General features: G+C 41.2%; 5 protein-coding genes across 6 annotated transcripts; 3 read left to right on the forward strand and 2 right to left on the reverse strand.

Moving 5' to 3' along the window:
* Positions 1 to 797: 797 nt before the first annotated feature.
* On the reverse strand, positions 798 to 44,936 carry LOC128364775 (zinc finger SWIM domain-containing protein 6-like). Of its 2 annotated transcripts, none has more exons than XM_053325385.1 (14): positions 44,481 to 44,936; positions 19,687 to 20,043; positions 17,495 to 17,643; positions 16,017 to 16,167; positions 14,057 to 14,236; positions 13,344 to 13,514; positions 13,070 to 13,216; positions 12,592 to 12,738; positions 11,564 to 11,824; positions 10,321 to 10,456; positions 5,000 to 5,157; positions 4,677 to 4,840; positions 3,020 to 3,101; positions 798 to 2,899 (listed from the first exon to the last, which is right to left on the reverse strand). In XM_053325385.1, the coding sequence occupies exons 1-14, from the start codon at positions 44,911 to 44,913 to the stop codon at positions 2,034 to 2,036; spliced, it is 3,402 nt and encodes a 1,133-aa protein (XP_053181360.1). In that variant the 5' UTR covers positions 44,914 to 44,936; the 3' UTR covers positions 798 to 2,033. The 2 variants fall into 2 exon arrangements, with proteins under 2 accessions (XP_053181360.1, XP_053181359.1); XM_053325384.1 differs by having other exon boundaries at positions 13,344 to 13,517.
* A 2,711-nt stretch (positions 44,937 to 47,647) lies between these two features.
* smim15 (small integral membrane protein 15) lies at positions 47,648 to 50,304 on the forward strand. Its single transcript, XM_053325386.1, has 2 exons — positions 47,648 to 47,749; positions 49,596 to 50,304. Exon 2 carries the CDS (start codon positions 49,626 to 49,628, stop codon positions 49,848 to 49,850), a length of 225 nt encoding a protein of 74 aa, XP_053181361.1. The 5' UTR covers positions 47,648 to 47,749; positions 49,596 to 49,625; the 3' UTR covers positions 49,851 to 50,304.
* Positions 50,305 to 51,436: 1,132 nt separating this feature from the next.
* Positions 51,437 to 66,879, reverse strand: ndufaf2 (NADH:ubiquinone oxidoreductase complex assembly factor 2). The gene is made up of 4 exons (XM_053325917.1): positions 66,698 to 66,879; positions 55,193 to 55,282; positions 54,058 to 54,098; positions 51,437 to 52,334 (listed from the first exon to the last, which is right to left on the reverse strand). The coding sequence occupies exons 1-4, from the start codon at positions 66,810 to 66,812 to the stop codon at positions 52,092 to 52,094; spliced, it is 489 nt and encodes a 162-aa protein (XP_053181892.1). The 5' UTR covers positions 66,813 to 66,879; the 3' UTR covers positions 51,437 to 52,091.
* A 147-nt stretch (positions 66,880 to 67,026) lies between these two features.
* On the forward strand, positions 67,027 to 81,848 carry ercc8 (excision repair cross-complementation group 8). Its single transcript, XM_053325298.1, has 12 exons — positions 67,027 to 67,376; positions 68,540 to 68,635; positions 69,237 to 69,338; positions 69,903 to 70,026; positions 73,044 to 73,125; positions 74,105 to 74,173; positions 74,325 to 74,391; positions 75,031 to 75,134; positions 75,900 to 76,024; positions 78,968 to 79,165; positions 80,707 to 80,802; positions 81,346 to 81,848. The coding sequence occupies exons 1-12, from the start codon at positions 67,300 to 67,302 to the stop codon at positions 81,409 to 81,411; spliced, it is 1,206 nt and encodes a 401-aa protein (XP_053181273.1). The 5' UTR covers positions 67,027 to 67,299; the 3' UTR covers positions 81,412 to 81,848.
* A 1,180-nt stretch (positions 81,849 to 83,028) lies between these two features.
* On the forward strand, positions 83,029 to 87,362 carry elovl7a (ELOVL fatty acid elongase 7a). Its single transcript, XM_053325299.1, has 8 exons — positions 83,029 to 83,062; positions 85,127 to 85,216; positions 85,337 to 85,527; positions 86,080 to 86,160; positions 86,292 to 86,348; positions 86,491 to 86,596; positions 86,712 to 86,848; positions 86,934 to 87,362. The coding sequence occupies exons 2-8, from the start codon at positions 85,153 to 85,155 to the stop codon at positions 87,180 to 87,182; spliced, it is 885 nt and encodes a 294-aa protein (XP_053181274.1). The 5' UTR covers positions 83,029 to 83,062; positions 85,127 to 85,152; the 3' UTR covers positions 87,183 to 87,362.
* Positions 87,363 to 144,179: the final 56,817 nt, after the last annotated feature.

The following is a 144,179-nucleotide window of genomic DNA, read 5'->3' on the forward strand; positions in this document are numbered from 1 at the left end:
TAGGACAACAGCTTACATGCATAATTAAGTACTTCAAGAAATCCTGTATTGTGTGTGTTTCAAACATTTATCGACCAATGGCCTTCTTCCCTCTCTATGCTTTAGTCAGCAGGAATGAAGTAAGACAACAATGTTTCTCTCCGTCATCACCAATTTGACTCAACCTGCATTTTCTGATGGGATCCAGCGTCTCAAGTATGAACACATGCGGCCCCATGAGTCCGAAAAAGCCCGTTAACAAGCTCAGTCTAGTCCTTCTGATATGTTCTGTTTTAGACAAAAAGAGAAAAAGAATAAAGAGAAGACGAAAAGAGAGAAAGAGAAGGAGAGCGAGAGAGAGCAAACTACAGCGGCTTCAAGTATTTCACATTACATAGAATACTCTGTATAAATTAGTTAACATATACTTTCAGATCCTCCATATTCAGACATATACTATGGCATATATACAGAGTACAATAAATGCTCGCTCATGTTGTGTCATGTTTTTGTATTTTTTTTCCTGTAGTCAGTCGTTCATTTGTTCCGCCTTTTTCCTGTGTAGAGAAATCCCTGAGAACGTTCTGGTTGACAATTACTGAAGGTTCCACACAATGAACTATAACAGTAGAAAGTCTAATTTCTATGATTCACATGCACAGAGGGAAATGACACTGGCCTGTTCTGAAGATACCGAACAATGGTGACTATACTGTAGAGATGAGAGGGGGACTGACATACTGACACGTCTTCTGCGTGCGTTGTTGCCAATTTTTCTTTTGGGGGGTGGGGGTGGGGGGGGGGGGGTAGGAGGGGGGTTGGTGGTGGTGGTGAAAGTACCGTTGTGAGGGCAGTGACGTACAGCAGAGCTGAGCGCAGGAGCACTCAGCAGGAGTCTGACTCTGTATATCTCCTCATAACCTTGGTCTCGCAAGTGAAGCTCCTGTTTAATTAACACTGTCAGCTATCACAGAAGATAAATATCATGATAGCATAAATAAACTGGGAGCAGGTTCAATACCGTGTCATGAGGTAGTCGTCTCCCCCTGGGTATCTGCTTCAACTAGAAAACTTAACGATATCAGTGATTTAGTCCAATTTGGGCTGTTAAAAAATCACAGCTGTGCTGCATTACATTAATGTAGCAATAATACTCATTATCTTTGCCTAATGTGCCGTCACTGTAGAGCCTGCATACTGTCCTCTGTCTAAAACAGGTCCTCATTATGGAGGTGGGTGAGATTACAACAATAACAACAACAACAAGAGTTAGCATCGTTGTGTGTAATGAAGCAAATGCCTGGGACCCAGAGAAAACTAATGGCTGCTGAAGTGCTGCTGCTGCTGCTGCTACTGCTGTCTGGAGAAATGCTGATGGCGGCTTTCTGTCAGTGCTAACCCTAGCTGTGCCGAGCCGAGCCGAGCTGAGCAGAGTTAAGCTGTGCAGTGCTGCCCAGCACCCACAGGTGAGGTCCTAGACAAAGGGAGGTGCTCTGTGTGGTTTAAAGCCTTAGTTTCTCTTTGAGGATGCCGCAACGATTTTTTTCTTCTTCTTTTTGTTTTTACATGAGCGCTATTGTAGAAGGGCTTCAGCCACTTGACAACATATAACTCAATATACACTGAAAAAGGGAAAAAATATGTTTTAAATCATAAAAACTAAAAAGGAACCAAAAAAAAAAAAGCCATTTCACTTTTCATTTTCCTTTCGCACACATGTAGAGAAATACACACAACATTCACAACGTGACAAATTTCCTCTCTTCTGAAAAATAAAAACACTTCTGTACACATAGTAGTAATAATATTATTAATAATAATAATAGTAATAATGTTTATAACAATAACAACAGCAAGAACAATAATACCGCGTGTGGCTCTGTTGATTTTTTTGTCATCTTTTCCTTTCTCTTTTTGCTTCATTCTACAAGTCACATCCCTCTTTTCACTTGTCTATTGTATAAGTCCAAAAGAAGTTCAAAAGGCAGACTCAAGTTAATAGAAAAGTACTAGAGTGGGAAGGGGGGGGCTTTAAGTTACCCCCAGCCTCACTCTCAGCCAAACCGCTCCCTCACCAGCATCATTAGTTTCTTTTTGCCCTTGTAGATCTGTTTCAGGTTGTCTATGAACTGCGTGAACTGAATGTGTCCGTCGTGAGCCATCATGAAAGTCTCCCGGGCCTTTCCCAGGAACTCTATGAACTCACTGTAGTGACGCGGGCTAATGTGTGTGAGCCGTGAGTGTGTGGTGTTGATGTAGGCCCCGATGGTTGCGTCCAGCAGCTGCCTGAGCGGCGCCTTGTCCAGGGACATCAGCTTCCCAGAGTTTCTGCGGCTGTGCAGCGCCGACACCATGCCTGGCGTGGTCAGTGTGCACCGCCGCAAAATGTCAGATAGCACGGTGGCACACTTCACGCTCTTCACCACCAGGGGGATGACAGCGGCCAGCTCATTTTTCCCTAGTGAGTGGCTGAGTGCGCAGGCCCACAGTACGTCATTGATGGCGGGGTGTGTGTCCTGGTTGTAACTGAGGTTCAGATGAGCCATGGCTAACGTCGCCAGCTTATAAGCCCTCATGGGGTAACCGCGGTGTTCCATGTAGCGTGCTATAGTGAAGAGCTGTGTGTAGCTCATCCCTGTCGCCGCTGCATCCAGTACAATCTGGTAGGCTGTCTCGAAGGCAATGTGGTCCTTTTCACAGAGTGTGAGAGCGGAGAGGGCACAGTTCTGGGGGTCCTTCATGGCACACTGCAGGGCAAGGGTGCGGGCGGATGAAGCCAGGTTCTCCTGCTGGTGGCAGTCCAGGTGGAGGCGTACGATAGTGCTGTTGGACATAACAGTGGTAGCCACGATACTTGTGGCTTCTGTGGGGGTGAAAAGGGTGAACCAGCTCTGCATGATGCTGTCCAGGGCGTACACTCCTGACACACACAAAAAGGAGAGAATGAAGACAAAATTGGAATTGAAAGCAGCATAATCTCCACACGATGCATATTTTAAAACAACCAAAGATAAACAACCAAGTAGCCTGAGTCACTTACCAACTTCAGTGGCACATGTGACTAACCAGCGCACCATTTCTCTCCTTCTCCAGTTTAATGTGGATAGAGTTATTCTCATCACCTGAGCAAGATGGAAAAGAAAATATTTCAGGTGAGTTCAAACATGAAAGTCTACTTTTCAACAAACTGTACAAGAGGGCTGAAATATCTATTTTAAATATATCTGGTTCAAAACTGAAGCTCAGGAACTATGTGCAAGGATTTTATTTCATTTCCAACAACCCTTTTTTTCTGTTTCCCTTTGCATTTGTATTTCATTTTGGCTCAAGCACACTATAAGCAGCTATTATAACGACAACCCCTTAAGCAAATGTTTAAAGTAAATACTTAAATGATGAAAAGTATGAAGACATTAAAAAAACCACAGCAGTATAGTCTGTCCATGCTCATCTCGGTTTACTACAGCAATACAAGCTTGCTTACCATGTTTTCAAAAGCCAGAAACAAATACCATATAACAGAGTTATATTAAAAAAAAATCCAACATGGAATTCAAATGATACAAAGTAGAAAATCTAATTTAAGAATGTATCCAAGGAAAATGTAGCATTAAATTAAAGTAGTTGAGTTATCACATGAAAATAAGTGAAGTAGCTAAAACATAGTGGCAGAGGGAGGCTACACTATGAGCGAGGTTCCAAACACTTCTGATAATCATCATTTTAATTTGTGAGCTTTTGAAGCTAAATTAATTGCTTCAGGTTCAAAGGCAAAAAAGAGCTCTTGCCTGACCTGCAAAAGCTTTAACTTAACTTAATAAATGTATTTCATTTGGCAAGAAAAAAAAGTCATAAATGAGCATCATAACTTACAGTATATATGTTAGACATGTTTCAGCCAACTAGTTACTGAACAAGACTAAACAAGAAAAACAAGAATGATGTTTCTCTGTCTGTAGTTAAGAATTATAGGGACATTTCTGTGACAATGTCAAAAATAAAAACTGAGCATAACACAAGGCTGGTCCTTCACCAACCCCAGCACTCACACTCCAGTCTAAGGTACACAAAACGTAGACACTATAAGGAAGGAAAACAGTATTAAGGTCCTTTGAGTCATCTTTAAACCCTTTTCCAACATTCAGACATGTTTATCTTTGCAGAAAGCTAAAGGATACACAGAGGTGGATCTGTAATAGTATGTTAGACATCTCATGGGAGACATGAGGACTGGTGATTGCTCTGCATGGTCATATAATGGCTGTGCAATATGAAGCCATTTTGCAGGACGATGAGTGCACCCTATAGTGCAAATACTGTTCATGATGTGCCGATATTCCGAGATGTTGAGGCAATCACACATTTTTAAAATATTCTAGTTTTACATTATCAAGGTTTCATGAACACAAAGAAGAAGTTAAATTCTGCTTACAACCTCTCAGTTAAACAGATCTAAACATAAGTGAAGCATTATGGCAGCCTCAGGAGCTGTTAATGTTTTTCTCTAGAAAAATGTTCAAATATCATATGAACAAAAACTTAGTTTAATAGAATTTGAGTTTTAAAACAGCTTAAAAAATAAACAGTGGCCTCATAGTGAATTATTGCAATATTAATACTACAGATATAAGCATTTTTTGCGAACATCCAAAAATGAACATATATCACCCACACTATGTGTGTGTGTGTCTGCGTACCTGCAGTCCGAGCTCCAGAGACACTTTGAGCAGCGTGATGTCAGGCAGGGTGTCCATCAGAGTGGCGATCTTGAACGCATCCTGTGCCAGTTTGAAGATGTGAGACGACGAGTGAATGTTTTTCTGGATGGACTCCAGGACTGTCTCCAGCCTGCGACTGTCACCTGGAAAAGAGGGGGAACAGGACAGGAATGCTTTAGAACAGGATCCAGATTATTGATGAGATGACTGAAGAGTTAGCGTGCTAACATGTTAGCAGCATATCATCTTTTCTGAGTGCTATATGCGTTTGTGTCAGTGTGTTTTTGTAAATATGTTAGCACCTTTGGCAGCAGTGAGCATGGTGGAGGCCAGCTCACACTGCTGAGACTCTATGTGACTCAGGGTGAACCAGCGCGGGTAGCGGTTGGGCACCACGGACACGATGTGGTGAGGTCGTGACAGGTCACCGGATGAGGCCGTCGATTCCAACACCGGCAACCTGATGGAGAAACAATAATAGAAGATGAGACTCTGCAGAAAACAATTTATTTAAATTAAATATACACTATAATGAATGATAATGCTTTTAATGCTTCAAATAAACATATATTTACACCTTAAGCAGAAAGGGAGAAGAAAGACAGATTCAGAGATAATCAGAGAGACACCATCACACTAAAATTACGTCTTTCTTCACACAGTTACAAGCAGACAGACAGAAATACTGTAAAGACAGAAAAAGTCTTCATTATGAATGGTTTGAAAGTGACTTCAAAATGAAAATGACTTCAGTGATCACAGGGGGATTACAGTTATCCTATCCCTGCAATTTACTTCCAACCTAGTATTTAATCACCTAGAAACCAAGGTATAATTAGTATTTTCTTCACTCTAATTGGTCATAATGAAGTCAGCCATGCAACACCTGCTAGTGGATGAAGGAGCTTCTCTAGTTCCTCACTCTCTCTCTCTCTCATTATAATAAGACAGACAGGGCCAGGTCTTCACCAGCACCATGAGCAAAACCACCATTACCACTGTGACCAGCTCATCTCCTATTCTGCTTCACTTCTCTTCCCTCCGCTCCCACCTCAGTTTCAAAGGTCTTCTTTCCTTCAGAAGACAGCACAACCTGGCCTTCTCTCAGCCAATCACAAAGCTAATTGAGTCCACGGGGAAATTAAGGAATTCACCTTCCAGCCCCGTAAGGCTGGACACACATCAAACAAATGCCGACACACATGAATAAAAAGAGCCAGCGCACACACACACACACACACACACTGAGACAGACACACACACCTGCCCTTTTGAAAACACATCAAAGCAGTCCAGTAAAAGCAATGTGATGCTAAATGCCAGTTTCAATTTCAGAGCAAAGTGCATGTGATACTGTTGCCATCTGAGTGAAGGCATGTATAAAAACAGCCTCTTCGTCACTCAGTTTTGCCCAAGAGGGCACAAGCGGGGGCTTGTCTCTCAGAGAGAAAAGGTGACAAAAACCCAGTCGAGATACGTGAGAGTGTGAACACTGACACTTGCTGTAAAATGGAGATGTTTGGAAGCCCTAGCAACAGTCGGGTTCCTTCCACACACATCTAAAGAGCTGCTAAAAGCTCCCATCACACTGGGGACTTCTGGAAGATTCCTGGGGTGTAGCAAAGCAAAAAAAAGGGCCCTGGGTAAAGATGGAGGCCTCATCAACATTCCTGTCTTTGTTTGGTTTTCACCAGAGAGCCAGAGGCCTCCATTGGATGGGAGCTTGAGAGGCCTGGCCTGCTGAAAAATAACCTCCTCAAAATGTTGGGAGGAAAATCCATACTGGGCTATTGTTCCATGAGAAAAAAACGATCCTCATGGATTGCTGTGAAGCATTCAGCACAAGTACAGTAAATTCGCTGCCGCAGGTGCGTTCTCATTGAACACCTTGTAAACAACCACAGAACGGTGCATGCTGGCTGTAAACATGATCATCTTCTCTGCGCAATAACACTACACAAACTCTCAAATCAACGTCAAGTGTGCTTAAAACATCAAATTAAACTCATATTTCCTTACAGCGCAGCCTTATAGTCTGGATATAAATGTGCATCAATGATATATAAAACACTAACAGAGTGAGCTGAAAGTGGCAATCAATTCCCTGTGCGAGGCAGTGGGAAAGGGAAAGGGAGTTGGGGCAGCTCTGGTGTCAAACGGGTCCTGTGGCACTGTAGCACCCTGTCACATCTGAAAGAAACACAGCAGCACGTATCGCACCAGAAATATTCAAGGGCGACGGAGTGAAGTGAGTCTGCAAGGGACCACACGAGACAGACGCCATATAGTGAGGGGACACAGATGTGTAGAAACCACTGATGGGTTGTAGTTTCAGTAGGATTATTTATGGAACAGTAACACATACTTAATTGCATATTTATACACAGGAAGAGTGGGATGCAGACCAAGAAGTGAAAAAAAGAGTATGACGTTGATAAAAAGCAGTCCAGTCAGGTTTTACCTAAATCCTGGGGCCCTTTTGGGTTTCTGGTCAGCATCACCATGACTACTGACCTCTCTACCTAATGGTCCTTTCCCCTTCTGACTGTAAACACCCTTCACTTCCATAATTTATCAAGCACACATCTATCAGCTAAGCTACACATCCGCTGGAAGACCTCCACTCTATACACAAACTTAAAGTTGGAAACCTTCAGTGTGACCGCTCTGCTGTCTGACAGGAGTGACAGGAGGTAACCCCCCAATTTTAGTTCACAGCTCTTAAGTGCCTAGAATGCTTGAAAATGACACCTGCTTTGAGAGAGGCACTGTTTTTCTGCACAGTATCAAAACGGAGTCATCGTCAGGTGAAAATCTCTACATCCAAATATCCACTTCTCAGTATTATAAGAAAATGTTCTTATTATTATTATTATTAACTTGACCTTTGTTTTTTAATTTTTATGAAATGTCAAAAGAGTTTTATGAGCACCAACAATACAACTTTATCTGACTCAAGCATTTAATCCTTTCATTCAATTTAAAACAACAAAAACAAAGAATGCAGCAGAACCCTTTTCATGATGCTTGCTCTATTGTTTTCAAGTGGTCTAATTTCATTAGACTATTATGATTATGAGTATAAAAAAGAAAAAAACATGAATTCTGGGCATCTTTTTTATGTCTGTCTGGCTTTTTCGTATAAATATATGCATGATCACAACAGGAAACTATTTGTGTTTTCAGGGGGATTACATGTAACTGTGATGGGCTACACAGTTTGACCCAACTTAAAGAAAAGTGGATGTCAGCTACCTGCAGGTGTCATTACTATCATCGTCTTATCCTAACGCTGCAGTTATGATAAACAGTCCTGTATATTCATAGATTACGGATTATGCAGAGGATCAAAGGTTGTGGATTATAGTGAGGATCTACATTCATTAGCATTGGAAGACTGGTATCTCATATGGAAATCTTATATGATAACAAGCAGTTGGGATTTGTCTCCTTGGCTTCCAAAGAATCAAGATAAGGACGGTCTCTGGAGAGGCGGCGAGCTGCTCCTTCTGTGGCTTTTCAAAATTCAAAAACTGGGCAGCTTGAGAACCAATAGGCAGTGTTTTTTGTGTGTTGGCCACTCACACCAAGCCATCGCACAGCATATGTTACTCTTCCATGCTTTAATTAACCTCATCCACAGCGCATAAACACACACACACACACACACACACACACACACACACACACACACACTTTAAAATACTTCATTGGTTATGCATTTGTGCATGGAGCCAGCCTGACTTCCTCTCATTTAAAAAAAGAAAAGCTGGTTTGAGAGAAACTGTGAAGGAGACAAGACAAATAGGCAAAGCAAGTGGAAAGTGAAAAAGTCTGTGTGTGTGTGTGTGTGTGTAAATGAGCGAGGGAGCTAGACTTTCTCTCTCTCCTTGTATCAATGATAGCGTTATAATGGGTCCATTAAAATAGCCCTGGTTCCTTTACCTCCTCCTCTATATTTAACTGTCCGCCGTCCCGTGGGAGCGGGGAGGTATATGCTATCATATTACACTACGCTACATTACACACATTCATTATGTGCTGAGTAGACACCCCTGGCTCCCAGGAGCACCCATAAGTGGCCATATTATTCTAAATCGCCGGTTTCACACCACAGGAGTGAGGATGGAGGAGGTGAGGGGAGGAAAAGGAGAAGGTGAAGGGAAATAGCAAGGGAGGGAAAGGAGAGGCTGACTCAGGGAAAATAGGTTTGAGACACAGGTTAGAGGCAGGGAGGGGACAGGGAGGGGACAGGCAGTGACTGGATGTGCAACCTAACAACCACACAGACCCTAAATAAAAACTCCAAACATGTTTTGGTTCCACAAGCCCATTATCTCAATCCTAACTGGTTAACTGCAGGAAGGTGTGTGCGCTGTGTTTGCTGTCCTTTTGTTCTGAAATCATCCAACTGTGACACTTAATGGTGTAAGCCTGACAAAAAAAAACGAATTTCCCATTCATTCATTGAAAATGTGCCAGTTTTTCAGTGATGGACTCAGACGCTTCGCTTTGTAGAAACACAACAAACATCTTCCCTGCACTGCCCTGTCCCTGTTGGCCCTGCTAGTGTGCCCTGTATATATGTGTGTGTATGTGAGTGTGTGTGCTTCCTACTCATTACAGCCACACTAATTACACTCTCATTAATGTAATTAATATTCACTGATCCAGCTCCCACTAGTCACAACATCAAAACACAGCAGTGTAGACTGATTAACACACATACACATGTACACATTGTCCACAGATGAATACACACAGGAACTTAATATAGAGAGATCACATGGACAACACACAGTCAGACCCACAAACAGGACAGAGCCACACACTGACACAATCCTCTATAAGGTTCCTATCTGGTAAAAACCTCCAAAATCTTCTTATTATAACCCAGATTTAGTCATGATGACTTTAAAGACTGAGAAGTCTTATAGGACAGAAATAGAGCAGGTCAGCACCTATATCTTGTGATGTTAAGCTAGAGCTGGAATCTCAAACCTGAATGCTGTGTGCAAGATGTTAAGTAAGTGATGCACAGTTGGTTGGGCTTACAGGGGGGGAACTTTTCTGATTTTAAATTCAGATTTGTAGACACTGTCTGCATAGTTCATCTACATCATTATTAAAATGCACTTCAGTACGCATGTCAGTCAGTGAACGCATCACTATCTGTCTTCAGTTCAATACAAAATTAGGCTTAATAGCTCGGTAGCCAACTATTTGCAAAAAGAGTTATGGAACCATGATAGTTTCTGTGTTTTTCGATGATTTTTAGCCACATACTCTGAATCATCGCAGAGCTGAGAAGGTGCTCTTAGTCACCAGTGAGGGGAGCTCCACTGCTAAAAGCTACTGATTTGGTCAATGGTGATTCAGTGCAGTCAGTTCAGTTTGAAAATTGAGAAATGAGATTTGTTTGTACTGAACAGGCTTTACAAAAACAGACATGTTTAGAGCTGACCACTGCAATTTTCATTTCATTGGAATTTTTAAAAGGCTCCATTAGCCCAAGTTTGGGAGGATTTTCCTAATCCAGGGATCAGCATGAAATTATTCAAATGAAAGTCAATAAAATCTGGTCATTATTATAGCCACATACACACAACTTTAGGGTACGTACCTCATGGCTCTCAGTGCAATTTTGTACGCTAGTTCAGCGTCGTGAGGTAGGAGAGAGGTAAAGAGATAGCGGGCGAAGGTGTGCATGGGAACACTCTCTCTGTGGACAATCTCTCCCAGACCAGCATACGGACCAGCTACACCAAAAAATACACACACAAACACAGAAGAGAGGAACCATTATTACTGACAGATGAAAGAGAGGGAAGGAATGAACAATTATCTGTCTCATTAGGTCAATAAATTTTATGGAATGGTATTGAATTTTATAGGATATACAGTAAAAAACAGAAACAACTGCATATTTATTCTGTTGTATAGTGACTTATGCTTTTTTATATGGTAGTAATGTTATCTGGTCTATCTCTCCCAGGCTGAAGCCACGCGGCATTTAAACAAACTGTGACGTCAAAAACCATATGGTCGTGTGCAGACTTGGCCCTGCACTCTCTTCTTTCCCTCCCCCTCTTCATCCTACTTCCCCTCGTCTCTGGTGGGTTATTTTAAACCCCAACAGGCTCCTAAGCCACAGACCACATCACACAGTGGCGCGGCTGCAGCCTCCAGGGGCCCGCAGAGGCCTCAGAGCCGGGTGCTCTATTAGTAACGGAGCCAGAGGTGGGTGGTCGTGTCGGGCCAGGCAGGGCTGGGGTTTGGGTGGGGACTGGAGTGAAATTTTGACTGGGCTGGGCCAGCCAGGATGTGCCACCCCCCCCATCCTGCTCCATTTCCCATAACCAAACCCCAGCCGTCGCATTCTGCTCCAGCTCAGTCCTGTAAATGTACACACTGTTGTGTGTGCACGCATGTGTGCTGACACAATACCCCTGGTGTTACTGTGTAAAGAGCTCATTTTGGTCTGGCCCGGGGCAGCTCAGCCTCTATTTGCACCACAAAATGAAAGGACAATAAATAGTGAGACAGAGTCCAATGTGTTTTTTCCTGTTTAAGCAAGAATGTGCAGGGCTGGTGCGTGGGAGGAGAGACATGACAGAGAGGAGGTGTGAGTGTGTGTGTGTATAGATATTATGTGTATATTATATGTATATATATATATATATATATATATATATATATATATATATATATACACATATATACATACATACATATATATAAATATATATATATGTGTGTGTGTGTGTGTGTGTGTGTGTGTGTGTGTGTGTGTGTGTGTGTGTGTGTGTGTGTGTGACTGTTGGGAGAATAAAGGCAGAATAAGGGTGAAATGTTGTCTCTCTCACCCTCTAGCAGAAAGACAGCCTGTTTTCGGAAGATTTTGACCAGGGAGTCGTCAAGTTCCACTTCCTGCAGCTTGGCCAATAGCTGCTCTTCATTACGGCACACCTTCTCTTGCGCGTACAGCCCGTCGGGCATTACCCGCTGCTGCCCTAAGCCAATCAGAGCCGTCTCCACCGCCAGCGCCACATAAGATTCACCGTCTCCCAGCAATCGCTGCACGGGCATTCGCTGGAGGTCTGCGCGACTAACTACACTGGAGCAGTCTGTGAAGAAGACAAAGACGAGAGCTGAAACAAAGGAACCTAAGTGGCATGAGGTGGTAGTCAGTGTTATTCTCTGAGGTCTGGACACTAGATGAGTCTGTCTCTTATGGAAAACTGCTTTGTCAGTCACACAATAGATCCGTAGCGACCATCCAAAATAAAGATTAACGCCTCAGGAGCATTCCTCTGTTCACTGCTCCAACTCAGAGGAGAGGGCTATTTCTGTGAGCAGAGGAGGCGATGAGGGACGGAGAGATCGAGGAGCGTGGGGGAAGAGCATTTAAAAAACATGAGAGGAGGCATGATAAGATGAGCCAAAGAGACTGAAGGTGAATTTGTGCTTAAACTGTGCTTTAACATCTGCATTCTAATGTAAACTGAGAAGTACAAAAATCCCGAAAAGTATGAGGATGAAATAATCTGTCTTCGCAATCTCATAAAACATACAGCATGTTGGAAAATTAAATATGTATAAAAATCTGTGTATAAATAAACAAACCTTGCATATTTTTCTCTTTAATGATTACAACCCTGCTAATTGTATACAATGCTAGACTCATTGTTTTACTTTTTGTATGTGGTAGTTATGGAAGCCACGTATACAGTATGTTATTATATCATATTCAAATCATATGGTACACGTATGTGACACAACACACAGTTTAATCTTCTTGGGCTTTGTGTTGGCTCAGACTTTTTTGCTCCATATGTTGCCATAGTACCAGAGCTTTATTAAGTACATGTGCAGATTTGTTTGTCAGCAGTACCTGAGAGGTCTAAGCAGGTATTCGAGCCCTCCTCTCCTACTCGTCCCGACTCTGTCAGGGTGCTGAACAAGGTGCCAATGGGATCCAGAGGATGTCCCACCCAGCCCTCCATGTTGGTGATGGAAGTGTGGCCTTTATGGAGCAACTCTGTGTGACAAGGTGGAGCACACAGGGATGCAGTTGAAGGACAGCACAGACAGAAGTAACACAATGTCTTGCACTTTGAAACCTAAAATTGCCAAATATATTCAATGATCTTCACCAAATAGAACTACTGAAAAGATACAATACATATAAGACAAAAACACCTTAGGTTGCACTAAATCATATGAAATGAATAAGGACAAATAATTCAAGCAAAATGTTCTAACAACAACAACACAACCTTCCTCTCTATTTGTTTTTGTCAGTTTCTTTCATACTTTACTACCGGTACTACTTTACTGACTAAAATGTACACTTTAAAAACAAGCTTCACCTTTCTTGTGCCGGCGGAAGTGCTCCAGTTGTCTCTGCTGCTGCCGTCGTAATGTGTTCACCACAGCGATGGCCAGTCTGAGGGCTTCTCTGGGGTAACCGTGTGAACGCAGGGCATCCACCCTGGCACAGGCCGTCGGGACATGTTCTGAGAAAATGCCAAAGTTTTAACTATAAGCATCTCTCCCTGTGTCAGTATGTTCCCAGTCCAATTTGCTGTATGTTAACAACCAATCTGACACTCATACACCCACACACAGTATACACAGACTCACCATGCCACAAGGGCGAGCCACGTGTGTCAAAGAGGGAGCCCTCCTGGTTGTCATGGTAACAGTAGTTGGCATAGAGGTCACTGGCGATTATGTGCTGGAGGTGTCGGTCCTGCCAGTGCAGGTCACAGGCCTCAATGGCCCGTGTGAACACAGTCCTATGGGGGCGCATCTCTGCTGAAGAAGAGGTGGAAGAGAGGCGGAGGTGAGAAAGGATTTAATGCTCGATCACCTTCACATGGGGAGCGAAAGACAGGCAGGGATAATCAGCTAGCCCACTTGCATGGTCATTTGGTTGCTTTTTTGGCTGAAAAGTCCATGCATTATCGTATTAATATTAATAACATGTTCATTTTTGGGCATTAGCATAATTACTGTAAACAAACATAACCATAACCTAGAAGATTGGCAGCTTGCAGCAGCTTCTACGTGGCTGAAAATCTGCCACTGTTTTCATCTGAACTAAGTGAAGCTTTCAGCGTGAATGAGCTACATGGAAAAATCCTCTCCAAAGGATTGATCATGTTTAGTAAAGCAAAAGAAATACAAACGCATGCAGAATGATGTGAACAGTAACCTTCAATATGCATGAGATGCAGGCTCCTCTAGTGATGTACAAATGCCACATTTAGCACTTCTCACCTTTTCCACTGTGAGATATTTTATTAGAAGTAAATATGTTATTGACAGACATACAAAACTTGTCAATCTCTGACCTTGGTTGCCATGGGCACCCTGAGGCAGTGAGTGGGTGAGGTTGGGCAGCTCGTTGCCGTGGTTACCGTCCTCCCAGGGGCAGACATCCACGCTGTTCCATCTGCGCAGCTGGCGCAGCCATGATGACTTCTGATCTGGCTTGCAGTGGGGGTTCAGTACAATGCACATCCACAGGGCACCTGGACACACAAACAGATATACACACACATTTCAGTCACCAACCCTACCTTACTTCCCAGTGATGTAGGCAATGAGTCATGCAATGCAGGTGTGTCTTTTGAGATTAAAAACTCCTAAACACAGCTATCTAGCAAGATTGATAGCTTGAGGCAGTTTTCAAAGATGTTGCAGCAGTCATAACATCGTTCCTTTTACTTTTAGAGCACATTTTGTATGGTGCCGCCCTCTTGCATTGGAATACAAAACTCTGTGAAAACAGAGAGCTTAACTAGTCCCGAGGCAGCATGGACTGCACACACATCATTTTGGAGTAAATTGGAACAAACAGAATATGAAAAGTGGCTAAGTCTCTTGGGACGCAAGCACATTCAGGGATTTTACTCTCAAGACTGCTGGAGATATGTACACTCCTCAGTGTATGTATGTGTGCGTGTGTGTGTGTGTGTGTGTGTGTGGGTGCGTGCGCGTGTGATTGTGTTGTTCTTGTGCATGTGTGCAAAGGCAGGCAGAGTTTAGGAGGAAGGACGAAGACAAGGACGGAGACAGAACATGAAGAGTGAAAAAGAACACAAAAGGTGCAGAACAGAGGGAGAGGAGGAGAAATGGGGAAATAGAAAATGAAATGGGAGCAGAGATGATTTGGACGAGGAGACATGGCTGAGGACAAGTGAATGAGGTTCGGCTTTGTGTCTGGAGGAGAGGAGTAGTTGCAGCTCAAAAGGAAAGAAAGACAAAAGAGGGGGAGAGAGAGAGAGAGAGAGAGAGAGAGAGAGAGAGAGAGAGAGAGAGAGGGAGCGGTGCCGAGAGGCAGCATTCACCACACATCAGGGGGAGTGATAAGGACTTGCGAAGAAGGGTTTGAAGTGTGGACTTCAAAGAGACCGTACACACACTTCCAAAAATACGTGGGATTGAAACAGATGAGATCACTGCGCTGTCCTCACAGAGTGCAGAACAAGACCAAAGGGAGAAAACGAAAATCATCATCGCCAACAACAGCAGCATCAACCAAGACATTAGAGGGAAACAACAAAGGAAGGAGACAACACGGCTGCTGTCCTGGTGACGGGCTTGTTGGTTTTGTGTTTTGCAAGAAAGTGTTTTGCTGTAGGTACAGTACATCTGTCAGAGGAACTACACACCGTATCAAACCAAACCACTGCATGGTGAGCAGCACTCTGTCACATCGACTAAATATATAATGTGAGGCGTTTGAAAACATTACGAAGGTCATAATATTTGGGGTTTTGATGTGGTGCGATGTGCGGCCTTAAACGGCTCGTAATTCACAAAGACACTCTTGCTGAGCTGCCAAACCTGCATTCACAGTCAGGGGGAGAAGACTGGGCTGTCAGTGATGTGTGCATGTCTGTGTGTGTGTGTGTGTGTGTGTGTGTGTGTGTGTGTGTGTGTGTGTGTGTGTGTGTGTGTGTGTGTGTGTGTGCGTATGTGTGTGTGTGTGTGTGTGTGTGTGTGTGTGTGTGTGTGTGTGTGTGTGTGTGTGTGTGCGTATGTGTGTGTGTGTGTGTGTGTGTGTGTGTGTGGGCTGTCTTGGAAACAAAGGACAAATAAACAAACAGGGGGAAAAAATATGCGTGTGTGCCTTTGTGTCGAAGTCTGCGTTCGATCACCCACCTTGCTAAATCTGTCCGTGCCTGCGCATACTGGGAAAGATGTGTGTGTGTGTGTATGTGTGTGTGTGTGTGTGTGTGTGTGTGTGTGTGTGTCTGTGTCCGTCTTAAGTAGGACAATTTGTGTGTGTGTGTGTTTCCCACTCACCCAGCTCGTCCCAGAGCTGTCTGTACTTGTCGGTCATGGTGGTGCCCTGCTGTCTCCACAGCGCCAGCCGAGGGTCGGCCATGAACTGTTCTGTGATCAGTGTTAACATCCTCGCTCCATTGGAGTCACGCATCTTCAACATCTCCCTCACCTAGAGGAGCAGAGAGGAAGAGGACAGGCAGGACGGTTACATACGCACCCGCACACACACATGTGGTTTGTACAAACACATGCCAAAAGAGGACTGTGAATACACAAACACACACACACAGGAAAATACTGTAAAGTCCAGGATTTCTTCTCGGTTTTTTTGTATTGTGAAAATGTAGAAGTGTGAAAACTGAATTTTAAAAAACATTACAAAAATTTGAGTGAAAATTTGATTTTATAAACACTATTTTCAATGCAACCACACAACTCTTTCTCTTAGATGGGCTCTGGGGAAAACCAGCAGCTCTGTTTCCTCCTTATTTTCTCCTCGCTTTCTCGAACCGCAAGATTTTCAGAGCTGCCCTAATCGCAAGAGGAGCCCACTTATTGTAAACTACGGTGGTCAGCAACTTCTTGCAACAGGAAAAGCAACCGCTTCGGTGGTTCAAGTAAAACTGCTTTAAAACAGAAATGTTCCTGTTAGAAATTCTCACTACTTTTTGGGCTAAAATGTATATAAACAAAACAAAACAAAACAAATACATTAAAAAATATTTCTAACTCTACTGTGGAAGAGGAAGAACAACAAGAACCAGAAAAAGCCACAGACACAGGATTACATATGTACACAAATCTATATGTGTTTTGTGATTTGAGGTGTACGTACAATATGACTCTCACTGTGTATGTGTGTGTGTGTGCACAAATATGCGTCTATCAGTGTGGGGTGTGTCTGCACTGAAAAAAAATTATAACAGGCATCAAAGAGCGTGAAGCCAAGAGACATTCTAAAAGCTGGGCAGGGTAGATGATAATGGCCTTGCCTTGCGGTCTTTACATAGCACACAGCGAATTTATGCTGGCCTCACTTTGCCACCGTAATACCAGGCAACAGAGCGAACATGCACACATCTCTCATGTAATCGTTGAGCAAAGAGCAAGCTTCCCCTCTTTCTATATCTCTTTCTCTCTCTCTCTCTCTCTCTATCCTTACACTTTCTTCCACTCCATCCTGCAATTAATGTATGTGCCAATATATACACAATATATATGGTTTGTCTTTGAACAGAGAAGGGCCTCTTTTCTTAAGGGAATTGAGGAGAATACTAGAGAAAGAGAGAGACTGAAAATATTTATCAACAGGATGCAGAGGGAAGGATAAGGGTGAGACTGCATTTTTGTGTTCTTGTAGAGAGAAAAGAAACCTACAGGGAGAGAGGTTAGAATGAGATGAGTGTGTGTCTTTGCGGCCGTGGCAGTGAGGGTTGGTATGTGTTGTATGTGTGTTGTTATGTTCTGTATGTGAATGAATGCTGCTGGCTCCTGACCTTGCTGAAGAGCAGGTTGAGCTGCTTGCCCGAGCCGTGGTATCCTCCCTGGGACAGGAAGAGCTTGACTTGCTCCTGAACCTGCTCCTCATCCAGATGCCAGCAGTTCTCGTCGTCCACGCTGGCCCCTGCTGTAGGGTCCGGGGCCCCTACACACAAACACACAGAAATAAATCTGGATAAGGCTACTATAGTTTCATCATTGTTGTCCTGATAAAAAAAATGCTGGACTACTATAACAGAACTATATATTAATATTATAAGCTAACATATTTTTTAAGGCAATAATAAATACATAATGTGAATGTGAACTTCAAACCACTGCACACCTTTCTGTTAACAACCACAATTTAAACACAATTCTAACCTTAACAAAAAGAGCAACCATTAACCTTGAAATGACCAGGTGAGGAAGAATACTGGCAAAATATCAGAGAACTTAACGCCCATTTTTTACATCTGTGAGGACTTTGTGTCCTCAGAAGATTATAAGTACATGCAAAATACAATGCCACTGTTTGGAGTAGCATATAATGTAGAAATTCAACTATTTATCAGTTAGTTGATAAAAATGAATGAGCAATTACTTTGATAGTCAAGCAAAAGTGTCAAACCTTGTGGCTGCAGCTTCTCAATTGTGAGGATTTGCTGCTAATATTTGTCATTTAAGGAGGTTTGTCAGATAAAAAAGAAACATGGATTACATGAAGATGTCACTCTGGGCTCTACTGTAGGAAATGATACCTGGCATTTTTCACTGTTTGACATTTTAATTGCCCAGAGATTCATCCATTAAAGCAAGAAAATAATTTTCAGTTGGCCTGATAATAAAATAAATTGTTAGTTGCAGCCGTAATACAGTGTTACTCCTGAAAATGTGCACACTGCACTGCAACATGTTACATTCACAGACGATTTTTCAGCTTATAACAAACAATTTGAAGCACACCATTAACAATGCAAGCAGAGACGATTTAGAAACCAGCTGCAAAGCGTCCGAGGCTTTTTTATCATGACGCTGTAGAAAAGAAGAGAAAGACTGCAACTATAATTCAACATGAATAATATGAATGTGACATATTTTCATGTAGTCTACCATATCCATTTACACTATTTACTGTCTCACTTATTTAACACTTTATTCAAGTGTATTCTATAGAAACAACCCCACAGCAAAAACTACATTTAGGAATCTATTACTCATCATAAAAAGGAATATTATAATATACATTTAAACATAGTGACTCACTGTTTAAACACACACACATTGATTTTGAAAGTAAGTTTCCCAAAATTGTAAACAGTATGCCACTTTCATTATCCCTCAAAACTTTAACTTGTTTCCCAGAAGGAAAACATGAAAGACATAAAGACTCTAATCTGAAAATATACACTGTATGCTTATAACTCTCAAACTAATGAACTGAATAGAAGCCGTTCAGTTAGATGCTTTAATTCAGACGACATGTTTCAGTTATAAAGAATTATTGATGGAGGGGCGACAAATCAATAGGCTGTCAACAAAAATGTCTCAATCGCCCATCTGACTTGTGTATTTATTTCTGTCCTGCATTCTCCGATCTTTAGGTTCCTCTCTCTTTCTGGGTAAATGTCTCATACTGTTCTTCTTTCGTCCTCATTTTCAGTTTCCTCATAACTCCCCCTTCTTCCTCGTCTTCTTGCCCTTATTTCATTGTTTGCTCTCTAAAAACTGTCTTTAGAGCTATAAAAAAAGGTATAGTATAGACTGGTAAACACACATACATGCTTTTTCATGGCTCCTTCTGTTCCATGTTTTCAATGGTTTCCTTTGCTGTGTATTGCTTGCCCTTGAGTTTCTCTCTCTTATTAAGGGAAGCAGCAAATACAGTATTGATAACAGGAGATATGCACCTTTCTTTATCTCTCTACCAACCTCTTCTGTCTGTGTATCGCTCTCGCTCTCTCTCTCAGAGGTAAATAACGGGTCTATAGTGTTGATTAGAGGCACACAGTCTCTCCTTTACTGCCTGGATCTCACTAATGAGTAACATTGATCCTGCCACACTTTACCTTCATCATGCAGTCAATACACGCATACATGTAGAGGCAGGAAGACACACAAACCAACAAGATCACACAACCACGACCTTACTGACACGCACACACACACACACACACACACACACACACACACACAGACATCTCCTCACCATGGACCTGGTTGATCTCAGAGTTCTGTGACAGAATCTCGTCAGCCAGTTTCTGCGCAGTAGGCAACACTTCGGTGTGGTGGACCGAAATCAGATACTGGACGAACTTCTGCAGCTGGTCTCTGCTCATCTGGAATAGGGTCTCTGAGATGGGCAGGTGCAGTTTGACCTGCTCGGGCTTCCGTACTCTGTAAAGCGACAGAGCCACCACATGGGCGCAGTAGAAGATGTCTTTGTTGCCGCATGTGCATGTTACCGCCGTGATCTTGCAGCGGTCGAAGCTGACGCTGACGCTGCATACAAGCTCCGGGGACGAGGGCGTGGCAGGGTCCGTCACTGTGCCGCTCAGATGGAAACCTGGGAGGGTGAGAAAGAAAAGAAAAAGTTAAGTACAGTGTATGTAAAGACCATCCATGCCTGCTTTATACCTTCCTTTCTGTTGAAACTATTCGTCAGTTAACCCATTCATCGGTGAAAGACAATTTATTGTGATAATCAATTAAAATGTATTTCTCAAGCAAAGATGGCTACATTTCTCTAGCTATAACTTCTTGAATGTGAACATTTGCTTCTTTTTTTTAGTTCATTGTATATGTTTTGAGTTTCGGACAGCTTGTCCCACAAAAAGACAACAAGACAACAAGACAAGACCAGAACAAACTGTCAGTCAGTAAGATAGAGATGAGATCAGGCAACTATTGTGTTCCCTGCAGAGCCAACAACTGGATGTCCTACCGAAGCATCTATTAAATAACATGAGAACTGGATGACTTGATCAGTTCAATGAATGTGCCTTTTAGTAAATGACATTATGGAAACAATCTCTCTGAGAATGAACACAGTGAGGACGGAGTTTACCAATTATATGAAACAGACTTAGCTGGCCGCAGGCACCTGCCAAAGGCCCCATGTTCTCTTGTCATGAGAGCATGATGATCAGGACCAGCTGCAGTCCAATGTTGTGACTCTGAGCGTGAGAGAAGGAGCATGACAGAAATCTAGATGCAGGAAACTCAGGTGGAGGAATTGAGAAAGAGATGAGGAAGTGAGCAGCGAGGGGCGGCTGTTACAGTATGAATAATACAGCCCCTTGTTTGAATATAATGTTTGATCTCGTCCTGACTGCGCTATCCGGAGGCGCGGCTGGTCATTATGCAAGTATGAATATGAATGAGCAGGGCGGGTCCTCAGCAGTGGCCTAAAACACACACTGATGAGCATATGAAAGAGGCAAACGTGTGCACACACACTGAGTCGCAGCATGAGATCATGCATTTATTAATAATGGGAGTGGTTAAGAGAGACAGAGAGTAGCTTATGAATGCATTTATGTGCTCAGGAGACATGTCTGAAATGCATGTGGACCAGGCAATGACATACATCTCTTACATATGTTTATCAAAGGGCTGAATGCACGCATCGCTGTGATATCAAGCATGTATTAACGCATATCAAAGCGTTCTCTGGGCCTCTACATTAGGTAAAAAGGGGAGAGGATAGAAGTTGAATATTTCATAATATAGTGGGTAATTGGGTGAGGGGTACACAAGCTGAGGTGAGGTGGTCTAAGTAACTTTCCTTCCACCTTGATAGTTATTGAGTGCAGTAAGAAAGCAGGTGAGTAGAGGGAAAAAGACAGAAGGATGTAAGCAAGGTCACGAAACCATACACTTATTCTCTGCAGTCTTAATAAAGCACATTGTTAAATCTTCCTGAGTTATGACTGAGGCCTTGTACAAATATCAGCATCATTTCATCAATCCAGAATTCAACAACCTCCATTATCACGGATGTTACAAATAAGCATGGAAACAGAAATAACCACATTTTTTCTGTGTGCGCCCTTTTGCTCAGCATTATCTGCAAAACTAAGAAGTGTTGGCTGCAAATATCCGACAGTGCAGAACTGCAGAACATTGCCATGGAGATATGCTTTTCCATTCTGAAAGCCAGCTGGCACAGGAAGTACATGTTCGTTAACAATATCCACAGAAGAGGGGTGTGGATCGAATGTGGCAGCCACTTGCATCTGCAGTGATCAAAGCCTATATGTCTACAGCTGTGAGAGAGAGAGAGAGAGAGAGAGATGAGAGAGAGAGAGAGAGAGAGAGAGAGAGAGAGAGAGAGAGAGAGAGAGAGAGAGAGAGAGAGAGAGAGAGAGAGAGAGAGAGAGAGAGAGAGAGAGAGAGAGAGAGAGAGAGAGAGAGAGAGAGAGAGAGAGAGAGAGAGAGAGAGAGAGAGAGAGAGAGAGAGAGAGAGAGAGAGAGAGAGAGAGAGAGAGAGAGAGAGAGAGAGATACTGAGTCACTCCTAAACGAGACAAAAAGGTTTACATGGTGCAGCTGCTTGTAGAATGGAGAGCTAACTGATTTAGCTGTGTAACAACATACAAATGAGGAATGGCTTTTAATACATTTAGTGTGTGCGTGTGCGTGTGTGCGTCTGTGTGTGTGTTTAGTGTGCACACGCGACATGAGCTTGTGTTTCAAGAGTAGCCCCTGGTCCAGAGAGGGGAGAGAAAAAGGAGAACATCAAAAACATGTGGAGCTGAGAGAGCTCAAAGAAAAATCAACCTCTGATACAAACAGACACACACACATGCATGCTCTTATACATACACACATACACACACACACACTTATCAGCCTGTCGTAAAAACAGCTGCACTTTCTTTTTGAAATGTTTTCCTTTTTCCCATAGGGAAAATTAACAGGGATACTATTTTTTTTTAAATTCAAAACACATGGAGAATGAAAAACTAAATACTGATAAAAGACTTGTTCGAAAGCAAAAGTCTGTTGTGTTTCCCTTGTTTTAATGGACACACACACACTCTCTCTCTCTCTCTCTCTCTCTTTTGCCTTCCAAGCCCTTTTCATCCGTCCCTCCCTCCGTCCGCATTCCCACAGCTCTTTCTCTCTCACTCTCTGACAGATGGGTAGGTAATGAGTTTCGCCTTTCCCCGTCCAATCGTCTGGGCACCAAAAACTGCCCCCCACGCCAAATATGCCCTTTTAATTTAGCCAAGCGCTGAGTACAGGGATATTACTGTTTAGATACACACACAGACACATGCACGCACACACCTCCCATGACTCCTGGTTGGGTGGGTATGAAACCTTCAATGTCTCATGTGCTAGCTATTAAAGAGCCTGGTTTCCCCCTCACTCAGTCCACCCAGCTCCCCTCCCCGAGTGGTGCTCAGGGCTCTTTTCTGTGCATGTTCAAGAGGCCAGGGTTGGCTTTCAAAGTAACCATGGCGGCCATTTTTAGAACAAGGCCTCTGTGAGGTTGCCCTAGAAACCCCTTCTGACCGCCCTGGTGAAATCACACTTGGCCCGAAGCGCTGTGTAAGGGAGCGAGAATAGTGTGTGAAAGAGTGAGCGAGAATGAGCGTATGTATATATATGTTCAAATCCCACAAAGGTTTGCGGACCACCCAGACTCTTTGGGGGACCCCACATCAAAGCATTCCCCCAAATAGCCCTTTGCTTTATCTTTTTCTCTCATTTTGAAATTGTATAAGTGCCGATAAGCCAGCACACGCTCTCTTGACCAGCTAGGACCACTTCTATCTATTCAACAACAAGGGGCCCCAGAAATACCGGACTCCTGCTCTTATTTCAGGGAGGAAAGGCCCAAACTAAGACCTGCAGCTCCTTCAACATACATCTGCTGCGACGGAAGAATGCCGCCTTTATACACTCCCTATAAAACAGGATTTAGCTTCCCACATGAAGGCTGTCGGCTGGGATGGGGGTCCGGCCTGAAAGGTATGCTTGCCTAAGCACAAAAGTGCCCAGTGTTCCAAAATCACTGAGTAAATTAGATTGAGTAACATACATATATTTCCGCAATCAAATTAAGATTCCAAGTCAATGGAGAAAATTCAGGCCCAGCAGTGGGAAGGTCATTAAGTTTATTGGCTGAATTGGTTCATGAGTGACTGTCACCTAAATCTAATATGGCACCGCGCAGTTCACACAGGGCTCATCCGTTGTATTTGTGTGTGTGAGGGAGTAGAGATTCTGAATACATGATTGATTTCAGTGCAAGAAATGAGATGAAACAAATGGCCTGGTGTGAAAGTGAATCAACAAAAGCAAAGAGGGAGAAGCAGAGAGAGCAAATAGATATTTAAGGCCCATTCGCCTGCGCCGATTCACTTTAGCCTTGCACATTAATCAAATTACCTCATGCGCTGCAGACAGACAGAGAGCAACACCAAAATCTGGCTCTGCCCTTGCCAGAGCCTCTATGTTCCACACGGGACCACCTGCACTAGTTTAAGTCCTAATACAGGATCCTACTCCATGTTGACCAAAGATAGCCGTGCAGAGAAAAGGCTACTGGACTGGAATCCAATCCGTTTGGTTGGATTCAAACGAGAGGCCCCGCTGAAAGGAGATCTGAACCACGACCGAAGAAAAGCAAGGCCCTGCAGCAGGTCGAAGAGGGGTCGAGAAATGTTCGGGCAACCCCCCCACCTCTAACACTGTCTTTATCCCACCCACATCCAAAGGAGCGTTCCCCTCATTGCTGCTCCGTGAACTGGCCCAGTTAATAAGGCTACAAAGACAAATACAAGGCCTTTCAGCATCTTATAGGGTAGGTCTGTGTGAGTAACAATCAGCACATGCGTGTGTGTGTGTGGTCCTATAAGGAAGCACCCATACAGAGACTATAAACAGAGATCAATGCTATTCTGCAGGAGACCTTGCTCCAGGCGTGTGTGTGTGTGCATGCGTGTGTGTCCTAGGTGTGGGACGGGCTGGAATAACACAGCTGAGCTCCAGGGGCGGCCATATTTACGCCTGGTAGACCAAAAAGCCTTTTTCTCCGTGGGCGCGTTTTCATCACTTGTATTTCCACACACATGTGCACATGATACACACATTCTCTCTCTCTCTCTCTCATGGTCTGAAGGTGTGTGCTGACAGACACAAACTAGCATAAATTAATGTTTTGAGATATTCTATGAATTTCAATGCTTTTACTTCCGCTTGAGATTCTGACAGCAAAATCTGCATACTAATCACAGGGATGGAAGGAAAAGAATATCTGTGTGTGTGTGTGCGTGCGTTGACGGATGTGTGGGTGATTGGAGTTGTCATCAGCTGGCGGTTGAAATGACAGTCGACTACTGGGCTGCTGCCACTTAGTTGCCATGTGGTACATCAGGAATGACTCGCAATTTTCTAACTATCACTTTCAAAATGGATTCTAATTTTGCTGGATTGGGCCTGTCAGGCAGAGCTGGTGTTACTGCTGTGCTGACTGATCCCAAAGGCTGCTGCTCAGAGGGCTGACCAGTGCAGACAAAAAGACAGTGGAGCCTCTGTTCAGGGATGAGATCAAGACAAGACAAAAAAAAAGAAGAAAAGAGTGGTCAGAAAACGAGCTCTGCGGGTAACAGATGGAAGACACGGTTGTGAGAAATACTGGGGAGAAAATTCTCATAATTCACATAAACATAGACTCATGGGCTTGGTCTTTTTTTTTTTTTTTTTAGAATTAGCTTGGGATAGAATCTGCTAGCTGTCCATGTTTTATGGAAATATGCTTTTTTGCTTTCTTGTCGAGAGCTAGATGAGAAGACTGATATTACTTTCATGTCTATACCATAAATATGAAGTCACCACTAGCAGCCGGTTACCTTAGCGTAGCACAGAGACAGGAAACATGGGGAAACAGCTAGCCTGTGTACACAATCCACCTAACAGCATCTCTAGAGCTCACTCATTAACATGTTATATATTACCTCTCTGTTGAATCTGAACATAAGCTGAGCAGTGACCTCCTGGAGTCTCACAGTGACTCTGTGCCAAGAAATAGTCCGGCACATAACTCCCTGTAAAACCACAACGTGTCATTTTTACGGTCTAGTTTTTGTACATATTAAACAAGCAAAGATATGATGTTTTAATTTGTGAGCTTCCAAGGTGCTAGTAGGCAGTTACCTGTGTGCAGAACCAGGCTAGGTAGCTACTGTTCCTCTGTTTGCTAACTTAGCTGTGAGCTAAGCTAGCAGCTGCTGGTGGTAGCTGGATGTTTTTAAAGGATCCCACCTACTCTGCCTGTGATTGGCTTACCCCATATTCTTACCATGACCTTATCCAATCTCAGTCCTCATTCCTAAACCTAACCAACCCAAAACAACAAGTACTAGCCAATCAGAGGCAGGGTAGGGTGGGTCTTGCCAAGAAGAGCAGTGGGATCCATAATAATGTTGTAGCTATATATTTATCATACTGCAGTTAAAGTGGTGTCAATCTTCCTTACCTAACTCCTAGCAAAAAAAGCTAATAAGCTTATTTCCCAAAATGTTAAACTATTCCTTTAAACATAGGTATGACGGGATGTAACATAGCTACATACCACCATGTTGCAGCTACTGATAATTGAAACCATGGCTCCAGCAAGCTTTTAAACAACATGATTTATTGTAGGGATAATATGTTTTTAGTTGTATGTAGTTACATGTCTAACAAAGTAGGCCATGTTTGTTGTAGTTAACAATTAAAAACACACAAGTCTACAATTACTATTAGATGTAATTTCAGAATGAGACCTGAATGGTATTAGGTGGACGATGCCTTTAGCCACTATTCCACAAATCTCTGTCACTGGAGAAGCCAGTAGCCTGCTAATGCCGTCTCCTGGCTGTACATTAACTATACATTATCCCGATCCATGTGCGAGGTTCATTAGTGTGAATGAAATTACATCTGGCTGGAAATGAATGTGTGTAATTAGCAGAGGTCTGTCCCAGTAGAGCCACGCAAGCTATAGACGGAGGCAATGGGATCCATTGAAAAGCCATTGTCTGCTACTTCAGGGTTTGAGTATCCTTCTAATGACAAACCTATACAGTCGAGACATTATAGCGCTGGTTTCCTTCTCTCTACAAAGGAGGCCAGTTGAGATGAGCCGTTCTGTGTCGCTAGAGAGGACAATACAAACAGAATAAAAAAAGAATATGAAGATATATAATGCTCATTGGTTTGGTATGTGTGTTTGTGAGACGGAAGCTGTGTTTGTGTAGACCATATGCATGACCTGCATGCAGAAGTGTGCCAAAATGGCATTTACTGTTCTTGTCAGAATTGATTACAGATGTGTTTCTCTCGCTTAATTTGAACTTAGCCCTATGAATCCTTTTGTGAAGAATTGTTTTGATAAAACTGTTTTCAAAAATTAATCGTGACATGAAAGCTCAATAACAAAGCAGGTAAAAGAAAAGGCAAAAAAGAACAAATTGTTGAAAAAAGCCTCCTTAAAGCTAGCACTGTAGACAGACAAAAAGCCACTACTGTGCAAGCTACCATGGCTGGAAAGTGAGCAGAATATATTTGCATATGGAAAAAGCTCGAGCACTGACAGGACGGCAGCATGACTGTGTGTGCACATGTACAACTATCTGTGTGTTATTTGGGTTCACTCGTCCACACCAGGAAATAGCCTTACACTCTTTACCCTTCCCATTTAGTTCGGAAAGTCACCCGACACACTTCACCACATACACACACACACACACACACACACACATACACACACACGCACACACAAGCACGTAACCCCACCCTTTGACACACAACTCATGATGCCTTCATGCATGCACACATACTTGCTTCAGTGGCTCCCTGCAGTCAACCTCCTTCTGCTCACAAACAGCCCCTCCTCTTTCCTTTTTCTCTCTCCAATAACTAACTCCTCCTCTGTTCCCCCCTCCCATCCATGACACACACACACACACACACACACACACACACACACACACACACACACACACACACACACACACACACACACACACACACACACACACACACACACACACACACACACACACACACACACACACACACACACACACACACACCGTTGCCTAGCCCTAAGCTGACCCGTTGTGTGTACTGACGTCACATACTAGACAAGGGGAGGCATCATTCCAGACAGACACACACACGTGTACACACACACACACGCGCGTGCGCACACATACACAGGCCCCAGCCAAGGGGGAAGCTGCATTCCAGCACATGCACACAGACACACAAACACACATCACCACGCCTGGCGGTGGGAAGCATGGGGAGCGCTCAGCTGTAGCGGGGAGGCGGGGGGGCAGAGGGGAGGGGGTGTGTGGGGTGGTTTCAGAGGAGGGAGGAGGGAGCTATGGCTCTGTGCCAGTGTTCCTCTGAGCTCAGCACTTCCCCTTTCAGCTCTAGCCAGCCGCCAGTTTGCGTAACGCAGCCCATGCAGGCCTGCCGGCTCGTGCTTAACCCCTTCCTTCCTGGAGTCACTGAGGTCACGCTGGCTGTTCTGTGTTCGGTGGTGCATACCACATCCTGGCGTAAACCCACCCCGACGCAACATCCCTTAACATCCCCTGGCTCAGGCTGTCCCATTATAGCTCTGAGCACACTGGTCCACCACTCATATGTCTACATTATTACCTGACACAGATGGAAGCAGATACGCACAAGTACACATAACAGAGAAATTGTATATTACCAGGAAATTGGTTAACCATTTATGTGCCATTTTCTTGTTTAAAGCATGCTGGCGTTGAGTTGACCTTCCTATACCTTTGTTTTTCTCCTAAAATAATAACTTAACATTAAACACAACCTTGAGTAAAAATCTTAAAAGGTAGCTAACCTGTCTGAGAGTGACCTGGATTTAACGCATCATCTCTCTTTGAAGACAAAAAAGGCTGCAGAAACCACTAAAATACACATCCATTAATTAGCAGTTACCAGGCTACTATCATGGCCACAGACATGTAGTTCACACACAGATTTGTTTGGATTAGGAAATTACAGCGCAAATCACGTGTAGTATGGCACAGGTATAGCATGTGTGCATTGTGTCTATTTCGCCATTGACCTTCCAAGAGCTTATGTAGGCCAAAGTGTCCATTCTACCCACAAAGCTGTGAGGCTTCGTACATCAGACGTGACGGCTCCCCCTAAAAACCCCAATGAAAAGTGTCATTGCTCACGCTAACCACACCAGACACAGTCCACGGCAGAGGGACGGGCAGAGTAGGGGGGTGGGGGGTGGGAGGAGTGAAACGAGAGAGGAGAGGTTCTCTCAAATTTAATATCACTTGACACGCGTCATCCAGCATCTCTCAAACAGCCGCTGAGCCTGTGTCAAAGCCACGGCCCTGGTGAACATGCCGCACGCTTGTATACGGGGTGCACCTTTTGTACACACACACACACACACACACACACACACACACACACACACACACACACACACACACACACACACACACACACACACACACACACACACACACACACACACACACACTAATATATAACAAAGGCAACCCAAAGACAAATATCTCAGCTACAGGTGCTGTGATCAATGGGCTGCTGCAGAGTAGGGGAATAACTGGGATGAAGACAAGTGAGGGAGAGAGGAGGGAGGGGGAGCAAGAGAAAGGTTGAATACGTCTCTGCTGAATCGTGGTGGTCGATTCTCTTGCCTGCGGGCTATTCCTGTAAATATTGATGTTGATGTTAGGACCACTCTCTTAAGGATAAGCTATAAAGCAAGGGGGTTAGATTTACTCTGTGCAAACTGTAAGCATCTGAAATTACACGCTACGCTTGGCCTTCTGCAAGTGTATTGAGGGGAATCGGTGAGAGACTTTCACCGGGTGAAGAGCTGCAACCACATGAGGGAACTGAGCTCTCTCAGTAGGTTTACAGCTTGCTCCTCTCCCTCTCTGGATGGTTTAGGTTTCCACTCTCAAGCTAAAAGCAGGCAGCTGACATCAAAACCTTCAGAGACCCCTATTTCCCAGAAACAGCTCTCGTTTCATGTAAATAGCTGCCTTTCATGGCTACATTGAGATAAATTGCACCCCACTGGACAAGAGGGAGACAATGTTCACCCTGGAGCCCCTTTTGTTGACATCTGTGTTGCTATGACAACTCATGTCCGCCCCAATTCGAGCACGTATGTAAGTGTGTGTTTGCATTCATGGGTTGTAGTTGTGGGGGGGGGCGTACGTCTCACATACATACATGTGGGCAAACACAGGGAAGCACACAGGGGAAAACAGGCAGGTCCACACACATAGAAACAAAAATGCAAACAACTCTCTCTCATTCTCTCTCAAACACAAACACAAAACACACTGCACAAAAGCTTTCAAAGAATAATACATGAGATTGACCAAAAACACTGAACCAGGTTAGACTTGCTTCCAACTAGCATGTCCTAGTAGGATGCTGCATGCAGAGAAGTTTACTTACTGCTTACCTTCACTTTAAAAAAGGGCAAAACTAATCCAACTATGACAACACCTTTTCCAAAGCCCTCCAGAGGATCGTGTGTGTCTGGTCGACTGTGAACTAAGGCTTGATTTCAATACACGCATAGGTTAAAGATCAGTCCTCGTATGCTCCACAGATAGCAGTCTCAATCAACTTTGCAAAGGAATTATTGTGACTGTCTGTACACTAAAAGCATCGCCACATTGTTTAATCGAATTTGCATTTTCAGAGATGACAGAAGAATAATCATATCCCTATGCAATTATGCTGATTATATCTCTTCAGAGACTTACAAAGTGAAGGAATATCTCACCTCTGAGACCATATGAAACAAAGACCAACTGCTTTGTTTATCTTTTACCATGTGTCTGTACTTTCAGATCCTCATTACATTCATTTGGGTTACTGGAGTGCTAAAGGAGGCAGGGAGAGGGGGGGTTTAATAGCAGGTCAAGGGGGGTGTAGGGCATAACTATGGGGGTACATGCCCAGTGCCATGGCAACCATAAAGGAGGTTGAGGGTGTGCATATTAATCATAAGGAAAGAAAAGAATATGTGTGTGTGTGTATGTGTGAGAATCCCCTCCCGTGGGCAAGTCAGCATTCACCCATGAAGTAGGTCAGTGAAATTTGCCCAAATTAGGTCAGTGGCAGTCAATGGGTGCCATCCTGGACCAGAGAAAGAATAAAAAAAAAGAAAAAAGGAGAGAGAGAGAGAGAGAGGGAGAGGGAGAGGAGAGAGAGAGAGAGAGAGAGAGAGAGAGAGAGAGAGAGAGAGAGAGAGAGAGTGTGTGAGTGTGTAAGAGGTCTGTAAGGTTAGGGGAGCAGAACCAAGCAGCTTACTTCATCTTCGCTTTTACACTTAGTTAATTACTGTTGTGCTGTTCCATGCAAAACAGACACACACCAGAAAAGGCCTCAGAGTGTAGGAATCAAAACTACCCCCCCCCCCCCCCCCCCCCCAAAAGCAGAGAGAGCTCTTTACAACTTCATGCCGTCACTTTTTCTCTACTCAAACTTCCCTGGTATCAGAATCGGTGCGCGTCAAAAGCCCATTTTGATTGAAAACACTTTTGAAAAGCAGTCCGATTCAGTTACAGTGCTTAGGTCTGATTATTTAGCACCCTCCTCCCCTCCTCCCCACTCAACCCCCTCTAGCTGTTTGGATGGTTGCGTCTTTGTCATCTGCCTCTGTTTCATTGAGCTACACCCCCCCCTCCCTATTTTTTTTGAAGAATCCACATCGGGAGAGAGGTTGTTGCGTGTTGTTGCCAATAAATGGTGGAACACAGGAACCTTTGATGTGTGTCGCACGTTGTGACAACAAGAGAAAACATGACTCCAAAGGAAACTTTTGCTCCCCTCCCCCTCGAACCACCATCAATTTCCTCTCCGTGTGTACACACACTCAAAACAAAAACAACAAAAAAATGACAACAAAGACAGCGAGAATGACAAAAGCTGCGTTGGGCATTCGACAGACAGGGAGTGGGATGAATAATAATCCACGAGGAGCTGCGAGGTGTATCAGAACATTCTGACTCTGCTTCTTCCTGCCCACTTCCACACAGAGGGAACGTTATGTGTGGATCCCACTGTAGCTGAGGGGGGTGCTCTATAAACTTTATTCTGTCAGCCCTCTGTCGCTCATTTCGACACAGTTGGGTGTCAAGAGAGTAGGAAGACCATTGACAGGTGTCTTCTGTTGGCAACATCTGCCACTGCAGAAGGATGGAGGAACCTGGGCCTGCACCTAATCACAGAAGCCCCCCAGCCTCACTCTGACAGCCACAGAGGTTGGGGAAGGGAGAAAAGGGGGGGACAAAGGCTCCCTTCTCCGGGCAGCAATCAAACTCGAGCCCCTGGCATGCCTGGAGATGTGACGAGGCCCACTTCCCCTTTCGCCACCCCCCCCCCCCCCCCCCCCCCCAATCCTCTCCCTGCTGCCAATCATGTGTCATATGCTTCACACTCTCGCACGATGCACGCGTTTGTGTGGTGAGCGTATGTGTTTGAGCCGGGGCCCAGCCTGTCTACACAAGTTAAAGAGATGTAGAGAAGCGAGAGACGAGCAGACAAAGAGACACATGAGGAGTCAAAGAGCTTTGCAGGAAGTGTCGAGCCAGAAACGACCAAATGTACAAGGCGAACGTGGCTCGGAGTGAAGCGAGCCACAATGAGTTACAGTGAGTAGCATTACTAGCCAGAGAGAGAAAGCTGCCTGGCTAGAGAGGCTGGGTATGGGAGCCAGAGAACTGAACTGCTGCCAACCTGGATGAGGTCTCAGTCCAGATAAGTTGGGACGGTACCAGGGGCCCAGCTACAGACCGTCAGAATCAGGAGGAGGGAGGGAGGGGGGGAGCAAGTGAATTAACAAGAAATACAGAGTGAAAAAACAGAAAAAGAGGGCAGGCTTATAGGCAAAACAGAGCGAGAGAGAGAGAGCGAGAGAGATAGAGCGAGAGAGAGAGGGGTTTTGAGGCTTTTCAGCTCCAAAGTGGGATGGAGGGGGATGGTTTGAGGGAACCACTGAGAGTCAGGCAGTGCTGGAGTCGAAGGCTCAGAGGCAGGGCCAGGGCTGAGCTGGGGCTGCTGAGAGAGGAGCCAGGGCTAGAGGCCAGAGGAGGGAGGGGAGGGGGGGGCTGGGAATAAGAGGAGGCTGTGGCAGAGCTGGGGCCGGGGCCAGAGCCGGGGGCCCCAGCTTTAGATTTAGTCAGCTGTTCCTCTGGCCAGCAGCTGGAAGAACGTAGGGAGAGAGGGAGGGGAGCTATAGCTGGGGAAGACAGCACGGAGACTTTCGGGGAGAATTTTAACAGGGGAATGGAAAGTGAGAGAAGATGGAGAGGAGTATGAGGGGGTGGCGGGGGGGGGGGGTGGCATGGCGATACAGAGAGGGAGAAGAGAGAGAGGAGAGATGGAGGCGGAGGTGGTGGTGGAGGTTTGGAAAGAGGACAGTGGAAAAGCCATTAGATTCCTATGAGAGAGAAAACAGCGCTGAGAGCAGACAGACTGACAGAAGGTGGTTAAGGCTCACTGGCTTTGCAACCACTCTTCCCTTCCTCCCTCGCTGGTCCTCCTGCTCCCTCATTCATCCCTCCCTCCATCCATCCATCCATCCATCCATCCATCTCTCCTCCTCCTCCTCTTCTCCTTCCGTCACTGGTGCGCTATTCTCTGGCTAAGTTCTTCTCAACCAGTTGTGCTTCAGCAACAGCCCTGCTATTCATTACGCACGACCTACAAGCATGACCCTAAACACACACTGAGATCTCAAACAGGTGCCACACACACACACACATACACAGCAGCAGCAGCAAACAGATCACACATGACTGAAAGGGAGGGGGGTGAAGATAGAAGAAGTGAGAAGAGAGAGCTCTCTGTGAGGAGCAGTGCAGGAGGAACAGCAAGGAAAGAGGGATGGAGAGAAGAGAGAACAGCAAAAGGAGAAAGAAAAAAAAGACGATGTAATTAAAGCAGACCGCGTACACACTTTGTTTCCATAAAAGTGGTGAAATGAGATTTGGAGTAGGGGAGTGAGGGGCGAGGGTTTGCCATGGGGCAAGCAGCCGCTGCTAGCAAAGCACTTTATGGCCTATTATATTCCATTCAGATGGACCAGGCGTCGGGGATAAAAGCATTTAGTCTGTGCGTTAGCGAGTGACTCAGCACTTGTAGCCTTCACAGGTGGATCCCCTCATAACTACACAATGCATATCAATGAAGTGGCCCACTCACTGCATATGGATCACTCACGCCCACACCTCTGCCTCTTTTTTTTTCTTTTCCTCCTCCTCCACCTACACCACCTTTTTTTCTCCTCGACCTTTCACAGCTCCTGGTGGAAACACTGTTGTTTATTCTCTTTTCATCTGGACTGAGATCATTCCACCTGCTCTTCTATATATACCTGATTAGAGCAGCATCCAATAAGGGGGAGATGGGTGAGGTTGAATGAGAGCTGTGTGCTCCAAAAATAAACAAAAAGCCTGATAAATGCAGCCTGACGATTTCTCAAATGTCTGTGCATGGTAGGAATAGCTGACCCACCTCTTCTCCTCCTCTTTTCCACTCATCTAGTGCTGAGATCGGTAGACAACCCCTCCCCCCCTTCTCTATTGCTTTCTCTCCATCACTCTCATCTCTCTAAGGCTCTCCCTCCACCCATCTGCCCTTTCTTCTTCGTTCTACCTCTGTGCCTCTCCATCCCCTTCTCTCCTCCCCTCGGTGGTGGTTAATGGCACAGGCATCCAGCGTGGAATATAGATCAGTGCGAGATGGATGGGGCACCAGGAGCTCCGGCCAGTCCCGTAGGTCCCAGACCAAAGATTAACTAAATATTAGCTGACAGGAAGAGAGAGAGGCAGGGACACAGCTGCAGCTGCTGGTGCCACTGCCGGCAGAACAAACGACAGAGACTGTTTTTAACCCCCTTCGCTCTCGGGAGAAGGAGAGACACATGTGATAAACACACAAGTGATGCAAAAATACACACAACGCATCAGGGTATACATACTGCTGTGCACGCGTACGCACATGCTATCAGAGGCACCCTGGGAGAAGAAGTCCACTAATCACATTCTCTCCTCCCCCTCTCAGCCCTGCCAAGGCGGATTGCGAGGGGGGAAAAAGGAATAAATCTTTATTAGGCGATGTGTCCCTGCTTTATCGATCGCTTCGCTCCTTCCCTCCCCTCCTCCCTCTCCACCCCTCTCTTTCTCTCCCCTCCTTTTGTTATTTTAGGCGTGTGTCTGCCATCCAGTCCAATTGAGTCAGGTTGTACATCAGAGAGGACCATTACCCATGTCTCCCTGGGCTGGGCTGTCACTGCCTGTGAGGGGGGTAGGAGGTGAGGTGATGTAGCCACCCAGAAGGGACAGCTAGCCAGCTAACAGCTAGCCAGACAGCCAAGCAGACAGACAGGCAGCCAGATAGTAGGTTTTGGGCAAGAATGCAGACAGACAGGATGGCAATAACACACAGTGGCAGACAGTCATCCTCAACAATGCCAAGTAACAACAATAGTACATCTGTACTTCACCTACTGTCTTTTCCTGTATGTGTCTGTGGGCAGAGTATGTCACAGACGAAACAATTTATGGTGTTAATTCTCACTACAGCCACTAACGACAAAAAAAGGTCACAGCTTTTATCCAACAAAGGATGAACCCTGCAACCCAACAACTAATAATATGGTGCAAAAAATGGCCTGGTATCATTTAAAATGTTCCCATGCTAGTGCTGATAGCCCAGCTTTGTTACTGACATGAAAGCAATACTTTATTTTATGAAATATGAGCATATACTTTCTACAAAACCCATTTTTCTATTTAAACTAAGTCATAGTCCATGGACGTTAAATACTGTTTAAACACAAACAGCCATAGAAGAGTTTAGAGTTAGTCTAATGTTTTTGATTTAACGCAGGACCTATCTGAGCAAAGAATAAGTAAACAAGATTGAACCAATCAGGCAGTTAATGTCAGCTTTCAATACTTTCAAGTCTTTTGTTACTTAGTACCACAAACACATTTCCACCACCTTGGAGACCTGACCTGTTAAATAACCATTCAATGTATCTAAATGACTAACATATTGAAACTTATGATGCCAGATGTTTGTCTGAAGAGCAGAGCATGCACAACACTGACATGGTCCAGGATGTAGGGATCATTTAAAAACTTCAGAGACAGACAGCACAGCAAAGAGGCTAAGTCTTGTCCCTTTCCTAATTCCAGACGGTGGTAAACAGAGAGCTTCTAAATGTAGAAAAAGCGATAGCCCCTGAGGTCTGGATGCAGACTGCTAGCTCTGAGAACAGCACAGAGAGCAGGAGCTAGCTAGCCAGCTAGCCTTCCTCTGGGAGTTTAGACACAGGAAGCACTATGGAAACATGCTGTATCTAGATAGGGGCAGTGTAAATAAGATATGAGTTTCTATTGCCTGGCTTGGGAAATGAAACTGGAAAATTGAGAAGGGGAGAAAGACAGATCCTGAGAGCTTATAAACACAAGGAAGGAATGCATGAAAGAGAAGGGGGGATAGGCACAGGTATGGAATGATTAGGGGTAAAAGAAAAAGAGAGTAAGATGACAGGAAGATGAGGGGGTGGGAGCGAGGTAAGAAAAAACTAAGCCTGCAAGGAAGTGAGTAAGAGAAAGACAAAACTCTTTAGAGGGGCAAAATAAATTCTATAGTCAGTTGAAAGCTTTCCTGTCTTTCCCTTTGGATCGCTCTCATTCTCTTTCTTTGTCTGTCTTTCTGTCTCTCATGCCTGGAGACCCTTCCCAGCTCTATTCAGCACTGCTCTGCCAGAGAGCAGTGAATGCATGTCTCACATGCCACACAGCCACAACATCGTTGGACCATGCACAGCCAGAGGCACCTCACACTCTCTGGTCCTCCTCCTCCACATAGCTCACACGGCACTTGAGCCTGCCGGGCAAGACGAGAGAAGGGGGTACACTCCCCCCTCTCAGTCTGGCTCGGATTCCCGATTGTTCCACAAAAGGACAAAGAAGAAAAAGAAAAAAACCTGGCTGCATACCTTGCCACTTTTCGGTCCAATCTCTCAGGTGAGAAATTGCTTATTGGGGAATGTAAAATACACATTCAATCAAGCCAGTGATCTTTTCTTTTGGTCAGGAGGTGTTTATTGGAAAACAATAATATGAGCATGGGCCCGTCTTTCAAGAAGGGCAATCATCCACTGGAGGGACAGTCTGACCATGTTGACCTTTGGCTTTAGTAAATCCCTGGGGGTCAAGTGAGGAGGTCAACATTGGGCCAGCTCAATACTGGGGGAGGGACCAGTCGATGAGTAAACACCTCTGTCGCTGTGTGTCAGCATGTTTGTGCGGTAGGGGTCAGTGGCAGGTAAACCCTCATCCCCTGTGCTTGTTTATTCTAAGGCGCCGAGTCACTGGCGCCCCAGCACCGTGAGGTAAGTGTGTGTCTTAAAGCATGTACGCAAAGCCAGTGTATGTGTGTGTGTGTGTGTGTGTGCATGAGTGAAATGAGATAGGGTGGGAATGATGACAGACGGGAATGTCATCCACCCTCTTATCATTAACATGCCTCACCTTTATTCAGCTTGGCACACACAGCCATAAACATGCTCACTGAGAAATTAACACACAAAGCCATACACGCACACAGACACCTTTACTCACAATGCTGTGTTAGTATTTAGTGGAGCTTTTTGTCCTCCAGCAAGAAGCATGAACGGGTAAAACCACTCTCAAACCACCAATCATTTACAATAATGCAAACGTTGAGAGATAAATTGTATACCTGACAACTTTATCAGGCACACACATCCCTCTGGACTTGGTGACTTCTTTTTGGCCAGCATTGCCAATGGTAAAAGTTGGTTATGTGTAAACTAACTATTTTTTTAAAACGTAAGTGCTAAAAGCTACTATTGAGCTATTACTTTTCTACTCTCGTTGTTGGTCTGGTACAGGTTGCCCTTAATCTGGGAAAACAGCAGGTAAGTCTCTTCTCTCTAAGTAAAGTATACAGTGATTATGTGAACACACACACACACACACTCACACACTCTCTCACATACACACACACACACACACACACACACACACACAAATTGTTTGTAGCCTTTGGGCTGATTCAAAGCTGTTTGGCTTCTGGGGAGAAACAGCTGTTGACCAAACTGCACAGAGAGGCCCTGTTCTGTGGCAACAGTGAGAGCATGTGTAATCTTTAACACGTATTCTCATATAGCAAAGGTGCACACACACACACGCACACACACACACACACGCACACACACACACATAGTATACAGTACCAGTCAAAGGTCTCTGGACACACTTTCCTATTCCACTGAATGGAAAAATGTGTACAAACTTTTGAATAGTACTGTACATACATTGAACCTTCCACTGCAGTAAGCAAGGTTTGTGCTTATTTCAGCAGCCCATTGGTGCAAACAGGAATTCATTAAAAAGAAAAAAAAAAGTGAAAGGGAGCATCAGATAGTAGAACGCCGAGTGCTGCATTCCCTGTTATTATTGCCAAATCGAAGAGAGAAGGGCGGCTGGTAATAAAAGTCATTAAATGAAATAGAAAAAACAGCTTTTAATAGGGCCTTGTCATTGTGGATTTAGTAGCCTTTCTATCGCCTGCTCCCCCAGCTCACAGAGGGGCAGGAGCTCTGTGGAAGGAGGACTGGATTCCTAGACAGAGTCAACCAGCCGAGGAGCTGTGCTGACGCACACCCAGCAGCCACAGTCTGGGACAGGAGACAACTCAAGCTGGAACGGGGACTGGAGCAGACGTTAGAGAGCTCACCCTGGAACTTTATTACTTTAGCTGGTTTATTTTAACAGGGGCAACGCACGCTGATCTTGTACATTGAGAGTCTCTGAAAATGTTCCAGTGTTAGTATGCAGGGTCATTTTAATGCGTGGTCTTTGGGCAACTTGGTAATAGGCCTGGGAGTGTGGCACATGCAAGGCGGCGAGGGCTGGAACTCAGAATGGTGATTTAAGAGGGGCAGGGAGGAAACAGCTATGTCTGGGAGAAGGAATGGGACAGGGAGGGAGGCTGGCTCCAGTCAGGTGGAAGCGATTGGAAAGAAGGCAGACATTAGGGCTAGCTTCAGATGGCAGGAGGACTGTCCAGTGGTACATCTTGGGTACAGTCTTGGAAATGTGAAGAGCAGTTATGGCTGGGTGTAGAAGATGGAACATAGCTGGCTTGAGGAAGTTATGGTCTGTGGTGGGAATAATCTAGCTGGGGGCACATCTGGGTTCAGCAAAGGGGTTGGTTAGTTTGGATTTGGGAATGGCTGTGACACGCAATGGGACCTTCTGGAAACTTCTGACGTGTTGAGAACATAACAGAGCTAGAGGAAGAACTAGTGGTCATCTATCACCACAGTGTCAGGGTTTACTTATTGGATTCATCCCTTGAGGGGGCCACCCAGACTGAAAACTTGAGTGTGGCTGATTGCCTGTAAGTAATCAAAGACAGAAATTGCTGAGCTGAAACTCATTATGAGCTGAATGAAAGTAATTAGCACATAAACACATTTCAGATTTAGAGTATTTAGGCTACATGGAGAATATTCTACACAAGTAGCGATAGACAAAGACATCATTACCTGGACGATTTGTAAATCCAGATATTGTCTAACATCCAGCAAAATGATATAATAAGAGTTAGTGATAAGAGCTGCAATTATCAGCCTCCACTATACTGATGAGTTCATCGTTTCTGACAAATATTCTCTGGTTTCAGCTTCTTAAATGTGAGGGTATTCTTCTTTTCTTCATCATGTAAGACAGTAAATTGAAAATATTTTTTGTTTGTGGACAAGCACATTGACTACATCACTGTGGCAGGTTAATCGATAATGTAAAATAATAGTTAGTTGAAGCATTAGTAGCGATATTAGACTCAAAACAACAAAAACAGTATTTTCTATACTCAAAAGGACAGCCACACACACTCCTCACACCTACACAGAGAGACTAAGCTAACATGTTTCCATTTCACAACAGCTGAAATGCATCCTATCTTCTTTCCATTCAACCAACATAATGGGACAAAGGTGTGGGATCTGCTCCCCCCCCCCCCCCCCCTCCGTCTCTCGGATACACACGGTCAGAGAGAGTGCACTTTCCCCAAAGACTCAATGTCTCTACACATGGATGCGGTTGCTGCCCCTCTCTCTCCCTCTTGGACAGCCAGATGTTTACACTAGCTCTAAGCTCAGCCATGTTTCCATGACGATACAAGCCCAGGGTTAGTCACATGGCTGGGGTAGACCTGAGGCAATGGATCCAGGATCACTGCTCCTACAGCACGCTCACCTTAGAGCCTCGGTCCATGACATCTGATCATCTGACCGTGAAGTTTACTTTCCCACAGTCCTCATAAAGCTTTGAAAGCTTTTTGAGAGAAGGTTTTTCTAAAAGTCCTGACACATATGATATTGGTTGACCCCACTTTAACATATTGGTTTCACGCAGATATCCAGCACATTCGCAAGCATCCGTCTCTGCGTCTTTGGTGGTGCGCAACTGCGCATGTGGGCTCCTTCTCGACAGGCATTGTAAAAAGATAAAGGAACTCTCAAACCTAACAGGAAAATAAAACCAGATCCACCCACATAAAAAGCAACAGCCCACACACAAACAGAAAGAATAAGCCCTCACCCACCGAAAAAACCCCCAGCTCAGCCTGATAGCGTCTCGCAGACGACACACTCATGCAAGATTTATGTTTTGCATCGTAAATTCTGCACCTTCGTGGACAAAATGCTTGAAATGTTGGTGTAGGTCCTCCAAGAGCCCTTTGAAAGGCCTTGTGAATTCTAAGTTGGAAAAAAAGTGAGTGAGTAAAAACTGTGTGTGTGTGTGTGTGTGTGTCTGTAAGTGTGTGCTTGAACGTGAGTGTGCTCCTGCGCAAACATGCTCAGTGTTACTCCACTTTTGTAAGTGGCACAGATTTCTCCTTGGCATTTGGCTTACTGCTTTGTCACACAAACAATACCCTACTAGCATGTGCAAATATTCTTTGTTGTTTTATCAGCCCCTTTGCTTGGGTGTTGGCTGTGTCTGCAAAATACGTCTGATATTCGGTTCTGCCTTAATGCTAAGCACACGACTTAAAGTCAATAAAAAAATTACATATGGTTCCACAACTTTTCCACTCACACACCTAAAATGTGCATTTTAGGAGTAAAACATTAGGTTTAGTAGAGCCTGTTAAATGGTTTTCACCATCTGTGTTACAAAAAGGAACAGGTTAAAAAACAGGGAACCACCATGCCTGGTTGTTATTTCACCGTTTCACTGACATCACGATAAAAAATAAAAAAAAGAGGGTGAGAGAGGGAGAGTAGATGATGCAGAAACCTAATTAAGATTCTCCAGAGCGTGAACAAATTAACCTGAGTTATGAGCATGCAGAAGCACAAGACAGACACACACACATGCATGCACACACACACACACACTGATTGGTCTATGAAATAGGTGAAGCAGAGGAGGATGACATTCACACTCAAACAGGCATGACTGCCATGGACATCCAGCGATATTTTAGGCAGGCAAAAGGCAAAATATTATAGGCTTTCGAGGCCAACTATATCGCTATGGAAAATACACCAAAATAGGCTACACGTTATGCAATTCTACTTTCATGCTCTACAAAGTGTCCACCTCATCACTCAGATTTGGGGCAGCAGCATGATACAATGACATGTAGCTTCATGTGAAAAATTAGCCTAACAAGGAGGGCTGGATAAATAAGCTGTAGCATGTAGCCTCCGCTAATGACATTGCAGGGAGCGACATATGCCAGGCATCAGTATGTCACTCCTTAGGGACATGGGGCTTACGGTAACAGGATAGTAAGAATGAGGTGGTAGTGTGTGTGTGTGTGTGTGTGTGTGTGTGTGTGTGGGAGGGGGGGCGGGTTTGTTGTTTTTTTTTACCTCCTGGCACAAAGCCCTTAAGGCTGACAGAGGGGGGTGGGATGGTTAGAAATACTGGCATGAAGGGTCACAGGGAGGAGGAGGAGGAGCAGGACAGAACATGTCATAAATGAATGAGAGAAGAGGGGATGAACTTGACCCAGACTGGAGGACTAGAACAGGAAGGAGGGTAATGAAGTGCAAACATGCTTTGTCATGCCATGTTAGAGCCATAGGATTAGAATTCTATAATTAGAGGACGGGGCACCATAATACTAGCCTCCCTTTCAACATGATGAGCTGCCGAGGCTAAATTACACAAGGGGGCCGGAGAACAGATGCTGTGATCAGAACAGGCAGCTCTGGAAGTTTTCTATACCAGTAAATGATGCTCAGTTACAGCACAGCACGCTCTGATTGACAAGCGAAAGAACGCTGGAACTTGGGGACACTGGTGAGACTTTCTGATATTTCTGTGATCAGCTCATGACAATGTCATTTTTGTGACATGCAGCAGTTATGGGCCTGATTCCCAAAAAGCACTGTGCATATTTCATGTTGGAGTTTTTAATGTATTATTACACAGTGACCCTTTTTCAGTACAGGTTAAGGTTCCACTGCTTGTTCGCTGGCTGACACATTCATCAGCGATGAATGTGTCAGCCAGTGGGCCAGTGCCGGGCCATTATAACACTGTTATAACTGAGAAGCAGTGGACTGTTGGATAACACTCGCATTCATATATGAATATTTATCTCGAAGGATGGCATTGGAACCGATGAGCTTGCATGGGAGAAGGAACAACCCATCCATCTCACTCTCTCCCCTTCCCCGCGCTTCATTCTTTACTTTCATACATCCCCATCTCTTGCGATCACCATTTCAATGTCTCTCTTCTCTTTTGCATTTTCCACCCACTTTTTCCCCCTCTTGGCTTCCCCTCTTTTTCTTGATATCACCCCATCTATTGCTCTTCCACTTAAATGCCCCCCCCCTCCCTATCCAGTCCCTCCGCAGCACTGATGTATGGAGAGAAATGGAGGAAAAAAGGAAAAAGCATGTGATTAATGTCTTTGAGAAAAAGATAAATAATCACAGGAGACTGGGGGCTGGTAGTTGGCCTTAGGGGAGTAAATATGGAGAGTTTTATAGCTGCTCACTTGGGAGAGAGGGAGGTGGAGGGGGAGATGAGAGGGGGAGGAGAGGAATACAGCGACAGCAGATCCATTCAAGTATATTAGCTTTTCCCCCCATACACAATAACCTCTGCATCTATTCTATTGCTCTACTGTCTTTCATCATCAACACTGAATCCCATCCCTCTGACAGCACACAACGAGCCACACAAAGCAATGCACGCTTGTGTGCACACACACACACATACACACCCACACAACCACCATGCACTTTTTTTCCAGGCCAGACCCACTGTATGTGTTTGATGGGCCAATACATGTGGTGTGTGATGTGGCTGACAGCCCCCCTCCCATGCTGCCCTGCTTTTAAGCCCTCATCCTCCAGTGGCTGCCTGTCCCCTGGAGTAGATTGCATCTTTTATTTATCATTTTCTCTTCCTTGGCTTTATTTTCCCCAGCAAAAAAAAAATAAAAAAAATTCTGGGGCGAAAATTGCAATCAGCATAACATGCCCTCCTCCTGCTGTGTACTCGCCTGTCATCCTCCACTCTCTGTAAGCATGCAGGATGAGACTGACAGCCCGTGCAGACGAAGACACACACAGACACATGCACAATCCCCCTCTGTGTTTATCAAACCCCCACACACACACATACTGACACACATACTCTCTCTCTCTCCTTCTCTCTTTCACACACAAAAACACATGCGTGGCCACAGAAAATGGCCCCATTTCCCTCTTTGTCACTATTTCTGACACACATATATATCCTTGCTGACGCCTCACGCTTTCTGTTGCACCCAGAGCCAAGTGTTTTTTAGCTTCCCAGAGCCCCAAAAGAGTGAGCACGTAAATGAGCCTAATGCTGGGGAATCTGGTAAACAGGCCAGAGAGGGAGGGAGAGCTGCCTGCCTGTCTGCCTGCTCCATGGCTACTATTGTGCACTGCACATTCTCTGAGCCCACAAGAGCTGAAGCCATCTCCACACAGATTCTTTGGAGGGATAGTAAGCCAAGAAGTGAGAGAGGGAGCAATGGGGAGAGATAGAGAGGGTGAGGGAAAGAGGAAGGGAGGAGGAAGAAGATCATGCATAAAATCTTGTTTGCAGAATGCATTAAGATTCAGATGAACTGGGGAGGGTAATGGGATTAGAATCCTGAACCGTTTCCAAGGGTGGGGAGTCGGATTGACAGCTGAGTCTATTGCACTGACGAATGCAGTGAAATATTGTGGCTCTGGCAAAGGCAGCCATCCAGGCAGGCAGGCAGGGAAGCAAGCAGGGGGTTGCTGAGCCCCAAAGCACCTCTGTTTACTCCTTGCTTTACCACAAATAATGCAGTTACAAGGAAAGAAAAAACTGCATCTTATATACATATGCATATTGCCTGTGCTTGACTGATTATTGGGAAGGCAGGAGAAAAGCTTTAGTCAGTCTCACAAAGGTGTTTGGCAAACAAAATAGAAGCACTGTGGCTTTAAATCACCGTCCCTCCCACCCTTTCTAAATATCGTCTATTTAGCCAGCGGTGAAAAGATATAGGGGGCTTTTGTCTGCGTACCCATTGGTGGGGGCATGGAGAGCTGGAAAGACACAAAAATAGGAACAAAGTACTAAGCTTCCAATTGGGATGGCTCTGGGCAATTCAATGCGCGCAGCTCAGTGGGCAAAAACAAGGAGAAGTGGGCTACTATTACGGGCTTATCTGAAAATAGGCTATTCTCACACAGCTATAGGGTAGACTGGTGTGGAAATACCCTGCATTGTTTATAATAGACGAGGCTATGGAAGGCAAACACAAGCCCTTTAAAAGTCTGGCACGGTTCCACGGACAAAGGCAAACAGTGCGATTTAGATGTGTAGTCTATTACAGACTGTTTTCCTCTATTTTTCTAACGTTATTATCCACTCACCGACTTGTAATACGTTGTCCACCCAGCCACCCTCTAGCAGAGTGACACCCCGTAGGAAAGGCAGCTGGGTCTCGTCATTATTGTCCCCGCTAGTTCCACTTTCCTCTGCTCCGGCGTTGAAAGAGGAATACATACAGATCTCCTTCTCGCTTCTCGGGAATGACCAGTATACGATCCTCCGCTGGACGGGCTCCGGGATTCTCTCGAAGCGCTCCTCCACCCGCTGAAACGGCCACTTCTCCGCGACTCTGCGAGCCGCGATGTCGAGCAACGACTCGGGGTTGTGCGTTTTTCCATTCCCCGACCCTCCCGGAGCGGACCCCGCGCCGCCACACAGGACTCCTCCAGCCCGCTGCCCCTGTCTGCATGCCGGGTTGTAGCCGGGCCGGCAGCAGAGCCGCTTGGCTGGGGGCTGCTGGACTCGCTCGGCCATGATCGCTCCGCTTCCAACCTGAAGCGCAGTTCCTCTCCGATCATATAAACGGGATAAGGAAGAGAAAAGGGCAATCTCGCACCGATTGTTTGCCGTACATGGAGAGACTGCCCTTATTTGGGAAGGTAGGCGGCGCTTGTGAGTTCCGTGAAGTCCTTTGTGTTGTCAAAGTAACCGGGATGGGCGGGATTCTGGAACGCTGCCAGCGCACGAGTGGCGCTATAAAAGGAACTGGAGGCGGAATTCCCGAACGTCGGCAAATCCTTTGTGAAGCCGTCCGGGAGCGCGAGGGCGGAGCCCCGGCGGCCGACGGCCTTTGAAGTTTCCTTCTTATTTGAGTTTAAAGGCGGGGACTTAATCCAGGGGCGGTCTCGCAGTTTCCCACAGGGGTAAAAGAGGGCAAGAAAGCTGACTTTTTTCCTTTGGAGCCTGAGCTACCACCGCGGGCCGTTAGCTCTCTCAATAACAACGTGATGGTTGTTTTCAAGGCTTTAGTCCAAAGGACTCTCAGCTGTCAAAGAAAGAGAGGGCGTGGGAGGAGGAACATAAAGATACTGAGCTGGACATACTTGTCCTCTCTAGTCATTAATCAGTCATTTTGGTCAGCTGTTTGGTATTGGATTCACTAGATGCAGTTTATGGACATTTAATTAGCCTACAAACACAATCTGAAAGACTCTCTCACACAAGCATTCTGAATATTTATCTTTAAGGGTCGCCACACTGATTTTACACAGGAGGATCAGTATAATCATCATGGGGGGAGTAGGCCTACTCAGCCTGTGAAAACAGCTAGCCTAGTTGTGTAATGTTTTCTGTGGCTTGGGAGGGAGCTAAAGTCTGAGAAAATAACCTTGTTGATGTCATTAGATTTGGACATTTAACGTTTAAACAGAAGGGCTGTTTCAAGTTTAAACGATCATGTGGGCATTTATCAGGGTCTATGCAATCCAGTTGCATTATGTGTGGATCCAGTGTTTTAGGGGCTTGACCCATAATAACTAAAAGTTCTGATAACCGGTCTTTGCTGTAATGATTTCGATAATTCTTTCTTAAATCTTTCTCACAAGTTTCCAAACTCGTGTTCTCTACTACTCACTCACTCCAGTAAGTTTATTAACCTTTCACCAAAGATTGGAAAATCAAAGGATGTTGGAAATTCCTCAAGGTCTGGCCAGACCAATGGTTTTTCATGCAAGCATTATGACACACACCACCAGTGGAGCTGGTTAACTATAAATTGTGGTACAGTCATTTTATGGGCCCCCGTCCTGTCTGTTGATAATGTTAGCTGCAACTGGTTCAAGAAAGGGGAAGTATGGGGGGGCTATGTCTGGAGGAGAAAAATAGTCATGAGGTGTTAGGGTGGGGATGCATTGCCCACTCCCCGGATCTCCCTGCCTAATGAGACATGTAGGAGCTAATAATTAATAACCACTTCAGAAAAAAGCACCAGATTGGGGATGTTTTCTTCTAAAATGTCTTTAAAACTTGGCCTAAACTATGCTGGTAAACCAAAATGTGTGTTTGCAATGTGTCTGTCCTCTGCATGTGTTCCCAGCTGCCCCTCTTCTTCCTCTGTGAGTAGGACTAAAAGGCTGGCCTTTGAACTGCTCTGAAAGTGATCCATGCCGTATGGACAGAGCAGATGTGGCCTAACCTGATTTGGTTTCAATACTTCCCCACAGGAAGTTCACAAAGCCAGCAGGTCCTCCTTTGTTATGTTAGTCATCTTTCTCAGAGGGCCAGTGGAGCCTTTGGCTTTATTTTATTTTATTATTTTACAGAGTAAAGTTAATGCCTTATTATTTGCTTCATTACTTGGACGGAGAGGGTTTACACATGAAAAGAAGTTTCTAAAACAGCTAGGTGTCATGGCCTATGTTTCTAAACCAGTCACAAAGTTGGCTATATGTGCTCCAAGGGGGTTGGATTGTTCATGTTTATGTTTGTATATATCACTATTTAATGCTGAGCCAACACTCATATAGCATGTTCTTGTTACACATATCCATATCTTTATAAAGGGAACCCTGACGGCACACAGATGGAAAAGAGAGTACACCAAGAACCTTTACACACAACATGGGGATTTGAACCTCAGAAGCTTGATAACAGGACTGCTCTCTCTTTTTTTAGTGTCAACATTGATTTTAACATATCAAACACATCAACGTCAACACTCATGATTAAGTTCATGACATGTCAATGAAATTCAAAATAAATTCTTCATCCTTACTAAATAAATAAGGCTTTGATTTCAGAATAATTTAGAGTACATGGCACTCACATATACTGTACCACATGTCCCTGTTTCTAAGAGTGAAAGAATAAGACAAACAGCAATAATTGTTTTTTTTTTGTTCTTGCTTTTCTTTCTTTTGCCTCATTGATTGTATGTTATTATTGCCTTTGTTTTTTTAATGTTTGCATGTTTTGTTTTTTTGGTATTTTTGTATTTTGTGAAAGGTGCTATACTAAATAAATGTCCTATTATAATTAACAGTCCTAAGCAGGCCTTTAATGTGTATTATCTAAACTAGTTAACATCTCAAACTGTGCCAAAACCATTGTCGTTTCAAACCCTCCAAAGGAGACAATATGTATGCATTAATTTCAGTTCCAGTTTTTATTGCAGTTCCTATGTTTTGACGTTTTCATTAGCCCTGTTTCAGTACTACAAATGCTAAAGGACTACAATTCCCATCTACACAGGCGAGCGTAGTAGCCAATCGCGAGCGAGCAGCTTGTTGGGACCACACCAGTCATACTTCCCGGAACAGGGAGGAGCTGGTGCTGATTATCGTGGGCATAAACACAAATCACTGCGTTTTTGGTAAGTTTATGCTGTATTTGGTTTGTTTTTTGTCTTAACTGATCATTTAGGAATACAGATGCGATGTTTTGTCACATTAACATGCACTACTCGAGCAGAGGGCCAGTGGTCTTACTGCTCAAAGTTAGGCCGTTAGCTAGCGGTGCTAACGTGAGAGGAAATATAGGTAAATCTTTCATGTTCATCATAGATATGTTTTATCCAACATTGACGGCAGACTAGGAGAAACCTAAGACTGTAAGTAACGGAGGGCACAGTAGGTGATTTATTAGGGGTTTGTGTCTGAATGCTAATGTAGGCTAGTTAGCTACGTGTCGGGTTATTAACAGTTAGCGGTGATAAGAGGTTTGGTCTGAGCGCTCAACAAGTTGCGATTACTTACATTAAATGACTCGATTCGCCATTAAAGTGATGGATGTAGAAAAAATGGTGTCAACTGTGACTTAAGACGCGAAATCCCATTTTAAAGATGCATCTGTTATGTATGATATCTCTGTTAAATTAGCTTGAAGTTTAAATACATTGCTAGCATCACAGTCTGCAATGAATTACAGCTATTTACAAGCCCAGCTGACATTTGTGTTTGTAAACACCATATGGATATATACTGTATATAATCTACCATTATGATATTGTTGGTTTCGACTGTATGCTTACAAATTGTAGAAAAGTGCTAAAATGCTTGAGAGGATCAGCTCAAAGAGTTTGATAAACATCACATACACACAAATCAATTAGCTGTGTGTGAGTGTGTGTGTGAGAGAGAGAGAGGTGAGGAAGTAAGTAGATTTCCCCAGACTTCTCTTTACAACTCTTAAAAGTTTTGAGGATGTTTTGTGACTTATCCAAGATGATTAAGCGAGAGTGATTTAAAAACCTCGAATATTACAAGAAGCCCAGCTGCCTTTTACTTACCAGAGATGGATAGTCTTTGATGAATAGTTAGATGACTGAGAAACATCGTAGAAGTTACCTTAACTCCCTATTACGGTGCAGTTCAATGTGATGAGCATTCACTGAGCAATACTGATGGTGAATGTCAGTTTTGATTGGAAATATGATGAAACATTCTACCAATGGTGGCTCTCTGTATTATATTATTGTGGACAATTTTGCAACAAAAAAAGAGCAGGATGACTACGGCTGTTGTATTTTTATGCAGTTTTCTTCCAGCATCAGTGTAAGAGTGCAATCATTTGTTAGGTATAACATTTGATTTTTCCAGAAAATGTAATATATAATGGCTTGTACTGTATATTGATAATGTGATTATAAATTAACCATAGTTAACTGATGGTGTGTCCAGGTTGCACCACAAGGTGTATGACAAAGACTAACAATTGTAACCATAATCTACATCACTCACACAGTACTGAGAGAGTGCCCTGTAGTTACTGTTCATTTGATTACATACGGTTTTAGCTATACACTGCTGTGTTGTTCCCCATTTATTACATTTATTTTTAGCCATGTTAGACATCCTGGGCCACCAGTTAATGAGTCCTAATGGTGATCACCTGACTTTTCCTCTAGCACCACCATCAGATAAAAATCCAAAAAAAGGTCCATCAGATTTGTACCAAATACCCGCAAAACTAATGGCATTCATATCAGCCTCAGCTGTACTCTGTTAAGTGCTAAATCACACTTATTAGCATGCTAACACACTAAACTAAACTGAGATGGTACCTACTTAACATCAGCATGTCAATGTTAGCATTTAGTGTAAAGCACAGCTGTACCTGTGTACAGCCTCACAGCGTGTTAGCATGACTGCAGACTCTTGTTTCTTCATTTCACACAGCTCTGGCTATTCACTGTTTTCTTTCCTTGTCCTCACTTTCAGGTTTGATCAGCTTCATCCCTGTTGAGCAGAATGATTGACATACAGGCTTGGGCAGAGTATGTGGTGGAGTGGGCTGCCAAAGATCCCTACGGTTTCCTGACCACGGTGATATTGGCTCTTACACCTCTCTTCATTGCCAGTGCGCTTCTCTCCTGGAAACTGGCCAAGATGATTGAGGCACGTGACCGGGAACAGAAGAAAAAGCAGAAACGTCAGGAAAACATAGCCAAGGCCAAGAGGTCCAAGAAAGACTGAGCCTGGGAGGGGCAGATGAGGGCATTAAATAGGAGGAACAACCACCACACTCGCAGCCCTCCTTTATTCCAAATAATGACATGGTGCCCTTCCTTGTCCCAGCCCGACCGTCAGCACAGGGCCACTACTCCGCCTGTTAGGTGTAGAAGGAGGGACACTTGGCCCTCACAGGCCGAACAGCACTGAGATGGACAGTACTGCCCAGAGGAGGCTCGTCCCAACGGGACTTTGGTCAGCAAGTGCACAGTGGTAATCTGTATGGTATATATATGTACAAACAGACGTCCGTTGATAATATTGTGCAACTGTTGCAACACTTTGCATTCCATTGTTAACATCCCTGTTCTGCTGAATTGATCTGTAATGTGTGTACTGGAACTTTTCTTCCAAGTCACTTGCAAAATAACCAAATTATTACTTTCTAATCAATAAAGTTTTGATGGTTGATAAGAAAATATAATTTGCTTTGTGGATTTAATATTGGACTGTCGGAAAAAGTAGTAATTAACTCAAATTCAGCACATATGAAAAGTAACTTATTTAGAGTGCAATGTCATTGTGCTGATGAACAGGAAAGAAAAACCTCAAGGTGATCAAAACATAAAAGGCATAACTTTCTTTAACTTTAACACACCCAAAAAATGTCACTGGTGGAACATTGGTGTATCACGAGTTCAGGTTAAATACTCCTGCATCTGGAAATTCCAACTGCTGCTTAGTTTTCTTGCAAATCTACATCAGTGGGGTACCATGGTGGCTTACAGTTTAAGGCACTGACCATAAACTGCAACGTCCCCCCCGGTTCACGTCCGGCAAGGGACCTTTGTTGCATGACGTTCTCCATCTTCCCCACTCCCTCCCAAATGAGTAAATCATAAAAACGGTGTGGAACATCTGCAGAACACCACCTTCCCAAATGTGCCTGTATTAAATATTGGCTTGAAGTAGGTGAATACTTTTGCAGTGTTTATATATTGTATGTTCTAATTGCAATGATTTGTTTTAATTGTTTATTTATATCAGTATAATAAATATATCCACTGTGATTCCATATTAAAAGTCCAAGGGGAGTTGATACTTTTATAGATACTGTATTCTTGGCACCTGAGATCTGAGGACATAGCCTTTTCTGCATTTTAGTTTTCCCTTTTCCTTTTTTTTTTTTTTTTTTTTACAATACTACTTTTGTTCAGTGTCATGTCATCTCTTGATTACATTTAGAAAACCATGAACAGCTCTGTTAACAAGCTGCTGCTGGACGTTTCTTTCATAACGTCCCAACTCCAGAAACGCTACTCAACATGCACTCTGGCTTCAAATGAAAGAACTTCGCACTTGGGATCAATCACACATATCAGACAGTGATCACCACCTCTATCATAAACAGAAACATTATTAACAGTATTTCATGTGAATAGTTTCACTGCACCATGTTCAGCCCTGAACTGATTGCAGAGTTCAATTTGGAGTTAATAGAGATCTTATCAACATATCGGCATTTCCTACAGTATTACACACATTTTTCCACAACAACTAATTCTTTCCATCTTTATACTGTCAAAAATGTTGTTCAATGAGGGATAGTTCAATAAAATACAGTTTTGTTGGTTGTAGCTGAAAACTTGAGGTCTGTAGTTCTGATCAGTTTGAGTTTCAAACACTAGGCGTGGGTCTAGGAGTATGATTTGTGACATCAAACAGGAACATTATCAAATAATCATCTCTGTAAAATAAGTTAACTAACAGGGAATCAATATAAATGTAATTAAAACAGCCATAATTTATTACAATATATCTCAAACATGATACAGTGTATTTACAGTGTATAGTTGCACCCAGTGACTTCTGAAGTACAACCATTTCAGTTTTTCTTTGCTTTTTTAACAGACCTTACAGCTATATTAAATTATTGTGGCCATTTATGGCGCCAGGTTCAAGATAAATTATGATACTGTCTCATTTTAAACCCCTTTATAATCTAATGCAGCCTTGCAATAATACTTCCTTTGTTGAACTTCAAATATGTTTTGAGACTGGGTCAGAGAGGAGTTGAGTTATTCTCTCTGGTAATTTACGGTGTTGTATTGGATTGTATTAAACTGAAAGATGTTTCTACTATTGAATTTCAACATCTCAACAAAAAGTAAATATCAGATTCACAAAGGTGGTATTTATCTCAGTGTTTTGGTATTGGATTGTGTAACACTGTAGGAGAGTCTCGTTGTGTGGGGCTGTCTCAATCTATTTTTTGGGGTTTGGTAACCAGGAGCCGGGCTGGAATGTGTTCGCGGTGCTTGAGGGGTCTTCGCTGAGCTCTTCCTTGCCGAAGCTGGTGGCGGCAGCATGGCCTTTGGCAGTAGTCTTTAAAGGTGTTGCCACCAGACCTTCTTCATACTCCTTTGCCTGTCGGGCCAGATCTTGTTCCTCTACCTCCTTGGCCTTCAGCTTTATCTGCTCCCTGTAGGACTCATTCTTCAGCAGCTCCTGTATAAACACACAGGAGGATGCAAACACATGCGTTACATGTTGTAGTCTTTGATACCATATATCACTACTGGGCATTATATGTTAAAAAACTATCAATTTCATATTATGATATCAATTTATTTTGTGATATGCTCATTTTTCTGGAAAATGACTTGAGACATTGTTAAATCAATAAAAAAAATCCATACAGGAATAATCAGGAAGGAATGTGCGTGTTTTGGTGAATCCAGTACATTTAATACCTGACAAATCAAAATACTTCATTATATTGATCATATCATAAATCATCTCAACCTCTTTCATTATATTGCCCACCCACACCAGACATCACAGATCAGGGTCTGCAGTAAAAGTGCTGAGGTGGCAGTTTTCTTAAGATTCGAGAAAAAAGACTGTGAATACAAGATTACTTATTGTAACCTTAAAGCTGTCCTGCAAAACTGAACCAGTGATCATTTCTCTTCTTTGATCAACTTCCTCTGTTTTGTCTTAAAGTAAAAGGCAGAACATCATATGCTCACTAGTAAAAAAGTAGAAGAGAAACAAAGTTGCGCTGGGCAGCTTCCAGGAACAAATGTGTGTATCCGCAGAGAATGAAGTAGGGCATTTACTAGAAAAAGAACAAGCGTGCTTGGTTAACCTATATTGGTCCAATAAACCCTGGTTAAAAATGTAGTGTTTGGAAAGGATCGGTAAACTAATGTGACAGGAGGCATTTGCAGTATAAACAACTGTTCCAACTCATGGAAACAATTATAACCCGGACATAGTTCACCAGTGGAATAGTTACCCACTTGAGCTACAGCTAGTGTCCAGTGATGTTAGTCTCTCCCTTGTACGGAGAGCCAAAAAGGAAGGGAGGACTGGGCATAATGCTGTTGTGTGTTGGCAGAAGTGGAGGACTGGAAAAGAGAGGGGAGAGCCATGGCCAAAAAGCCCCGCTTTGGGGAGGGAGACAAACATACTGAGCTGCTTTTCCAGCCTGTTAATGACAGGATTTAATCCAATCAATTTATGTCGGCTTGGACCGGGAAGAGAGGGAGCGTGACAAGGGGTAGGGTAATGTGCTGGGAGTGAAGCCTTGGCCACATCAACACTGTCCAGCTGTCGATGGCAGCTATTGGGCAGACGCAAGGCAGAAAATTGGAATAGAATGTTCTGGCAATAGAGGCAGGGGATGGCATTGGCCACTTGCAGGCAGAGAGGACAGTGAAATAGAAAGAGTGAGGGAGAGCTGCCTGGGTATCGGCCTTCCAAGGGATTTCCTATAGACCCACATTTCACTGGCCAAATCATTTCCAGCATTCTCACATTTAAAGAGCAATAAACCCACTGAGAGGTACACAAGGGGAAAAACTACACTCCTTCACCACCATTCCCATCTTGGAGACTGCCAGAAATAAAACACAAAAAGCCAAGATGCAGAATTCTGCTGGAGAAAAAACACAGGAAAAACAGAAAGTAAACTAGGACGTTGTGTCAGTGAGCCCCTTGTTCGGAGGCTGTCTTTGCTCTCCGTCTCGCCATCAATGCACTTCAGCTGCTGTTTATTTTAAACAGCAGCCTGTCCCCCAAAGTTCCTGGATTCAGTTCGAAAGTGTAAGATGAAACAAATCAAAGACTTTTCCTTCTTTCTTTGCTTCTTCCCTCCCTTGTAACTAGTCCCCCAGAGTCCAACCATCAACACAGCAGGGACTTTGGGGGGGTGGGGGGGGCGTACCTCAATGGAGGGGGGCTCCTTCCGTCTGCCTCGGATCCAAGCTGGAGGAGGAGGAGAGAGAAGGAAAAAAAAAGAGAGAGTGAGAACACCCACACAAACATACACTGCACAAACAAAACCTGCAGTCATATTTAAAGGCTGCAGCTATAGCATCACTGAGTTTCTGGGCGCTTGGTTAACTCACTTAACCAAGGGACTTTATCCAGCATTTGTGTTGTTTCATTTCGCTTTGTGAGCTATGGGGAAAAGATGGAGTATAGTAAAACATCCAAGCTATAGAAATGATAAACGCAAAAAAAAAAAGACTAATACAGCTTTAGTGTAGGCAGAGCCGGGCCACTGAGTACTGAGTCTCAGAAGAGGAAGCGTGGATCCGCTCTGATCTCTGAATTTGAAAGTACACACTCTGTCATTCTCCATCAATACCTCTGTCCTTCTTTCTCCTCCCGAGTAGAGCTGTGTCTGTCTGTCATCTTTTTTTTCCTTTTAAAAGGAGCTCTATTTTGGCTGAGCTGGCTGCACAGCAGAGCAGGTTAAAGGGAGAGAGAGGGAGAGAGGGAGAGAGGGAGAGGGAGAGGGAGAGGGAGAGGAGAGAGAGAGAGAGAGAGAGAGAGAGAGAGAGAGAGAGAGAGAGAGAGAGAGAGAGAGAGAGAGGGAGAGAGAGAGAGAGAGAGAGATTTTCTAACTCTTCCTCCAGCTAGCGCAGGGATTCTGGGCCTCTTTTATCCCTTTCTTATTTGCATGCTGATGAAAATGCATGAGGGATGGGGCGAAGCAGGATGAGGGGTTTAAGGTGGATAAAGCCAGGCTGAGACAGAGGGAACAGTTTGTATCCAGTTGTAAGAAATTTGAAACACTATTTTATGGTACGGTTGTATAACACCAGCAGAAGGCGTCTTTGATAAACTCATGAATACGCTTTTCCCAACCCCCATCTCACAGTATGAAAAACAGAAAAACAAAAGAAAATCAATGGATTAGCCTAGACCCCAATAGTTGCAGCCATGAATCTGTTATTCTATTTTGTTTGTGCAGCACTTGTACTCTGTTGGATAGCTCTTTTGTTTAACATTGTCATTTATCCATGTTGGTGATGGTTAAAGTATGTAAGAGTGATGCTGCAGTCCACACTTACCGTCCCACTCCATCGGTATGCTTCCTTCCATATATTCATATTCTGTAGGATTGGCTGCTTCTACCATCCGCTTGGCACGGACGAGCCTTCCTGGGAAACAAAAAAAAAAAAAAAGTGAGGGGGGAGCATGAGAGAGATAGAGATGCTCGACAATGATGCATACAAAACGCAAAGGAATACAAACAAACACAAAGAGGCGCAGACACAATGCTCTCTGTCTCCCTCTCTCACAGACACTCAGACACAGACAGAAGCACAGACACACAAAAAATAATACACAGAGGGATGACAGCGCTGTGACAGGCCATGGATGATTACCTCGTGGCCCTCGGGCCCTTCTCCTCAGATCTCGCTGAGTGGCTCCAAATCTGGGCTAAGCCTTTATGCAAATCAGCCTCCCTTTAACCCAACCAACCACAGCCCCCCTCACTGACAACCTCTTCCAATCACAGCGCTCTGGAACCTCTTCCAATCACAGCGCTCTGGCTAACAATGCCCTCCAAAATCAACATCAAGCCGAGCAGGAGACAAAAGAGGTCAGATATCACAGAGAACAGGAGAGGCACGAGCTGCGTGGAATATTAAGTGCTCCTTTCCCTATCTGTATACAGCACGATGCTCGCTAGCAGCAAGGCCACCGCCAATTATTTTGGTTGAATCTGCTGATTAGACAAGTTTGGCTGGCACACAATGACATGGAGACGGAGGTAGACGGGGTGCAATTGAGAGATGGTAAAAGAAAAGGGGAGAGCAAGAGAATTAAAAGGAGTCAGAGAGAGTGTTGTCTTTGTGTGGCGCTTCAGAGCTTCATACAGTGTTCATTAATTTTCTCCTCGCAGGTAGCCGGACATCCATCCAACGCTCACATCCCTCTGAGAAATGATGAGGCAAGGAGGGAGGAGGTAGAAGGAGTGAGACAGAGAGAGAGAGAGGGAAGAGAGTGATGATGCATGGCAAACATGGCTAGGAGGAGAGAAATGGATGGGCAAGGAAAACAACACGCTCCAAAACACAGACAATCTGTCAGGATTCCATCACCGTTTCTCTGCAGCTGACTGGACATGGACAAATGGAGGCAACCACCTCCATGCACGCCGCAGACTGATGGCCTTAATGTTTACCTCAGCCATAACAGATAGCTATGGCACAGGGATGGATGAATGATGGCTCTCGCGAAAAGTAGAGTGCTGAAGTGTGAGCTGTGTAGTTGGTGTGCGCTCGTGTCTTATCAGTGCATGTTTGTTTGTTTGGTTTGAAGCGAGCAGCGATTAATGCAAAAACATTCCTCATGCATGCGCTGTTCTGTAATTATGTCTTATGAGGATGATTCCTTTCCATACTTTATCCAGCCTATATAGTAATCAGGTCAGCTAATTAGGCTAGTATTGCTTTGGTTCTGCTTTGGTTCCCACTAGATTGTCACTATAGGGCCTCACAGGCTCCAGGTCTGCGGCTTCAATTTTTATCCAGGTCTGACAAAAACACTGCATTCTCTCACCTTATCAGCATAGCAGTCCTACCAGTGTGTAAAATGCGATCTTATGATCCTTGCGATTTTGTTTACATGTATGCCTTAAAATGCCTTCTGAGAAATAGTTTCCTAGAAAACCCCTGTGATAGCAGAACAAAAACAACTGCCAGCAAACAAAAGGCGGTTTTCTCTAGGCAATACTAACAAATACATTTAACAGGTATGCTAATTATAACAGATCATATCCATATTTGCATTGGTTGTGGGTGGTAGCAGACTGAAATGGTACAATTATGACACAGTCCCCACAAGCAATGTGCTTAGCTACAGCTAATGCCTAACTAATAAGCATAAAGAGAGGCACCCACTTTTTCTCTCGGTCTACATCGCTCTCTCTCTCCCTGTAAGGTTGCATCTCCCCCTCTACTCTCTGTCACACTCCAACATGGCTCCTCTTGTCTTGTTGCTTTTGTAGCATGACTAAACCCCTTCCACCATGGCTTTTATCCTTGGATTTGAATAACAAATACAGTATGTACATATATTTATGAAACACGGCTGATCCTCCCACCACATGCACATTGGGAGGAGGCTTGTCAGTCTCATTGGGGTGAATCTTGCTCTCTTGGTAATATGTTGGTGATCTGGGACAATAGCAGAATAAAAAAAAAATCACAGGCCATGGCAATACCATTTTTGCTGGAAAAGGTTCAAAAGACAGACACCCCTTTTCTGAGTCTCTGGTGACCTCACAGTAGCTGATGCAAGAGGTAGGAAAAAAGTGTGCAAGATTAAGTAAGACTGTTACCAAGTTTGGTGAAGTTACTTATTACTTGTTACTTGTGGACATTGGGTTTATTAACGAATGAAATCACTGTGCATCAGCCTGCTCTTCACCAAATGAAGCATAACAGAATTAGCTGGCCTGGCACATTGTTTGCATAGTGATTTCTCAGCCCAATAAGCTGCCTGCAACTAACGATTGCTGTCGCTAACAATTAATCTATAGATTTGCTTTCATTTCTTGAATTAACCATGGGCTTTTAAAAAGTGGCAATAGGCACTTTTAACTATTTGCTGACATTTTGTTGACCAAACAATAATAAATAGTCAGTAATTGCAGTCCTATTTTGAAAAGAAAAAAAGAGAAATGTCAACTACAAGTTAACATAGCCGAAAGTAAAGTTTTAAAATAGTTTACTTTGTCTGACTAACAGTCAAAAAGCGTTTTTTACAATTATATGGAATGCAGAAACACAAAACAGATATATACAGAACAAAGCTTCAACCAGTATATGTTACAGCTAGTCAAATTACACAACAAACACTAAGAAACACAAATAATGATGATGACATATCAGAAGTTATCAGAGCCTGAAATGTTTACTCTGATTGACCAACACTAACAAAAGAAAATTCAGTCAAAAGTTATTTATTCACAATTCTAGAAACATTTGGAAGGCGAGAAATTCAACATTAAAAACGATATGGGGTAAATGCTTGTTTTTTTACTCATAAATACAGAAATGGATTTTAATGTTGAGTGGTTAATAGGTGAATAAAGCCTTAATGTTAGCCTCACAGTGTTTTTATCATAGCATCCTTGACACAGACAGTCAAAATGGGTGCAAGATATCTTTCTGCTCCACAGTGCTTTCAGTTTGCTACTTTCACTGAGAGAGAGACAGAGACAGAGAGGTATGAAAGGTGTTAGGAGCTCTCGATCTCAGTGGGCCCCCTTGTGACAGGTCTGCCTTCTCATCACTCACTAGGGGAAACCTACTTACTCAAACACACACACGCACGCACACTCACAAACACACTCACACACATACACACACACTCACACACTCACACACTCACACACACACACACACACACACACTCACACACTCACACACTCACACACAACTGGCTAGAGAGCAGGCAGATTAACCTGAGGGACAGGAGCGAGGACACTGCCTCTTACCGTGAAGGACAAACGCAGCATTGCGTTGGAGAGGGGGAGGGGCCAGCGGCAGGAGGAATGAAATCCCACTGCATAAATATTCATAACCCATCTCACCTGTCTGAGCGCGACTCATCTGTGAGCCTAGCTGAGGAACCGGGGGGGTGGGATGAGGGGAAAGGAGAAAGGGAGGCGACAGGGAGGCAAGATGGGTGAGGGGTTGCCGTGGCAGCCGGATTGGGAGCCAATCAAATGGCAGGTACGCCTATCCTTCCTGTTCGTTAGAATAAGACGTGATGTGCTTCGAGGGCTGCTCTTTGAACCCTGAACACACCTTGCTAAACTCTATCACCTGCTCACACACACACACACACAAACACACACACACACACACAGAGGTGAGTACTGCTGGGGGTGACCTGAGAGGTTTTTCACCTCCACAATGTCATTCTGGGCGTCTTGTGCTGTCTCTCTCGCTGTGCAGCATTCTCCTGCACTCCGGCTTTGATTACAGAAGCAGATGTCAGGGGAACATCCAGGTATAGAGAGCCTTAAAAACGGACAAAATCTGACTCCAACTGATGAACCACATCAATACCATCAACATCTATCCTGAGAAACACCATGTCTACCTGCCCCTGAACAGTTACAGTGCAGACAAAAGCTCCATTTGGAACAGCACGACATTCAGTTCTACCTCTTCCTCTCAATAGACAGCAGAAAGAGACGCTCTCTTAGTCTTGACAATTGTGCGAGATAAAGCAGAGGGTTTTAGGCCTGATACTGAGGTGGAACAAAAAGCCATCCTGAAGCAGCAAGCCCATCAGCCTGGACTGAACCTAGTTTATTCCTTTCCAGCTGAGCTGTGTGCAGAAGAAGGATGGGGACCAATCCGTGCATGGTAATGGACAGCTTTATGAAGATGGAGTGATCCGATAAGCATCAGTGATACAAGGGCAACCAGGTACCAATACTGACACCCTCTCTCTCTCTCTCTCTCTCTCTCTCTCTCTCTTCCTCTCTCACTCCCTCCATTCTCTTTCACTGAAAAAACTGGAGGGGAAGTGTGAGGCCTGTAACCATGGTTACCCATTAGCCCTGAGCCTTGTGACGCGGGATGAGGTTTACAGGGAAAAGGCCAGTCGTTGTTTTGCATCAGTTCTGGTGAGAGGAGGAGCTTAAGCGTAAAGTAGGCCTGCTGCTGCTGCTGCTGTTCGTTTTTTTATTCAGCCCTCATTCTGTTTGTCCCTGTTGCCGTCGATCCCTCTGAGGCTTGAGCGACTCACGGCAGAACAGAGGAGAATAATTCATATAGAAGTAATAACATGCTGAAAAGAATACTCTGATTTCCCTTGTGTGTTACTTTTAACTAAACGCGGATATACTTGAGGGCGGAAGGGATGCTATACCCCTCCTCACTTAAGACCACCCATCCTCTTGAAGTCTCTTCCTGGCCTGATGGGTTGTAGAAAAGGACCGTGGTGAGCCAGGAAGTCAGCGTCCTTTGTGAGGCTGTGGAGCGGTGTGGACCCCCTCCTCCCACCCCAGATCCTCTGAGGCCCATGTGTGTGATGTCCATACACCAAGCTGTCCACCCCTTTCTATTCACCTCCATCACTCTCATCCAACCCCCTTCCCTTTCCTTCCATTTTACCTTCAGTCCCCCTGCTCTCTCCCTCCATTAACCTACCTCCACCTTCTCTCTCTCCCCCTCTATCTGTCTGCCTGTTCCACCCACTCATTTCACCCTCTTTCTGTCAGAAACCCTCCATTCACTTTCTTTCTCTCTATTCTTCCCCCACTCTATAATTTCACCCCATATGTCAGCATCCCCCTTGTTCTTTGTCACTCACTTTCTATACCCCACCTTCTTTTCCACCCTCTGTGAGTCTCCCTCGGCCTTATCTTTCCTCCCTTATTCCTAGCTTTATTTCTCTCTGCTTGTCTGCTTTATTAAAATATTCTGAATTGAATAAGCAGCGGCAAGCTCCCGGAGTCTGCATGCGTGTCGGTCTGTCTGTCAGTCTTCCTGGCTGAGTTTCTGACAGGGAGCCCTCAGGTGTCAAAACATCACGCTGGCCATCTGACCACAGACATGAGTGCATTGGGCAGCGATTCACATCTAGGCAAAATGTAAAAAAATTAATTTGATTATTTTGCTGTCTTCATTCTTTTGGCTCCATTAACTTGTCTGTCATTGCTTGCCAAACAGCAAATAAGTTTGCAAGAGATAGAAACAATCCCATTCATATAGAAGTTGTAGTTTGTGAGACAGATGGAGTTGGAATTGTATTCAGATGCAGGTCTTCTGTAGATACTGCAATGTTTAATAGGCTTGTTAAATGCTTAAACTACTCATATTGGAGCAAGGCCCATTTTTAATGTTCCACCATAAGAAATAAAAGTGTCTGTATCTAATTTTCAGTCTCTATCTTTTCAAATGCCTTTTTAATGAAGTAGTTAAGCCACTCCATGATGTTCCGTCACATACACACAAATACACTTGGCAACCAGTATAAAACAAGATGAGCTAAACACACTTGGTTCCCCATAATGATTAAACAACCTTCATTTAAACCCTGTGCATTGCAAAGCTGCTGATCAATTAACATGATTTACCGTAGCAGCTCTGGACATTGCCATTCCATAGTAAACACTGACTTGGTGTCCTACTGTAGGATAGACCTTCCTTCATCACACCCTGGGGATGACTTGTGGCAGAATAAACAGCCATTTGGACCCTCGTCTCTCTCCGCGGTGACTCTTTCCATAGAAATATGCGGCTTGAATCAACGCTCTGATGACACACAGCCATCTGTTGTTGTGTTAAGTGTGTTAGGGCATGAAGTGGAGAGAAAACACACACAATCGCAGAATTTTGTTCCTTCCTTTTTAAAAAAAAAACAAAACAAAAAACAAAGCTGATACAAATGCACACACAGACTGAGTGTGCATTTGCCACACAAGGACACACACACACACACACACACACACACACACACACACACACACACACACACACACACACACACACACACACACACACACACACACACACACACACACACACACACACAGTCCCTAGAGTCACCCATCCTGAAATAGCAGAACTGAGGCCTTTTCATTTTTTTCACTTCATAGAACAGAGCTGAGGAATCAAATAAATAATAGACAAAGAGAGAGGGATAGTGATAGGACGACAAGTCTATGCATCTTTTCTCTGCAACAGCGTGGCGCACCTCTGAAGAACCTCTGAATCCCTTCCATTCTCTACACAGTGGAGAGGACCAATAGATTAAAACTGCATGGCACACACTGTTAAAGTGAATAGTGCTAAAAATACATCCTTTTCACTCAGACATGAAAGGAAACTGCCTTTCCCCTGTCCAGTATTGAGCAACCATTGATTCCAAGACAAAGGCTACACCTCCTCAAAGAGGTAAGAAAAATAGCAATCATACAGGCAATTATTTTCAAATGTGCCTGCAGCGGCCGATAATGTCAGTGCGCCTCTCTTCCTAAATAAAGGGAGGGAAGGCAGGCGTCAAAGCTGCAAACCCACTGCTGAAGACGAATGAACCCATCCGCAGAATGCTTTGCTTTCATCTGGGCAGCATGACATGGCGCCCCATGCAGTGTAAGGCAGAGCTGGGCTTGGGGGACAAGCGTGCACAGAAAGAGAGAGAAGAATATAGATTCTCTATTTAGCTTTATGGAGCCAACACCAAGGCAAAGACCCTCTAAAGACCAGTGGCCAGATTGCCAGTGGCTTTTTCTTGTTGCCTTGCCATAGACAACAATCACTGGGGCTCCACAGCCTACAGCACAGTTCTCTCTATGGGGCAGCAGCACACAGTAGGCCTCTATAGTTGGACCTTTTCTAAAGGCAGAGACAGAGATTCTCCCTCTCTAGGCGTGTACTTTAGACCGAGGCCTATTCATTTTGATGTGCAGGCACAAGAGCAGCAGCAGCATCTGAGGAGATGGGGGATAGAGAGCTCTCTGCTGGGCCTAACCCTCCACACTACTGAACTACTCTAATGTTCTGAATAGAAATCTTCACTGGAATGGCTTCAAAGGAGGAAAATCGAGTGGCAGCAATGAAGGGGAGGGGCAAGGGGAGGAAGGACTAACTGGAGGCAAATAAAGAGGTCAATGTAAGGAGAGGTTTTTGAAATCAGACAGGGCAGAACAACAGAAAACAAGGAGGTTGCTTTGCCTTTATTTTTATGTCTTAGCGACTAACATCCTCATACATAGCGTACACAGAATTGCTTACGCCCCAGTTTCCTAAAGTTAACAGATTGAAAGAGGTAGAAAATGGGATCAGCAAAGCATGGATAAAGGTAGAGAGGGATGGACCGAGTACTAGAGAGAGAGGAGGAGTAGAGAGACTCCTCATCCTACTTTAACCACTACTCATGTGCTGCAGTGGAAAGCCCTGCGGTCCATGCCTTAAGGCCCTGAGCCCACGCTTGGCCTATCAGTTTAAGATCAAAAAGAGCTCACTTTAGCAAGACATATGGACTGAATAATGCATCTGCTTTATTTCCACAAGGCTGGACGGGGTGAGTGGCAGGAAAAAAAAGGCAAATGTGTGCGCCATATATTTCTATTTGTTAATAATTACTGTATTAGTGTGTGTGTGTGTGTGTATGTGTGTGTGTGTGTGTGTGTGTGAGAGAGAGAGAGACAGAGTCTGTCTGGCATTTATGAGGCCAACTAGCCTCTCTACAGTGTCACTCATTGTGATTGGACAGTGAGGATGGTAGCCTGTAGCGTGCTAGAAAATGGGCTTCTGTGATGTCTCATTTGAATAGTCTGACAGCCAGGGGTGGAGGAGCAGCCTTGTAATGAATTATAAATATGAGGTGGGCACATGTTTTGCCCACAAACTGCTGAGAAAAAGGTGAGGCGCAATGTCAAGTTCAGTCAGAAAGAAACCTGTCTTGCAACCTGCCAGAGGTGGGTCCTTCTCCAGCAAAACAAACAAACCTAAAACAACCTGGTTACATCCTTGTAATGTATGTTCAGTATGAATTATGTTCAGCGTGTACTAGGAAATGATGACTTCTAGGTTGTATAATGTGGCACCAAGAGAGGGAGACAAAAACAAGTATTTGCCGGTGGGATAAAATGATCCCCAGGTGAACTCATTGTCACTGTGTGCAACTTTATGAACTGGTTATCTGGTCTTTATTAACCACGAGGAGACATCAACATTTGTATGTTTTTATTCACATACTGGGAAAACTCCCTTTGTATCTGTGTAATTTCCTATCACTCTCCAACAACTGTTAGCCTATGATTTTCTTTCCACTAGATGGCTGCTCTACCAGATATCCAGGATTTGCTCAGAACTTGATAGAGCAGCTGTCTCCTATTTTGTGCCCTGGTCATGGAATAACCTCCAGAACACACTACAGCTTAATAATATTGTCTCCCTGGGAGAGTTCAAAGCTCTGACCAAAAAAAACCCTGAACTGAATAGAGCTATTCCTAAACTGGATTTTGTATTATGCATCTGTTGTCTCTCGTCTGTTTTTAACGTGCTCTATGTTTCTTAATTGTTCCTTGTTTCTGGAAAAAGTGATTTTAATCACAAGGGACTTCCTGGTTAAATAAAGGCTAAATAAATAAATAAAAAACATAGTTCCCAGATTAGACAAATGCAGTATTTGAAATTAGAGTCAGGCATAATAAGTCTGGCAAATATCAAGATATTTAACCCTTTGTGACTAATAAGCCAAAAGTGGATGACTGGTTAACAGCAGTGCCATGTCTGGGGCAGCCAAAGGCCATACCCTTTGATCTGTGACCCCTGACCTGTGGTCTGAGTTCGCAGTAGGACCCCAGCTGATTTAAAGAGGTAAAGAGAATAGGAATTACAAGCCTTAGCCTTGTGCTAATTAAACTAGCCAAGACAGGATTAAAGCACAGTTAGTGCATCACTATATTTTACACAAAACAGGTCCATGTGCAGATCTGGGTCTGATATTTGATCACTGGAAATTTCCACAATATGTTTTTGTTATCATTTGATAAAAGTGATCAATTACATTAGCATCTCCCCAAATTAAGGAAGGCCCCTGTGGTAGGATGTCATCAAACCTCCTTTCCCTTGCTGAGGTGGGTCATTATCAGGCCCACACCCCAACATTTATCTGTCTTCGATATATTTACACTTGCCGGGAATGACAGTGCAGCTGGAGAAGGACTCAGTGAACCCGGAAAGCATGTCCTTGGCCTTCTAACTGTCAGAGTCGGTGTGAAGGACACCATTGGCATCCCACCATGGATTAGCCCACAATGACACAGTTCTGCTGCTTGGCTTGAGCATTACATACTGTAGCACTGCCATGTCTCAGTAGGGATATATGACCTCCTTCTAAATCCTCATCACAGACAAGTAATCATTTCATCTACAGCAGTGGAGGAGTTTTTCCTCTTTGTTGGCCAGTGACAATGGAGCTGTGATAATTACAGCCACATTATTCTACTTCCAATATCAGTAAAATCTTAACTGCAGTGAGTTGCAAGAAATGCAAAATAAGAAATCTTATTAAAAACTCTATAATGACAACGTTCTTATTGAGCCGGTTGCTCCATCTAGTGGCAAGCTTGTAATATTACAAGGGTGAAAGGGTAAAGGTAATGTCATATCCAGAGAAGCACATGGAAGCAGAAAAATGTGTGCAAAATATATAGATATTTTGTTAAATCCCCCTCCACCGACCCAGCCCCCACTCATTTTTCTTCTTGTCTCTACAATTGAATGTTTGAGTTTCACTGTGCAGAATAATGTATGTGCAGATTTTGACATCAGATGACTGTTCAAATTCATCTGCTGAAAGTGAAAAGTTTCTCTGTGCTCCTGGAAAATCAAGTTTTTAAGAGCGAGTCTACAAGGCTGATTTAAATAGTTTGGAGGCTAATCTTGATCCAATATTCAATTCAGACAAGTGTCATGTGGAAACTTGAAGCCTCCAGTTCACATATAACGAGAATGGACTTTATAGGTGAAGCAGTTCAACTTCTAAAATGAAAATATTTGCATATTCATAGAGTCTATATTTTTCAATGAGGGTGAAGGAGTAGATATTTTAGCAGTAGTAGATTTCAACAATACAATTTTACTTTTTTTGATCATGTCAGACACAGATTATTATTTTAAAGTGGAGTATTTCATATACATCTTAAAATATGTTTTGAGGGGACCTTTAAGATTTTTCAATGATAATAAGTGTTGGGGAGTAACTAGTTATATGTAACGGAACAACATAAATGTAACTGTAATCCGTTACAAAAATGTGTAACTAAATTAAAGTTACTGATGAAAATGATGATTACAAATGGGTCTGAAGTCAGACCTTTAAGATTTTGCTCAGAAGGGTTTTTTCCTTTTAACATGTTACTGAATACATATATTCCTGTTTTTATTTATTTGAAATCAATTTTTAATATATATTTTGTAAATAAACCATGACGTGGGCTTATTTGGCGCACACATGGGGTTAAATGGTGTCACAGTACCAATTCAGCCCATGTCTGACTTTTGACTTTTTTCATAAAATATTCTATATTTCAAAATCTATATGAACTAATTATTTTTTTTCAAATAAGATATACATATTACTTCATAAGAAAAGATCTCCCTTAATAAATCATGTCAGTATCCATGAAAAACACCTGAACTTAGATTTTGGTGCTTAATGGGTACACTTACCCTAACAGTTGAAAACATTTGCTAGAAAATTAGAAAAATAATCAAATGTAATAAGTTACATTACTTTAAGTAATTAAAATAGTTACATTACGTATTACATTTTAAATGGTATAACCAGTAAGCTTTAACCTATTACATTTACAAAGTAACCTTCCCAACCCTAATGATAATTAACTACCAATTGCTAGTAAAAGTAAGGGATGACAGCAGCTCAGTTTATGAATTGAGCCACGTCCAGTAGAGATAGTGAGGTGTCAGGGTAAGAACAAAGTAGTAAATCTGCCTTTTATCTCCACTAGTGTACGAGGATTAAGACTATAAACAAACTAGCTAATTTTAGCACAGCAAAGCTTAACTTACCTGTCCATGTCTTCTGTTCAGGGACAAAGTAATATTTATTTCCCAGATGATCTGTCCCGACGTGTTCACGTATTAATCCAAAGGTTCGGCGTAAAGCGCCTGCAACCCTGTTCATGTTTAACAGGATAGCACGAAGGTTTTTGGTGTTTTTTGGTGTCCCTTGTAAACTGGCTGCCCTCTCACTGTGGTGTTTATGTAAGTGTTGAAGGGTTGAGGGAATAATTTATAACCTGCTTTGTGATTGGCTGGCGCTACATGACTAGCCAATCACCGCATCTGTTATTGAAAGGACGTCATGTTTCAATATGGCGTCCTATTGTGCCTGAACTACTGCGATGCTAGTTGAATTGAATGTAAAATATGCAAAAAAATACCCGAAAATAGTATCCTAGTGGCATTTAAATAGCGCGTTTTGCTATTACGCCGCTCAAGATACACTATCATGCTTTATTGGATGAGCAAAGTTTCTATTTGGTTTAAACTCGTACTTCATTATAGATAGCATGCCAGTAGTTGAGCTAGGTTAGCCAATGTTAGCTATTGAATGAGCTATTCTTCCTCTAATACTTAAAATTTAAGGCAGTTTCTTCTCTTCTGAAACAATGTTGGGGTTTTTGACAGCGAGACAAGCAGGTCTGGATGACCCTCTGCGACTAAGACGTGCAGAGGCAACGAGAAGGTGAGTAATAATGCAGTTATTTACAGCTACAGCAACTTAAATTAAAAAAGATAATACATACTACTAATACTAATTCTGAACTCAGACAAGTGTCATGTGGAAACTTGAAGCCTCCAGTTCACATATAACGAAAATGGACTTTATAGGTGAAGCAGTTCAACTTGTAAAATGAAAATATTTGCATATTAGATTCTATTTAAAAGAGTAATAATGCAGCTATTTACAGCTACAGCAACTTACATTAAAATTCACAATAAATACTACTAATACTAATTCTGAACTCATAACGAAACATTAACTTAAATCTCTTTACAACCAGTTTTTATTATAACAATAGTCAGGTACCCTAACTTGATATGATTAACCCAGACTACTGAACCCTCATTCAAGTTTCAGATAAACTTTTAAATGCATTTTTTACCCAAAATGACTGTGTGGACACACTGTGAATTTTGGCCACCATCACTTACATTGAAAACACATTTGAGTCAGTATGAATAGGAAGAATAATTACAGCGAGGAAAACCTACTGACGTTAAATATACAAAAATGATGTAGTTAACCTACGTGTGTTACAGTGTGTTATACAGAAGTAGTTGAGTTTATTTTAGTATAATAACTTAAGTACATTTATAAATATGTACATCCTCTGCATTGCTTGGTTATATGCATACTGGATGATGCAGTAATATAATATAAAACACTCACACATCCAAAGTCTACATACATAATTCTGCACATCTGGTAATGCAATTATGATTCACATGTTCATCTTGAATATCTACTCTGTTAATCCATGATTGTTCTATATATACAGATTGCTAATTTAATTGACAAATAGCCATAATCCAAATATATTACATTTACAATCTTATAGAATAAAAATATAGACAGACCAATATTTGTTGATTTCACTTGATTACATTTCACAAATTATATTTGTGACAATCCATATATCAACATTTTCATTAGTGAATTTGACATTGAACTGATTAGTCTAATAATTGTTATTATTTGTCCCATTTTCAGTATTTTATAATCTGCTTTCCTTTGCTGTGTCTTTTCTATCATCTTATTTTTTTTAAATTGTCTCTTTAAAGACATTAATGTAATAATGGTGTATTTAGTAATACATAGCTCTTTCTCTTTCTGTATTTTTAAAGGGTCCTTTGTCTGAAGTTGAATCCCGACAGAGATGTGGACAGAATCCATGGAAATGGCATCAACACCATTGACATTGAAGCAGTAGAGGGCAGATAGTGAGTTTGCTTAGTCCCAATTTACTTTTACTGTTTTAACAATTACTATATTACTGTTTCCTCTGAATTAATTTTGCCAAACAGCTGCTGTGATTTCTAATTCTTAAAATCTTTAATATATCAACAGCCAAATGAGTACTTCAGTTTAAATCAGGAAATATTTTATCCAAAAATAAGTAAACAGGAACACTAATCTGATCAAGCATTTGGTGCTGATGGTTCTTGGCAGTTGTAATATTCCTGACAACATAGTTTGATACCCAGCACGTCTCTGTCCTACATTAAATTGACTAAATGTAAATGCAGCTGATTTCTGCAACTCAACAAAATCACAAAAAACACAAATTACTTGTACTTGTACTTACTTGTACCTATTAAGGTTTTGAGATTTCTGTATTGAAGAATTCAGTTCCCAGGTGAATGGGATTTAAATTTGAGCTCTTTAGAAACCACAACAGCAGTTTTTTTTGTTTTTTTTCCAGAAACAATATTCCAAACCTCCCTATGAACAGTTTACCTTAACAATGATTGGTAGTCATTGTTTGGTACTTTTGTAAGCTGTGTAAGAGAAAGTGTGAAATCAACCCTTTGCGTTTTTTAGCATGTTGTCTGGAGGTGCAGATGGCGTGATCGTCATCTATGACCTGGAGAACTTCAGTGGAAAACTGCAGTACACCTGTAAGGCAGTTTGCACAGTGGGCAGGTAAATGCTACGCCTTTTACTCATTTTGTCCACTGGAGGGCAGCATCACTTTTAGATCTCACAGTAACAAACCATGTCTTTCAGGCTTTTAAAAGTGCATATAAATGATCTGAATCAGATTTGCTTTTCTTTAAATAGCTCCACATGTATATTCTGTTAATGACAGTGCATTGTGAACAGAAAAATCGTATTAAGTCTGTTTCCGTTCATGTTATTTTATGACCATGCAGTATACATAATACGTATTTAATCTTTATCTTCAGTCTAGACAGTCTTATCAGAGTTTATTTCCTGTTGCTCCATGCACCATTTGTTATGCATGTATGCACCAGTGTGGCTTATCGAGGCTATGTGGGAATGTAGCATTAAGGTTTGCAGTGTGTCTAGTCTATAGCCTTGCAGTCAATGCACAGCACATACTGGATTCTTACATGTAACACTACTTTAATATGCTCTTACAGTTTTGTATTTTTATATTTTGATCATATTAGTGGAAAGCTGAGCAGGTATTGATAGGTTGTATAGTATATTACTTTGGTGACATTTAATTTGTTTTTATTTTAGGTCTAGCCGATATGTCCACAAATTCAGTGTAGAGACAGTCCAGTGGTATCCTTACGACACAGGCATGTTTGTCTCCAGTTCCTTTGACAAGACCATGAAGGTCTGGGACACTGAGACACTGAAGGTAAGTAATGTCACCTACAGACCAGGGGCCTCATGTACAAAGACACCCGTGGATTTCCTAATGAAACATGGCGTATGCTCAAATCCAGAAAGCGTAGTACGCACAAAAACATCCAGATGTATGAATCTGTGCGTACGCATGAATCCAAGCACATTTCCTTTGTACATCCCAATCAACGTGGAATTTAGCGCACACCCGACCCCTCCCTGTCCACGCCCCCATTTAAATACGCAAATCATATTCAAAAGGGCCCTGCACCTGATATTCCCCTCTCTGCACCATCAGAAAATTAAAACAAAAGAATGTGTAAGACGGGGAAAAAAGAAGAACTTCACAGAAAGTGAATTGGAGACGCTACTCACTGATGTGGAGGCGCGCAAAATGTACTCTTTGGCACGCTGCTCTCTGGCATAAACAATAAACGCAAGAGGAGTGAGTGGGAGAGTGTGTGTGAGGCTGTCAATGCTGTGGCGTCAGAAAAGCGTACACAGGCTGAATTGAAAAAGAAGTGATCCGACATCAAGGTGGATGTGAAGCGGAGGACGGTTGCCCACCGCCAAAGTGTGGCCAAAACAGGCAGGGGGACAAGAGAAGAGGGGCCCACCCCGTTTGAACAGAGAGTCGCCGCAATCGTGGGTGACACTGCTCTCTCAGGGGTGGTGGGAGCACATGTGGGTGACTCTGATTACCCCCAAGGATCACACACTATTGTTGCAAATTAATGCAGAAGTGCGCAGGGGAAAAGGTGAGGCTGATTAAGACATTTCACACTTTACGCAAAGATTTCACACTTTACACACAGGGTTATTAACATGAGTACTTTGTACACAGAGACAATCAGGGGCTTGTTAGAAAGATCTGAAGCTGTAGTTTAACCAGCAAGTCACTAACTTTAACCACTGACTAGTAATGATGCTGTGAAGACGGGATAGTATTTGGGGGCGCACATGCTCAATGCGCATCACAGGGATTAATATTAGGACAATTAAACGAATAAATGATTTACTCAACAAGAAGCCACCCATAGCGCACAGTGCCAGCTTGTAGTCTGTTCCCAACCATGCTGTTATTCAGAATGTATTAATCGTGCGTTGAACCAGGCCACTTCGCCACAATGTTGGTTAATTGCATTTGTGCATCACATATGATCTGTACATTGATCGAATGAAAATGTTTCCTGTTGACATATACAAATTCATCATATGATGGCGTTTTTATAGCAATGTGTGTGCAGTTGATAGCTCCAATTACATTAGGAAAACCGGCTCTCGCTGCAAATTGCGCTTTAATGTTGACCTGTTCAGCTGCATTGTATGGGAATTTGATATACCTGGCTGACATGCGGATAACTCGTCCCACACGGATGGCATGGCTCGGCTCGGCTCAGGGTCGACTAGCACAGTCCCGATCGGTCAGCCAGCCCCCTATGGAATGCCCTGGTTGCTAGGAACCCTAGTGTGGTCAGCACCTGTATGGATACGGGTGGCACATGGCGCCTCGCTGTGTCGCGCTCCAAGGCCGGCCGCAGCTCTGCGCACAGTTCCAGAAGGATTGCCCTCGGGAACCTAAAGCGTCTGATGAGCCAGTTGTCATCATGTGCCAGTAAATCCTCTCTGTCTCTAAACACACGCTCTCTTCGTGTTGCACCATTTACAATGTCTTCTAATACTGCTAAAGCAGCCATTGTTGTTAATGGTATTTACTGCACCACTTTGCATATGCTTTTATATCCACTTACGTGGATGTGTTAATTGTTCATGTGTCTCTGATGTGCACATCACTCAGTCTGAGGACTAATTGTTTTCACATTTATTTATTATAACAGTTTCCCAGCATCACCTCTAAGTGTCGCCAAAGGATCAACAGCCGTAGAAACGTGCGTACGCCAGCCATGAAGTTGGCGTGAGGTACCGCACATTTCCACGGTCATTTCACTCCTGATACATCTGAACTTTGCCGTGAAAAAGAACGTACGCCACGTTTTTGTGCATAGGCACCCTTTGTACATGAGGCCCCAGGTTACTACATGTTAAATGTGATGTACATTAACATACCAGTTTGTGGGGCATACCTGAACAATTAATTTCCCTGTGTACAGTGTGTAATTAGGGTTATTTTGTTAAATACAAATGTTTCTAATTGTTGATTCAGTGCATATTGGTTTGTTTAGTCAGTAAATAGCTGACATTTTTATAGTTCCACCTTCCGGTTCTCTGTTTTTAGTCCTTTCACTATCTCTCCCACTGTCTTTCTTATTTTCTGCTTCATGCTTTCTACCTTTCTATGCCACATAGTCCCATATGGCAGGCTCTGTGCTGTGCTAGAGTTACACTGGCATCACGGTTACCTCAAAAGGTCAGGGAAGGGACAGAAAAAAACCCTCCGACCTTTCATTTGTTTTACTCTGTGTTTCTGTCTGTCTGTCTTACACAAACACAGGCACTCATACCTATTAAATTATTTAATTGTGGTTGTGTTTTTGCACATTAGTGTGTGCTTTGCATTGTTGTGCACATATTGTTTGTGTATGTGTATGTGGGGTATTTTCATGCAAACAGAGCCTCCTCTGTGTGTGTGTGTGTTCTCATTGGCTGAGTCCACGCCGGTGCTGGCACTCAGTGACAGATGGGGAACAGAGAGGCTTTTTATATTTGCTGAAGAATTTGCATTGTAACTGCCACTGCAGCTCGGGTGAGCTGCCTTCTGAGCTCTCAGCTGCTGTGCCCTCCCTCTCCACAGACTTTTGTTTTTACCTAATTCATTCTCTGGACTCCTTTGCTGCAATGTGCTGAATTTATTTCACAGCCAAAATTTGAGGCCATTTAAGGTCATGGCTGTATATTTTATCATAGAATTAGTTTTTCATTCAGGATACATACACATACATGCATTTCAACTCTAGTTTAATCTTGACTGCAGCTGTTTGACCCCCCCCCTCTCTCTCTCTATCGCTCTCTCTCCCTCTCTCTCTATCGCTCTCTCTCTTTCTCTTTCTCTCTCTCTCTCTGATTCTTCAGCCCGCTGAAGTTTTTGACTTTGAGGGCAATGTCTACAACCACCACCTGTCTCCCATCGCCAGGAAGCATGGTCTCATTGCAGGTGTGTGTGAATCCAGTCACAGTTTTTACTGATCTCAGTGATGCAGAACAAATCAGAAATAGTACCTGCCAGTATTTCTCCTAGTATGTACTATAAAAAATTTGGACCCCGAGTTATCCTGTCTGTTTCTCCGAGCAAAGTACTGCGTACTTCACCCCAGCACACCAAAGACACTGCCCATACTTTCTACGCCAGTTTTTAGTCCCAGGTTATAAAGTGACATGTGCCTGAAGGGGACAGACTTTGGTCAGTAGCTGGTTACACTTTCAGTCAGTCTCAGAAACAGATTTCTCTGGAAAAACATTGTAGAAATCTAGGTGCTGCCTCACCAAGCAGGACCAACAGGTTACTCATACCTGGTGAGTATGTGCTCATAGATGTCTCTCTGTCACATACAGACTCTCACTTTGACACACCTGTTTTTAAGCCAGAGACAAATACATTGTCTATCTTTTTTACGTGAATGTGTCTTTCTCTCTCAGTGGTGTTAAAGATGTTTGTCAAACTGGTTGCGACATACCCAGTCTTCTATTTTTTCTAGAAAGGTCTATTCCTAAAAAGTCACAGTGGCTCATTAATTTGGCATAATTTGTGCTGTAATCTTTTTTTTTTTTTTTTTTTTTTTTTTTGTTACGGTAAATTTTCCCAGCAAACATGTCCTTCTCTCATGTATACATGCTGGGTGTGTTGGCTCATGTTTATCAGAAGTTAGTATCAGCAGGTTTTCATATTTACCACACCTTATCTGTTAGAACCTGGGACTCCAGTTTTTACCTTCCTGAAGTACCTCTCCCTTATACTCTCTGTTACTCTGAAGATTTAATTCACACGTTTATCAAGATATTTAAAAATGTGACAATAATGATATGTAGGCATGAATACCTTTTAAACTGTATAAGTGAATGGGTTTATCAACCATATACCAATAATGATAGCCTTGTTACTCCTCTTTTAAATGTCTTTATCTCTGTGTTTTCAGTTGGCACCAAAAACCCTAAAGTCCAGCTATGTGACCTGAAGTCTGGTTCACGGATTCAAGTGCTTCAGGGTTAGTGTACCACAAACACACATACACCTACTTTTCTTATTATATTTCACACAGACACACACACACACACACACACACACACACACACACACACACGTATGCACCATTGCTCACACTTTTGAGACAAACAATAACTTTGTTCCTGCTTCAGGTCACAGAGCAGAGGTCTTGTCTGTGCGATGGTCACCCAGATATGAGTACATCTTGGCCACTGCCAGGTAGGCATTGTTAACTGCCATTATTTCTGTGGAGCTTCAGTCTTTGAAAACATCATGTAGTTTGCCCTCAGCGCCTCATCAAAGAATAATGCTAGGCACAGGACAGTCCCTACCATGTTGTATCCCAGCAGTTTTTGTCATCTCAGTTTCTGGCCATCTGGCCACTATCACAACCCTGAGTCAAGGATAATGGCACCACATCTTTAGTATATTTTCACTGTGGCACTCTAGTAGTCCTGTCAGTATAGCATATGGTAGATACAGTCCCCACCTGTTTTATGCTACATTAGACCCTCTAATTAACCCATTGGGATCACTGTGCTGCTCTCCCTTTGGACTCTAAGTGATTTTGAAAACAACTGGCACAGAGAGGCACACAGAGAAGTTTGTATGATATTGTATTATGGAGCAGCATGTTGAATCCCAACAGAAAACTGACAAACACTAGTGTGTGTGCGCACACACTGATGTATATGACCTCATCAGTCTGAGCATGTGTTGTGCCTGTAAGTCCCTGTATTATACTTAGTGAGATGATGGAACTGGTAGCTTACTTTTGCTACTTTACAGGACTGTGCCATCATAAAATAACCAGGATAGAATAAAACATACAAATAATTATTTAATTTTCCCTCCAAGTGCAGACAGCAAGGTGAAAGTGTGGGATGTACGTCGGGCGTCTGGTAGTCTCTTCACTTTGGACCAGCACAATGGAGACAAATCGAAAGCCTCCTCTGAAGCAGGTACAGATATCTCTCCCCTTTACTTTCTTTGCCAGTGTTTGTTTCTCATTTTCCATGTGTTGTCATGACTGGTATATGTTTTAGCATTTATTTAGTAAATAAAAAAACAGGCATACAGACATTTAAGGGAATCAGGACAAAAAATATTTTCCCCTGATGTTTGAATAGCAGGGTAATAATTTGCCTGAAAGTTGATGGCATGCATTGTCCTGTCAAACACTTCCACAACCACATCAAGATGCCAATTTAGCCACCACATTATATGAAACTAGATTTATGAAACTATGCAAATATCTTAAAAAGCAAACTGAACACATCAAGCTGCTTTTTAGAGCTACAAAATGAATCTTCCTGACAATGCCCTTATATTTAGGGAATGCATTTAAAAGCTATTGGTAGTAGAAAATAGAAAATAAAGTCAGGCTGACAGCAACATCTTCTTCCACTTAGTTATTCAGGCTAACACAGATCTGAGTTTGTGTCTCAAGGGAAGAGGTCAACATTCTGCACATACAGTATCAATTTGCCTGAAGTGCTGTTTGTGTTCGAGCCAAGGGGGCGGAAGCCTTGAGGAAATTGTTTTGCAATTAAATCTAAACCTCCATAAGAGGACATACTACACTAAGTGCTTGACATTGATGGATAGGTATAAGATGTGATAAGGGAGAAATAATATTCATTGTAGGATCTTGACAAAGATAGAAGAGGTAAATGATGGTCAAATACATTGTTACCCTGTTCCATGTCTTACCTGTCTCTAACCAGTAAATACAGCCCATAATGGCCGAGTGAATGGCCTGTGCTTCACTGGTGATGGCCTCTACCTCCTCACTACTGGTACTGATGACCGTATGCGACTATGGAATAGTGCCACGGGGGAAAACACACTGGTAAGGTGGACCAGGTACTTCTTATGTTGTGGGGACGTAAATCAACAAAACAAACAAAAAGCAAGACCCCTTAACGTAAATCATTAATTTTAGGGAGATGGCTTAGTTTAAAGTCAAGATTAGGGTTATGTTAAGGTTAAGGTTAGTGCTTTTTAGACAGAATCTGTTGTTGGAAGGGTCATCAGTGATTGCTGTATGAACTATAGATTCTGTCCAGCTCTCTATCCTGGATCTCAGTGCTCTTTTTCACACTGGTTTTCAATTACATATTACTACTGATCACTGATTCGGGATCTATCTGTGTATTAGAAAGGTTTTTGCTTCATTTAAAAAGTTTGTTTTTTGACAAATTCAACATGTGCTTATGTGTATATGTTTACACTTGATGTTGTTACAGACAACACTATCACACTATTAATGATCTATTGTTTTGATGTACCGTTTAATGTATTGTATTGTATTAATGTACTGGGACTGCGGTTACCATAAAAGGCAGTTTTAATGTTCAGTTTTCAGGGGCACATAGAAGATGTTTACTATAAGTACTTAAGGAGGAACTGCTTGGAATGGTGAATTGGTGGTATTAGTATGTAAAAATGTGAAACAGGAAGACCTTTTGGTCAACAATCACACACCCCTAACCAGCAATCAGCCACTGGTAAACAAATTGGGAAGCCTTGTTTACATTGATACTGTAATGGGAATTCTTATTATTCATCTTGTCTGATCAAATGAGTAATTATGTTATATGATTAGGTGTATGTGTGTGTGTCATAATCTGCTGACCATGACACTCTTATGTTACATGAAATGCTGATTTAGTGAACATCATTGAACTTTGACTGAACATCATGTATGTTATAATCTACTGATTAACTATTGTCCTGATTGTACACACGTTATGACGTGCCTTTTGTGCTGACATTGTTCTGATGATAGAACAAGGTCATCCTTTCTGTGATAATGTATATAAACTGACTGTTTCCTCTGCTCCGGGCTCGCTGTGCCATCTCACGCTTGAGACGTCTAGAAGTCCGTCTGCAGACGACTGAGTAAACTAGAGAAAGACAACGTACCGGCTTTGTGCTTCTTGATAAATAAATATTGCCAGAACAGTTGGCGTTGTCGGCAGGATCACCCGTGAGCCGGCGTTTGGGACTCAGCGCTGCAGGTTAAGTCTGTATACAGCTGGAGTCTGGGACTCCAAAAAACCTCAAACCTCCCTGTCAAAGAGGGTAGAGAAGCGGGGGACCTGACACGTAAGGACCAACTCCCACTTTTGGTACTGTTCAGTCAAAGTTCAATGATGGTTTTTTTTTTGGTTTTTTTCGGCATAGACACCTTTATTAAGCAGTAGACAGACAGGAGACATGGGAGAGAGGGGGGGTGTGACATGCAGCAAAGGACCTCTGGCTGGGATTTGAACCGGGGTCAGCTGCATATGTGGCATGCGCTCTAACCACTCGACCACCTGTGCGCCAAAGTTCAATGATGTTCACTAAAGATGACAGACAAGATGAATAATAAGAATTCCCATTACAATACTCTTACAGGCTCTTCAAAACAGAGTGAGCAATCCACCATCGGACTATTTTCGCTTGAGAAAATAATGACATCATAGCATTAACTTACTTTAGAGCCTTTGATCCATATAAAAATGTAACATTTGTATATCCAACCCAGTGTACAACTCTACACCACAGAAACATATCCTCACTCTTAAGTCTAGGGAAAGTGTAAAGCCCGGTGTTAGTATGGTCTCCTGTTCCAATTTCCTGCTCTGCTGCCTTGAGCTGTGGTTGCTATGGTTGGCATTTGTTCCCATCATTGGGCTGTTGCACAAGACAACTAGTGATTTAAAAGATAGATAATCTTTTCTCAAAGGCTCAGAAACTAGACCAGAGTTAGTCTATAGAAACTGTGAGAGTTAGGAGATATAAAAAAACCTGTTGCACAATTCAAACCCGTTTCAGAGGTGGGAGGTAAATTGCAAAACACTTGTGTATCATAAGTCTGCAAGTCTGTGAAAAGTCTTAACAAGTCTGAAGTGAATTTTGAAATTGTCATTCTTTTAAATCGTTTGGAAATCGTTTTTCAACCACTTTAGGTTGCTACAGTTACTTTAATTTCCCTTTTTTCTACTGTAGAAGTCCTAAATGGATGGATGGATGGATAGATGGAAAAGTGGATAGGTAGATAGATAGATTTGTGTGTCTGCACCTCCAGGTGCCCAGCCCATATGGGCTTACAAGACACTAACTAATAACAACCAGGGTAGCTACTTGACAACATTTAGTTTACATGGCAGCAATGTCCTGTTGAGATGGATACAGAGTTCTCTCAGCAGCCAAGCCTCTCCTATAAATCTTGCTAAACCGAAAATATCCATCTTAAAGAGCCAATTCAATATATCAACTTCTCACAACCAAAATAAATAGGATTTTTTAATTTGATCTTTTCAAACAAACATTTCACCTAGTCACTGTACAAAGGGCAATGAAATGAAAGATGAAATTCATCCTCAACTACACCAAGATCACAAAAAACACATCTAAGTTGTTCTTCAGGCAGACCTCTATATCTGCCAGTCTCAACTGTCAGTGATAAGGTACCAGTTCTTAACTGAGCACACAAGGACGTTTGCCGTCTCTGTAAGTTTAGCTTTGTGTATAGTTCTGTATAGTAATCATATTTGATTTGAAAATGGTTTCTAAGCTTAGCAACACCTATTGTGATAAGCTATTGCTTTATTAGAATGATATGGTGTGCTATTTAGTGTACCACAACAAAATGAGTTGGTACACTGTCTGCTTTACATCATTCCCAGAACTTGGTATTAAATGAAAAAGTATCACATTCATCCACAAGACCATGTTGCCTTGTTAAGAGTAATAAGACATTTATGTTTAGACCTATAAACATGCCTTCACTGTTTGCCCGTAGGTGAATTATGGGAAGGTCTGCAACGAGAGTCGTAAAAGACTGCAGTTCACAGTGTCACGTGGCTGCAGCCCAGAGTTTGTGTTTGTGCCATGCGGCAGCTCAGTAGCTGTGTATGCCCTCCACACTGGAGAGCTGGTCACTATGCTCAGGGGTCACTACAACAATGTGGACTGCTGCGAGTTTCACCCAGACTACCAGGTGAGACACGCCAAAGACAAACCCATCTATCTGCACTACTACCTTTGTTTGTATTTCCATCTATGCATTTCTGTTTGTTCTGCCTATAAGATCTAGTTGGCCGCCTGTATTCTTTCAGAATTGAGGTCAGCTTCTATCTTTCTGCTGTCTCTTTCTTATCTCTTCAACTGTAAGTGTTGTCACTGCAGTAAGTGCTATTAGAAATTTGCAATCACCATGGCAGCCTGAAATGAGTCACATCCTCCACATTGATATCATGGTGAAGTCAACATTTCCTGAGCTATAGTGAACTACTATAAATGCAAATACAGGTGTCATTGTGTGTGCCACCACTTAGTGCTCTTACTCTGTATCTGTTGCTAACAGAATCATGTATACATAGGCAATATACACACTTAAAGTCCCCCTCCAATAAAAAAAGTGTTTTGCTTATCGTTGCTTCACTTAGATGTTTGAACTTCACTGTGCAGAATGATGTATGACATAAGGCTGTTTTCACAATCATCTACAAAAGGAGGAAAGTTTCTCTGTGCTCACTGTTTAAAATCAGTTAGTAATAGTCAAAGTTAACAAAACCAGTCATTTTGTATTCTCAACTTGGTAGTCTCTAATGTTTTACATCAAAAGTACCCGAATTAAGCTTTTGAGGTTTAAAATGTAGCTGATTACAGAGCATACATTTGACACGTTTACCTGATCCAGCAGAGGGTTAATTGGTAAGAATGAACATATTGATTTTAGGAGGCTGCTGCTATAATTACATAATACCAATACCATGATATTTGTAAGATTATTATTACATGCTAGCTCTACACATTTTTTTAAGACCATTTAGCTTTGTTTTGTTACCAATTCCACAATTAGACAAATACTGACATAACGGTAAAGTCTGACTAACACCTTATTATATACTTATATATATTATTCAACCTGACGTAAACATGTAATTATATCAGTGTACTTGCAGGATAAGCAAAACTGACTATATGAAGCCATCACAGTTCTTCCATGTTTGTTTAATATGCTTCTTTTATACCTTCAGTCATGTATTTCTACTCAAGTGTCTACCAATATGATAATTTGGTAGTTTTCTGTCTTCATCTGGTGTGGAGAAACACTTAAATTCCTAAGTAACTGTATGTCTACATAAATGTAGAGGATGTCCAACATATGCATTTTTCAGTATCTTGTGGTTACACATTTTGTATGTGTAACGGACATGAATGCAGATCCAGAAAAAGGATACCTACTCTTCAAAAAGGGTTTTAACATCTTTTTGATGTAAAGACTCTGATTAGTCCCACAGCCCCGAGAATCTGACGCACAAGTTCACTTGTTGCGTTGACAGTTTTGAGCTTATTATTTACTTCACTCTTGATCCTGATCATGCTTGTTCACGCTTGTTTTCCCCTGGTGTTGATGTCATTGTTTGGAAGCGTTTTAAAGTGAAGGTTACGCTGCAGCATCAGCTCTTTTATTTCCTGTGGTGGTTTGTGAAGTAAAGTGTCAGAGCTGTGATGTTCTTGTTTTTCTCTATGCAGGAGCTATATAGTGGAGGTAAAGACTGTAACATCCTGGCATGGGTTCCTGTTCTTCGTGCTGCAGATGTTGAAGAAGAGTCAAATCGTGAAAATAAGGTACTAGCCCTAATAACAGGAAACCAGTTAGGGGTACAGAATATTAACAGATATAACTCTATAACATGTTTTTAATGTGTTCCAAGGCCCACAACAAGATTGATTTAATGACACATAACACTTAATCAATATACTTTAACATTTTGTCTTGTTGACAGAAATTAGATAATAGATAAGCAATGACTCATTTAAGGAATTTAAATAATGACACTTCACTGTTACTGAGCACATAGTGTAGCGCTTACACACACAGGAAAACTCACTCAGTCACTGCCACTCAGCTCTTCCATGCCCCACATTTTAAGTTACTAATGGCCACATCTCTTACCCGTCCATCCAGTTTCACAAGTGTTCATATTTATCAGATGAACGTGTATTAACCCAGAAACAGCAGTCATGAGTAATCATCAGTTTTTTTCCTATATGTTATTAATCTGTATATGGTTGTGATTTGTGGGTATGGTTTTGTAGCGGGTTTATTTAAAGAAAAGGAATATTTTATTTTAGACTCAATATTGAGCTTTATATTTTGACCTCTTACAGGGTGCTACTGGTCAGTCTACAGTGAACCCTGCTTTCCAGGACGCATGGAGCAGCGATGAAGACTAATGCTGGTGATTTGCATGTGTGGATAAAGTGGACATGCAGATGTCTTGACCAAATGCAAATGAGAACACATCCTTCAAAATTTAACCGACAAGTTCAGGAACTCCATTCAAGATAATTCTGGGTTTAGGGAAATTTCCCCTGGGTTATCATTTCAGACAAAGACTGAGGCCTTAAAGTTCAACTGAGATGTGTAAATAATTGTGTCTTCCTTTAAAAACATGCACAGTGTCATATGTTTGTACATTTTATCTTGTGTTTTGTTGTTTTTTGCAGTTGTTTTAGAAAAGAATATCTGTATGACTCTTGGTATGCAGATGAAGTTTAATGTCACTCATTTCTGTTAACCTGTTAAAAAACAGTTCTGTATGTACAGTAATTCACTTTAATCATGTGTGACATCTGCCATTATTTGTACAAATTATACCTTGTTGACTGTTTACAGATTTTGAGTACAATACATATTTTCTGTCTTAAAGTAGCGTTCACACATCTGTTAGGATGCTGACATCATTACGTTGAGTATGTATGTAATGCTTTGGTTAAGGGTGAATTGTAGGGTTGTGGGAAGAGAGAAAGAGAGAGATAGCTTTAGGTGTTTAAAGAAGTGCTGTATCAGTCTTCCAGTATATAGTGGACAAGACAATACCTATAATCCTCACATGGGAGTAACCTGACATTCAAAAACACACATAGTCTTGTTGTCATTCCTGTGAAAATTTACATTTCTTCATAAACTCTGTTGTCAGTTCTTGCTGAAACGAGGAGTGACACTGAAACCCCCCCACCCCCCTCCCTGTTTTACATTTTCACTTTCACCATGTTACCAACACCCAGAACCCAAATGAGGTTTCACATTGAACAAAAAAACAAAACAAACAATAGACATGAGAGCACTGAGGCCCACAGGTCCCTGAAGATGATATGTTTCTGTGACTTGATCACACTAGATAAAAAATATATTATCCTTTGGGACCTCAGGTGCTTCATATAACTGCGTTTATCTTAAGAAATATACCAGAATTATTTTAATGTGATTCCTATGATTGGGTTACTGTCAAATTGAATCACTTTGAAAAAGTGAAAATATGATTTAAAGGCATTAAGGGAGGTTGTAGTCTCTATCAAGGATATTGTTTCTTTAGTCATAATTTACCTGAAGTCAGTTCCCTTTTTTTCCAAATTAGTATCTTGAACGGCTTTTAAAAATGTGTTTTTATCTTTTATCATAATACATGTAATATGAAGTTTCTGTAATCGTACTGGATTTTGAGAGGTTATGGGAAAAAAACAGCATTAGTAGTAAAGCTGTTATTGTCTTTTTTTCCTGCACTGAAACCAATAATTAATGACGTCTGAGTAGATGTGCTGTTCTGTTATAAAATCTCAAATTTTCGATGAGGCATCACTCAAGAATGAATGTTGAGCGTTGGACAACAAATCCGCCAATCGGTGAAGGTGAAGGCCTGTCTGGCGTCAAGGCTCCGCCCTCCGGTCACTGCCTAAATGAGCGTCGAGCTCGAGCCCCATCAGCCCGTGAGCCGAGCGGAGGCACACCTGTGAGGGAGCACCAGGTGAGCAGTTCGAGAGTTTGGATACAATTTGCTGAGCCAACAAGGATTTTCATTGACTATCGGCGGTAGAGACACTAAAGGTCAGATATTTGACTTTTTTATTTATACTTTCTCATAATTTGCGACGAGACATCCAAATTTGCAACGAAGATTATCGAGACAAAATGTGAGAATACTGGGGTGTGTATGTGTGGACTCGAAAGCGTGCCTGTGATTATTAAAGCATTTCCTGTCATTGTGAGTTGGACAGTAGCAGTTGGACGTGGTTTTCATCAATTGCATCACCTGTTCCTCATCAACTCAGTGACATGTTGAGGATAACAACGACACTGGCTTGAATGTGGAAAAAATAACTGAATCCTTCATTTCAATGCCTTGTATGGCGTTACTAAATATCACTTGTGAATTTGCTCTCAAAAGCGAGAACGTGACCACAACATATATTGCACTTTTTCTTTCGAATAGGCTAAGTAACTTTTTATGTGTCAGGATAGGCCCTGTTATAAATTAAAGCCGTGTTCAGTATCTTTGTCCTCCACTAGTCTGCCTTGGTTAATGATTTACTTTGATTGTTACCGGATTAGGATGGATAGTAGGACCAAAAAAAAAAATCACTGGTGAAATTTAGTGTCCAATCGTCTCAATTAAACATTGGGAGGGAACATATCAGACATGATGCCATATGGGAGTAGCAGTTTTTACATGACCATAACGATAATTGACATGTTAAGGCTTGCCATGCTTTGATTAGTGCAGACTTCAGACAGCCATGCCTTTTTTTTTTTTTTTTTTTTTTTTCCCAATAACCTATCTGGGCACTACTTAAGTTCCTGTTTCAAGGTAGACACACCTTGAAAACCTGTCATGTAGGGTTATGTTCAACATACACCTGGCAGACATGTGAAGGTGGTTGATTTATTGTTTTTAATTTTAATATTTAACTTCAAAATAACAATTACATAACAGAAGATTTTAGAATGAACAAGACCCATGGTTAAATTAAAATCTTAGCAAAGTGACATGAGACTTTTCACTTGGCACAGTTCCCGTACTACTAGTACATTTCATAAACCAGTTGGGCCAGTCAGCCAGGACCTTTGCCTCACTGGGGCAACAACGACTCTGAAACTCCGTTACAGTCCACAACCTCCATAGAAATGTATAGCTTGATTGGATGATCACAGTTTCTTCCCCTTTTTTTAATGTAATCTGAAAATGTCCAGTTTAAGCCCAGTGACTTTTTTGACATTACATTGTGGGAATTAATCTTAAACAACCAACTATTGAACCTTCTTGTCAGCATCCCTTGGAGTTGTCACAGTAGTTTGCCAGAGAGTGGTAATGTGCCCATTCACTGTTGTCACTTTAGCAAAGCGGTTTCCATTGATAACATTTTAAAGCCAAACTCTACTCATGTTTTGTATCATGAAACAGGCCTGATAAGAGTTAAGGTGTCATGGCACGTGAGTCCTTTTAAACATGATAATAGGGCAACAAAGTATTTTTAACCATGCTTACATGCATCTGTCCCATTTGCAAATGTTTGCCTCTCACACTGTTGGATCTTTCTCTGAGAATGAAGAGACAGCCTCTCATTGTACTCCTCACACACCCTTTGCTTTGTCTGCCTCAGAAACTTGGAGCAGAGTAGCAGAGAATAACTGAATGGCTTTTTTTTTCTTTCCCCTACATACAATCTAGTCTTTCAGCCACCCTACTGTGTTGTCAATAGTAACTACAAATACTATTCTGCCTGTAACTGTACTTAATTCAACATATCAGGTCAGATGAATTGGTTGCATGTGGAGAAAATGAAAGTGTGAAGCCTGTTTCGGTTAATGGCACAAGTAATTTTTTTTACGACTTGCGCAACAGTTGTTTCGTAGAGACTTCCTGTTGGAGTTCACGATGAAAGTTAAAGAACTACTAATATTGATACCAAAAAAAATAACTTAAATGCAATGTTTTCATTACTTTGTTTACAGAAATGTTCATAAATATTTAACCTACCAAGTATACCAAGACCTTTTTTGGTAATCCCAGTGACTATGAATCTGTGTAGGGCTTATTGTGAAAGTGCAAGTGAACTCTTATCTGCTCCAAACTGACTTCTGAACCTTCTTTTTCCTTTTTGGTATTTTTAGGTGAATTGCAAGCATCTTGTCTGAAAATGGAATTCGATAACCTAAAGTCCTCAGTAGCACTCATTTATGATGAGATCTTACAAAGAGCAGGTGAGTCCTTTTGCCCACTAAAACATGAGGAATGAAGATGGCTATTTTTTTTGTTGTTAAACTAGTTTACATGGTCATGCTCATTGAGCTAAACAAACATATCAAATGCTTCTGTTACAGACTCACGGACGGAGAACTGGTTTCTCATGTCCTCCCCTGTCCCCCAAACAATCATCATACTGGCATACATTTACTTTGTGACGTCACTCGGGCCTCGGATAATGGAGAACCGCAAAGCCTTCGACCTCAAAGGAGTTCTCATAGTCTACAACTTCAGCGTGGTGGCTCTGTCACTCTACATGTCCTATGAGGTGGGTGATGATCTTTTACTTCAGTAATGCAGAGTTGACATGAACTTTAACACAGCAATGCATACTACAGAGTGAAGTGAACATGAGTATTTCTTTGTAGAGCACATTAAGAAAAGAGCCATGGCATGCCGTAAGCAGTCTTGCGAAATACCCTTGTTCATGTACAGAGTTTTGAAAGACTTCATACTTGAACTATTGATCTGAGGCTAAACCAGACCAGCAGGTGTTACTTCCTTTTCTGCAAATGACTCCACATAACTACATAACTTTCAACATGACTTTGTCCTGTGTCCTGCATGTATTCTAGTAAATTGACATGACAGAGGATGTTTTCTTTTACAGTCAAAGAAAGAGACTCAGTGTGAAATATTCCGGGCTCACTGTGTGGCATTAGGATGTGCATTGTAGTCAAACATTATTTTAAAAACGGCAACATTTCTACATGGATTTAAAAAATGCAATTAGGACTGACTGGTGACTTGACATACATTGTCCTTTCCAAACTGTCTGGAAGAACTCATTTGTTAACTGTTCTGCACTGTTTCTTCTTAGTATGTTATGTCTGGATGGGGAACAGGATACTCTTTTAGCTGCGACCTGGTTGACTTCTCAGATTCACCACAAGCCCTGAGGGTAAGGCACTCCTATACACATTTAGCTGGCCTACTGTATTACATTATATTTTAAATTTGACAGTGTATATAAAGTTTAAGATCTGGATGTGTTTGAGCCAGTAATTAAATGTCATGTATTGTCTCCCCTAGATGGCAGCAGTATGCTGGCTTTACTACTTCTCAAAGTTTATTGAAATGTTGGACACAGTAAGTAATACAATCAGTGGTACACACTGAGTTAAATATATTTCCTCATTTATTGGACTAGTCTCATGTTATCTTTCTGTCAGTTGTTAAATTTCAGCATCTATAGAATCTGAAGCATGTTCTTATGTTAACCTTTTTTCAGATTTTCTTTGTCTTGAGGAAGAAGAACAGCCAGGTGACATTTCTTCATGTCTACCATCACTCAATCATGCCCTTCACCTGGTGGTTTGGTGTTCGGTTTGCTCCAGGTAGAATTTCTTTCCCTTTTTTTTTTTTTTTGTCAATGTACAAGCAATATTTTCCATGATGTGCTATGAATTTATCTCTGTTTTTTGATGCACTTTATACATTTTGTACTTTCAGGTGGTCTGGGGACATTCCATGCCCTGCTTAACTGTATTGTCCATGTCATCATGTACTCGTACTACGGCCTGACTGCCTTGGGCCCCAGCTACCAAAAGTACCTGTGGTGGAAGAAATACCTCACTACCATTCAGCTGGTATGTTAAGTACAAAAGACTGCTGTGTGTGGATAGATACTGTACATGGAAAATTACGCTAACCTGTCTTTTCCTTGCTCCCCAGATCCAATTTGTTATGGTGACCACCCACATCTCCCAGTATTTCTTCATGAAGGACTGCCCCTACCAGTTCCCTGTCTTCATCTACATCATCGGCCTGTATGGCCTGATTTTCCTGTTCCTCTTCCTCAACTTCTGGTACCACGCCTACACCAAAGGCAAGAGGTTGCCCAAAGTACTGCAGGCTCAGACATGGGCACACCACTCCAACGGTGTGATGAATGGAAATGCCAGTCATGACAAAGACGAGTGACGAGGGACTTGGCTCATCAAGGAGGGTTTGGGGTTGACCTCATTTACGTAAGAGAACCACTGTGGTAGTTTTGAGAATCAACCCCAGTTTGTTTTGGACATATTTTTTTTGATTACTTTTCTACTTGCAACTGCGAAAGACAATCTTTAAATTATGACCAAAGCTATATTTAAGAGGTTTATTGACCCCCGAGCTGAAGGGGTTTTTCTTTTTAATTTTTTTGTTTACACTGAAGATAAAGCCTAAAATCTAACTGTCCAGATATCCCTGTTTCCACTACAGTATCTAAAGTCTGTTAGAAATCAGCTCACTTATTCACACGACCACATATATGGTTTCATCTGTGGTTTGACTGCAGAACCCTCAGCTGTACAGTTTTTTTGTTTTTTGTTTTAAGTTGCACACTGAAAAATAAGGGTTGTTTATTTCACTAGACCTTAACTGCTATTGACTGTTCTGAGTCAGTTCTTAAAATGGTTGTTTAGGCTACACACGTCCTGTTGAGGTCACTGTTAAATTGCCACATGCATGCAGAATAGGGTGGTTATTTGTGGTTTTCTTTTGATCACATACGCATGCCCACTCTCTATGACTTGAGTCGCAAATGCTGATGGTACAGAATTTAAAGAGCTAGCTGTATAATGGCAATAATCCATTCTCCTGACTTTATAATTCTCCTATGATGTAGCGGTGTGACAGATACCAGAGAGAAAGTCCAATGGGCCACTGTGGTTCTTGTAGGCTCCAGAGCTTAAGCTGCAGTTTTACTAGTTCCTCACTAAATAACACTATTATAGAACCACAGTTACTCACAAACCATCCAGAAAAATCACATAAGCAGTCTTGCTTGGCTCCTGTGTGTTGAAGCTCTGTAGCTAACAAAGTCTTCATATAGATGGAGTCAGGCAGTGCCTTTGGACTGGAGTAGTTTTATCTCATGATAAGTTTAAAAGTGCGTAACTTCTTTGACTAAGGACACAGGATCAAGCGTGGTGAGGGTGTAGAAGAAGCCCATGATAACACGTTATATAACGATTTACAGATATACATTCAAATAAAGGTCAACTTTTTTTTTTTCTTTTGTTCAGTTCCTTGTTTATCTGTTGTTTATGCCAATAGTTAATATTGTACTGCAATGTTTATATTGTATTTTATATGTATTTATATGAAAATAAACGAACGATCAATGTACTTTGAGCATTGTCTTTGTTTTTAATTGTGAAAGCGGAGTGCCTCCATTTTTAAAGTGATGTAAGAAGAGTAAAGTGAAGTATACAATTCAACTTCATGGCAGAGCATCAGAAGTGACAAGATTAAAACATAAAACTGCTAAATGACTATACTACAGTTTTTAATACTCAACATTTTCAGTTGAGTAACTTGCTTAGCTTTAATTTGTGTTAACACAATGTCAGCTACTTAAGTCAAATGTTGTTACACTAAGTTGATCAAAATGTAGCCTTTTTGCAGCCATGTTTTTAAAAGGGATGTTTGGTTAAAGAAATTAGAAACCACACATGCAGGTTGAAATACTAAGATTGGCTGATATTAAATGTTAAGTTTTCTCAAAATTTGATTCCACAGTGTATGAAATAAGCTCAAACTGCTGAGAGTCAGCATTAGGAAATTCTTATTTTAATTAATCTAGAGGTTGGTTGTGGCAAACCTGGGCTGTGATGACCTTTTTTCACCACTAGGAGATGCTGTTAAACTTAGACTTAAGATGGCTCATGACTTCGTTTTCAGTATAGTCTAGTAAAATGGATTGAATGTATTGCTGAACAGCATTTCATACATTCACACACAACTCTGACTGTGTGAGGTTCTTCATGTTAGCAGGGTAATGAACAGTAAATTGAATTTGGCTGTAAGGTGAAAAGCTGAAAAATGTTAGTGTTTCAGAACACTGTGGATTAGATTTTTATCCTACCAACCACACATTGATCAACTTTTAAGTGTTTTGGAGAGAATTTTCATGAGGTCAAATGTTTTTTCTCAACCAGTAAAAGTATACATTAAATTCAAAGTTAAAACATGAAAACAAGAACTTGCAACATGGAAGAGGGATTATTTTCCAGCAAGACAATGACTCCAAACATAATGCTAAAGCAACAGAGAGCTCAAAAACAATTATGTTAATGAGAGAAATCCTACAGGTTAGTATGTGTGTTAGAAAGTGTGACAGAGAAAATGGAAAACCTGAAAAGGTATTGGGGAAAACTGCAGTGTCCAAAGGTGAAAACACAGCAGAGATCTATTCACTCACACTCCAGCTGTAACTGCTGCCAAATGTGCTTCTACAAAATAGTGATTTAGAGGGGATGACTACTATTTTGTATATTTTGTATTCTTAATAAATTTAGATCACTTTAGATATGTGTTTTCACTTTGACATAGAAGCATATTTACATTTAAAAAACAATTAAAGGAGACTTCCGGTGGCGCTGAAGCAAATGGTAGCCTAAAAACCCTGCTCCCAAACGGTAGGACATTTATCCCCTTCGAAGAATACACACACACAAAACTGCATTGAAACGTAGCATTGAAGGGGATAAACAAAAAAAGACTAAATGTAAACAAGGCTCAAGACGTGATAAAGGTGAGACAGTTGAAGAAACACAGTGAGGAGGAAAGCAATGAGAACAATGGCGATGCTGGCGAGGCAGTAGCTAGCCCCGTCATGCAGCAGGCCATCTATAATCAGATTCGTGCCCTCAGGTCGGATCTTAAAAGTGAAATGAGTGAATTTCGACTTTCCTTTCGTAACGACATGAAGAAGGAGTTGAATGAGTTTAGAGGAGAAACCAACCGGAAACTTCAGGAAGCTCCAGGTGAGCTCCAGGCTACCATAGCTAGTGCATATCTGACATTGAAGAATGGGACGCGCAGTGGAGGAGGCTCTCACTCAGGCGCTTGAGACCCAAGAGAACCTGCAGGCTAAGCTTACCGAGCTAGAAACACGCTCACGGCGGAACAATCTCCGTATATACAGAGTACCGGAGGAATCTGAGGGGTCCAATCTAGCGGAGCAAGTAATAGAATAAAATAATTAAAATGAATGTGTTGCCACGGCTTCTTTATCTTTTCCAGTCATTGCCTCTAGAGGTACCCCAAAAACATTTTGATGAGTGGAATGCCTGGATCTCAAGGTTCGTTTGGAACAATATAAGACCTAGGGTTCAGTTCAAGACCCTCCAGCTGAAAAAAGAGAAGGGAGGAAGAGCTTTACCATGCTTACAGGATTATTATTATGCTGCACAATTGAAACCTTTAGTTTTCTGGTGCGCTCCAAACTATGAATCTAAATGGAAATGCTTGGAAATTACACAGATGAAAATTCCAATACAATCTGTAATAGGAAATAAAAGCCAAGCTGAAAGACATTATAACAGCTTGAATCAATGGACTTTATTCACTCAGCTATGGTTTAAGGTTTTGAGGAAGTTACAAATAGAGAAACAGGCTAGGGTCTTGAATTGGGTAGCATTTGATCCAGAATTTGAACCTGCTAGATTGGACGGGGGCTTTAAACAGTGGGCTAGTAGAGGTATCACGTCTTTCTGCTCCCTCATCTCAGAATTTCAGAGTTATGAGTCAATTTCAGACACATTTGTACTGGAAAAGCAGGGCTTTCATAGATACCTGCAAGTCAAAGAATATTACAATAAAAAAAATACAAATCAAAGAGGAGAAGAAATACAATTTGATTTATAGATTTCATGATGCATACCAAAAAAAAAGACAATAAAAAAATGGTCTCAAGAATATACGGAAATATACAAGCCTCTAAAAATCATTCTACGATATCCATTAAACAAAAACGGGAGAGGGAGTCAGAAACACAAACATCAGAAGAGATCTGGATGGAAATATGTGAGACACAAGCGACCACTGCAAACTCAAGATCGCTGAGAGGGTTTGGCTGGAAGAATGTAGAGAGATTTTTTATAACTCCTAAAATAACAGCATTGCAAACAGGCACACAGAGCTGAGGCTTCTGTTGGAGACAATGTGGCACCTCTATGGCTAATCACATTCATGTTTTTTGGGCCTGTCCGAAAATCCATCAGTCATTCTGGGGGGAGGTGGCTACTGAGATAAATGAGATAATTGGGGTGGACTTAGATTTCACTTTTGTTACTTTGTATCTCGGTAAAATACCAGAAACAGTCCTACAGAAGGATAAATATTTATTGAAGATACTTTTGGCAAGTAGTAGGAAAGCTATAACTAGGAAATGGTTGCAACTAGATCGTCCATCATTGGACCAGTGGTGCGGGATCATTCAAGAAATGTACTGTGTACTGGAGAGACTTACTCTTGTTTTAAGACTTCAGTTGAAGAAATGTACTGAATGCTGGGAAAAATGGATTGTGTATGCACCTTGAATAGTATGACATTAAACCATGATGTATGTGTAAAAGAAAACTTTGATTTGAACTGTAACACCCATGATGAGCTCATGTTCTTGGTATATGTAAAAAAAATAAATAAAAAAGTGTAAAAAAAACACAAACCTACTTTGATTCAATGCTGTAAGATGATGAAACATGAAAACTTTTTATATAACCTTTTTTCTTTAAAAAAAACAAAACAGGATGTCTCTTGATATACATCATCTCTCTTGCCAAATTGCACTGCCAAATTGGCATTAATTTCCAACAATCACATCCAGCACAACAAAATAGATTAATGAGAACCTTGAATTGCTGATATGAGTCAGCATTTCCAGACCAAGTTAACTTTTACAATTTTTCAAGGGGAGTTAAGATGTTTATTTTATAGGTCCTCTATATGTATATATTTAGATATAGGACAATTTATATTTTATGTAGGAACTCTTCCCCCTCACAAGTTACTACACACACACACACATACATACAGGAAACAGGATGACACATTCACCTATTTGATATCTGTACCTCCTTCAGCTCTTAAAGCGATGGTTCGGCGTAATTTTGACCTAGCATCATATGCACCATTACGTCTATCTAAACACCCCCTCACCCTAACCCTAACCCTTTTTTAAAATTTGGTCGCAAATTGGTGGAGTTAGAGCCATCAGCCGAAATGCTTTGTACAGTCGCTAATGGAACCAAAAGGGTATCTCGTAAATCACCCCAAATAGGGTCTTTACTCATAAATCGATGCATTGGAAAGTTTGTAAGTACACCAGGAGTTTATTAAAATAACACTTACCTGATGGCTTTTACTCTGCTGCTACTGCTAAAGCTGTAAACATTGTCGGAATCTCACGTGATCACTGAAATATCGCGATATCCCGCACAGAGCACATCTATTGCCGGAAGAGACCAGTAGTAGTAGTGAAGAAGGAGCAAGAAGCAGAGTACAGCAGAAGACATCAACGTGAGTAGAAGGATAGGACAACATGCCATACAGTTGTATCTATATATGTGTGTGTGTGTGTGTGTGTGTGTGTGTGCTCTGTGTGAGATCTTGCGCGATAACACGGTATTTCAGTGATTGTGCGAGATTTCAACAATGTTTACAGCTTTAGCAGTAGCAGCAGAGCAGCCATCAGGTAAGTGTTATTTTAATAAACTCCTGGTGTACTTACAAACTTTTCAATGCATCGATTTATGAGTAAAGACCCAATTTGTACTACTGTAGAAGTTTGATAACAATCCAGGCATTATTAGTGGGGTAATTTACGAGATACACTTTTGGTCCCATTAGCGCCTGTACTAAGCAATTCGGCTGATGGCTCTAGCTCCACCAATTTGCGCCAAAATGTTTTAAAAGGGCTGAGGTTTAGATAGACATTATGGTACATATGACACTAGGTCAAAATTACGTTGAACCATCGCTTTAAGTGGATAATGATACTGCCAACAACTAACAACCTCAGAGCTTTTTTATTGAATGATATAAGACTGTGAGATGGCAAACATGAGAGTTTTTCAAACATAACAGGAAGCTGACGTCTGTACAAGATACAATTAGCAAAGTACAGAAATAATTAAGTCTGTTTTGCTTGCCATATAATAAGCTGTGGTGTGTGAGTGATAAAAACCAAGCAGTTGAATAGAGAGATGAAAACAGGCAGCAGGACATTCAGGGCATGGATGATCGCTCTCCACCATGATGAGTTCCAACAACGCCTGTCTGTCTCCAAGCCACCCTCGCAGGTCCTTCCCTGGTTTTAGTGTGGGAGAAGCTGGGATAAGTAGGTCATTATCAGGCAGAATGTGTGAGACGACTCATCCTTGTAAATATGTGTAACACAAATGAGGTGAGTCAGTAACTGGATTTTTTTTTTTTTCATATTTCCCATTGCACACACTGTTTTACTCAAATGTGCTTAATGGGGAAGTGCAGAAATAGTCAAATGATAATCAGAATAATTGTCAACATTTGCCATTTGCCATCACCACATTTCAGAGACTTAAGGCCTAAATAGTAGAATGTAAACAGTTTCTATGTCGGTCAGAGTGATTCATAAGTTCAACAGGGTCTAATTGTATTTGTGCACTGACATTTTTTCTTCATTCTAATCTATTTAAATGGGCCAGTGAGTGAGTGTGGCGTCAAAGTGCAGTGTAATTTGATTTGCAGTATTACATCCAAATTAGTCACCCAGAAACCATATTTAAATAGTTGTGATGATGGATGCAAATGAAAGGAATTCAACTAAAATACATTTTTGTATGTCTTCAAAAGTCTGAAAAAAAGGAGAAACTGATCGCAGAAACAAACTTGCTGCATCCGTTGTGACTTAAAGTCCCTGAAACCTCTTTCCTCAATCATGTCTTACTACAAACAATGGGGTCCTCCATTAATAGAAGGTTTTTGGACAAATATGAAAGTGTTTTCTCAGGTGAGTATTTTTGTAATGTCCAACATTTCATTTAAAATGTGGGGTTGTTTGCTTATATTGCCAGAACACTGTCAATCAAGTCTAATCATACCACACCCACACCACAGTCTAGGTGAAGTAGATTAGCTGGATTTTTGAAAGTTAAACTCTTAATAAATACAACTACAGGATACATTTTTCCAATATCAACTTAGATTGTTGCCTATCGAGTACTAAACCTGCAATAACTGACACTCGAAGTCAGCAGAAATAAGCTGGTGAATCTAGCAAATGGTTACCTATTTTCACATCGAGTAACTGTAGCATTTAAGCTAGCATTCCTTGGAGTCATGTTTCTGGCCACCTGGTGAATGTAAGTCCAGTATATACTCTCCAGTTAGCTATGGGTTGCTCTCTACCAAATTTATCTCTACCTTTAGTTGTTAGATGTTCTGCTATGTTTATTAGCTAGTTGCTAACTTTGTCTATTTGCTATTTGGTGCTGGGCATTAAGCATATATTCAGAGCTTTTCTTTTTCTTTTTTTGTGTGCAGAAAACAGGTGCCATCTGCAGCTGAAAACTACCAAAACTGCCGAAACCAAACAACAAGCTGAAAAACTCTGAAACCCAGAGCTGAAGAGATCTGCTGATAATTATTTGTGGCAGTCATGTTATCTATTCTTAATATAAAAATATTGATTACAGCAGTTTCGATGTTGCAACATATTTTCAGGAGCTTTATGGTGATTGTCCTGGACACTGCTGTCAGCATACAGTACTTTGCCAAAATCTAAGGTGACGTACAATGCAACTACATCAGGAAATGTGGTGTGTCCACCCCAATGGTGACTGTCGAGAGGAATCGTGAGGCCTTTAATGAAGCAGAGTCATGGTACACAGGAAAATACTGACTGCAGATAAGAAAAAGAAAGACAGCTAGATGGTAATTGCTTTTTTCGTGGCCTCTGTAATTCACCAGATCACAATGCTTCCAGGCACCATCACTGTCAAGGTTTGAGCACGTCTCTTTTCTCACCAGTACTAGTCGTGACTGCAGTTTGGGAAGAGTACACGTGTCCCCTGATCCTCTGTCTTGCAGTGGGGTGACAGCAACTTGCAAACTTTCCAGTGAGGGACAATAATGAAGAAAGAAAAGCACTGACTGCACGTGAGAGAGGGGAAGTGCTGGAGGGGAAAAGAGGCCACAAAAGCACAAGAGGATAAACAAGAGACTTCAGACTTTAACCGTTTTGTTCCATCCTTAAATTGAGACATGAAGACACATAAGAGTGTAGTGGCTCAGTCAATGAAGGTGAATTTAATTTTGCTAGGTCGCATCTTTTGAACTTCTTAACTGGTGATTACACAGAGTGAACTTAGCCAGAGTGTTCAGTGAGTCCTTAATATTAATAAAAGCAAAGCAGAGCAGGGTGCTTCCTGTGTGTGTGTGGACTGCTGAGTCAGTCAGCAGAGAGCAGATGGCTCTTTGAGAATAATCATTGGTATTTTAGATAATTGTGGGTATTTGGTTGCTCTAATAATAATGTCCCTTTCTCTGTCTCTCCTTTGCCTCCTTTTGGGATCTTTTTCAATGTAAGAAAGTAAGTAAGAGGAATAAGTATGATTTGCCATATTAAAGTTGAAATAACAGACAATATTACACAATATTAGTTGCTGGCAGAGGAGTGATGTGCTGCCAGTGTGTTGCTGTTATTGTACAGTTTCTGCTTTCATTACAACATCATTAAATTGATGATATTAGTGTGTGAAATTGTAATGATAAAAACATCTGGCAGAGTTGATTATGTTATGATTATGTTTTTGTGTGTTATTCACCACGAGCACCTAATCTGTCACAATGTGCTGTCTCAGACAGTACTGCATTTGCTTCAGGCTCCTGTGTTACTGTAGCTTTTCAGCTTTGTTGTTGTTGTCTAATCATTTATTTGAATCTAGTAGTTCTGATCAGACTGGTCTTGAGGTCTTGAGGCAGAGCAGACCTAGATTTTAGTGCCATGACTAGCTGAGAGAGAATAATCCTTCATGATATCATGTTTGTTATTTTAAGAAATACCTTATAACATAGCACTTAAGCTGTATATGAACAATTAATAGATGCTTTATAAAACATTAGGGGTGTGACAATACACTCAGCTCACGAGACGAGACACGATATTTGGTTCACGAGATCGAGATGAGATTTTCTTTTACGAGACTGTTCTTTTATTTGAAATTCACAAAATGGAAATTGAATTGAAATGTTTTAACTAATCATCTTGTAATGAATCACTTTAATTCTACTTTCTAAATATATAATTATCATATGCAGTATGCAGCACTGTAAAAGGTTTTTCCATATAGATATTTTATAGATGGATCATTTTGGTATTTATGGAAATAACAACCATAAATACAAAAGTTAGATACAATCACAAATACTAAAATGTAAATTATAAAGAGTAGAAACAATTCTAATATATAAATATAAATTAAATAAATAATCCAATTACCACAAATTATAACATATCGCTAATAAAAAAACACACAAAAAAAGTAAATTGCACAAGTAGAACAACATATAAATTGTGTTATAATTTGTTAGTGTGACTCATTTCACTTTTGGCATCATTAGGCTTCCATAGATGCTCCTCCTACTTGAGGCTCTCAGTGTAGAGACCTGGGGTTAACCTGCTCCTCTCCTCATCTCATACTTCTGACTGAGATCTTCTCAACAGGTAGAAGCTGTAACGAGGTTAATGATCCACACGTGCCATTATAAAAAGAAGACATGACGTGCAAATGAGCGATAGGAAACCTATCGTCTTTTTTTTTTTTTTTTTTTGGTGCGCCCCTTAATTATATCGTCGCGTTTTCGTCTCGCGAGATCTCGTCACACCCCTATAAAACACTAAATTAGTTTTAAGCAGATAGACTTTTAAGCACCTGTAACTTTTGAATATCTATAACTGGTTATTGAATATTCAATGAATGCTTGGCAATATAACACAAATGTAATTATATACTAGTTATTGAATGCTTCAGATACCACATAGAAGTTGTAATTGTGTTCAAATACATTAATAAAGGCTTATAAATGAGTTATAAACAATTTATAATGTTTGTATGAACAGTACCGGTACCAGTATGAAAACAGGTTTGGGGTAAGTAAAGTTTTACCTCTTTGTTTAGTGATAAAAATCTACCATTTAATTTTGCAGGGAAGAATTATATTTGATCATCTGTAGAAGACTTTTACAGAATATAACTGAGCTCTAGATACATGATTGTAACTGGCTGTTGTTTCTTTGTGCAAAACATTGCAAAGTCTCCACACCTTGCTATCATGAAAAACATGTCTCTACCTCTCTGTGATGGTTACAGTAGTAGACAGCTTTTGCAGTAATTCCGGGTGCACAGTACTGGAACAAATACAGTACATTCTCGGCTGAAAGATGTTTTCCAGGTACTTATCTACCCCACAGCAATATATCATATGTCCCAAAGCCGACTTATTGATCACTGTCTTGTCTTCCAATAGAATGAATCTAGCTGCTGTGTGTATCAGCTGCTGCCTCTGTGGCTATAAGCTGTCATATGTGCTTAAGGACAGCCAGAAAAAAAAGCTATTTATGTAGCCTGCCTTCAGATTTTTCCATGTATTCAAATTTTCAGCCACAGATCCTTCAGGGTTTACACATTAAACTCTAAACCACCCCCTTTGTTCCAACATATTACAGATGTAAATTTGCACTCATTTAATGGATCTGATTCCTGCTGTTTACCCAGTTCATGATGTTTTGATGCAAACGTTTGAAAGAGGAACAAAGTGTACACCCTTTGCATACTATTAGCATAACCCTTCCACTCCTGTGAGTTTGACAAGCCTTGGGGCCAGAAAACCTCGTACAGTAGCGCTCTGCTTGCTTGCTTTGCTGAATCCCTGTCTGCATGCCTGTTTGCCTGGCTGTTCCCTAAGGGCCTGCCTGCTCTCCTGTTTACATCCCTGCCTGCCTCTCTTGTTTTTGCTTGCTTGTATTCATGTCATAAAACTGAATTTAGCATTTAGATGGTTATTGCAAAGTTACACTGCAAAGTAATAGTTTAATTCTGGGGAATTGGCTTATTTGCTTTTCTGGCTGAGAGGTATGTGAGAGGTTCAATACCTCTCTCATGTCTGTCCATTAAATATGAGGCCAAAGCCAGTAGCTGGTTAGCTTAGTGTATCAATTAATTACTGGTTTAAAGTAGACAAAGACTGGTCAACAGTTAAGGAAACATTTTGAAATTTTAGGAAATAGGCTTATTGCCAAGCATTAGATGAGGAGTTTGTTAAATGTGAAGCAGCAGCAAGCTTGTTCTGTCCAAAAATGTAATTGTCAACCAGAACTTTTAAATGTGACTAATTAACATATTATATGTCATATGTCAAATCCATACCAAAATCAAAGAGTAAAAATGACATGGTGCAATTTTATAGAACATCAATGAGCAAGACAACAAGAAATAGTCCTGCATAAACAACAGGAAAATGATATTTTTACACTTTTGTTTTTGTACAAAATATACAAACAATATGTAACATGTTAATTATTGGGCTTTGGAGGTGCTAATAGACAGGTTTTGTAGCTAGTAGGCTGCTACCCACTGTTTCCAGTTTTAACATAAGCTAAGCTAATCATCTTATGAATTGCTTCAAATTGTATGTACAGATATGTATATGTGTAACGTCATTTATGCAAGATGCTTCTAAAATCAGCACTTTCATCTGTACCAGACATGTATGAAATAGGATGACAAAGTTGTCCAATTCAGATATTATCACTATTATTCACTGTGTGAAAACTGACTGCTGCTACAGCTGTTCATGGTCTTAGTCAATATTTGGATGAGGGAAGTGGTACATTACCTTCAGAGTGCATTTATATGAGTGAGTCTCTAAACTCATGAAGCAATGGGAACATTACCATGTGTTTTTCTAAAAAGTAACAACAGCACTGCTACTTTCGCTGGATGCCAGTTCCTATTATCTCATCTCCCTCAGTGTTTCTCTTGCAGTTTTATGGACTCTCTGAGCTTAGTTCATCCTTGTTATTGTAGTTGTTTTTAGCCATCATTTTTAGTTCAACAGTATGAACATGAACAGACTGTTGGAGATTGTACAGCCACAGGAATGAACCATAGAGAGCCCTGAGACAAACATATTAAAGACATGTAAAAAAGGACAGGAGGTAACATGACTGAATTGGCAACAGTTGTCCAGAACTAAAGGGTCCTCTCATAAGGTTCACACTGTAATTTGATTTGATGTGATGATTACTGATGATTACTGATGTTTACTATACACAGTGTATTGATTTGCGCTCTGTAATACATTCATGGTCTTTTTGTGGACCATGTGATTACATTTTGAAAAGAGAGTGCAGTTGCGCTGTAACCTAAGTCCTTATTGTTAGAGGAGATTCACATGTGGGTTGACTTAAACTAAAGATGACGTGCAGTCCAATTCACATAAAATGGGTACTGAACTGATTTAGTGCTGTGCGTCCTTTAAGTTAGTGCACTTACAAGAGAAAGATAAAAAGAAAATGAAAGGTTGAAAGCGATGCAGCAAATGCAGCAAATTTAGTCCATAGTATGGGTCATACTTTAAAACACTGCATCCTACATCTCCCATAATGCAATTCACATGTTACTTTTCATTAGACCCTTAATACCTGGGAAAAGTTTACATTTTTCAATCTATGCCCCCAGGCTTTCTATTATGAGACTAAAGTCTTCAACCCCAAACTCAGGTAACCCTGATGACATCACTATGACATCTTCACAGTAATTGATTAATTAATTAATTAAGACTTTAATAAGCTTTCCCAGACCCACATAAGATATAATTCAGTCTGAAAAAAAACTTAAATCGAGGTCATCACAGTGTACATCTGTTAAGGAAGACTGCTCGAAAAAAGAAATTAAGTGAACCTTGAGAATTTTTTTGTCAAACTACATTTCCAAGGTCCAGAATTAACTAGCACTTGATAATATATAAATGTTGTCAGATTTTGAGTAGCACTCCTTGTGACAAGAAAATTGATCTTCATTTGTAAAATTGGTGATGTACTTCTTTAAGAATCTGAGCACTTCTGAGCTACCCCACACCTCAAAGAGTACACATTACACTCATACATCATCATGCCAAAAAAAATACGCACACAAAGCTTTATGCATGCTGCTATTTATCTCAGATCCGTATCCAAATATTTTAGATAACCATGCAACAGCTAAAAGTCCTGGCTGACTAAATACGCCTCTTGACTACGTTGAGAATCTCCCTTGACCAAGCACCATGGCTCCAGTCCCTCCCTGCAGGGCAAAAAGAAAGGTGTCTGAGAATTTGTGGGCGTGTGTCACTGATAGCTCTTGAGCCAAAATAAATATGAGAGAGCCTGTTTACTTTCAGTGATTCACTTGGTACAACCCATTATAGCATGGGATATCAGGCCACCGCACAACCTGACTGAAGACACCAATGTGTTGTGACATATGTCAGGGCCTGCATTCACATTCACTGAGATTCTGGGTTGCCAACTCTCATGCAGTGACAGTAAGGGTCATGCAATTGACAATTTTCACACATGCTCACACCACATATCCATTTTCTCATGCAGTGAAAAACAGTTTCATAACTGATAACGTTGCAGTGCAAAAAAAGGATATTTAATGCACAGACAGACAAGACAGAGCAGCACAGCACAACAGCAGTACAGTGCAGTTTTGAGTTATTCAGACCATCAGGGGGAAAGCAAGTAATATACAGAAACTTATTTTATTGTAATGTATTCCCATGCAAGCTGCTCAGAGTAATCTCAGTCAGCGACAGCACAGCATCTCTCCCTCTCTTCTCATGCCATGTGTATGCAGGCAGGAGTGCAAGTGAGTTAGGGTTAGTCGGTATGGTCTCTGTTGCTCTGAAACTTTAGTGAAATTCTTAATAATAAGTTTTTAGGTAACTTACTACCAATTTAGGCTACATTTTATATATATATATGTGACCTCAACAATGAGAGGAAGGATGTATCGTTCTGGCCAACCAATAAAGTAGTGGCGGTATAAAACCACCTGTTCATCTTCCAATAAACTATGCATGTCCAAGCTGATGTCCAGCATGTCATTGTTATCATGGCATATATATATACATATATATAAAACATGTATATATATATGTAATAGCCATTTATTTTTAAATAATCATTTCCTGTCCTGATTCATCCAGTTATATACTGCTAATGCATTCTTGATTTTCATAGTACCCTCAATCTAACTTATATAAAGTAGTGCAGGTGGCTGTTTCTTGAATGAATCCAAGAGGTTAGGTGGTATAGAAATGCAGGAAATTTGTTTTAAATAACTTTTTTTTCTGAGGGAGGATGCCATTTTAAAATAAAAATGTATTATAGTGAACATAATCTCAATTGGTATGTGTGGCTAACCAAAGAGTGCTGATTTTTCATGACTTTTGTGTCTTGAAATCACCACCTAAACAGGCTTGGAAGTGCTCTATCCAAATCCTCAGGATTGCGGCTTCTTTGCATGACGACGACTGCCATGATAACAATGACATGCTGGACATCAGCTTGGACATGCATAGTTTATTGGAAGATGAACAGGTGGTTTTATACCGCCACTACTTTATTGGTTGGCCAGAACGATACATCCTTCCTCTCATTGTTGAGGTCACTATTCTTACTCTTGAGCTTTTGTCCCCTTCCTTTGCATCCGAGGAACAGAGGATGTTGCATTTCCTTTGTCTCGTGCATGTGCTTTGCACCTAAATAGACTGCACCCAGAGTGTGTATATATGTGACCAGTTGTTTGGTCTAGGCTATCTCCCTATACCTCACAACAGCAGAGGTCTTCTATTGCCTCACAGTGAGGCCACATTCGACCAGGGGCATGGCAACATCATGGGCTTTATTTAAAGGAGTATCTCTGTGAGTGATATATTTGCAGTCAGTTGGTCACCACTACACACTTTTGTTCGCTTTTACTGTTTGGATATAACAGCCCCTTCGCTGGCTCACTAGAGCAGAGTGGGTTATGATTACATGTCCCATACTATGTTGTACTGAAGTGAAAGGGAACAAAATGTGATGACTATAACTTCTTTTCCCTGAAGGAAGGGAACAAAGTACAGCACTTGGTTGCCCAGTTGCAAGGCTGGGCTTATTGAAGAGCAACTATGGAATTGAGAGATGACAGTACATATGTGCAGGCGGTGCTTCACATATGTCACCAGTCATCTGCCTTAAAGTTGTGAATAGGGGTGTCTTCAGTCAGGCAACGTGGGGGCATAATATTGTTGTATCTTTTTCCTCTTCAGGGAACAAAATCCAATCTTAACATTTTGTTTCAGCATTATACAAGTGGAGCAGACATTCAGCAATCTCTTTGGCTCCACAACACAAGCCATATCTGTCTTGTCAATGTTTTGTCACATTCAGAGAACATTTGCAATTCATATCTCTCATGGTACGCTGTATTCCACATGGTTGCTGAAGCAAGAGCAAGTCACATCATCTCTGGGAGTTGGAAGTGCATCTGTGATTGTACCACTCAGTAAAAGATAAATTACTGTTTTTTTGCTCTTTATGTCACAGTCTGTATTGCTTATTTTCTCCTGAAAATATTTTTAAAAGTTGTTAAGATGGCTGTTAAGATGCATTAACCTCATCATTAATCTCTGGTCTTCAGGCATTTCAAAAAAGAATCTCCTCATGTCTCTTATCTGACATCAATATCAGTGAAAATATGAGCCTCTACTCAAAGATCAAGACAAAAGCACAACTTTACTATTTTATTCCATTGCAAAACCTACTTGATAAATCATCTTTTAATCTCTATAAAAAAAATCTCTATAACCAGGATAAGAAACACTTGGCTCCCATGAAGCTTACATAACAATTTCTCCAGTCCTGTTGTTTTTTTCCAAGTGAAAATGTTTCCATGACTCTTCTATTCTTATTTCCTCATACTGTAAATACTACAGCATTCTCCCATTCTGTCATACTTGCCTCCCTTCTACTCCCTGCTTTAAAACCACTCTTATTTCCTATCATCTCCACCCCTCTCGTCTTGAGTTTGTCCACAACCATGGGAACTTTCAGCACGAGGAGGATGGGTGGAGGCCAGAGCACAAGAGGCACGTGATTGGCCAAGTGGCAGGAATCACTTTGACATGATTGGCTGTGAGCCTGGGAGCTTGGAGCAGAGTTCCCTCCTTTTTCCAGAGAGCATCAGTAAGCAGCAGAGTGGGACTTGCTGTGTAGAGATGCACACCAGATACTTTTGTTTGTTTTGGTTTTGCTGATTGGTACTCAGAGAGCTGACAGGAGACAGGATTGGATAAATAAACTCTTTCTGGAAGTTTCTCAAAAAATATAAAGTAAGTTTTTATATTATCATTTTTCTCTTTATCACTCTATATTCATAACTGTAACAGTAGTACAGTAGCTGTAGCTATGGGGTTACTAGTAGAACAAAAGTGACACGTTGTAGTATGACATCAGCAACAAATATAGAAAACACACACAGAAATACATAATCACCAACTGTTCTCCACAGTTTTTGTTCAGAGATGAGAAGTTGTGTTCATGCATGTGCAAGTGTGTGCATGAGTGTTTGTGTTTATGTATTTGTGCATGGGCATGCATGCACTTAGGTGTGTATGTGCACAGTAACTGAGTGTATGTACTTACATTCTGTCTCTGAAGGATGCACAAACAGCAGTCTTGTGCTTTAAGGGAGGGAACGGTGCAGTGCGACTTCACAGTGACCAACCTCATCAGCAAACTTGTCACTGCAATGCCTCACATTGACAGAGGAGCTCAAGGACTCCCCCCCTAAAATCTCCTCGTGTGACTTTCAGGCTGCAGGGTGGTGGTAGTGGTGGTGGTGGTGGTGGCAGTAGCTGGCTATAAATAGTCCTGCTCCACATTGTGCTGCAGTCACACATAAATTCAGAGGGAACAAGAAATGACACAGTCATTGTTTGTATTACAGTCGAGAGCACTGTGATCTTCTCAACAGTTACAATGTCTTCTTGGCACAAAATATCATTAAACTCCAGTGCAAACACTGATTCATCAGGGTATACCAAATACCCTTGTGTTTCATTTCAGTATTATTACAGCAACAGCCCTAACATGAGGAGTAGAGTTAAAGAAATGCAAACAGGGATAAAGAGACACAGATTGACAATATATTACATAGAAGGTGTTAGCATGCGTCTATCAGTGTGGATTTGTCAGGATGTACTGTACGTGTGGATGTGAGGGTGTGAAAAAGTGTTTGCATGTGTCAGAGTTTCCCTTGTTAAACTGACACACGTGGCAGTGCAATACCCAGCAACTCTGCACAGTTCCCTGTAAGAAGGATATCATGGCTGCAACTTAGTCAAAGAACAGCTCCCTTGATTTCCATAGACATGCTTATCAAATCACTAGTCAAAGCAGCAGGCTATAGCATGAAGTAAGCAGCAATGTTGCAAGCAAATGTTGCGGTCCATAAAAGGAGGGAAGCTTTGTCTTATGGTATGCACTCGCTTGTATGAACAAATGAAGGGTGAGCAAAGAAGTTACATCATGTAATTACCCACAAATTAATCCCAGGAGCCAGCTGACTGGCCAGCTGACCGGCTAACAAACATAAGGACTAGTTTATTTACATACAGACCACAACTGAAATGGCATTGCTATTAGGTTTATTCCATAGAGATATAAAGACATAAAGTTAAAGGTTGTGCATATGACATCAACAAAAAATTAATCCGAACACGCTGCTCTTGCTTGTCCTTTGTTGCTTCAAAGCAGGGGATATAGCCCACATAAATATACCTACTTGTCTGTCAGCCTGCTTGTCTCAGAGCTCCTTTATTGCAATGTCGAACACAGGGAGCCTTGTGTTTCTTCCTGACCTCTGCTATGCAAATATATATCGTCAGCCAGTGCTGCACTCCACCTCCATGTGGATAAATCTGGGACATGAGAGCGGCACACTAAGCCCATTGTTTCACCTGTGCATCACCTGAGTGCAGAGATAGAGGCTGCTGTCACAAGCTCAGACTCTTACCTATATCACAGGGGTGTCTGCTCTCTCTCGTCCTTTAGTTCTAATTCTGTGATGAAGCATCTATTGTCCAGAGAATAGGCTGAATAATGGATGGCTACACTGACTCAACTGTGACTGCTCTAAAATCACACAGCATCAGAGAAAGTGATTATGGCGCACACATTAAATTTTTAAGTTGCCCTAGGTGTCTTTTCTGAATGAGTGCTGCTTTTTGCCAGTGTGAGTGAAATAGGAGAGCAGAGTAATGAGCTTGTCTCAATGTACTATATGTCAACTGTGAAAAAAAAGCATCTGCACTGCTTCTGATGTATTAATAGAAGACAGACATCAGATAAAAGCAACTATGTACATGTACATATGTCCTTATCTGTAAGTCCTAAACTCAAAGTGTCCATGTTGACTCAAGTGGTATCAGATGTTGTTGGATTCAGATGGCTCTGTTGTGGCTGTGAGTGATACAATGAGTGATGTCGCTATTTTGAGTCTCCAGAGGTGAAGGGCCAGGGGTTAAGTAACAGTAGGGGGCTGCTGTGTTTGGCGCCAACAAAGTCAAATGTCACAGGTTTCCCTGAGCCATTCTTGGCATTTTATGAGTGGGAGTTAATGGAAAATTATATAATTTGCTTCCCAAAGCATATTCATTACTGTAATAAAGGCAGTGTTTGTTTTCCTCTGTCATTCTGGCAAGGGCTAGTATGCAAAAGCCCTCCAAAGCTCATGTGCAGCGGTACTGCAAGATACATACACACAGACAAGCTGACACAAAAACAGGTATAAGCAACTAATGCCTGAAGCATTGAAGTATCTTTTTTATTGGGACCTCTTTTGCCATAACAATGAACAGGAAGGTCTATGTGCTCAGGGCTCTTGGAGGTCATTCAGGGACTTTGCTGGTTTATTGAGTTTGAGCTTTTACATTTACTGGGTTGGTTGATTAATTGCACCAGTACAGCTTTTTTAAAGAGAAAAGTTATTTTCACCAATTACTTTTACATCTGTTTTTAACTTAAAAGTGACAGGAAACAGGTTTTTGGAATCAAGGATGGTTTGTTGCTTAGGTAAAAGATGTTCCCTGCATCCAGATGTTTGGCAATATTGTCGTGAATCCAGTGATGAATGTGCTGTTTGATATTAAATCCGAGGACAAGTATGACTTTTGACCTATAATGGAGCCTTTTCCCTTTGCACGTCCTTAAAAGGCAGTAGTATAGGCATGCCTTGAGACCATCCCATGACACATAATGACTTACACAGAAATGTACAACACAGCGTAGAGGAAAAGATAGATTTGTCTCATTTTCTCCATGCAGTAGAGCCCAATAAACACTGACCTTCAGCACAGCTGGATGGTATCAAGGGAACCACCACAGCATCTTACTATTAAGCCACACTGTTATGGTGGACAGTGCAGCAGATTTAGCCTTTAATTGATGACATGTAGACCAGCATAAACAGGCACTGATGAAACTGATGATGATACACGAAAAGATCTCTGCTTCAGCAGCAGCACTGATGATGTTACACTGTTACATTAGGCAGGAAGAATGACCTCCAAGGGACACAGGAGAGTAGAAGAAACAGAGAAGAAGAGAGAAACAGTTGGGACATGTTGTTCACTTGTACTTCCCTTTTCCCCTGTCATTGTGTTTGTCAGCTTTTTTTTAAAAGAAAAACAGAGTATGAGAGCTTACACTTCTATTGGAGGCGTGTAGTTGGGGTTTTGGGATCTTCCCTGGCCTGAATTGTGGAGGGGATGGGTGGGGGGCTTGATAATGTCTCATGAGAGTGATGGTATGTGCTGGTCATCTTTTGGTCATCTCTCACGCAGCACATCCTCGAGCTTTGTTTAACAAATAGAAAATACTTTATTTTCCTATGCTTCAGAAAACTTTCCGTAAACAACTGTTGACATTTTCTGTGTTTGGATTGGGTCACGACAATGGTGCTCTTAAAAACAGAGACAAAAGACCATAAAAGCTTTGTGCTTTTGCAGACTTGTGCAGTGTTTTCCATGAAACCTTACTCCTTTTTTTTCACGTGCTCTCACAGACACACATAACACAGATTGTCAGTTTGTCATACCCTCACCCTTACCAGCAGAGCAGTACAACACATACAATAGTGATAAAACAACTCAAGTTTAATCTGTTTAGGAGTTGTGTAGCAAAGTTAAATAGGCATGTTCAGCATTTAATGTCCATTCTAGTCCCAGCACAACTTCTCCAACAGCTGATTAGAGTTGCACAGTAACATAATAACTTATCACTCACTGTGAACTGATTACATTGCTTGGCGTGAGAACACATCACAGAGTAATTGGAGTTAAATGCCTTTGACAGCTAGTGTTTGTGCAAGGAAGAGATGAATAAATATCAGAGGTGGCACATGGATTATTTGACTTTTTCCTGTAGCAGGGCCAAAAAGGACTTGCTTGGGCTTGATATTTACATTGAGCCTCTACCGTCCATGGAATGATACCTACTACATATATTGCTTCTTGCCAGAAGAGGCAGATGGCCAGTTGGCTTGATTTATACTAATACAAGGGCATTCGGTCAGGTAGGTTTTCATACGGCAAACTTTGCTTGTTCTGCTAGACTTGCATGTAAAATACTCACTAATACATTTTGCAGTGAGGCTCTCTCCTTAGATACATCTTCTCTGTTACTCTGCCAAACGGGCCTTGCCAATGTTGAATACTGTTGTATCAAGACAATCTTTTGGAAAAATAGCTGTGTTTTCATTGTGCTTCCCACTGTTGTTGTTGTCTTGAATTCTATTTTTCTTTAACTTTCTTTAACCATGTCAATAACAAACATTCTGCTTTCTGTCACAAAAAGGGAAAATATGCAATAATTGTTTAAATTCGGGTATAACAGCATACACTTTCAGAAAAGCCTGTCTTGAAAGACATTCATAGTTTTGCAATCATTTGTACACATGAAAAGTGACAGAAATATCACTGTTGAAGATTAAAAAGAGAGAGCTTGAGAGAGCAGTTCAAACTGCTACTTATGTTCTTACCCCCACACTTCTGAGTCACAGTGTGAATGTCGGATTTTGGTTTTGGAGAGTTACAAAGTTAAATTTACAATTTGCCCATCAAGTAAGTGCTTCTGTATACTGGTGCCCTTGCCATTTCCCATAGCACCACTCTCCATTGCTGGGATGAGGTCTTTGGATAGTAAAACAGCTGCTAGATTCCGCTTTTTAATGAATACATCTATCTATTTGTAGTACATGCATTAATGTATGTATATACACAAAGTAATTGAAATTGGTCCTTGACATATCTTATGGGTTAAAAAAAGAAGAAGAAAAAAAGCAAAAACACACAAACATGCAATATTACTGTTTGAGTGTTAATTGATTTTTGGACCATAATTCTCAGGCTGCTGCCTTGTTTTGGGGGATTTCCTGTTGACTCACTGCAGACTTGTGTCTGCAGTGAAGCTAACATTGTATATAGGCTCACACCCATTCATACCATTTTTTCCGTGTTATATTAGGTTCATAGGAAACACAACACAGCTTTTGTCAAACAAGTCATCATTCATGTTTCCTTCACAATATTCAGTTTGTCATAGCAGAAATATAATCAACTCAAAAGCAAGGGTTTTACATTATTTTATTACATCATTTATGTCTAAACTGCTCCGTTTTATGGATTATGTTGCTGCTACACCCAGCTGCACTGATGATTGCCACTTAGATTGCATTCACTGATGGTCATCCAATTTATTAGTTCATTTCTTGACTAAAGTACATTTTTGTGAATCTACAACACATGTTAAGAATTATCTGCTGTATAGATAATGTGTCTCAGTCAGATTCTGCGCAATTGGCCAATTTTTGGTTTTAGATCAATCAATCATAATTCATACGATGGAAACATGACAGATGACAGAATTACAGAATCATATGATATAAATGACCTTCAATGGTGCACCAGGCCAAAAATGAGCTGTGGGCCCCCATTAACTTCCCATTTCTCCCCTTTATGCACATTGTGTAAATTAGTAATTAGTTTGTGGTAACTTTATTAAACACACACAGGAATATGCATGCTGACATGGGACAGACTGAGAAAAGGCTTTAAAGCTTGATTTAAACTCAAGGGCACTCTAAAAGACGCGGCCCACAAGATTATGCAGGGATCCCCTTGAACCTGCTGTCATATCAGTTTATATTTTTCTTTTAATGGTGCATACAGTACCATCAAGTAACTTTACAATTATTCAAATTACTACAAACACCACATGGTATACCTGGAACTTTCAGGGCCCCTGAAAGTCTACGGCCCCGGAATAGTGAGGTGGGTAATCCAGCCTCCACAAAGTAGTATATGCTCTACATTGCTTTGTTGGGGAATGGATACATGGTCATTGGGGCCTAGTCGACAATAGTAAATCCTACATAACAGCTAACATCTGGCTTTGTATCTAATGCAGGTTTTGAGGGCACGTTAATTATGGTCACTCCCCAGTCTTTGACGGTGGTAATGTGAGGAGTGATGAGGTCAGAGTTTGGACGCCAAATGTCAATTTTTGGTACTCTGTATAATGAATCGGTTCCATACAACTGGCTGACTGATATAATATAGTGTAATCTGAATTCAATTTGCCATCAAAATGTTTTCCTTTTTGAGTGAGAAAAACAAAATCTTCTTATTACAGCACAGTCCCGATTATAGCTCATTATCACTTACTGATATCTGCACGTCTCATCACATTCTTATCCTCCTCATAATCCCATTCATCTGTTATTTATCCATACACAGATGAAAGATTAAATTGCACACAGAGACACTAAATATCCTCTTGATATGTAAAGTAATCATATCCTCTATATGATGATCTTATATAGAGTAAAAGGAGAATGTGGTTTAATCTTATACCCGGTTTCATTTGTTTGCTCATTTGAACTGGATAAATGCCTTATGTAGTAAAATGTCAGTATCTATTTTGTGTTCTCACGCCTACTTTCTGTTTGTCTCCCCACAGTGGGTGGAAGAATATTCTGTGAAGTCTCAGGGTCTAATTCCATGTGACTATCCAAGGAATTTGAAGCCTCGGGCAGACCTAAATTAACATAACATGTTGTATCTGTAGTATAGAGATGACTTTGCACTCGGGTGTTTCGTAAATCAGTTAAACAAATGCTTGAGTAACACATTTGCAGTGCTTTGTACTGAATGTAATTTAATGGACACATCAGATGCATTATCTTGATTATTTTTTACTGAATGTATATGAACTATGTTGTTTGCTGCATACTAAGGTCATCTGTCACTGAGATATTGAAGTTTCTACTGAATGAGCTTTTGTGAGGTCTGGTGCACTATACTTCAGGCTTGTTGACAAAACCCACAGTGACATAATCGCTATCTTTACATTATATGCTCCAATACCATAGTTTCAATAACTGAGGGGAAACAAGAGTTTATGATGAATCTGTTGTGCTGTTTTACTTTGACTTACTTTCTTGCTCTGCCCTAATTAATGGGAAATCTTTTCTCTGGATGCACAAATTGTGTAAGCATATCTGCTGGAAAATATTTGGTTTCATGGTTGTCTGTTATTATGTAGACAAGATGCAGACGTTTCACTGTGGTTTGCTGTTATTTCAAACAGGAAAAACCGGTTATCACAGGGGTTGACCAGAGAAATCAGCCCAGCTCTCCTTGAATTTCTGCCACTGGAAATGTTTATATAAAAATAAGATTACAAATATGTAATCAGATTTCTGGCTCTCCTCAAATAATCTGAGGCCAAAGTGAGCCTCAAAGGGTGGGCCTTGCTTGCATAACATGACAAGAAATCAGAAAGAACAAATCACCTCAGAGCTTTTGGCAGTCTTTTATTCAATTGATTGGTTTGTCTGTTTTGCTTACCAAAACCTGGTGTAATGGTCACATGATCAGCCCAGGGGCGTGAGCTTGTCCACTGGTAAAAACATTCACTACACACATCATCATGTCTGTTAACCATATGTTTAATTGCTAGTTTGTGCCTTCATGCTGGAATAGCTGCTCAAGTGAAGTTTGCAAGAGGTTTTATAAATCAGGGTCAGCTCAAAGTATTAATTTTGTTTAATAACTTAGTTTTCTTGCACACTTAAATTCTTTTTTTTTTTTTTTTTTTTTTACTAATCAGCACAAGACAAATAGTACAGCTGAGGCTAACAGGGGTGTCATTAGTTTTACAGGTATGTGGTCATGAATGTAAATTACTCTTAAAACGGCCTATTTCCTACAAGCCTTTATTTTGCTAGTGCATTAAAAAACGTTTTGGATCTTTTATTTTGAAGCCTAGCTGGAGAAACAGGAAGTGTATGCAAATACCCTCTGGTAGTCAGTAACTTGACTTCATACAAAAAGTTGGATAAGTGAAGGTGTGTACGGCAGGAAAAAGTGTTTGTAAGATATTCCTCTGAAATGAAAGAGGTGCTTCATGGATAATAAAGCACCTAGCTGGAATGGGAACAAGGTATTGTGTGTTTTACTGTACTTCATGACCATGTTCAGCGACATTTGATCTTAATTAACCTGTGAAAGGATGATTGCATGTAGTGTCGTAACAGGACGCCTGCTAGCTTAATGGCAATGGTTAAATGGATAGGCTGTAATGCTATGCTCATGCTAACTTAATAACTTTTCATGTGCTTTTGATATGAGATATAGACTATGTGAGAAAGTGTTTTGATTAATGCCTACATGTATAGTTAAATGGCATTGAATTAATGCCAATGCTTCTTAAGTTAAATTTAAATTTACCCTTTTTCCGGTCCTGTGGCTCTTATGTTTTTTTTAAAAGAATAGTTGTGAAGTAGAGGAAAGTTAATTCGTATTTAAAAGAAGTCTGACAGCTGAACATGAATAAATGCTTCTTGAAATACCAGTAAGCTTCACCATTGTGTAGCTCAAAATTTACCAAAGCATTAGACTTATCAAAGTTACTACAAATTTACCACAGTTCATCATGGGAACACAAATGTTTTAAGAACTAAAATTCATGGCTGCCCAAAACACTTAACCCAAAACTATCACCTTCAAGGTGGTGCTAGAGCAGACCTGGGCATTGTACGGCCCCCGGGCCACATACTTGGTTGACTCTGACCAGCCCACGTAAGGTTACTTGGAAATGACAAAATAAATATTTTCAAATTTTACCGCATGCATGGACGAAAGCTGCATTGCTTTTATTTTGAAGTTTTTATTCATGTACATAATGACGCAATACGTACATCAAGACGTGCACCTAATTGGATCGTTGTCACAAGCAGGTCACAAGACAACCTTACCTTACCCCTCAAAAATGTCCGCTCCTGTTAAAAAAAGAAAGGTAGATGCCGAATGCGGGGTTTTCAACAAAAATTGCTGTGTTTAAGGACTACAATTTGAGTCGGCATTACGAGACGAAACAGAAACACGCGGAGAAATTCACGAGCAAGGAACACATCACCAACGAGATACGTTTTAACAGATTTATTGACAGAATTTGAATGAATTGTGTATTCTTGATGCGGAACGATTCTTGATGCGGTGTGGGGAGGTCGGACGAAGGATCCGCCGCTGCGCCCGGGCAGTGACGAACCCCCAGGAACCTATAAGAGAGGAGAGAAGAACAGAACAGAGGGCGGGGGTGAGGGAAACTCGAAAGCGAGAGTGAACGAGGGGGAAGCTGTTAGGTCTGTTTATATAGGAGCCGGAAGGGGTGTAATTGGTGTGTGTTCCCGCTCCTGAAACTGCGCTTATCAAGCTTCGATACAAAAACTTGACTGATGCTGAAAGGGCGCGGACATCAGAAGCTTTGCTAGCTAATCTGCAAAAGCAGCAAGGCTTTTTTTACCAAGCTTCACACATCCAGGGATGCAGCAACTAAGATTATCTTCGTGATATCCCACAAAATCGCTAAAAACAGTCAGCCATTCTCGAAGGGGGAGTTTGTCAAAAAGTGCTTGGTGGACTCTGCTGCACTAATATGCCCTGAAAAATAAGAAGCAAGTCCCGCTGTCCAGGCGAACCGTGACGAGAAGGATCGAGGACATTGCAGGGAATCTGGCGTCTCAACTGCAGCATGAAGTGGCAAGTTTTGACTTTTTCTCCTTGGCTTTGGACGAGAGCTGTGATGTCCGCGACACAGCCCAGTTACTCTTATTTGTCCGTGGGATAACGCCAGACTTCAAGATTATGGAGGAGCTGGCAGCAATGCGGTCGATGAAAGGGACAACAGGGAGCGATCTTTTAACTGAGGTAAATGTGTGTATGGACACGCTGGGACTGAAATGGGACAGGCGGAAGGAACCAACTAGCAGTGAACTGGGACACTTTCTTTGGAAGCCTTTTTCTCAAAATCACAGTTCAGTGATGTTCAGTGACAGTTCAAAATGATTTATCTTGCTTAATGTTTGGAGCACAAAGCCAATATTGTGATGTCTTTAGAATGCTAAGAAACTTGACACAACTTTCAAACAGTATATGAAACTCAAAATGTGTTTTGTAGTGAATGTGGCTGAAAATGTTCACTAATATGAGTCACACATTGTTTTGGGAAATTTGATTGAATAAATGACATTTGTTGTAAGGTAACCTTACTTTTTCATTGCTTAACTATACTCTCACTAGCTTGTCAAAACAATGCTATTTACTGCTTTTTATAAAGAAATAAAATTAATATTATGCAGAATTGAGTTCAGACTTTTGGCCCGGCCCTCCACAATATTTTCTGTTGTTCATGTGGCCCCATGGAAAAAGTATTGCCCACCCCTGTGCTAGAGGAATAGTCAGGGGACCACCAAACTCATTAAGATTTATTGTCTGGATAGCAGGAATGTCTGAACATCATTTTACATATTTGACTGAATATGTTGGCACTTGGCAACTTGAATATGATACAAGACTTACTTACAATCCATCCAATGGATGTCAAAATAATCAGTGTGAAACAAAGTAGTGGACGAGACCAAAAATGATTTAAGTAGTCAAAAGGAAAAAAATGATTCACAAAAGGATAGACTAATTGTCAAATTTGTTACATTGTCCCTCTCTCTGGTCACATTAAGCAAAGTATCACCAGTGAAAGATAAACATTAAATAAGATGCACCTTTATTGATCCCCCTTGGGAGAAATTCAAATTGATGCAGCATTATATTGGAAAAAAAGTAGCAGCTGTAATGATAAGTGCTAACAAAAGTATAACCTCTGTAGACCACTTACAGAGCGGATGTTGATACTGGAAGTAACTCAGAATGAGTAGGTTGAATACCGCCAGAGTTGTTCAATAAACAGCTAGCTGAAGCTAGCATAAAGTTCAACTTGATGTTTTATTCACAGAAGAATAAGAACATTACATGCTACCAGGAGTTGGATAAAGAAGAAGAAGCGACACAACAAAATGGATGCATTAAAACCGCCAGGTCTGTTGAAACTGACTGCAAATGTGGATGCAAGTTGGAGGGCTTTCAAACAGCAATTCCTGCTGTATATTGCGGCTGTCGGAGTGGATCGACAGGCAGATGAGAGAAAAATTGCCATGCTGCTCACCATTGTCGGCACAGAAGCAATAGAAGTTTTCAACACTTTTGTGTTTGCTCAACCTGAAGACAAAGACACGTTTGATGAGGTCTTAAAGAAATTTGACAGACACTGCCTGTCAAAGAAAAATGAAACATAGGAGAAGTACGTCTTTCGTTCATGCTTACAGCAACAGGGTGAGTCATGTATGATAAGAGATCAGATAGTGTTTGGAACTAATGAGAAGAAGCTCCGGGAGAAACTGTTGAGGGAAACAGAACTCACGTTGGACAGTGCTATAAAAATATGTCAAGCCAGTGAGCTAGCACGACAACATGTCCTGACTTTCAAAGAGCCTGCTCACAGAACAGCGTACCAAGAAGGTGAGGCAGTGAACGCCTTGTCACTGAAAGGAAACCCATGGAGCAAATTTAAAAACAATGACAGCAAGTTTAAAACCAATGATAAAGATATGTTTGCTTGCAAGAGATGCGGTGAAAAACACAGACTAAGACAATGTCCTGCCTGTAGAAAAACGTGCAAAATATAAAGGACAAAACCATTATGCAAGAATGTGTCTCTCTAAGAAGAAAGGACAGGGTATACACACAGTGCAGGAAGACACTGATGACAATGAGGACTTGAGTGAAACATTTTTCATCAAGATGGTGTCACATGATGAAGATGACATTATTTAGTTCTGCAAAACTAAATAATGCAGGACAGACTGTAAATACAATAACAGATGACCAATGGACAGCTCCACTGTTAGTCAATGGGACAATTGTAACATTTAAAATTGACACAGGAGCCAAAGCAAACTTGATCAATGAGTATGATTTCAAGGCACTGACTGAGAAGCCAAGGAAATTCACAGAAAAAGTCACACCTCTGAAGGCTTATGATAATCAGCCAATAAAAACAAATGGAGGATGCAGACTTAAAGTGACAGCGAAAGGCTGATGTTCACCATTGTGCCTAATGGACATGAGTCACTCCTAGGAGACAAAGCATCTGAGGACCTAAGACTAGTTAAGAGCATCTTCAGATAAACACTGACAACATGAACATGATCAAACAGGGCAAAAGACTGGACCACCAACAGTGTGAGGGAAGTACAGACATAGTCAACAAATGTTCTTCTGTGTTCAAAGGACATGGGACTAGGGCTGGGCGATATGGCCTTTTACTAATATCCCGATATTTTTAAGCCATGTCACGATACACGATATATATCTCGATATTTTGCCTTAGCCTTGAATTAACACTTTGATGCATACAATCATGCCAGTATGATGATTCTAGATTAAAACATTGTTCATACTACATTAATATATGCTGATTTTAAACATTCATGCCAAAAGCGTAAATCACAACTAAACAAATTCATCAAAACTGTATTTATTAAGCAGTTATTAAGCAGTGGCACAAACATGTAATTTCAAAACAAATAGTGTCTTTTATGCATGATGTAACTAATATGACACATCAAAATAACACTAAATTAAAGTGCACTTTTTGTACATAATGCCACTAGGACATAAAGGTAGAGCTGTCTCTGCTAGGTAGATTATATCTTGGATCAAGTGTGTCGATGATCTTTCTGAAACCGGGCTTTTAACCACACTCACTGGGGCCATGTCTTTCTCTGTGTGGTGGGTTACTGCGGACGTTATCTCCTTCTGTTTTTGACTGTTTTAGTCGTATTGCTGTTCTGGAAAAAGAAGACGCCACACTCAATTGCGTCAGTGCTGGTTGCTTCGGCACTTTCTTCAATGTGTCACTGGCCGGAGATGTGCTCTTGCAGAGTTTCAAGCACACATGGTGATATAACTTTGTTGTAGCTTTTGTGGTGACGTTTTTATGGCGTACTTTACATATTACGGTTTGTTGTTCAACGTCCTCCCTCTTGTACCCAAACCACCGCCAGATGATGGATCCTGAATTGTTTTTTTGGGAATTAATCTCCCTTCTCCACTTGTCCATATCACCTGCTGCTCCCGCGACCTGAGATCGCTGCTACTGCTGCTACATGCTACCGGGCATATGACGTTGCACGCACAACAGAATGTGATGTACGTAACTAGGTGCGCTTGTTTTATCTCTCTGTGCGGAGAGATGAGAGAGTGAGAGAAACCTGTAGTTCAACGGGCCGCGACTAAAAACAAACTGCGTGTAAATTGAATGTATACTCGAATATTCACGATATAGTAATTTTGTACATCCCACAGAGAACAAGCCGCGATACATCGAGTATACTCGATATATCGCCCAGCCCTACATGGGACATTACCTTACACTTACAAAATACAGCTCAAGGATGATGCCATGCCTGTAGTGCACGCTCCAGGGAGAGTGCCAGCACCACTCAGAGCTGGCTTGAAAAAAGAGCTTGAAAGAATGACTCAAATGGACGTCATTGAACAAGTGGAAGAACCCACAGACTGGGTGAATTCCATCATCGTCAAGAAGAAGAATACAGGTGCTTTAAGAGTCTGCCTTGATCCCAAAGTTATAAATGAAAATATTAAAAGAGAACATTATCAAATCCCGAAACGAGAGGAGATAATGAGTGAAATGGCCATGGGTTCTGGCAGCTGCGGCTAGACCCAGACAGCAGCAGGTACACCACCTTCAACACACCATTTGGGCATTATTGTTTCTTGAGGCTCCCATTTGGCATCAAATCGGCACCAGAGATCTGTATTGCTCCCTTTGACAAGATAATCTTCATAATATCCTTTAGTAGTGTGTGATGTGCCATTGTTTTCAAATCTTGTAGTGTGTGCATGTTTGAAATTCGAGAGAACATCTGTGAAGTTTCTCCTGATGATGCCACCAAATCTCGAAATCGTTCAGGACTTAAAAACTCCTGTAGTCTGAGCCTGGCTTTACTGTTAACAACAGCTGAACTGCATGGGGCTGTGCCAGTAGAGGTTGCTACTAGCAACAAAGAGCTCAATTGAAATCAACTGCTGGTGGCAGAATAAGAACAGAGAGGATGAGGCAACAAAATGACAGTGGAAACACAATTGTTACACAGTTACAAAGTTAAATAGATAGACGAAGAGTTACACATACAATACAAGTAGCCTAGATAGTTTTTTTCTATATTTAAAATAAATGCAAACTTTGTAAAAGTCTGAGTTATCTGCAACGCTGTGTGTGCATTCACAAGAAGAAACATTCTGCCACTTAAAATATAATGTGAGAAATAAATGTGTAACACTGACAGAGCAGTCATAGTCATAGGAGTTATTGTGCCAAGGGAAAAATTTGGGTTGTGCCTTGGGTGAAAATGTTAATGTGCTTGGACGTGCCATCAGGGTGAACCCCCCGTCTCTCTCTCTCTCTCTCTCTCTCTTTCTCTCTGTGTAGCAACTCTCTGAAAGTAGGACTCTGTACTGAGCTTCACAATAAACAAAGATAAATTGAAAGATAAATCAAACTTTGGACTGGATTATTATATATATATGATGATACTGAATTGCCATAATTAAACTTTCAAGTTTGATATATGGTTTATTAAATGGGCAAGGCTGCTTATCATTATGTTTGAAATGAATAAGCAATGCCAGCCTTCAGCATGCATCTGTCTTGTCATTGCTTTGTTAAATATGTTTACCCGAGCCCACGTTAACATATGGAAAGGGACTGTGAGGCACCCAGCACTAATTACTCTGCCAGTCATTCCATACTAGCTTGGCCATTGGATGGGAACAAACCACTAGGACTGGGTTTGTGACCTTGACATTAAGCAATTTTTCTGTGCTCAGTCAGTAATCAGCATCCATATTGAATCATATCTGATGGGAGAGACGCAAGCTGAGATTCGATTCAACACTGCCTGCCTGCTCTTTTCTGCTGGGCTGTTAGGAGTGACTCATGCCGAGCTCTGCAAAGCTTACTACTGCCTCGGGTCAGTGATGTCATTAGGGTATAGTGGTCCATGTGCATGAGAGAAATGGAATAGTAGACAATGCCTTGTGTGTGCAACGAGAGATGAAAAAAAGCCTTTTATCACACTAACAGAGAAATACAACAGACAGTGTGATTTAATATCAGAACAATATAAAATATAACTGGTTTATATACAAACCATTACCAGCTGCTTTGTAAAAATGGATAGTGTGAATTTGCAGAGTTGTGTGAAGTTTGTTCAGGGTGTTCTTTGTTTTGTTTAGCATGTTCTTTGTTTAGTTTTTTAAATCTGAGGACAGTGAAGTACCAGGATTGAAGACTTGCTGTGAGACTGGAGACAGCTGTAGCTCTCTGGGGACATCTGCTGGCAGCACACTGTTTGCATGCATCTGTGCCTTGAATTTAACTGCAGGAATTTGTTTTGTTTTGTTTAAGTATCAGGTTTAGTGTGTCTTATGTGTTTGCTAAATGTTGGTTTATCTGCACAGTTAATTTGACTGTTGCGGGTAACATACCAAGGTCTGCGACAGTCCTTCAGTTTAACTGGTCCACAGTGTGCTATAAACTGGTGCTGACTCTAAGGCTTCCTTAATTATCTGTCAGCAGTAAGAAGTAAAAGGGAATACAGACTATAGTCAAGTTTCAAAGGCCACGGACAGACAACAGTGTTTCATCCAGTAAGAATCTAAAGTGGCTCTTAAAACACATAACAGTATAATGAGGTTTTTATTCTCACTTATTCAGACTTCAGGTTATGGCCAAGTCATTAAATTACTGAGGAATTATATTAAATAGATGGTTTAGTGCAATCAGTCACACACAACATTAACTAACTCTCCTTATACCTTTATACATTTGTTTTGGCAAAATGTTTCCTATTCACATATCCACTCTATAAATAGCGACATCATTTCCAGTCGTTTTTGGGTCCACCTAGTGAACATAGCTGTTAAGGCAAATTGTCACTATTTTTTAAGCTCTGTTGTGGTCTCCACCAACTCTTTCAGTGAAATATCTGGCTCTGAAAATGCTATGCTATATTCACTAGCTAGCCAACCTAACATTAAACATTAAATGGAGATAATAGTGAGAGGAATATTTTTGGAAATGGTTTCTTTGCATTTTTTGTTTCTTCTGCTTTCTTAATCTCCTACTTTTGTCTGTGATAAATGAATGATCACAGATAGGTTTGGCAGGTCACTCAGGCTTAAATAGCTCTGAAAGAATTTCATTAGCCTGTCTTGTGTGTTACAGAGGAGAGTTCATGGTCATGCTGAAATGGCCTGTCATAACATCTTGCAGCACCATTTATGGTGGCATTTATGTAAGTGTAAGTTTGAAAAATGTTATTCTCATTTGTTTCAAGACCAGAAAACCAACATGACCTCGAACAGCAATCATTACGTTTGATACATTTGACAGTTTCTTTAAACATTACAGTCCTTATGCATGAAAATAAGAGAAATTTACTACTGCAATTTTAGAAACACTGACCCTTTATGAAAGAGATATTCTAATAAAAACAAATCTCATAATCATGTAGCACGTTTAGCCCCAAGCTCCAACAATGCTAAATCCTGCACATGCCATAATGCAACCAGAAAAAAATCTGTCTCCAAACCTGAAGGGAGTTGAGCATGAAAACATCATCAGGGTTATTTTATTGGACTTGAGACTACTTCAGCGCCTCAGAAAATATTACATAACTGTTTTCACAGGCTGCATAATAATCCCCATGACTAATAAACTTATCCACATGTATGAAATTGGTGAAGTGCCCTAATGAGAGCAAATTGAATACAAATGTTTGTGCTTCATTAAGTGTGATTTTTCTAAAACTTGAAGGACTTGATTACATGGAAAACCATGCCTCATGTTGTAACTTATTAGTCAGTACAAGAGGTGGGAGAAGAGATGTTAGAGAAGAGGTTTAGCCTCTGTTCCAACTCATTGTTGCATGTACACATACATGCAACAATATGAAATTCTTTCGTTTTTTGTGTCATGTCACACCAGATAGAGCAGGCGTGTCAAACATATGGCCCGTGGGCCAGAAGCGGCCCACCAAAGGGTCCACTCCAGCCCACTGGATTACTTTGCAAAGTATTAAAATTGCAGAGTACTTAAGTCCAACAAAACACACTACTGTTCTTGCTTATTTTTTGCTTGCCATTCTCAGTCAAGTCTTTTGATCTTCCTGTGCACGTTAAAGTTGAAGTATGTAACTCTGACACCAAGTGTTTAGAAATAGTACTGTGGCCCACGTTCAAAACACTGGAGAGAGCTGTTACTCCTCGCCCCCTCCCTGCCAGAGTCTACTTCACGCGAGTTGCCAGTTGTTGGACGTGATCCTGCACGCACGTGAGACGAGTGCAACATACAAAATGCAAAGTGACCCACAGTCAGACATCCCAACCTGTTTCAAAGGCATCTCCTATACATCCCCTTGTTTTGTTTCTCAAATTGTCACGACGTATTGAGAGTCATAATGAGGTTTTTTTGGTTTTGTAACATCAGACATTATCTGCAATGTTCCTAGCTGCAGCTCAGTGGCAACTGGCAACCTGGCTGCTGAAACACTACTGACTTGGTGATTGGTAGATAGGTGATGGGTGGCGTATCAGGTCAAAACACAGAATGACAACATAAACATTACTTGCAACTGAGCTTTTCAAATGTGAATATTCTGGCTGGACTACTACTGTCAGTGATATCAGTGTTTGAAATTAACATGATTCCTTAATGTCTGGTGATATTTAGTGCCATTTTATGATTACTTGGAATATATTTGTTACATACAGCTACTTTAAACTTGAGATAATGGCCTTGCAATGTGATTCAGATTTAAAGGACACATTTTATCAGTATCTCTTTCCTGGGTAACCCCAAACTGATAGGCCTGTCTGCAAACATTTTGTACACGTTCGGGACGATTTAGATAATCTTAAGGCCTGTTCATCTGTTTTCTGAATAGATGTTTTATTATAGAAAAGTCATAATATATATTACATATTATTTATAGGTTATTATGCAGTCAATTTTAATGGTCACGCCTGCATAAGATCAAATATAGCTATATGTGGCCCTTGAACTAAAATGAGTTTGACATCCCTGTAATAGAGCGTCAGTGGTTTCTTTGGTTTGACTTTATTTATAAATTCAAGTAGGCAAATAGCAAAGATGAGCGTTTCCCTAAAATATTGGACATGGGATTTTCTCTGTTGAAGCTTCCATCAGGATGATGATGCATAATTTTTTTTTACTTCACATGCTTCCTTGTTAATTCTTTTTTTAAATTGTTTTTGTGAAAACCAAAAATGGTTGTCAAACTGAGTTCCAACAATACTCAGGAGATTCATCAAAATCCTCTGATTCTATTAAAAATGACAGACAAGCAATCCACCTTTAAATGGCAAATAATCCAACAAATTGTCAGGAGGGCCTGGAATAGAGCTCATTTCAATCAGATAGACCTTTGTTATCAATTCACAGTTGAACACCACACTGTTTTCAAAATAAATTCACTTCTGATTAGCCCAATTTCACAGCACAGAAAGCAGACAATAAAATGTGTGACTCATACTTGGGTCTGCCAGACAATAGATGGAATATAAGACAATATATTCAAGGAGCTTGAGGTGTGAGAGCTAATTTACATTTCAGATAAATGTTATTGTATTTTCATCCCCGGTCCACTTGCTGTGGAATTGTTTCATGCTGCTACAAAGAGCTCATCACTGTCAACTGAGTGCTACGGGAATGAATGGTAATGAAATTGAGCTGTTTGGCCAGATATGGCTTTTTAACAGCCACTTTCAATTGTCCATACTTGAGAGTGAAACACACACTGCATATGATCACGTGAGTGTAGCAGTAGGACTGTCATAATTCCTCTTGACACAAAGAGTCTTTACCAAGTGTCAGCTCACATCTGTCATGTGCAGGTTGTCTTTCAAGGGCAGGTGTACACATACATGTGTTGGCATGCCTCTATATTTTGGTGCACAGGTGTGTGTGTGTGTGTGTGTGTGTGTGTGTGTGTGTGTGTGTGTGTGTGTGTGTGTGTGACTGTATGATGTGAGGTTACAGCCCTCCAGTGGTTTGATTGTAGCTGATTTATGTAATGTATGGATTGAGGAATTGCTGTGGCAGTTAATGGTGTAAAGGACAGGACAAGGTCAGGCAAATAAAGGCAACAGCTACTGAGGATCCGGTCCTCAGTAGTGTCTCTCCACACAAGACACAATCAAATGAAGCTTTAGTCCATCTTTCCTATTTTTATTTCCATGTGAGTGAAGCACCACTTGGAGGAGCCACTGCTATGTGACAGTTTTTCAGTTGGCGGAAAGGAAGCCTGCTACTGCTCAACACTGAGAACTGGAACTTCATTTCTATTCATTTATTCCTCTCTATAAAAGCCAATCTTACTTCAAAAGTGGTTTGGTGCTTATCTTAAAGCTGCAATCAGTGACCAAAATGCCATTATTAAATCAATAAATCAATCTGTCAATGGCTGAGGATTGAGACTAATTGGATGGTGCTTTCGGAGCTTTTAGTGAGCATCAAACAAGTGTCACTGCCTGTTTACTGTGAAAATGCTGTGATGCACCTTTTTATAGTGGGTTCTAATTTATTTCAATTTGAAAAATCAAAGACAGTTTTCCAACAGATGTGACAGATTTGTTGACTTTATTTTAGTATTTACTATCTAAGCTTCACTATTAATGACAGTAATGTATAATCTTCCAGGGACTTTTCTCCTAAATATTAGCTTGGTGAATTGAACAGAAAATCACACTTGATTAATGGGCTCTATGTAGATCTGTCTACAAAGGGAATAAAAGTGACTGGCTATTTCAACAAAGCCACAGTGCCAGCTCATCTCAGCTGATTGAATGGCTATAAAAGGCTGAGATACTTTTGAGTGATTATTCAATAAGCAGCTGGGGGAGCTCAACAAGAGAAAAGAGACGTTTCACACAGCAACGGAAATGTAGACCACATTAGACAGCCATGACCTTCTCCGACTGGGTGAGGAGAAGCCATAGCTCAGCTCTTTTTTGCTCACACGCCTAATGTGATCACACAGGATAAATTCTCATCCCTCTCCTAAAGATGGCAGGAAGTTAATTGAAAAAGCCAACAGTGGATGTATCAAAGGGACAGGGGAAGAAATAGCATCTGCAGAGGACAGTTTTCATATCTGGATCTCTCTGAGGGGATCTGTATATCTCTATTCATGCAACTAATACTTGAGCCTAGACACAAATCAACCCCCTGTGGTTGCACTGTAGGCACACGCCTTGCCATGCCACACTGGTCCATCACACACACATAAGAAGCTCACAAACAAAACTCGCTTTCTGCCTGCAAAACAAAAAAAAGATGTTTGTTTTTAGCGCACAAACACTAGTGTTGCTGACTGACAGGCCTTGCAAGGAGTGTGTGAAAAAAAAGTGTCATGTGACTGGTTATTCAGTCTAAAAATACACTTGTGTCACAGAAACTGCAAGCATGCATGAACAATCTTCACCACTCAGTTCAAATCACTGTGTAGTGAAGCTTTAGAAAGCCTGACCTGTCATTGGCCGCTATTTTAATTGAGAATTTGCATGTCAAAATACCTTTATCCTCTTAGTGCAGCTTTCAGGAGCATGTGTAACAAGGTGAATAACAATAGCTGAGATGAAGAGCGCGATGTTGTTTATCTATCTATTTCACACTCTGTGTATTCTGTGTCTGAGCCATGTCTCCTGCTGATTCAGTTTTTGCAAAACTAGCTGTGTGCTTTCAAGGCTAAAATCCCTCACATTATGTTGAAGAATCATCATATTTTTGCTTTAGGTGCACCCCGAACTGACAGAGGAGGGTGGAAAGAGAGAGAATTTATTTCAGCTGTTTTATCAACTCCTTCTGTTTAATTCATGCCATGATAGACTTTTAGCTGACTGCGAGCTACCAAGAATAATTTGCAAAGTGAATCATGACACTATGAATTTTTATACAGTAAGTGGCCTATAATGGCGACATGGTGTGCACTATAAAGTTCTAGACAGATGCAAAATGTCAACTGCTTCACCATGTTTAGGAAAGTTTGTTTCCCTCTAGCTCTTAATTAGAGTTTTCTCAGATTTGTCAGCCTGTGCCAAGCATCAGATACAACTGGAGAGGAGAAGCATCGACTGAGAAATAACTGTTTCCTGCTTTAAAACTGCCATCTTGACAAATTCAAAATAATTGGCTTGGTTTCCTAGCCAGCCACCGGCACAATAGATGTACCACTGTAAAACTTAGCTATTATAATTAAGGCTTTGCAGAGAGTATAATTGAAAGACATTGCATTATTGAAGCCCTTCATGAATGAAAAGGGAGAGTAAATAAACATTAGAAGGAAAGAACATATCTTGCAATGCTGTTACTGTATGTTTAAGAGATTTTGTCTGTCTTGAGAAAAAATCAGTTATGATGTCAGACCCCTGCAACTGTGCTAAACGTGATGGCTCATAGCAGTTCCCACTTGGAGGAATAGCTGAATACAAGCATAGGTCAAGGCTGTGGTTTGCCTCGAGGTTATCTTATGCTCTTTGTGCATGATTATCTACCTTGTATGCCTTATGCCATAAAACCTCATATTTCCGTTTTTTTCCCCCTGTAGCTTGGCCAGATTACATTCTCACCTGCAGATTACAAATCTACATTTTCACAAAGTCTAGCTGTGAATATTTGTTGCACTCCTCTGTCCAAATGAATTCTCACCAGCCCAAATGAACCAAAATAACAATGAAGTGCTTCAAACATGATTGGTGTGAAAGAAGACAAAAAAGTAAATAAAACACTCCCTGTTGAATACAGTGTGAAGAAGATAGACTGACTTATGTTCAGAAAGTCAGAAAACAAGGAACACAGGCATTATTTCCTGAACCAGTGTCTGTGTGTATATTATGTGTGCATGTGCATGTTTGGTGCAGTGCACATTATTTTATGATGAAAGATGTATCCCAAAGGCAATATCATACAAAGCATGTGCAGCATGCCATGACCAATCCCTCTCCTCTGCTCTCCTCTCCTCTCCTCTCTGCTCTCCTTTCCTTTCCTCTCCTCTCCTTTCCTCTCCTCTCCTCTCCTCTCCTCTCCTCTCCTCTCCTCTCCTCAGAGCTCAATCGATGGAGACTGTCCAGCAGGTCCTGTCTGTTTTTTCTGTCTGTGGTAATTACCTGGCCATCCTGTCACTCCACATCTGTTTAGTGGAGATGGGCCTGAGCTAAAGGACCGGAGTGGCGGGTAATGTGTGACCAGTTTGGCTAATCTCTCATTTAAAGTACATCGCAGTGTTGCTGATGAGACCTGGTAGACAGTGACAGGGAGTTGGTGTTGTTTCCGAGCCCGTGGACCATAGAAATGAAGGCTTATGGTTTAAATGGCAAGTGACATGCAGGTATATACTTGGCTTTGCACTAGATAAACTGAGGAAAGTCCATTTTTATGGGGAAAAAATATTCAGGGGCTGCATAATATATATGTATTCATACAAAACTTATACATGCACATATAGATATAACAATATAGATACAATACACAGACAGCAGGGAGAGTTGTTTATGAAAAAGCAGAACATAATGACGATTCCTGATTTGTTTGCTTACTTTTGTGATATGTTTTGCAGGTTGATAACAATAAGAAAGTTAGACGTGACAGGAATGCCAAAACACAAATAGACTTTCTGTCTAGCTCCAATCAAATCGCACCAGAACTTGATTATTTATTCATCTTTGAAGTTCTACAGGATTTTCTACATGTGTCACACAGTTGACACTCTGCAAAGGGTCTTGCATATCCAGTTCAGTGCAATTGGTCTTGGCCGAGTGTGTTTGTATGTGTGTTTATGTGTGTTTATGTGTGTATGTGTGTGTATGAGAGACAAAAGAGAGGGGGGAGAGAGGCAGGTGTAGGCTTGGGGTTATTCGGCCAGGTAAACAGAACAGGGTTGTGTAACTCTGGCTGTTAATTCACTGACCTTTACCTTTTACACTCTAATGTATTCTCCAGCTTGGCTCCTTTTTCAACAACACGCACAAGCACACGCACAAGCACACGCACAAGCACACGCACAAGCACACTCACAAGCACACGCACACACATGTACAAGTACCTGGTTGTCTAGGAGATCAAAGCTTTCATATTCTCAAACCACAAAACCCCTGGGAGGTGTTACAAAGTCACCTCTGCCTGTTGAGATGGTGTTGTCTTACTTGAAAATACTGGCTATCAAATCTCAAAAGACATTGTATATAAATTCTTCACAGATTTATACAAGATTAACAATGCTGAGTTATTTCTTTACATTAAATAAAGTATAAATTATTATTTGCTTTTGAAAGTTTTCATTGGAAGTTGTGAGGGGGTGGGGTGGAAGAGTGATAGTTGGGGGCTGATTTAAGTGGGCTGCCAGCTAAACAACATACTTCTTGTTTTTTTTTTTTTTTGCTTTTCTTGCTAGCCCTCCCTCCCCCTTTCTGATTAAACCTGTGTGACTGAGGCCTGCCTGTTTTCAGAGGTGGCACACCATGCAAAAGAATGACCGGTCCGGGGACGACAGCCAGCGGGACAGTGTGAGTGAACAACAGCTTTTTTTTGTTGTTGGTTTTTTTTTGCATTTCTATCACCTTTTTAGTTTTCTGTTTATCTTTTCTTTTTACATATCTCTATATCTTGATAGTCTCCATCTTCCTTCTAAATCTGGCAAAAGTATTCTGGCATCTTCACCATTATACATGTAACTGTGTTAAATGTCCGAGATGACTTTCTTATATTTCATTGTATTTAAGTCTTTAGGGTGTTAGGGTTAGGGTCTTGTGTTTGTATTTCTGGCATTAGGGGTTGCTGTGAATATGCTGTGAATATGTAAAATTTTAACACAGTTCATTACAAAGCTATTCGACCATCAGTGTCGTTATGTGATTGAAACCCTTAAATATCAAGCATGAGAGTGAGATGATAAGATTACTTTAGGGCTGCAACTAATGATTTTATTTTCATTATTATTTAATCTGCTGGATATTTTCCAGATTTAGCAATTAATCATTTAGTCTATAAATGTCTTTACAATGGAAGTTGTGTGAAAGTGAAAAATTCTACCAACAGTCCATAATCACAGGAGTGTATTGTCACACCCCTAAGCATTTCCCTTGAAAAGTGGGAATATCAGCTAAATGGCCGATTTAAACAGAGACGAAAAAAAGATTTATATTCCTGTTTAAGTCCACATTTGTGAAGTGAATCATAGCGAAGATTGAGATGGAAATTTAAAAAATGGCCATCACAGCCTGGTGCTGAGGTTTTCACACATTTCTGTTTTGTTTGTGTCTACTCCACAGTCCAGATGAGCTATGCAATAAATCAATGGAATATAAATGTGCTCTACATGTGTTTCTGTATTAAACAGAGTAAGCTTTAATTTTCACATTCAGAGAATCTGAATTGATGCTGATGAACACTCTGATCTCCTATGGGGGAAACACTAAGGCCAGAGGTCAGCAATAAAAAAATTCTCTGAAGACATGATTGCCTGCAAGAAAGGTTATTGAAACTGATGCATAACATTACATTAGAACAAAAGGCATGTGGTCCCACAGGCACAATATTAAAAAGGCAAGCTGCATAAATATAAATGGTTATTAAAAAAACTGACAGCGGCAGGAACAAATGACCTTTAAATTGGAATAAAACCGCCAGTAATGGAACAAAAACTGATTGATGATTCACATTTTGTGTCTCTGAGGATGCAATGAATTTTCAAATTATACAACTGTACATTACTAAAAACATGCCCAGGGGGGAATTATTGAATTGTAATGTTTTTCTCCTTAAGTAAGTTGAGGTAAAAGACTTTGAAGTGAGTGCTGCAACTCCACTTCCTATAAAAATGCTCTGAGAGCAACTCTAAGGTATGATTTGTAGCCGATTGGCAGAAAGAGATTTGGTGGTAGAGCTAGAGTTCATGTCAGATGTGCCTTTGATTAATGGCTTCATCAATTAAAATAGATTGAAGAGAGCAAGGAATGGTGGTAGAGAAGTGTGGAAAGTGTTGGGAAATGGGTGGAGAAATCAAGAGAGGATAGGTAATTACAGAGAGGAGAGGAGAGGTACTGTAGGGGTGAGGTTAAGACAAGAAGTGAATGTGAAAAACAAACTGAGTGCAGCAGAGATGCTCACTCATCATCCTGAGGGGCATATTGAGGTAGAGCGGGGACACAGGCTTCGCTGATGAATACGTTTTGCAAGGCTCTCGGGGGCTGTCCAATCAGGCAGCACCATTGATGAATAGTCATGAGTCACCTTATCAGCATCACCATGGTTACGCAGATGTGACTGTGGCCCTGTGAATGTGATGAGGGAATAGAAACGGGCCAAACGCCATCTCCGTCTCCTTCCCGCGCACATCTTGATCACCAATTAGAGCTCAGCAAGGGAGCATCCATGCCATGTGTGTGGGGTCTCTCCGGCCATGAGGAGATGGAGAGTGTTGAGTGAGTGAGGTGAATGGAAAAGGGGAGATCATGAAGATAACGGTGGTTAGGGTTTCATTTTTTGATTGCTTAAAATCACATTTATTGCCAGTAAGGCCAGTTGACACACAGAACATATAGGTGAGGGCAGGCAGGAGGAGGAGGAGAGGGGGAGTGGATGACAAGATATTAAATGAAAAGAGCTTTGAAATTAGATTAAGCAGGATCAGAGGAGGACAAGATCATATGAGCAGGACAACTGGCAGCTGTGGGAGATAAAATAAAGAAAAAGGACAAGTGACAATGGAATAAAGGGCTGGGACAGCACATAATGTTTATGTAATTCCCCAGCCTCTTTTACAGACATCTTAAGAGCAGTAGCATTGAAGGTCCGTTTTCTGAGATGATCAATTCTCAAAAAGCTCTAGCTCTTAACACTTGTTGAAATCCCCTTCAGGATTTAAGAGACTTAAAACAGATGGGTACCACTTATCGCTAACAGCAATGCCAAGCAATATTTTTTAATATTTAATTTCAGACAGAGAGGGCTCTTTATCTTTCCTCCTAAACCACCTTCCTCTAATGTGTCACTAAAATAAACATTTTACTCCATTATACACAGCAGAGGTCATTATGATAAACCTGATAATAGTCGTCTTCTTATCACTGATTTACCAGGCCGACTGCAAACAAGGTTAATTGTTTTTGAGCCACTGCTTATCTACTTGCCTGTTTATTTATGAGAGAGTGAAGCAATCTGCTGCATATTTGAAACATGTAATTAGATTAGCAGCCAGCTCCATACAATAGAGACAATCTCAGGCACTCAAGAAAATGATGTGCCCCCCCACAAGTCTGCCAAAACTTAACTGGGGCAAATTAGTTTTATCAGTCCAGTCCCCACATACTGCATTCATCTGCCCATTATGATGTCTGTATGGGGTCTGCACTTAAAGAAAGCCACATGCATAGGTAGAGAGGTAGGCAGACTCTGTATTTATTTATTCCTTTACACCTTGTGCAAAGAAACATTACCACCTGCTCACCATTCTCATTTCACAGCCTGTTGACTGCGTTTAAAGTGTGATTAATCTTGCATAAGGAGTTTTGGCAGTGTGCGTGCTAAGCACGAATGTGGTATTGATGTATTACGAGTAGTGTGTGAACTCTGCCTGGGAAGGTCGACACAGAGGATTCATGGAGTGATGAGTCTGCCACCCTGTTAGTGTCAAAGTTTATCCAGATTCAATTCATGGATGACACACGCAATATGTTTCCTTCCCACTTTCCCATTACAAAACAATCCAGACACTAATGTTTTATCTTCAAAACAGCTTTATTGTGTGAGGGGTAAAAAACGCTGCAAGTGGTTTGTTCTTTATTTCTCAATATTACAGTACAGTGACCCTGACCCTTTGCACAGATGAGAAAATACAGAATATGTGCTGTGAGTTTTAAGTAACCTAGCCTATCAGCCTTCTGTCAGTGTGTTATCTCTTTCTGCATCTGTTGAAAAAGTTTAGCCTCCCTGTAGGTTTCTGGGCACTTCCATGGTATTTCGTTTAATATTATCATGCACAGACCAGCGCATCACAGAGCCATGCCTGAAGCTGAGGGAGACTTTGTCCCTATTAGATATTTTCCTCCTGCCCCAGGCTATTAAAGGGGGTAGGGTGGTCCTCAAAACAAGTGATGCACCTCCCTTACTTCCAATATGACACTTCAGTACACTACTGTGCACTGCTTTATCACCTCTCCTGCTATTTTTCTTGCACTTAATCTTCTCACATGTCTCATTTTTCCCACTTTTGCTGCTGAGATGATTAGTAAATGACAGAATATGTGCCACTATAATATCCACTGTGTTTATTTTGTCTTTGCAGCCTGCTATATCCTGTTGCAACACTACACTTTTTGCAACCATGTTAGAAGCACATATATTTTACTCAAGGCGTACTGTGTCACATTGAAATGAAAATAAACATGTTTATTCAAATCGGGCTGCTCAAGGAATGATGCAAATATGACTGGAAATAAAATACACTGTTACTTGAGATAGACAAGGGGGAGAAAAAGATCTTATGTTTGCGTTGAATGTCTAAGAATAGAAAGGTAATTTGCATATAACAGTAGCACCTAGCAGAGTCAAGAAGGTGTTTGATAAAAATTGAAGGTAAGTAACAGGAAGAATGTCTGGTTTGCTATTACTACCACATGTGGTGCACTCTCTGTATTTCACACAGTAAATGTGTGATGGAGGTGATGGGGTTTTGTGATGATTTCTATATAAAGTGTGCAGTTAAAAACAATTTAGAAATCATCTCAGTGGATAATTGTCTTTATTATCACCACATCCTTGCTTTGATAAGTCATTGCCAAGTCCAAAAGGAGCTCTCCTATGTTTTATTTCAATATTGTATTTCCCTAGTGCAAAACAGTTTCATTGTATGGACACCGTGGTGTGGACCATGATATGAACCTATGTCAGTGGAATTATTCATAACAAATCATAGAACATTCCCAATCCCAACCCATCACTACTCTGTTCCTCATTACATGGAATCTGTTATGAAGCCCTGTGGGCATTGTGCACTATAGTGACTGAGTTAATTTTTATTACACTATGGGATACTGTGTTTTACAGCTAAGCAAACTACAAGATCAAGCTGTAAAACACACACACGCTGGTTGTAAATACCAGTTACTCTCACCATGGAGTGACAGCTAAACCTGTGCTGTTGTAGAAACGCATTCGCTAAGACAGCATGTGCCAAGAAAACCTGTGTTTACTGGAGATGTTCAGATTGTAGAGTAAGCTGACCCAGGGATATCAAATTTACATAAATAAATCATCCGTTGCAACACTATTGTATGTGTTCTCCTCCAAATGCTATTCAGGCAGAGGAGGGCAACGAGACAGAAAAGAGAACCGTCAATAAAGTGAATCTGTAGATAAAACCTCCTACTCTCTCCTTTGTTTCAAATATAGTGTTGGCTTACAGAAAGCCAAGAGCTGCCTATATACTGATAGACAAATGGGAGTTTTTTCAACCTGGTGATTTACTGCATCTTCTCCAATCACAATCTTTCTTTTTCATCTTCTCCTTTCCCTCTCTTCCTCCTTTGTCTGTGTTAACTTCTTTCCCAGTCACTTCTCCTCTCACCGCTCCTAGGCTTTACCCAGAATCCATTTAAGATTCATTCTCTGATAAAAATCAATTGCTAAATTCAGAGCACAGCGATAAATGGCACAGAAGATGAAAGGTGGCACATACTGAGTATACTGCAGGTTGCCCTGTAGCTTGAAGTGTTCATGATATTCCCGGAATTTAATCCAACCCTTTTAAGCTTTTTGTGATCACAGCTGTTTTGTTAAGTGTCTTTTTAGAAAAACCTCGCTGCTTAGGTTGAATCTGATGTGTCACCAGTGTCAGTGTGGGTCTTTGTTTGTTGAAACATTGTATCAATATGCAGTCAGATTCAATCTCCTGAGTCTTGGATAGTAAAGTGATACAACATATATAATGTCATTAGAAACTTAAATGGTAATGAGATTTTTTCAACGTTAGGAAGTGAGGGAATGCCTCTCGCCTTGCCTCAGGTAATGCTCCAACACTCACAACAGATGGTGTTGGTAGGATAAGCTGCAGAAAGATAAAGAAAGGTGCATCAAGGAAGATAGCTCTTCCAGACGTCAACACATTTACTGCAATACTGATTTCATACTATTATTTCTCTATGAACATATTTCTATAAGAGTAGAATCAATAGACAAAACAGGCCTGAGGCGTTGTCTAGAAGCTATTTCCACTGTAAACGCATGCAAAAATTGAAAGGCCAAACAACACCAACCAATGTTTGGTGTCATCTTAATCTCCCAAAAGGTCAACAGAAAAAAGGGTGCTAATGAAAAATTCAGTTTATGAGTAAAGGGATAGCTTCCTGTTTGCTGACCAAATGGTCTAATTGATACAAATTATTTCATAAATCATGCATGAGGACAGGAGTAACTTTGAAACCTTTAATAGTGGACCCCCATGTGATACAGTCTGACCCCCAGTGATATTGCTTGAAAATGGAGATGGATGGCCAAACATGACCCCTCATGTTTGATGTGCAGCAGGACCATTAGACAGAGAAAAGGTGTCCAGATTATACGCTTCACAAAGAGGAGAGATACAAGACTGAAATCGGATGAAGAGAGTAATAGAAAAACATGGTCGCTTCGCAGTCCTTGCATGAATAGATCATAAATAAGATCTGCATGTTTGAAAAGTTCCTCAATAGAGTATGCACTAGTCTAAGACCCCCTGCAAAAAAGTTGGTGCTTTTGTGTCAAATACATTTTAATTCACATTGATTTTCAACCATTTCCATAATAGAAGCACAAATCAAAGCAGAATGAGTTGTGTTTTCTCAACTGTTTCGTGTTGGTTGGCCACCAACATGCCAAATACCTATAATGGGTGCAGATATTTCTGATGTTAATACATACTGTTGTGCTGACATGATCAAAGTGTCATTAGGCTGGTAAAACTAACTTTTTCCCTTCATATTGTGCTCTAACTCTTTGTCCTCACAGTAATGTGCTCATATTTCCTCTCAGGGCCATGCAAACACATCCAAGAAAAAGGCTTAATTCAGAACAGGACACATTTTGCATTGATTTTTTTTTTACTACCCCTGCCACCAAAACCACAGTAAATGCCCACTGAGACCACATCCTACTGACGTGAATGAAGTAGATCTTCACCATGACAAAGAGTCAGTAAAATTGATTTATACCTCCAAGGTATTCCTTCATCTCCAGAATAAACAGGTACAGTATACATTCAACCTTTGGCTCGATGTAGAAACAATCTGAATGTACTGATGAACTGAACACAGAATCAACTGCATGACAAAGTGGTCTGAATGGTAACACTATTGCTTAGCTTGGACTGAATTAAAATGATTCAAATGGCAAGGTGTATGTAATTTACACATCTAGCAAGAGAGATACTCTCTAGAAGAGTTTTGAGGGGACTTTTTGAAAACTACAAAAATAAATAAATAAATAAAACTGTACAACTGTAAGGGAAGGCTTTAACATGCTATGAGCTGAAAACATTAGCAAGCTTCCTGCTTCAGTTATAAACTGCTCAGGACTGGAATGTCCACTGTGTCCACAGTCTTCAATCAATCAATCAATCTTTATTTGTATAAATTGATTCTTCTGATGCCATAACGGTGTAGGCTAATGTTAGTGGCTTAATTTGCTCTGCTCATTGCTGGTTTTGGCCAAGTTTACTCTTCAGTAACCTGAGCCTAGTTATCCTAGAGTTAAACATTACTATTAATTTAAAGAGGTAAATCTGCCGCTACTTATCACTGTTAACTGCATATGTTTTCATTACTACTGTCCAAATCAATCACCCTCATTATTGGCCTTTATAGTTTCCAAAAAAATAAAATCAATTTATAATTCATGTCTACAAGAAGGCATTGTCAGTTTCAGAAAATTTGACCTCCCATGCCTGAACAGTTCAATCTGAATACCAATGGATTGGCACATGAAATACACAGAAAGCACAGAAGAGTCACAGTAGGCCAATTAACCTTTAAATGATCCCACTTATCATAAAAAGCCACTTCAGGCACTAGGAGAGACAGCACAAGTGAGTGAAAATGAAGGACTGTGTGTACTGTACAGTGGGAAAACACACACACATACACACACACAGACACACTTTTATTTTTCTTGCCTTTGGTAATTATTTATACCGTTTACTTTTATTATCTAACATGACATTTTGTAACAAAAAATACAGCAGGACACCAACTAAACATCTAATGTTTATTTGTGACTATTTCTGGAATATTATATTAACTATTCTGCTGAATAGTATTGACACACTCTTTAAAGTTCAAGATGAAGATGAACAATTTTTTCGCTATAAATGAATTAATTCATGTCCATAAATCATTCACTGAGGGATTCAGTAGGGCTAAAGTAAAGTGCATAAAGTAAAGTGCAAGTGCAATTATAACAGCAATATCCTGTATCACATCCTGCATCGCAGTGTCAATATGAGCAAAAGCCATTACACTACATAATTTATTTGGTAAAACAGTTCATGGTTAATACAGATTTAACTTTATGGAGTCAAAAGATCCATCATCCATCTGTTTTACCTTCAGCCTGCTAAAAAGTAAGTGTTAATAGTGTTGGCCCTTTCTGTAAGCCACTGTCTATGGCAATGGGTGTAATGGAGTTAATTATGCAGGAATGAAAGGCTCAATGGATTTCAGGATGAAGATTGGCATCTTGATGGATGCAGGGGTGGAAGAATGTGGGGTGAGGTGTGTTAGCGGTACGATGGAGGGTGAGGCAGAGCAGTCACGCCAATGAGGGAGAAGGGAAACAAACACACACATACACACATACACACAAGTCAGTGTTCTGAGAGGTCTATGCTGGTCTAATAGAGACATATAATGCAGTAAGGGGCAGCATGTAGCACTAACTGCCAGGATAATTCATTGGTTCACACTTGGAGGGTGAATAGGTATCCAGCAGACTGACCCTGGCCATGCAATGCACCACTGAGCAAATCAATCTGTTTCAAGGAAACCAGTAGCACAAAATGAAAATAAGAATAATAAGGGATTAATTTAAGCTTGCTAATATTATTACATTATAATATATATGAGTGAGTCTAATGACCAGGCAAAGCAGGTAATTGCCCTGATCCCCAAGACACCAAAGGGCCCCTGAAAAGAGACAGGTTCACTGTACATATCAAATGGTTTTGTATTTTGATTACATAAAAGTGTGGGTTTCCACAACTAAAGTACTATATTTAACTAATGTGGATCCTGCATTATTAGCTTATTTCATGGTCTTAAATACCTGGCTCGAATACAAAGTAGCTAACGTTTTCCAGAATGTGCACAGCTCGGTGTTCCTGCTAAGCTAGCGTTCGCTTCAGTCCGAGATAGTGTATCAGTATATCAGAGATTATGTTGTGTGGATTTTCAGAAAGGGGAGTCCCTGGGCGTCCATTGAAAAAGCATATAATTTGGCAGTATCACCTGCAAAAGAATGTAAATGTTGACAGTTCACACTTGCTGTCAAATGTAAGGGTCAACCTTTTGGGGGAAGCCTTGTTATTCATGCAGAACAAATGAAATGTTGGTTTGTTGCAAGATTAATGGCACTGAACCTGCATTAATTTATCATCCTGTCCCACCAGCTCTCCCCATACAGTATGTGTGTGTGTGCTTGTGTTTTCAAGTGTATCCTGAACCAAGACACGCAAATAACTGATTACCTTTCTGCTGTCCCTAAGGACAGTGCACCACAGGCAATGACACAAAATTGAACTACTTCTAACCACTTCTGTCCAGCATAGTCTTGGGTGTATTGCATGTTCAATAGTGAAAAAATATAGTGAAAAAAAAACAGCTTTTTGTGCTGGAGGCCAATACAAAAGAAGCAAAATGGAAATTTGCATATTAGAATTAGTCATTTGCATTCACTAATTTGTTTGTCTTGCTCAAAATGTGATATCTACTAATGGAGTTTGAATGGTAAATTCAGGAAAGGTTTTTACTGTATTGTAAAAAACCTTGCCTTAAAAGAGAGGCTCTGCTGCTACAGTAGAATCTGCTTTTCTGATAACCACTTAATGGTATATTGACCACCTGATGTGTCTCTTCCATTTGAACGTGCTACTGCAGAATTAGTTTCTTCCTTCTCACACTGGTCTCACCTCAGACATATACAGTCTTGGCTATCAGATGACTCTTGCCACTAGTTGTTATTCTTTTCATTTGAGTTCTTTCCTCTCTTGGTGTACTGTGTCATTTAAGGTTTGAGGTACCTTTTCTCCTCAATTGAGTTTCTTTTAAAAACTGAGGAATAGCATGCCAAAATCTATACAAAACCAAACCATATAAGGTGTAAAGCATGGGACTCAAAATTCTTGATGTTGAAACGGAAAATAAACATTATTCACTCAGATGGGGAAGAGAAGAAGTAGGAAATAATTTGCATGATTTGAAATGGGAAAACTTAATGCCCAGGGATATGTTATTTAATGAGGGCCCTTGGCACAAAGTACACATTGTAAAGAAATACCAATATGAAGGCAAAATGCAAATGTACTAAAATGTATGAATGAAATAGAAAAAAAAGCTTTGTTATAAAATGTCATGTGTGCTGCATGAAAACATATAGGTGCTTTTACTGTGTGTTAGCGCTAATTGTGAATGTGCTAAAGACAGCCAGTAATGCCTTGTTGTGAGGCACACGTGTTTATAAAATGTGTACTCACATAGTAACATAAAATTGAAACCTTGGATAGAGTTTTTTTTTTTTTTTTTTTGATAAGCCACTATAATTTCCACTGTTCAAATGTAAAATGACACAAGAACATAGGGGCTTAACTTTAAAAACATGACAAATGATTAAAAGGATCAGAGGTTAAATGCAGCATTAAGCCCAGTGTTGCATATTACATTACAAGAAGCAATTTGGGCCCATTGTTCATATAAAATTATTGATTAGTCATTTTCAAAGACATACTACACTGAATTACATTACAGTACAATAATGTTTGTGGTTCCTGGAATTCATTTTCTTGCTCCACTAGAGAAAGCTAGCTGGAAGCAACAACTTGAACAACAATCCAAAGATAAATCTTCCCCATTTAACATCTGCACTGTGCCTTTGCTCACCTTGTAGACAGTAATATATTTTGTACAAAACATCACAAGAGGTGGCTGAAATTAATAGATAGAAAAATAGTCTTCTCTTAAAACACAGAGGAAAAAAAACTTGTGGGAAAAAATGAGCAATTGGTTTTTCCCCCACAGTTGCAAGTTACTTTGTTAAACTGATGAAACCTGATGGTAGGGCTAGCTTAAACATCTGGGGAAATTATTACAAATCATCCCCCTCCATCCATCTGCGCTGTTCACTGTAATGCATTAGATCAGGGAAATGGCACATAGAAATATTTTTAATGGACTTTTCAAAACAAGAAGAACCTTTGACTTTGGGCAGATAAGGATAAATTGTGCCAGAACAGACAGCAGGAACGCCTGACTGTGTTTTTGATCTTTCATGTCCATTAATGGCAGTAGAAAAAATTATAATTACGCTCACCTTCCTTTTAACATTTTTACTAACCAAAACTTTGCAACTCAGCAAATAATTTGATTCAGCATTCACCCTTTCTATTCTCTTTTTCTCATCCTAACACCCCATCCTTCATCCTTGATTTACTTTTGTTGCTATTGTTGTTTAATTTCAATTCATTTGTAACCTTATATTAAATCCTTGCTTGTAGAATTTCTGTGTCCTGTGAGGAATCGCTGCATACTTTTTTCATCCCATTCTAACAGTTTGCCTTCTTCTTGTCTACCTCCTTTTGTCCTCATTCAGGTGTCTGATGATTCATCTGACTCCCCAGAGCCAGGGCCCATCACCTGCATGGAGCCCTTTATGGTGCGAAGGCTGTCTTGCCGGACGGTGCAGTTGCCCCCTTTGGCCTTCAGACAGGCTGAGCAGTACTACTGTGAACGTAAGCCAGAATCAGACGCAGTCACAGTTCCGCCACGGCCCACCACACTGTCACTACGCACCCCACCACTCATCGCCATCACCTCCGCCGACACTAGCAGGTAGGATCTGGACGTGTGTTTTGACTTACATGTGTCTTTCAGTGGAATGAGTAAATGGAGTAAGACTGAGTAGAGCGGTTTGATGGATCAATACAAGTAGCTGTCTGAAGTGTGTAAGACTACATCAGCCTTTAAGTACCTGACACTGTGCACAAAGGTTAAAATCAATGCGTTTTTAAACATTTTGTAAAGGACACCAACATCAATTATAACCTATTGCAATCATTTTCAAAGGCATACCACACATTCTTAAGTATACTCTGTATAATCCATCTGAGTGAACTTTTTTTTTTGCCATTTATTTTTGATAAAGTTGCATTAATGTTGCATTCCGACTGTGAGCAGAGACCAGTTTAAAGGTGAAGTAAGGTCAAGGCTGTTCCAATATCCAAGATGTGACAGTCTGCTGCTGAAAGCCATTGCACTCAGCAGTCATCCAAATTAAAACCAGTTGGACAAACAATGACTTAAAGTAGCTGTCCTTAAAATGTGACATTTTGGCATTTCATGAAGTAAAAAAGGTGGAAGTTTCATACCATGGTCAAGTTAAGACAAATCAATAGCTGCCTGAAAGTAAAGAAATCAATTACAGTATAATTTAGAAAATGCTTGGCAAAATATGCTTGATGTGTAGCAGACTAAAACATGTCAACCACTTGAAACAAAAGGTCACAGTGGCGCCGCGGATGGCTGCCTCATTGTTGCAATCTCTATTTTTTCTGTTTTTGTTTATTCGTATGGTCGTCAGTACTCCCTTTCACCACATTCACCAGGGAAGAAGTGTTGAATATTTGACAGTTCCCTCCACAAACCTTTTCACCGGTCTTTACATATGTAGAAGCAAAGATATAGGTGAAGGAGGCATGCTGGAATGCTGGTTAAGCTTTGACAGCAGTTTATCCGAATACTACTCCTGTCATTACATCTGGTGAATGTCGCTCTGTGTCCAGCTAAATGGATGAACTGCTGCTCATAAACAGAACAGGATCTGCTGCCTGAAAGCTGACTTGGGGAGTCCATCCCTGACAGTGTACTACACCACCAAGCAGACCGTGTAACAGTGTTAACAGGGAAAACCAGGGAAGGCAGAATCTGCTCCTATATAAATGTAGGTTGGTGTATAGATGCACAGTGTAAAGGAAAATATGCGCTCTATACCTAGAGACTATTTTCATCACATGCAGACCATTTTATTCACTGCAGGAGTTTTCCTCCTTTATTCTGGTCTGTGTTTACATCCCACCTCAGGCCTGCGTTACTGAGGCCTCAGAAAACCTGGAAGACGAGATAACCAGCATGGAGTGAAAACATCCAGACTCCCTTCTCATTATCCTTGGGGATTTTACAAGAGCAAACTTCAACCAAGAACTGCCAAAATATGGACAGCATAAGTGTTCCACCACACTGGACCACTGCTATGCAATATTAAAGGACAGATATTACTCTGTTCGCTATGCAGCTTTGGGACTCTCTGATCACTATCTCATTCATCTTCTCCCAACCTACAGACATACAGAAACTAAAATTGGCAAAGCCTGTAGTTAAAACTGTGAGGAGACAGACCAGCGAGTCAAAACTGGACCTACAGGGCACACAGGTGGTCGAGCGGTTAAGAGTGCATGTCATATAGGCAGCGGACTTGAATCAGATTCGAATCCCAGCCAGCGGACCCTTGCTGCATGTCACCTCCCCCCCCACGCCGTGATTTCCTGTCCCTCTACTGCTAATAAAGGTGTCTATACCAGAAAAAACAACAACAAAAAAACCCAACAAAAACTGGAGCTACAGGTCTACTTCGACTGCACTGATTGAAGTGTTTTTGAGGTTGCATCTACAGACATGGATGAACCTACTGACACTGTGACATCTTCCATCACCTTTTTCTGTGTGTGTCCACCAAAACTTTCTGCACTTTTAATAACAATAACCAGTAACCTGCTCCAACTCAGAGATCTCACAACCAACTGCTGCCCCTTCTATCAGCTCCCTCGACTCCCCGCCAGCACTGAAGGTGTGAAGAGGATTTGTGTCAGCTCTTTCAGAGACAGAAGTTCAGGAAGGAAAGAGAGATTGCTGTTGTCCTACGTGAAGGACATCACACGCCCCCAACTGGACTCCCTGCAGTTTTCCTACAGAGCAAAACAGGACAGTGGATGATGCAGCATGAGACTGTAGTATATCAAGCAACACCTTCACTCTCTAGGGATGTACGCAAGCATCCTGTTAATGAACTTAAGCTAGGTGCTCAGCCTGCTGCTCTTCAAACATCGACAGTCATAAAGAAGACCCAGCAAAGGATGAACTTCCTGCATCATCTTAGAAAATTCAACCTACTTCAAGAGTAGACGCTGACCTTTTTTCGGCATCCCGTGGGTCATGGGATACTTGTGTGATGCCCTCAGGATGAAAGTCAAATTCACTATTCATCATGTGACTGAGACAGGACAGGACAAAACATGGGACTGAGTGGGATGGGAATCACAATAACAATAGGTTAGTTTTTAAGTCATATGTCTGTAGGAGAACCTATGGTGGACATGAGTTTGCTAAAAACACACAAGGCCCTCTCCAGAGCCAGTGTTTGGTAAAGTAAACTAAATCTTACACAATGCTCCTTTAGGGCTATGTATCCCTAATGCCATATTACCACAAGTGAACCAGTGTTCTTGGTTATGCTAATGCACTGAACAAATGGTGTGAATAAGAACCTGTCAACCTTTACTCAGGAGCTGCTGAAACAGTTTTACACTGCAGTGTCTGCTCTTTATACTTCCATCACTGTCTGGTTTGGATCAGCCATCAAACAGGACAGGAGCAGACTACAACAGACAGTCAGGCCTGCAGAAAAGATTATCAATGCTGACCTGCACACCATCCAGGACCTTTACACCTCCAGAGTCAGGAAACCCTGCATATAACCTGTTCCAGTTTCTCCACACTCATAGTCACTAGAACACTGTATTACAAAACCACCAGACACAGTAATCTTCCTCCAAGCTGTCACGCTTATGAACATTTAACTCACTGTGGCACTGTGCAATAACCCTGAAACACAATAATACCCACGGTACCTACAAATTAAATGTATTTATTTTATTCTAAAAAACAAAATGTGCAACACACCTCATTCACTATGGTATATCTCAACAGGCTGTATATAGTTTACATAACCACCTGTTATACAATATGTATATAAAGTAATGTCTTTTAAAAAAATACCTTTTTAATATTCATCTCATCAATCCTTGTACTCTACTACTTTGCACTGAGTATCCTGTTTACAGTTCACATAAATGGTTTTACATGTATATAGTAATGCCTTGTCTATCTACATATATCTAGATGCTGATTTTTAACATCCTTCAGTGACTGTATGCTCTAAGGAGTGTGACTCATCAAATAACTAGATTTTTTTGTCACTTACTAATCGTAAAACAGTGAATGTAATTACTTGTGTGTATTTATAGTCTTTTTGTGCTAGGAAAACTTGACCACATAAGAATTGAGAAAAGAATCAAACCCACCCTCTCCGGAAAATGCCGGAGAATGTAGAGCATCAGGGTGGTTTAGATGAAATGAGGTCTGGCAGAGACAAGCACCAAGTCTCCCACAAGCTTGATTCTCGGAGGAGAGACAGAAACAAACATACCAAACAGCATTCTGTATCAAAGAGAGTGGTCTGATGGGGGAAAGCATAATTTTACTTAGTGAAGGGTCCAGAATAAATTTAGACTGACTATCTGCCATGCGCAAAGTCCCCATTGTTCTGGGTTAGTATGGGGGGTGGGGGGGGGGGGGGGTGGGATGGGGTGGTGATGTCACAGTTCGCTCATCAATCAAAGAGAAGGTGGGTGTCCTCTGGTGTACCTTTTGATTCTGATGACATGCTTCAACGGGCTTTGTATCTCACTCATCAGCCACATACCACCTGCATAACACTGCTCAGTGGTGTGTCATATGCCAGCTGAGAAAGAAAACCGGTTTACTCTTTTATTGTCTACTTGTTCCTGTATTGTCCTTTTCTCTCTCTCTCGCTCTCTTTGCCAAAGATGATTGAACCAGCAGTGTCTCACAAGGTGGATAAACAACAAAGATGTGAGCAGTAAGATACAGCTTATTAATAAGCGCAAAGCTTGTTAAAAAGTCCTCAGTTAGATGATACACTGCCTGGCCAAAAAAAAAAGTCGCCACCAAACAAAAAAAGGTCACACGCTAATTTTTTGTTGGACTGCCTTTAGCTTTGATTACAGCATGCATTTGCTGTGGCATTGTTTTGATAAACTTCTGCAATATCACAAGATTTATTTCCGTCCAGTGTTGCATTAATTTTTTACCAAGATCTTATCGTATTGATGATGGGAGAGTCGAACCACTGCGCAAAGCCTTCTCCAGCACATCCCAAAGATTCTCAGTGGGGTGAAGGTCTGGACTCTGAGGTGGTCAATCCATGTGTGAAAATGATGTCTCATACTCCCTGGCATTGTCATCTTGGAATATGGAACATCGTCGACTATTTTGGATGATGTCATTCTTAGAGCAGAAGTTCAACAGCTTAAATGTTTTTGTCATCCCACTTTTCAAATAATTGGCCTGCAGCACCAAAAAAAAAAAGTTTTGTTGTGTGATATACTACATGCTTGACAAAATCGTTGGCTTTGATAACTGCTTGTTTTTATCGTACTCCAGCTCTGTCTGATTGCAAAAAAGTCTGCATCAACAGTTAGTCCCTTCATGTTAACACATCATGCAAAGTTGATGGCTTTCACAGCAGAACGTTCTAATAATTAGCAATTTATTTTAAAAAATCCTCTGAAGGGAGGAAAATGGGTGATGCAGAGAATTTTAACAAAGGCCATACATCTTTACTTTGCTTCAAGCTCGGTTCATCTATTATTCAGTAAAGCAATGAGGGAGAAATATACTGTGTGTGAAGCATTATGGATGAAAGACGTGCTGAATGAAACTTTTGAGTGAATTGAGTGCATGCCATGAACCTGCATATTAATGTTTTTTTTTCAATAACAGTAGTTTTATAATTGTGTTGAACAAGGCTTAGAGATTAGCACAACTCATTACCAACGTGTCAACAGATGAAGTGACTGAAGTGCTAACTACTAGATCATATGACACTGAAACTTTAAAATGTGCTTAGACATGAGTTTATTTTGACCAAGACTGTACCAATATCAATCATAGCATTGGATATTGACTCAATACAATGATTTCCCAAACACTAAAATGTTATGTGAGTGATGTGTAGAATATTCTTTTTACAATTATGCACATACACAGATTGTCTACACAGATGCAGCGATCTTACTTTTTCTCTTTTGATACCAATTACAACACTGATCTGTACAGTTCGCTATGTAGAACTGATTGGGTTCATTCTTTATGTGTAAGATGACATAAAGCTGTAATTAGTTGGTATTAATTGGTACCTTTTAAGTT

The sequence above is a fragment of the Scomber japonicus genome, chromosome 9 (genome assembly GCF_027409825.1).
Source record: "Scomber japonicus isolate fScoJap1 chromosome 9, fScoJap1.pri, whole genome shotgun sequence".
Classification (NCBI taxonomy): Eukaryota; Metazoa; Chordata; class Actinopteri; order Scombriformes; family Scombridae; genus Scomber; species Scomber japonicus.

Excerpts from the sequence above, each read along its gene's own strand:
- smim15 (XM_053325386.1), top strand. The coding sequence starts at position 49,626 with ATGATTGACATACAGGCTTGGGCAGAGTATGTGGTGGAGTGGGCTGCC.
- ndufaf2 (XM_053325917.1), bottom strand. The coding sequence starts at position 66,812 with ATGAACAGGGTTGCAGGCGCTTTACGCCGAACCTTTGGATTAATACGT. Across the intron at positions 55,283-66,697 it reads TGAACAGAAGACATGGACAG|GAAGGCTCGTCCGTGCCAAG; the intron begins GTAAGTTAAGCT and ends TTTGTTTCCCAG. Across the intron at positions 54,099-55,192 it reads CATACCGATGGAGTGGGACG|CTTGGATCCGAGGCAGACGG; the intron begins GTAAGTGTGGAC and ends CTCCTCCTCCAG.
- LOC128364775 (XM_053325384.1), bottom strand. The coding sequence starts at position 44,913 with ATGGCCGAGCGAGTCCAGCAGCCCCCAGCCAAGCGGCTCTGCTGCCGG. Across the intron at positions 20,044-44,480 it reads GGACAACGTATTACAAGTCG|GTTTCCATCTGAGCGGCACA; the intron begins GTGAGTGGATAA and ends TCACCCTCCCAG. Across the intron at positions 14,237-16,016 it reads ACAGCTCTGGGACGAGCTGG|GTGCCCTGTGGATGTGCATT; the intron begins GTGAGTGGGAAA and ends TTGTGTGTCCAG.
- elovl7a (XM_053325299.1), top strand. The coding sequence starts at position 85,153 with ATGGAATTCGATAACCTAAAGTCCTCAGTAGCACTCATTTATGATGAG. Across the intron at positions 85,217-85,336 it reads TGAGATCTTACAAAGAGCAG|ACTCACGGACGGAGAACTGG; the intron begins GTGAGTCCTTTT and ends CTTCTGTTACAG. Across the intron at positions 86,349-86,490 it reads TTATTGAAATGTTGGACACA|ATTTTCTTTGTCTTGAGGAA; the intron begins GTAAGTAATACA and ends ACCTTTTTTCAG.
- ercc8 (XM_053325298.1), top strand. The coding sequence starts at position 67,300 with ATGTTGGGGTTTTTGACAGCGAGACAAGCAGGTCTGGATGACCCTCTG. Across the intron at positions 68,636-69,236 it reads GAAGCAGTAGAGGGCAGATA|CATGTTGTCTGGAGGTGCAG; the intron begins GTGAGTTTGCTT and ends TGCGTTTTTTAG. Across the intron at positions 73,126-74,104 it reads GAAGCATGGTCTCATTGCAG|TTGGCACCAAAAACCCTAAA; the intron begins GTGTGTGTGAAT and ends CTGTGTTTTCAG.